Below are 113,611 nucleotides of genomic sequence, written 5' to 3' on the forward strand. Positions count from 1 at the left end.
GGAGGACACAAGCCACCGTGCTCTGAGCTTCTGCCTCTTTTCCCAGGGCCTTGACAAGCCCCAGGACATCAATCTCCTGTCTGGCCATGGTATCTGCCTGCTGCTGCCTTTTGCTGCATGATTTGGGGGTGCAGGCATTGCCTCTGTGCTTCTGGATCCCCTCTGAGCAGGCATGTAGGGCACAAAAATTAAGTGGAACTCCTGGGCTGTCAGGCAGCCCCAGTGCCTTCAGGTGCAAGTGATGCCAGTCCCAGAGCACCAGCCACAGCCTGAGGCTTTGGGATGAGGGAAGAAAAAAGGCAGCTTGTGCAAATGAAGCCCTAGAGCCAGCGAGAAAGCTCATGCCCCAGAGCAGGGCAGCTGGTGGGTGTGAAGAGCAGCACCTGTGTTTGCTCAGCTGGAGCCTAAAAGAGTCAGGGATGCCAGTGTCTTTCTAGGACTAGCACGGGGAGAAGCTCTCCCTTGTGCTCTGGGCGTGGACTGGCTTGGCTGTGCCAAACTGAGGTCAGACACAAGCACTGGAAGGCTGGAAAAGAACCAGAAGCAGCAGGGAATTCATCTGGAAGGGCTGCATGTCCCATTGCCCAGGAGTGCAGGAGAGGTGGGTGTTGAGAGCATCCCTGGAGCTGTGCACATCCTGCCTGCAGAGTGGTTCTGGTTCAGCTGCAGTGTCCTGTCCTTCCAGGTACCATTTTCCACCCAGCTGTCTCCTGGAGCAGCCCAGGCAGTGTGATCTGCTGCTCAGGCTGCCCTTGAGTTTCCCTCCAGGCACCCATTGCGGGGTGGCGCCTCTGAGGGAGCCCTCATCCTCTGAAGGGAGGCTCCCAGGGCCCTCCCTTCTCGCTGCCGAACTTTTTCACTCAGCTGAGCTTTCTTCTCAGCACATGTGCAGGAAGGGAGTGTTTGCAGTTTATTGTTAATCTTGTGCTGTCAGCAGCAGCTCTCTGTGGCTCAGCGGGGCTTTTAGCAGAGTGTCGGGTCCAGATCTGAAAGCTGCAGGGGATGCCAAGTGTCCCATGTGGCCCCATGAATGTGCCCAGCCCACGTCTCTCTTCCACAAGCTGGGAAATCCCGACAAAGCTCTGTGTGCATGGTAAAGGTGGTTGTGCCTTCTAGCTCAATTCCACATGATGTGGGCACAGAGAACCAAAAGTTTTCCAAGAAGACTCATGTCCTGGGTGTCTGGTAGGAATAACCAGGGGACAGGGATGGAGATCACCAGCGCTGGCTCTGAATGGGAACAGCTCGGATATGCTGCTCCCTTCAAGGAGGGATGAATATCCCATCTGTGCTGGAGGCGGAGGAAAAGGTTGTAAACCTTTTCCATGGAAAAACAACCCAAACACTCACCCTCCCTTACTATTTCCAGGGCTGTGTTTCTTCTCAAAGCCAGCATTTTCAGTCCTCTTGCACAACATGAGGTTTTGTTGCATCCATTCCTTCTGTGCCAGCAGGTCCTGCTCAGCAGCAGAAATATGGATTTCTCTGGGAATAGTCACTTCACGCAGACAGCCAAAGTTACTGGAAAGAAAAACTTTCTGGAGAGCGATGGGAAAAACGGGTTGCTGAGTACAAGCAGCCTGATGCCTGCAGCATCTCCCCTTCCTTGGAGTGGCCCAGAGATGGGGATCAGCCACCACGGGCAAAAGTAACAGCACAGGCAATTCCAAGAATGAAATCCAAAGTTCCGCTGGAATTTGGAAACGGGGATTTAAAGGCATTGCAGGGCAATCCTAAAGCGGCACTGCCATTGCTGTGCCCACCTGTCTCATTTGGCTTTCTTGGCTGCATGCACACTGCCTCGCTAATGACGATTACTTTAGTGCTTGTAATTTTGTGCCCTGGGAGTTTGGAAAGAGCCTAGCTCCAGAATGCTTCATTCCCAGCCCTTCTGCTTCCTCGCGTCTGGTTTCCAAGGCTCAGGCTCGATCTCCAGTGGCACTGCAGCCCGTGCAGGCTCAAATCCCCCAGTCGAGAGCCCTTCCAGGAGTTAAACCGAGCTGCAGCTTCCAGCTACAGAGACCCTCCTCTGCTGTGCCTGCTTGTCCTGGCACCACCCCACTGCCTGCTCCTGTAACACTCTCCCAGTCTGAGAAAGGGAAGAATACCTGGAAAGAAAAAAAATTTAGGAGATTTAGATCTTGTTTGAGTGAAGGTGCTTGAAACGCACATTTCAATAGAAGTCTGGAACATGTGTGTTTGCATTTCACCCTTTCCCGAGCACGCTCTAGATGCCCAGATGAGCCCTAACGAGCGGTCGGGCCTGGCTCTTCCAGCCTCCGTCTGGGGAACCCAGTAACTCCCTCCACAACTTTCCAAAGGGAGATAAAAACGATAATTGAAGGCATTAACCCCCATCTCCATCTCGAGTTTTAGCGGACGGGAACGCTGGCCACCGCCGCGGGGGCACCGGCTCCCTCAGCTCCCTCCCGCCCTCCGCTGTGAGGCCTTTCCCTCACACCCCCTTCCTCCCGCCCCCCTCCCCCCGTGGGCGGTGCGGTCGTGACGATCGGCACCGCGAAGCCAATCCGCCCCGGGGGGAGTTCCCCCTCCATTCAGGGCTGCTCGCCTGCGCGTTGAGGGTATGTAACAGCTGCTTTCCCCACACACACTTTCCCAGTTTTGCCCCCTTTCACGGGAATCGCTTCCCACGGGGCGGGCGGGAACCTGAGGGAAAAGGGGGGGGGGGGAGGGGGTAGGAGGGGAGAGCAGCGCGCGCGCGCTCCGGATCCCGCCGGCGGGAAGCGCGCGACGGGCGGCGGGAGCGGGGGGGGAGGCGAGTGACTGAGTGTGTGTGTGCGCGGGGGGGGAGGGGGGGCATTGCTCGGTGGCCACGCCCCCTCTCCGGCACGCCATTGGCCGCAGCAGCGCAGGGCACCGCCCCCCGCGGCGCGCACCGCCCACGCCCCCCCTCCTCCCCTTCGGTGCGTGCGTGCGTGAGTGTGAGTGTGTGCGGGGGGTGTGCGTGAGCCAGTGTGTGCGTGTGCCGTGTCCCCCCCACCCGCACGTGTAACCGACCCGCCCCACGTGGGGCGCCGCCATCCCGGAAGTGAAGGGGTCGGGGACAAAAGGCAGCGCCGCGCCGCCCCCGGGCCCCGCCGCCAAGTCCCCCCCCCCTTCCCGCCGCCGAACCGGTTGGCGCCGGGGCCCCGGGCCGGGGGGGGGCGGCGGGGGGAGCCGCTCGCGCGGGCCGCGGCCGCGATGTAAACATTCCACAAAAGGGCTCCCCAGAGAGGGGGGCGTGGCCTCTTCGGTGGGGGGCGGGGCCAGTCCGCCGCGTGGGTGGGCCCCTCGCCGTGACGGCGGCGCGGCCCCGCTCGCTAATTGGCCGGTGCTTTGGTCTCGCAGCCAATAGGACGGCGGGGGAGGCGGGACGGGGGCGGGGCGCGCTGCTTATACGGACATTTTTCTTCGGCGGTCGCTCCCCCCCCTCCTCTCCTCCCTCCCTTCCTCTCCACATCCCCTTCCTGGGGGCCGCGGCCAATAGGGGAGGGCCTGGTAGGCGGGGCCAGTACTCCCATTGGCCGAGACGGTGACGGGCGTGCGTCTCGCCCAACGGGCGCTCGGGGCTCCCCCCCTGCGCGAGGAGGGGCGGGATTTCCCGGGGAACAGAGAAGCGGGCAGCGCTCCGCCGCGGCGGCCGACAGACGGTTACTCCATCTTACCCCCCCCGCCGAGCCCCCCGCCCCCGCCGGGGCACCGGCGCCGCCCCCGCCCGCTCCCCCCCTTCGGGAGGAGGGGCGCGGGGATCCCCCCTTCTCACTGCGCCGGGGACAGCCCGCCCCCGCCGCTCGCCCGGGAGGTGCCCGCCACCCCCGGACCCTGAGGGAGACCCGGCCGCTGCCAGGGCCCGCTTCGAGGTAAGGAAGAGCGGGGCGGCGAGGACGGGAGGCCACCGGGCCCCGGGCCGGCCCCCTCCGGCGATCCGTAGGGGGCGGGGCCCGGCGCCGGTGCGGCGGCGGCGCGGGATTGGGGGGGGGGGCCGGTCGGTGCCCGCGGCGCGGCTCCCCGGGGAGCTCCGGCCCGCGCGGGCGGCCGCGCGTCCTCCCGCCCCGCCCCGCCCCGCCGGGGTGTCCCGGCCCCGGCATGGCGGGAGCGGCGGGCGGAGCGTGCGGCGGCCGCTGGGCGCGCTGCGAGCCGGGCGCCGCCTCCTCCCCCCGCCCCTTCGCCCGCCCTCCGCCCGGTGCCGCTCCCGGGCTGCGGCGGGACCGCCCCCGGCAGCGCTCGCCCGCATTGCACGGCCCCGGTACCGGCCGCACCGCGCGCCGGAGCCGCCGCCGGGGCTCCCGCCCGCCCGGGGGGCGTTCCGAGAGTCGGCGGCGGGGCGCGGGGCTCCTCCGGTCCCGGGGTTCACCCAACTTCCCGGCGGAGTTGCCGTGAAAGCGCTTTGCCGGGCCGTACCCCCCGCCGGCGTCCCGCTCTGCCGCCTTCCGCCGCGCCACGGGCGCTCCGCGGCAGCTCCGGGGTCGCCGAGGGTTCCCCCCGTCGCTTTTCGCAGTTTTCCAGCTCCATCGCACAGCTCTCCAAAAGGACCTGTTGGAGCGACGCGTAAATACATGGAAACCCGAGAGCACCTCGTGCACCCAATAATTTTCCAGCGATTTTAATAGCGAGCCGGATCCCTCTTCTCGTCCTCCCGTGCTGTGAACTTGGCAGACACTTGCATTGGTATTTCACCCCCTTTTTTTGGTTCTTCAGGCTGTTGTACATCCCTAGAAACTACTTTAGGGGGTTGGGGTTTTTTGATAGCAGGAGGCTGGTGGAGTTCAGGTAGCTTTAAAAGTATGACCGTGCTTGGTGTCTGCTTAACTAAATCTTGTTTCTTCTGCCTTTTCCTGGCCTGTTTTCAGAATAAATTTTAATAGTTGTTATTTGTGTGACTAGTACGTGTGTTCAGATAGAAGTTACCTCCCTAAAGAAATCCATTTACTTGGACCACTGAAATGGGGCAAAATAACTTGTGTCAGCTCTATTTTAAACTAATTATCAAAGGCATCTCCAGCTGTGCATAGATTTTCAGTCTCCCACGCTGTCCAGGGGAATCTAAACCTGGTCTGTGTGCTAAAGTGTAGCTTAAGGCTGACATAACGCCTCACGTTTCACTTTTAACTTGCCACTTCCAGTTGTGCTAAAAGGTGTAGGGTCAGTAAACAAGTGGGAAATGCCAAACTTAATTCCATACAGGTGTGTCTGTACTGCCCATTTTTCACTCCTAACTTGTAATTATTTAAAAAAAATACAGTTTCAGAAAGGTAAACATTACTGTATAGGATTAACAGTACAGTATTTTAAATTAAAATGGCATTTTACTTTAATATACTAATTTTAAAGCATCTGTAAAACTTCCTTCATCACATAAAGTGCCTTGGGAGCTTGGTGTCAGCCTGTGCTGGATCTCCAAGGACAGAAAACCACTTTTTAGGGTCTTTTTTTTTCCCCTGCTGAGGTGAAGTTAGCAGTTTTTCACACGGGTACACTCTTTGCAAAAGGAAATTGTGCTTTCTCCCCTCCAAAGTATCATATCCTCATCCCTCCCGCCTTCCTCTTCTGGTGAAGATACATAGTCTCAGCATGAATTTGTTTGAGATCCTGCAATGTAATCATTCATCCAAAAAAATAGTGCTAATTTGCTCAAGTTTGGGGAAACTCTGAGTAATTCAGACTGGTTTTGTGAGCAGTGTGGGGAAGGGGGATGCTCTCCCCCTGGCCCCCGCCTGGATTGCCAGGGGAGCCCTCTGGACAGGCTCCTGGCACGTGTGCGTCTTGGGGCTGGGAGCATCGTGTTGGAATTGGCAGGCGGATCATTTACGTTTCCAGGATTTATGAATCGTTTTCTGTCCAGATTGCTGTTCTGGACTTCTCCAGTGTTGGAACACTTTTATGGCTGTTGGAGCTGGAGCAGAAAAGAGCCCGGTAATAGCTGTCACTTCAGCCTGGGGGTGCACTTTTGGGACCGTGCTACTTTTTTCCAACCTTGCTGGGGTCTTTTCTTTTTACATTTGGTTAAATAAAAGGGTTCTGAGCATTCTCTCTGTGCATGGGGTAGGTGCAGTCAGGGAATGGGGCAAAACAATGCTCTAAGCTCTATAGAGCTTGTTTTGGATCGTGTCTGTGCAGTGGGGTTTGGCACCCAGGCCACTTTTTGGCAAAGCAGGGATCAGTGCCTTACCAACTTGTTACCCATGTGGATGAGTGGGGTTTATTCATGTCCCGTCTGCCTCATGGTGAGTGCTGGCACAGCTGTCATGATGCCCCCCCCCCCCGCAGAAAACTCTCCTAACTGCTCCCAAAGCTTCAGGTCGTGCTTTTCCAACACCTTTTTCTAAGAATGTATCTCATTTCATTTTGGAATGATGCTCTGGTCCTGGATGTGCCTCTCTGTAGGGTGGCCAGGGGGTTATCCCTGTGCTATGGGCGGGGGATCCGGGCTGTGTGGCACCGTACAAACAAAGTATAGCAGTGACTGCTGAACAAGCTGGGTCATGTTCTGGAAGTCGTGTGGCTGGGTTAGCAGCACTGCCGGCTCCTTTCCAGCAGGCACTGCGACGTACTCCTCTATAATCCTATGCAGGATGTGTCCTGCAGGACATCCGTGACTGTTCTGGGATCAGAGTTGAGACTTACACTTGCTGCTCCCGACTTTTGAGTCCTCTCTCCCTCGAAAGAAAACCTTTTAAAAAGCCCTCACATGTGTTAAACAAATCCTCTGCAGCTCTGCAATTTCCCTGCAATTTTTCAGGGGGACCAAAATCCTCTCTGGTGGCTCTTTCACAGCTCCTTGGTGAAGGTGGTGTTTATCCACAGGTGTGTTGGGTTTCCAGCAGGTGCTGAGGCAGTGCACCTTCCCGGTTTGCTTTCTTCCTAGTCTCTATTTGGCTTTTTCTTTTTTACTTTACCAGATGAACTCTAATGCCAGAAGACCCTGCTTATCTGGTGGGAAAACCTGCAATAGAGATAATGGAGATTTTGGGGATATTATGTGGTAAAATGCTGGGGAGCAGAGTTGCCACCAGAGAGGCAGTTTTGCGAGGGAGGAGGAGAGCACCTGGGCTCTTGTGCCTCTGTTGCTCCCAAGGAGCAGTGAGCAGGCAGGAGGAGAGCCCTGCAGTGCTCCACCAGCTGAATCCAGCCTTGTCCCCACTTTGTTCCTTCTCTTTCTGTGTCAGTACTGCCACTCCTCTGCTTCCCTCAGTACCAGAGGGAAAGGGATGTGCTCCATTTGCCTTTATCTGTCCCACCGGCTTATGTGAGGCAGATGGATGGGGAAACCCTCTGATGAAGTCCGCGAGGTAGAATTGCATAATTCTAGTATTGTTACTGAGATCCAACATAGCTTTTCTTAATTTTTCCTTTGCTTTACCAGCTGAGGATCCTGTGTGTGTGTTTCTGCCTGATGCATCCTACCTGTGGCACGGAGCTGGTGAGCTGGGAGGTGGTGCAGGTGGGAAGATCCAGAGGTGTGTTCCCATGCAGCATCCTTTTCCTGTGAAGGGGAGCACTAAAAACCTCAGAAAAAAACCCCCAGTAGTTTTCATCCTCCCCTAGATGGAATGAAGTGGGCTCTAAGTGGAGTTAATAGGGAGTTTGGGTAGAAACACTGCTGGGGAAGGGGAATGCAATTCTTGACTTGGTCTGCTCAGGCAGTGCTAAGATCTACATGCCTCCTGTTAATGCTTTTAACAAAGGAAAGTACCTGAATTTTGTGACTTACTTTCAGTCCCTGCTGTATTTTGAGGGCTTTTCAACCCTCAAATTAAGGTTACAGATGGTGCAGTTTGAATTGGGGCTCTCTAAATCTACACTTCAAAGCCCTTAAGGGGATGCCGGAGATGTGTGCTACATTTCTGAGATGATGACATAAGCGTAGTATTGAGTAACCTGGAGGGAAAATGCTTGGTACAAGTCTTTGATATTGTATGTTTATTCTCAAAATACCTCTCTCTTAGCTGGGCTTTGCCATCATTAAGGAAAAATCAGTTGTTACTGAGGGTGGAAGTGAATGGAATTGACCCTTTGAGCAGCATGCTTTGGCTAAATCTGTTCAAAATGACATGTCTAGTCTTGGGTTTCATCTCAGTGTTCCCTCCTCAGCTCTTTGGTGGGCTGTAGGAGGGGTAGGACTTGCTGCACAACAGATTTCTCCAGCTTTTGAGCAGAAGAGGTCAGTGGGAGATGCCTGGTCAAGATTAACAGGACTTCAGTGAGGAAATGAATGCACTTAGGGACCATTTAGCATCATATCTCCTGCAGGATGCAGACCGGTCACTGTTCTGGTGCTGGTTTGCTTTCCTCTCTCTGTGGAGCTTGGTGGAAGCAGAGTTGTCATCACTAGACTCTGTCTAGTACAGCAGAGCTTTGAGATCATCATCTCTCTGCTAGGATTAATAAAGCCTGTCAATTAGCAATCTTCATTAAGGGCTGGTTTGCTGGGAGATACTCTTACTCAGTGGATTGCAGACCCCTGGTAGGAGTTAGCATGGTGTTGTCTAGAAAGATTGACTTCCTGGGTAACTAGCACTAACAGTGCTACTGACTGTTACCTGTGTATTGTCCATGTATATATACACACCTGTATATAATACAAAATCTCACAGTTTAGGCAGGTCCAGTGCTTGAATAGAAGTAGAGTCCAAACTCAGTTGGTGAAGGTGAGGGGAATTCAGAGGGAAGATGAATGTACATGAGCTTTAATTATTTACTTCAGAGAAGTTTTAATGTCAACCATAAAGCAGACTAGATTTTTGGAAGATTGTATGCTTGGCCTGCAGGAATCGGGAGCTTTAAAAACTGGTGTTTGTGTTGCTGGTGTGTGTGTGGGGATGGATCCTTGGTGCTGTCATGATTCCCATGGCCTCACAGGCCAAGAATTTTGGTAGCTTTGTAGGGAAAAGTCTTCGCAGACAGCCTGAGGTGGCATTTTAATCCTCATAAGGGCACGTGAGTCTTCCAGCCATCTTCTGCCCTCAAACAGCCTCTGCTTTAGGGGTTGGTTAGTCCATCTGAAGGGGTGAGTGTGGAATGTTGCTTTGGGAAATGAGACTCAAAGTTGGAACACTGAACAGCCACCACGCCACATTTACACCACGTGTATCTATACACAATTATTGAAAGGGTGAGGGGAGAAGAACCAGCCTGGGAGATCAAAAGCAGGTGGCAGGACTGGCTGAGGGACCAGTGTTTGGAGCAGAAGGGTATCCAAGTTGGTGAGAGGGTTATAAATAGCTGCCACCAAAGCTTTGCCCAGACTTTACTCATGCACTCAGCCATTGTCATGCAAAATCCTGGCCAGCTCTGCTCGTGGGTGGATGGTGTGAGGCCAGATTTACTCAGTTTAGTCCCAGCCTTATTAGCATAAAACTATGTTTTTGCAAAGCTAAATGTGGTCTGTGCCTGAGAGGAGTTGCTCCATGTTAACCTGCCTGGCTCTTCATTTGTCAGCAGACCAGTTAAAAAGATGTGGCCAGTGCAGGCACCATTAGAAAAATGAGCTCGTGGAGTGTGCTCCTCTGCTTGCTGAGTGTGTGCTGGGGGTCAGGCTTACTTAGGGTTTGTAACTTGCAATTAAGATGCAGTTGATGAGCTTTCCCCTTTACTTGGAGCAAGGAGTCCTCCTCTGCTTCCTGTCTGTGACCTGCCAGGTGATTTGGGGACCTCTTGAGAGGTTAAACTTGAAGAGTAACTTCATAAAGAAATTAAATCATCTTCCTTGTTGTCCTACCCTCTCCAGGTGAAAGGAAGGACTAGTAGGGAGAGTTTATATTGGATACCAGGAAGAAATTCTTCCCTGTGAGGGTGGGGAGGCCCTGGCACAGGTTGCCCAGAGAAGCTGTGGCTGCCCCTGGATCCCTGGAAGTGCGCAAGGCCAGGCTGGACGGGGCTTGGAGCAACCTGGGCTAGTGGAAGGTGTCCCTGCCCATGGCAGGGGGTGGAATGAGATGATCTTTAAGGTCCCTTCCAAAACAAATCTTTGCAAATCTTTTTATGTTTTATGTCATGGAGGGGAAAATCTGCACCTCTGTCCTGCTGGTTCCTGTTTCCATATTTGACATGAGATGTTAGTAAATGATCTTTGGGTTATTTGATTAATGACAGATTTAGACTGTGAAGAGCTGTCCTGACCTGGTAGGTGGGGATTGGCTCAGTTGGCTTCTGTACCATTATTCTGGGGGAACGTCATTCCCTCTTGTTGATCCATGTGTTTGCCTTTGTAATGGATGTGTCTAACTGCACTGAACTGAAAAGGCCTTGCTTTGGAGAGGTCCTGAAGCAGAATAAGGTGGATTTCACTGTTTTCTGTCCCTCAAACATCTTAATAGGCTGCCTGTGCTTTTACTAAACAGCAGATAACATCTCAAGGATGGCAGTAACTATCAATGGACAGAAAACAGCCCTGGAATTTGCTTGCAGTAGAGTACTGGGGTGAGTAGTTCAATCCAACAGAACCAGGAATTCCTGGCTCCTTTTGGAGTGGGACAGTGGCAGAATGACCTGTCAGATTTGAAGTGAAATCAAGCTGCTTAAAAGCAACTTGAAGTTGGGCAGGAACATGAAGAAAAATACTGGGGAGTAAGTGAGAGAGCTGCTGATCCGTGCTCCCTGGCAGGCAAGCAGGAATCCAGCTGCTGAGTGGGGCCAGGATGCTGGCAGCACCACAGATGTGTGGCATGTGGTATCCAAAATACTCCTGGTGTAGCAGACCTGTGTCTATAGCAGCCCTGTGTCTTTCCCTGAGGTTACACATGAAATGTGTTTAATACACGTGTATTAAATGCAGAACACTTTGGGGCTTTGTGACTTCAAACTCTGATTCCGTTTCCTGCTTTTCCCCGTGTCTTAAAGCATCTCTCACAGCTGTCTGTCATCCTACCTGGACTGTCCAAGAGGGTTTTTTTTATGATGTCAGTATAAACTGTGTGTAGGTAAGACATCCTACCCCAGTCTGTTGCGTTCAACCACTGCGTTCATGAGCTTTGTGTCACTCAGGGTCTGTGTGTGCTTCAGATGCTTCAGTTAGCAACATCTTTTAAGTGAGACTAAAGAAATCATTAACTTTCAAGTTACTACAACAATAACGCTATACTTCTTGTGGTAAGATATGGTTGCATGTTCTATGCTGAAAGTTAAATCTTTAATTCCACTTTCCCATCTCAAGATGCCAGTACCTGAATAGACAGAAACTCGTCCTACCTGCTGGCAGCAATCTCAGCGTCACCCACGGTGCAGGACAGGAGCGCTGGATCAATTCCCTGTGCTAACCGGTCTGTTTTTCCCAGGTTTTGTAGTGCTTCCCGAGCATGAGTTCAGCATGAAGCGGCGATTGGATGAGCAGGAGTCACCCGTGTATGCGTCGCAGCAGAGACGTATCACCAGCAGCACCGAGGCTTTCCCGCACCAGCACCGCGTGCTCGCCCCGGCCCCGCCGGTCTATGAGGCAGTTTCGGAGACCATGCAGTCGGCCACGGGGATCCAGTACTCCGTAACTCCCAGCTACCAGGTGTGTGTGCTCAGCCCTTAGCTCACAGGCAGCCAGCACCGTGTCACGGCACCGTAGAGTTCTGTATTTGACACAAGGTTTTGTTTTGGACAATATACTTATCGTACATCTCATTTGCAGTGCTTGCTTTATTGGCTTCATTCATGAACCAACATGGTGTGACTTGGCTTTCTTGAACATGATTCTTTTAATGATTCTCTCAGACCATGGTCTCTAAATCGCAGAGTCAGGTTTGTGGAGGGGTTTTCCTCCATTTTTCTGTTTTTCAGCAGGAAAAGATTTGCTGTTGTAAAAGATGTATGGTATCTTGGGTGATCTTAAGCTTAACAGACTAGATCAGCATTTAGATTGAAGACTTTCAGGAAAATTGAAATGTTTTGGAAAACGTTACCCCAGAGTCATTAGGTGGCACTCTTTGCTCTGTTGCCTCCTTTACAAGAAGCTGGCAGTTGGGTACGAGGGAAAAAATATCTTTTTAAGAGTACACTGGAGATAGCTGTCAGTGAAAGAGCAGGGAAGGGCTATTTGTGTGATATTTGTCTTTGCCACATTTCTGGCATATTGAATCTTCCACACTTGTGTTGCTGGTGAGCTGCTCTCCCTGTCTGGTGCCTGATTTTACACACAGCTTCATCCTTGCTTCTGCAGAAGGGATGTTCACACTCAGTGGCAGCCACAGAGCTGAAGAGCTGCAGGCAGACCCTTGCAGGGGCTGGAAGAGGCTGTGTTGATGCTGGTAGTCCTTCTTAAAAAGAACTTAGATGAACCAGCAGGCAAATCTTACTTTGTTCATGAGGACCAAATAAAGTATGTCCCATCTAAAAGAGGCTCAAATGGAAAACTGGGTTTGTGAAAATGATTTTCCAAATTGAAACTTCCCTGGTTTACAGTATGAAAAAGTCCCAAAAATGCATGCTTTCTGTTCCTTTCCCTGTTTTTCTAGGGGAAATACCAAGCTGGGTTTTCCCCTGAGCCTGCTGATGCCAGAGAGCCGTCATTTGACTTCCAGTACCCAAACTGAACATCAAGAACGTAGCAGCCCGTAAAGATTCATTCACTCAGATTATTACTTGTGACATGTAGGGAAAGGAGAGAACCTTGACTCTTGTCAGATTAAAAATCCCATTTTACCCTCCTTTTTCAGGTCTTTATGTCAGGGGACATACTTGACAGCCAGTGAGCGTGCAGGCCGGGGACAGCCTGTGTTTGGAATGCGTTTGCAGGGAGGGCTTTCCTGTACTTGGAGTATAGGATGAGAGTTGTCTGAAGTTTGTTGAGTACGGTTGTCAGCAGTCATGGTTAAAGCTCAAACCAGCTGTGTTCTGCTTCCTTAGTTGTGTTCCCATGTCTGGGAAGCCTGGGAGGCTCTCTGCCACGACGCCGTGGCCGTGCCTGATGTGCTGTTTGCCTTGGCAGGTGTCGGCCGTGCCGCAGAGCTCGGGCAGCCATGGGCCGGCCATCGCCGCTGTGCACAGCGGCCACCACCACCCTGCGCCGGTGCAGCCCCACGGCAGCCAGGTGGTGCAGAGCCACACGCACCCCACACCCCCGGCCGTGCCCGTGCAGGGCCAGCAGCAGTTCCAGAGGCTCAAGGTAATGTCAAGCAGTGCTGCCCGATGTCAACCATCCTCTCCCGAAATTCCTTGTGCGGCCAGGGCCCGTTTTCTGTCCTTTTTGCCTCCCTGCTGGTGACTTCGTAAAAGCTTTCTTGACAAGGATTTGATGCTTCTCGTGTTTGGGAGTCTATTGAATGCAGAAATGGGCTTCTCTTTCTGCTGAAACCCTGTGGTTTCACGTACCATAATAAAAAGAAATTGGACTTGCTAGGAAAAGATTTGTGGCAGGGAGGAAAAGGAAAAATGTATTGCTTAGAGTATTTGGATGAATGGGTTAAATTACCAAAACATTTGGTGCTTTTCTGAACACATGGCATATGTGGGTGGTTGTGTGGGAGTAATTTGGGAGTAAGGAAGGCTCTATTCTCAGATTATGTGCTGTAAAATCCTTAAACAAAGAGAGAAGTCCACCAAAAATAACCCCTTTAAGTTGCTACATTTGGAGAAGGCACATACATACGAATTGATGCCTGTTTCAGCTCCTTCCAAATACGGTTGCAAGTCTTTTCTGGTTTTGGTGGAAACCATTGCCCTTTTCCTTTTGCTGAATTTGGGAAACTTCATTTCTACAAGTCTCTGAAAACCAATTTCAAAAGAGTGTTTCTTCCTCCCAGTGAAATCCATGGAAAATCCTTTGCTAGTGCAGGGTTGGGGCTATACACGAATCTTTCTTCCGTTGTTCAATTTCAGACGAAAGCGCGGTCCTGTGTGTAGCTCTTGCAGCTGCTGAGCGCGTGGCCTGGCTGCTGGAGGCACAGGGACCCAGAGCTCTCGCTTTAGGCTGTGGCTGTTCTTTCAGTACCTCTGAGAATTGGCTGTTGGTGCACGAATCATGAACCTCTTGCTGTTTGAGGTGTAAAACAATTTGCCGCCCACAGTTGCCATTTTCAAAACCCTTCTATGTCGAACTGAAATGTCTGGCTTTTTGAGAGAAGTGCAAGCGTGTACCTGGCAGACATCTACTACACTGAATATGTCATTTCCACTTTCTGCTTATTCTTAGACTTCCATAATAATTTCCACATATGAATGCAGGAAAAATACTCAGTCTAGTTCTGTTTATCCTAGCAGTCACTTCAGTCATGGTAAATTTGGAGTGGGTTTTTTGGTGGTTTTTTTTTTTTTTTTTTTATTCTGAGTAATTCTGCTGATCTGTGTTGGGTTTTTTTGGGTTTTTTTTTTGTGTCTCTTTTTGGTACAATTTTATCTCATGGGCCAGGAGTGGGGAGTGAGTACCTTTTATTCAAACAAAAGTGCTGGTAGTAAACTAACCAGGCTCGTGAGCTTTTTGCTCCTTAACTCCCTGCCCAGGCTCAGGGCTAACAGCTGTGTTTTCAAATAATGAGCATTTTACAGAACAGTGGTAGGTGAAATCAAATCTACTCTGCTAATATTACCTGTCTGGTCTGTCTCCAGGTGGAGGATGCATTGTCTTACCTTGACCAGGTGAAGCTACAGTTTGGTAGTCAGCCACAGGTCTACAATGACTTCTTGGACATTATGAAGGAATTTAAATCTCAAAGGTAACAAGCTGCATTTTTCTTCTTCCTTCCAGGGTAGAAAGACTGTATGTGGACGTGGGAGCACAGGGCAGGATCTAAATTCTGTCCTTTGTATACAGAATAACACACCCGGACAGTGATGTAAAAGCAGTTGTGTGCTTTATTTTCTAAAAATTAAATGCATCCCTTCATTTATACTGAATCTTTGCTTAGACTGGGAGTTCACAAGTTCAGTCTTGACATTCATCTGGTTCATCTGACATTCATCAGTCATTCATCTGGTTGTCTGCCCATTAATAATGGTCAGACTTGGGACTAGATCTCGTGGATATAAAACGCTGTTTGGGCTAATAAAATAATGCTAATGTCAATCTTGAGCAGCGTGTTTATAGGACTCAGTTTTGCATTGTTTCATAGGTTAGGGGTGATAAGGGAAAAAAGTGCAGTAGAGGGTTCCTCTGTGGAGAACCTTGTCCCACTGCAAGGTCCCAGAGGATCGTGACATTGTGATCTTTTTCCTTCCTTAGCATCGACACTCCAGGGGTGATCAGCCGTGTATCGCAGCTCTTCAAGGGCCACCCAGACTTGATCATGGGTTTCAACACCTTCTTGCCACCTGGCTACAAGATTGAGGTGCAGACCAACGACATGGTGAACGTGACAACCCCAGGGCAGGTTCACCAGATCCCCACGCATGGGCTGCAGCCCCAGCCACAGCCCCAGCCGCCGCATCCGTCGCAGCCTTCGGCGCAGTCGACTCCGACACCAGCACAGCCGGCGCCGCAGCCCACGCCTGCCAAAATCAGCAAGGTGAGAGGCTTTGGGTGACCTGCACTAAGAGCACAGGGATTCTGCTGCCTCCAGCTGAAGCTGGTGTGGAGCTAGAGAGTGAATAATTAACTTAGATGCTGCTTTTCCCCAGTATTTGTGAACCTTCATGTGTTTCCCTTGTGCTGCTGGGATAGTTTCTCATTTTCAAACTTGAAGATGCAGTCATAGTTAATTTGACAGCAATTCAAATAAGCTTTCCAAAAGATTAAGAGTTTGGAAAAGCCTTGTTGCTGGCAGTGGGGAACTGAAAGACAGTCAGAGCATCTGGTAGATGGCACACACATTATTCAATAAGTGATCCAGCAACCCTAGGGAAAAGGTTCCTAGTTAAATCAGTGGGCACACATTATCTGCCTGCTTTTGTGTATATTGTCTTAAACCTAAAGTCCCAAGAAATCGCCCATAAAACAGAGGTTGTGATGAAGATGTTCTTCTTGGTGTGAGTGTGTCTGGTTTCAAATGCTTGAGGCAATTAAGCCTTTAGGAAACCTTCATTTGTTATTTGGTGGCTTCTGCATTGTTTGAAGTCTTGTTTTCAGATTGGATGGTTTTTTAGAGGGGTCTGGTTCAGCCATCAGCTGGAAGGGTTCAGGAGTGACTGGCAACATCTACAGTGCAAGAGTTTAGGCAAGATGACCATGATGTTGCCTGTAGGTATTGGTGTGTGAGCCCAAAACAGAGACCTTTCAGTAACAAAGGAAATTTGCCTCCGATTTAGATATAATCCGGATGCTACTGTCCAAAAGATGTAATTATGTGAAACAGAACAGGATAATAGATGTTCAAGGAGATTACTCCAGATAAAATATCATGTATTCAAAATGCGAAAATATTTCAGAGCCTTAGGGAGGGAATCTCCAAAGTTTCAAGGGTTAATCCCTAAACTGTTAAATAACAATTGGCTGGAAAAGCTAAAGGATGTAATATGCAGTTAAAAAGCAGCAGGATTTAAAATGTGGCAGTTAGCTGATCTCTGGACAAACATCGTTGGGACATGCAACTTCCTGCTCAGAAATGGCAAACAAAAACATGCTGAAAGATTTGCTAAACGATTTGCCAAGCTGGACTCTGCAGGTCATTCCACAATGAACTTGCCTGTGTCAAATTTCAAGGACTTTTTCTTAAGAAGTAGTACATGCTCTCAGTGAAGAGGTAGCTGGCTCCTTCTTAGCACCATGGTATAAGTGGTTTTCTCCTCATCAAATTGCAAAATGTTGAACTATCTTTGCTAAAACTTTTAAATGAACCTGAGGGACAGGCTGGACAATGAGGTGAGATGTCCCTACCAGGCAGGTGAAGCTGTAGCTGAGCAGGGCAGGACTTTGTAACAGGATATTTATAGCCATTCTAAGACGGTTACTTACATTCTCAGTTCTGGAAACTCAGTGTAATATAAGTTTTAAAATTTAAAACATGAGGGGAATAAGTACTTCCATTTCCTTTTAAAACTGCCACCTCAAAACTAAATTTTCACCTGGCTGTTTGATGTCCATTAAGAGTATTCAAAAGAATTACTCATTGCCTGCTTTTCGTCTCAAGAAACTCCAGTTTTCCCTTGCTATTGCCTTTATATATCCCACAATTCTTCTAGTGGCAAAATCACTTGTAGTGTTGGAGCTGGTCGTACCTACGCATTTTAGCTCTGTTAAATTTTTGAGGTAGTTTGTGTCCCTTGTCAGGTTTCAGTCCAAAGCAATTAGCAAGAAAAATCATCTTAATAACAACAGCTTGAATAGCCCAGACATTTTGTCTCCCTGATGCGGTTTAGTCTCTGCTGGCCCACTGAATATTTATCTATCCCTAAGTGGTTTAAAAGTGCCTTTATCCCAACCATAAGGGGATCTGCTTGTTCCTAACACAGCTTGTTTTCTCCTCAGCCATCGCAGTTGCAGGCACATACTCCTGCCAACCAGCAGACCCCCCCGATTCCGCCGTACGCATCACCACGCTCGCCACCGGTCCAGCCTCACACACCTGTGACAATCTCTCTGGGCACCACACCATCCCTGCAGAACAATCAGCCCGTGGAGTTTAATCATGCCATCAACTACGTCAACAAGATCAAGAATCGGTTCCAGGGACAGCCGGACATCTACAAAGCCTTCCTGGAGATTCTCCACACGTATCAGGCAAGTGTTAGAAATACGAGTTTGGGTCTACATATGGTTGTTTCTCTTGCTTTGCTTTGGGGGGGCATTTGGGTGTTGTGCTGTATTAGCAGCGGCCAGCAAATAATCATAGACTGGTTTGGATTGGAAGGGGCCTTAAAGATCATCTAGTCCAACCCTTTGCCATGGGCAGGGCCACCTTCCACTAGGTCAGGTTGCTCCAAGCCCTGTCCAGCCTGGTCTTGAATTCTGCTTGAACTAAGCAGGATTCTTGCAAGTTAAAAAGATTACACAGCACTATGAAGTAATAGATTTCAGTCCCTCATCTTTGCTGGGAAGTGTCTGAAATGCTTGTTTAAGAACTGGATTTGGCATTTTTCTATGGGTATGTGTCAGGATGAGACAATGTGGCTGTAGCTCTGTGTTAAAAGCAAAGGAACCACTTCCTTGATCAGTGTCTTACTGTTCCAGGGCCAGTTGGGCATTTAGGATGTATTTATAGTATATATAAGTATAGGTACTTAGAATATATAAGAGTCATACTATTAATATAGTATGATGCTTTACATAAGAAGCTGAGAACTTTGCTGTTTCATTATTTCTATCACTGAGAGTTTTATTTTTTATTTGTCACTTGAATAGTTTGTGCATCCTTTCTTCTGACACTTCTCCTCTTTCCTCTGGCAGAAAGAGCAGCGCAATGCCAAGGAGGCAGGAGGGAACTACACGCCAGCTCTGACGGAGCAGGAGGTGTATGCCCAGGTAGCTCGCCTCTTCAAGAACCAGGAGGATCTGCTCTCGGAATTTGGGCAGTTCCTGCCTGATGCCAACAGCTCTGTGGTGAGTACCCTTGGAGACAGGCTGAAATAACTAATGCAGTGTTCTGTATGTAGCCAGTGTTCAGAAAAATGTGCTTTTGCTGTTTCTTTCTTGGGGTGTAGGAATGAGGTCAGGGGGGTAGACTGTGTTTTCTGGCTGCAACTTGTCTCTTAAATAACTTTTATTTTAAATGCAATTCCTTTGCCTGGAAGGGTTGTTTTAAGTTACTGTTGTTTTACTGCTGTAACTGCAGTAAAATCCATTGGTTATCTAGAGCTAGGAGGAGCAGCAGATCCCACCTGGACTGCTGCATCCAGCTTTGGGGTCCCCAGCAGAGGAAGGACATTGATCTGTCAGAGCAAGTCCAAAGGAGGCTGCCAAGATGATCAGAGAGATGAAGCACCTCTCCTGTGAGGAGCAGCTGAGAGAATTAGGATTGTTCTGCCTGGAAAAGAGAAGGCTCGGGGGTCACCTAATTGTGGCCTTCCAGTACGTGAAGAGAGCCTCAAAGAAAGATGGAGAGAGACTCTTTACAAGGGCATGGAGTGACAGGACAAGGGGAAATGGCTTCAAACTGAGAGAGAGTAGGTTTAGATGAGATGTCAGGAAAAAATTCTTCCCTGTGAGGGTGGTGAGACATTGCCACTGGTTACCCTGAGAAGCTGTGGCTGCCCCATCCCTGAAGTGTTCAAGGGCAGGTTGAATGGAACTCTGAGCAGCTTGGAATAGTGGAAGATGTCCCTGACTATGGCATGGCATTGGAATGGAACGATCTTAAAGGTCCCTTTCAACCCAAACCATTCTGTGACGTTTTGTGTGGAACTTAGCCCTAATGGTCTTATGGGTTTGTCTCTGAACAAGCTGCTAAGTAAGACAACTGCAGAGAAAGTGGAATCGGTCAGGAATGACCACGGGGGCACAGTGAAGAAGCCACAGCTCAACAACAAGCAGCAGAGACCCAACCAGAACGGCTGCCAGATCCGACGGCACTCGAGCACTGGGGCAACCCCTCCGGTGAAGGTAAGAGCACGTGCTGCTCCTTCAGAGCCCTGCTTGTCCCGGGAGGCTGTGGCAGAGCAGGATGTGTTTTCCAAGTCCTTGTGATTTTTGTGGCACAGGCTGCAGCTTGAGAACATGGAAAATAATGTTTGTCTTTAAGCCTTTCAGAAGTCCTTGTTTCCAAGCACAGATCTTTGCCTCTGATTTTTGCAAACCAGTGGTGGTATCTGTTCCTGAGGGTGGGATATAGTTACTTTAATGGCTTGGGAAAACAAAGTTTTCATCACTTTATTAGAAATACATAGTTTTATTAGCAGTGGTTAATGAGGGGGATTTGTGGAATGTGGAGACAAAAGTCTCAGTACTGCCACAGAATGTATTTGTCCAAAACTTGTAGCAAATGTTCCTAAGGCACGTAGGAAAAGACAAGCTGAAAAGGTGTGGCTGAAAGCTTTGTTGTAGTAGAACTTGGAGCAGATGCAGTAGAATCATGTTTGTTCATCTTTCCTGTGATAAGCCTTTTAATAGAATGATGAATGATTATTCTCTCAGCAGAGTTTGCCCTTTTCAAATGATGCACAATTTGTGAGAGCAGCGAGGCTTTGTAGTGCAACAAAAATTGTCCTGTGGCCAGGTGGCTTCGTGTTTGTGCATGAAGGATAAATTTGCCTGCTTTTTTTGAAGCTAGTATATCATCCTTTGTCATGAAAAGCATTAGCAGGTGTGATTGTATCATTTAAATCCAGGGATTTAAATCCCCTTCTGCCCTTTCTCCTCCCCTTCAAATCAAGAGCACCAAAATGAAGCATGTGTTGGAGGCAACTTTCAGCCTTTCTGAGGATGGAGAGTGCAGGGGTGGTATGGGGAAAACAAAGCATCTTGCAGTAGAATGCAAGAGAGGAAAAAATTGTTATTCTGGGGAGGTGTAAGACTTACAGAAGTGGATGAGTGATAGGAAAATCACTTATTCTGGCAGTTTTCCAAACTAGTTATAAAAATAAGATGTGCTGTAGTGTGATTGTTTCAGTCAGCTAGTTACAGGAAAGCGTGCAACAATGTATTACAAATATTTGGAGTGGTATGCTACTTATTAACATTCAGTAAATTAACTTGTAGCATGTGTTTTAATAGACTTGTCCTTCAAAAAAGCCACCTTTCCTTTAATGGGAAGCACATGGTGGGGTCAGGGATCTGGCACTTGTGTGATAGATAATCAAATGATCTCAACTTGCTAAACACCCCTTTTATTTTTAATTGCCTTTCTTTTTTTGATAACAGAAGAAACCAAAGCTGCTTGGTTTAAAAGACCAGTCTTTGGCAGAAGCCAGCAAACATGGTGTGGGGACAGAATCTCTCTTCTTTGAGAAGGTGAGAGGTGGGATGCAGATATTGCGTGTCCTTGATGTAGGTCCTTCCTATATACACATCTGGACTTCTATCACAGTGAAGTGTGTGAGATTTACACCCCCCTGGTAACATTTCTCAGCTTGACCTCAGATGTATCCTGTGACCTCTAAGTCAGATCCATTGAAATTTTTAAAAATTGGTGATATTTTTTACATGTGTCTTTTCCCCAAAGCTCCTTCTCCAGCTTCCCACCTGCTGCTGCTGCAGTTTATTTGAGGGAATGGGAATTTTCTCTTGTAACCCACACTCCAGATTGTTTTCCCCTTTATGAAATCCCCGTACAGTTGATGATGTGCTTGGCATGTCTTGCTGTGTCGGCACAGCTTGTACCCATCTACAACCAGCTGGCTGCAGTGGGGGAGCTCAGTTTACAAAGCAACTGATTCATATTTACATTGGGTTGTTTTTTGGTGTTTTTTTTTTCCCTCAGAGATTAATCTAATTAATTGCACAGTTGTTACCTATTGCTGGTTTAGCACACAGATCAAGTGAAGGAGATATGGGGTGTTTCCAAGTGGTACCTTGGTGTCTTTTCTGAGATGTCCATACATTCCCTTATAGCTCAGAGGGGAGTATGGAACGAACTTAAAACCATCCTTTTAAGCAAAATTCACACACTGATTACAGTCTTGGTTGCTCCCTGCTGATGTGGTGAATTTTGCAGCGTGATGGGAACCAGCAATGGTAACTGGGAACCAGTTTATTGCTTGGAGGATGTGTAGGTGTTAACATGAGTAAACCTAGAAATCCCTGCTGTGGAATTATAACCATAAGATTAATAACTTAACAATGATAGATCTCAGTCTGATGTGTAGATCTGACTATTCCTGTGGGAAAGGTAATGGTGTTGGGATGAATAGTTTGGCTTCCTTATTCTGTGAAGATCAGGGTTGCAGAAGGAGGATTGTCTGTGATAATCCAAGCTGGAAGGAGGCAGAGGCTGGAGAGATGTCAGCCAGGGCATGGGTCTCATACCCATGCTCTGTACTTGAAATACTCTCTGGAGTTTAAAAGCAGCCTGGGTGGGTTTGTGATGCTGCAGTTACAACTGATGTTGTCCACGATTCCAGTGTTTTGTAATCCAGTTGTTACAGAGTTCTTTGAAGGATTTAATTCTTCACTTGCAGCTCCTTTCTTAGAGTAATGCCCCAGTGCTGACACTGCAGGGGATTCCAGCGTGGGGATGGCTCACATCAGTACCTGTTTCTCTGGCCCTGTGTAGAGGGCAAGTTCCCTCTGTCCAGCTCACTTTAAGATTTGTGCGCCTCGGTGGGAAGCACAGTGTCAAATCCAGGTCTCCTGGACCTTTCCCTGCTTGGTCTCACCCTGATAGTTCCTCTTTTCCTCTTGTCTCCCCTCCGTCAGGTTCGCAAAGCTCTGCGTAGCACAGAAGCATACGAGAACTTCCTGCGCTGCCTGGTTATTTTCAACCAGGAGGTGATCTCCCGGGCCGAGCTCGTGCAGCTGGTTTCTCCATTCCTGGGGTAAGTGCAGCCCCTTTCCTTACACAAGGCAAGAAGCTTAATCTTCTTGGTCTGTTTCTCTTGTGGAGCCAGGAAAGAAACACTGACCTTCAGGGTCTTCTGCACTGCCCTTTCCTATTCCTTATCCCAGAGAGATTCCCAGCTGTCCTGACAGGCAGCATGCAGGAGCAGTGCAGGTGTTGCTTGCTGTGTGTCTTCCCTTTCCAGCAGGGTGAACAAAATTATTAGCAGCCTGTTATTGCAGTTTCTTGCTCTGGAATCATGGGTTATGTCATTTGAGGAAAGATTGACTGTCTAATTACATAGGAAATGTCCCCCCCAAAAAAGCAGAGTGCTGATATAAAGTCACTAAAGTTTCCAAAAAGCACCTGAATTCTGTCACAAAGCCAAAGATGTTAAGGAACTCTAAATAGTAATTTATGACTTCCATGATGGTCAGTAGTGTACAGAACAGCGCTATTAATTGGTTAAAACCAACAGATATCCTCTCATTAGCTTTGGGCAGCAGGATTAGTGTTTCTTTTGCCTGGGCACTGAGTTGCCGGTTCCAAGGGAGAAGGCAGTAGCAACATAAATTGGGTTCAGGAGCCCATTACAGTAGCTACTGTGCGGAGAAACTGCCCTAAGGAGCTTCCACTTGCTCTGTAGATCCACTGGAATTAGCCAGGCATCAGCAGAATGTCTGACTTCAGGTAGAAAAGGCGCAGTATTTGACAAAAAAAATCTGTGCTTCTCCCATCTACAGCCTGTGCTTCTAACTATAGGGAAAGATATAATACAGGGGTTTTTTTATTCTGGAGTTGGATGTTATCTTTTGCCATATAATGAATAACTGGTGATTCAATTAGTAACAGGTTCAATTCATCCTGTTGCTGGAGCTTTGCATGAGATAAGAGGACTTGAACAAATGCAGTATTTTAGACTGATAAATTCTTCAGGTAACTTTGCGAACAGGTGAACTTGAGCCTTGCAGGCAAAGGCTTCTCCATGATTTATGCTGCTCTGTGAAGTCTGGTTGCGGCAATTGCTTGGCACTGAAACCTTTTGCTACGTAGTTACAGAATTGTCTTTTAGTTTCTTCTTGCTGCCTCTGGAAAGCAAAGGTCTGGTTTAAGGTTCAAAACATTGGCAAACAAGTAGGAATCTGGCCTGAGTTCACTACCAGGATAGTTTGGGGAGACCCAGATGTGACCATGCCATGAGTGCTGTCCCTGCAGCAAAAGCTCTGACAGCTGTTCCCTGCTCGTCACTATTCCTAAAGCACCTTAGTTGCACCAAGAGAGCAATCCCCACCTGATCAACAACAGGCACTTGCTTCCCACTTGGTCAGGCCCTGTGGAAGTGGGGTTGAGCAGAGAGGGTCTCCTCACCAGATTGATAATTTGAGAGCTGTCTGTAATAATCAGTTCTAGCCTCAGCATCACAGCTCAGCGCTCCGCTCGTTTTTCACTTCATTCCTTTTATTTTAGGAAATTCCCGGAACTTTTCACTTGGTTTAAAAACTTTCTGGGGTATAAGGAATCTGTTCACATGGAGACGTATCCGAAGGAACGGGCTACTGAGGGGATTGCCATGGAGATTGACTATGCCTCCTGCAAGAGGCTGGGCTCCAGCTACCGAGCCTTGCCCAAGAGCTACCAGCAACCCAAGTGCACAGGGCGGACTCCGCTGTGTAAAGAGGTAAGGTCGGGGTCATGTCACAGAGGAAGGCTCTTCCCAGCCTTTTGAAAGCGTTGGAGCAAAGGCGAGCAAAACTCAGCAGGATGGGGAATTTATTTTGTATCCCTGTGTTGGAAAGGTTCCTGGGGATGTCAGGGCACGTCTGGTGGTGGCAAGCATGGAGCTGAGGCCTGCTTAGCACTGATCCACACTGATCTGTGCTGCTCCTGCAGCCAGGCGTGTGTGGGCACCCCATCCTGGCTCGGGATCCTCACAGTACGTGTGGCAGCCCAAGGGGAGCACACCCAAGGTATTCCTAGTGGCGTTCCTGTAAACATCTGGATCGTATCCAGAAGCTTATTGCACAGGGTGAGGCGTCAGTCTAGGAACTGGGTTATGCTGGGAGTTGTGATACCCACGAGGCTTTGGTGGTTGGCATCATCTCTTCTCCAGCAGCATTTGGGAAAGGTTTGCATAGAGCGTTGGGCGGGCAGCTGGAGAAAAACCTACTGAATAGTTATGCTGTTTAATTACTGACATACCTAATGCTCTTACATTTTATTTATAATGTGTTATGTAGTACAACCTGTGAAAGGAACGTTGAGATTGCAAACTTAAAACACTCCAAGTAGGAAATGACAGAACTGGTTTTCTGTGTGGTCTTAATGTGATCTCAGAGGTCCTTTACAAGGTGGTATGTAATTCAGGATTATTGCTACCTTTTTACCTAAATTCCCTCTTAGCCTGCTTTCAGAGTTGTCGCTAGGCCAACTTTAAAAGAAAATCATGTTTTCTGTAGACAGATTCTCCCACATATTCCCTCAGATGCATCTTTCTTTCTCTCTGAAATGCTGAATTTTTAATCCATGTCTTGACATGTGTCTCAAAAGCATCTTGTGTGATGCAGTTACAAACTTTTCTCCCTGGGAGAATCTAATGACTCAGTTGTTCAGGCTTTGGGTTTATGAAAACTGGGCCTGGCTTTCAAGACTGTCTGCCAGAATCATTGTTTCTTTGCCTTTGACCTCTTTGAGGTTGTTGTTGGTTTTTTGTTTGTTTGCTTTTTGATTTTCTGCTCCTGTATTGAAAGCTGCAGGTGCTCAGCTGTTTTGTCAGGAAAGGTGATGCTGGGGTATGGATTTATACTTCCAATTAGCCTTGTTTGGAGGCAGCAACTGTGTCCTGTCTAACAGTCAGGTCTGCTGTAGTGACCACACAGTGTTGATGGTGAATCACACACGAGGAACCAGCTGGTTGCAGCTGACTAATATAAAGGAGCAGAAAAGCTCCTTTCACCTTTATTTTCCTCTTCTCTCGCAAGTTTTTTCCTCACAGCTCCCGCCAATGAATTTTTCAGGCTGCCTGGCTGTTTGGGTTCTGGCTGTTTGGAGTTGCCCTGTGAATGCTGGGCTTTGGAAAGGGCACACACTTTTTCCAACTGGGGAATTAGATTGTCCCATCAGAAAACTGGGCTTGAAGCTGGCCAGGTTTGATCCCCTTGAACACTGACCATGGCTCTTGTTCTCCCTCTGCCTCCCTCAAAGGTTTTGAATGACACCTGGGTCTCCTTCCCGTCCTGGTCCGAAGATTCCACATTTGTGAGCTCCAAGAAGACACAATATGAAGAGCACATCTACAGGTGTGAGGACGAACGTTTTGAGGTAAATTGCTTTTCCTTGGTTCACGTCTTGGAAAGCTCTGTTCTGTGGACAGTTAATGAGCTCGATGTAATCATACCTTTAATACTGCATGTTAGAATCTCATTTTATTGTGTCTGCCACCTGGTTTTTGGCATAAAAGTTTGTGTTCTCTTCATGCAAGAAGTAGTGGCTGCACAACCACTAAGCTGCCACCCCTGCCCCTCACCTTTTGTGCAGAGCTCTTGGTTCACACCACTCCACGTGAAATTGTTGAATGGCCAGCGTGGAAATGTTGCATCTTTGCTGTTCTTCCTGCCCACGTCGTGCATGAGAACATGCATTCCCCTGTAATCATCTGCAAAGTAATATGTTCAGGATGTTAAACAACTGACATCTTGACTGGAAATGGAAGTTAGCTGGGCAATTACCTGAATCCGCTCAGATTTGGCACATCCTTTTGTAGAGTAACTGTCAATTGTGTTCTATTCCCAGCTGGAAGATGTAATTTCCAAACAGTATCGTTCTGGTAGCCTTTAAATTCTTACGCAGTATTATGTGGGTAGCAGATGAAATATAATTGGATTATTTTAGAGCATCTGAGCACCAAAGTGCTCGAGTACACCTTGTTAAACAGGCGCAGCTTCTTGTTTCGCGTCACTTGAATGTTTGCCTCCGTGAAGTATCATGTTTTGTCTATTCAATGCTACGGCTAATGCACTGTTCTCTCCAGCTGGATGTTGTCTTGGAGACCAACCTGGCAACGATCCGCGTTCTGGAGGCAATCCAGAAGAAACTGTCGCGCTTGTCTGCGGAGGAGCAGGCCAAATTCCGCCTGGACAACACCCTGGGGGGCACCTCGGAGGTGATCCACCGCAAGGCTCTCCAGAGGATATATGCTGACAAAGCAGCTGACATCATCGATGGGCTTCGCAAGAACCCCTCCGTGGCTGTTCCCATTGTACTGAAAAGGTACTGATTGCCGCAGCACCCTGCCCCAGGGTCCCTTCCAAAGGGTAACGCACTGTATGCTGTCCAAATTTATGGAAAAATGGCTAATTTCTGCCCCTAAGGAGTGTGAACTCCACAAGGCTGTAAATTTGCCCCCAAAGATTGTGGCTGCCCCACCCCTGGAAATGTTCAAGGCCAGGCTGGACAGGGCTTGGAGCAACATGGTCCAGTGGAAAGTGTCCCTGCCCATGGCAGGGGTTGGAACAAGATGATCTGTAAGGTCCCTTCCAAACCAAACCATTCCATGATTCTGTTTTTCTGTGACACTAAGAAGTTCATTTATATTCTGGACAGTTGGTGTATTCCATAATAGTCACCTAGAGGGAATTGCCCTCCTGAAACAAAATTCTTACAGCTCAACTGGAAGGATAAAGAGCTTTTGTTGTCTCCTCCTAAACTTTTTTCTTCTTTGCTGTCCTCACTGTGTGTAAGATAAGGAAACTGTTGTCCCAGGGCTAAATGTGATCCCTTTCCAAATCCTATGGCTGTATGTGCCCAGATCATGGTGGCTCTGCTACCCTCAGATTCCCAGTCCTGTTTCTGTTGTCAGCCTCCCCTTCCTCAGCTAAAAGGGAGTGGATGCTGCAGCTCCTTGGGGCAGGTCGGGGAGATGTGTAAGCAGTAGTACATACTCCATTAGCTCTGTGGGACTCTTGGTCCTGTGTTTTGGAGTTCTGGAACTGGGGGTAGCAGCCTTCCCAGGATACCTGCAAGGTCCCAGTTTCCCTACCCTTCTTGGACTGAATCAGGGGTGCTTTGTTTGGGATGCTGAGTCAAGCTTCAGGAGTGCATTCCCAGGACACTCAGGTGTCCATGCTTTGTTCCTTGTCCAAACTAAGCTGCCCCTGTTCCACAGGTGGAGTTAGTGACTTGCTGGGGATTTCTGAGAGTCCAGGGCCAGCTTTTTTGTCTTCCCTGTCCCTCTATCCCCTCTCCCGGGGCTGCTTTGTTCCTGCATGGTTTTACTTAGATGTGAAAGAAACCCAGAGTGGTTTCTCCAGAAGAGCATGTCTGGGGTGCACCTCCTGGAAAGCTCCTTTCTGTGGCATGTCTTTGATCCATGCCCATTTTATCAGGAGCTCAGCTCTTGTCAACACTCACCAAGAACCATGGGCCAGGGTTTTTCTTGTGTGCTCATCTCTTAGCTCACCCTCGTTTTCTTGATCCAAGGTTAAAGATGAAAGAGGAAGAGTGGCGAGAAGCCCAGAGAGGATTTAATAAAGTCTGGCGAGAGCAGAATGAGAAGTATTACCTGAAATCCTTGGACCACCAAGGCATCAACTTCAAGCAGAATGATACCAAGGTCCTAAGGTCAAAGAGTCTCCTCAATGAGATTGAAAGCATCTATGATGAGGTGAGATGGTCAGCAATAGTTTCCTTCCCTCAAACTTACGTACTTTGCTTGTGCAGTTTCAGTTCCTGTTCCTCACAGCTTGATGCGGGAGGAAATCTGTTCCACTGGCAGAGCTTTCTAGCAGGCTCTTGGGTGGTGGAGAGGGATTGTTTAGACTGATTTTTGTGCTGTTTCTCCTTTGTAGAGGCAAGAACAGGCTTCAGAAGAAAATGCTGGAGTGCCCACAGGCCCACACCTCTCGCTGGCCTATGAAGACAAGCAGATCCTGGAAGATGCTGCCTCTCTCATCATCCATCACGTGAAGCGGCAGACAGGAATCCAGAAAGAGGACAAGTACAAAATCAAGCAGATCATGTATCACTTCATTCCAGACCTGCTGTTTGCTCAGCGAGGTGAACTCTCAGATGTGGAAGAGGAAGAAGAAGAGGAAATGGATGTGGACGAAGCTACTGGGGCTGCAAAAAAGCACAATGGTGTTGGGGGTAGTCCTCCCAAAACCAAGCTGATGTTCAACAACACGACAGCCCAGAAGCTGCGGGGCATGGATGAGGTCTACAACCTCTTCTACGTGAACAGCAACTGGTACATCTTCATGAGGCTGCACCAGATCCTGTGCTTGCGGCTGCTGCGGATCTGCACCCAGGCTGAGCGGCAGATCGAGGAGGAGACGCGGGAACGGGAGTGGGAGAGGGAAGTGCTGGGCATAAAGCGAGACAAGAGTGACAGTCCTGCCATCCAGCTGCGACTGAAGGAACCCAGTGAGTGACTTCTGGTGGGAGGCTGGGAGGAAAAAGGTGCTTCTGTTTGTAGCGTGGTGACAGGGGTTGTTTGGTGTCTTCAGGCACGTGATAGCAGTGACCCTTTAAGATGGGTTCTCTTTTATTATCCCTGGGGAGATGGGAAGATGTGGGGAACATGGGACTTGGAATAGCAGAAGGATAATACGCGGCAGTTATTTCAGAAGAGCTTTCATTTTACACTTGCGTATCTAAAGTATCCTCAAGTTCCCTAAGTAAAGGCTTTCAGAAATACAAAGCTCATGGAGGAGGCTAGAGCTAGAAAGCAAGAGATTATGAAAATACCCATGGCCTTAAAAGGACTTATTAATGTCCATAAAAGACAAGTTGAAGTAACTCTTCAGCTTAAGTGCGTCCGTCACCTGAGGACCAAAACTCACAGCGACCCTTCCTGGGGGCAGTGTGTTCATCTCTCCCCTTCTCTCCTGTTGCAGTGGACATCGATGTGGAGGATTATTACCCGGCCTTCCTGGACATGGTGCGCAACCTCCTGGACGGGAACATGGACTCGTCGCAGTATGAGGATTCCCTGCGTGAGATGTTCACCATCCACGCCTACATCGCCTTCACCATGGACAAGCTGATCCAGAGCATCGTCCGACAGGTGACTGCCAGCAGAGCCTGGGATTGGGTGCGGCGGGGTGGAGAAAGTAGACAGGTTGTTTGCTGCAGTGAGAACCCAGGCTCACATTGCAGGCCATGCTGTATGCCTAAATGGGGAATTTTGGGGGTAAGCAGGTAAATTCAGGGTGTTTCTTCACCCAGCTCTCTAACCCTCATAGTAGAGAAATGATAGAAGATGATTTCTGATCTGTTTAAATTGTTTAGAATATCCTCTACAGAGTTCTTGTTGTTTTCCAGGTGTTTTAGGATATAAGTATTCAAAGCATGTCCAGAGCTAATCTTGCTTCAACTTTGGAAAAAAAAAAAAAAAAAAAAAAAAAAAGAAATGACATCTAAATAGTTCCTTTCCTTTCCATCAATGCTGTAGGAGTGCACACTTTTTCTAAAAACCTTTTGTCTCTTTTATCTGGCTGCTGGAGTAGCTCATTTTGGCTGTTATACTCCAGTCCTTTTATTGGGTTGGTAGGAAGAATGTGTGAGCAAAGGAAAAATTCTTCTTGTGCCTTTTTGTAGCATAAAGAACAAAAACAGACACAAGGGGCTGTAAGTGGAATAACTTGAAAGGCCTTTCCTCTTTCAGAAGGGTAGAGCTGCTCTTCAGAAGCCTTTCAGTCCAGAGATTAACTGAATTCACAAGACAGTTGGGAGACTTTTGATTTTTGAACTTAACACAAAATATGGATTTGATCTTAAACCTCCCACCCCTCTCCTCAGACACAGCAGCAGCCCCTTGGCGAGGAGAGGACACACTGTGTCACAGAGCTCTGGCCCTTCCTCCCCTGCTGCTGATCACAATGTTCCCTGTGTGTAGTTTTTCTCTGAGTAGCTGTGCTTTGCCACCTGCTAATTTTTTTAAAGATATAGTAGCAGAGATCATCTGCAGCTGGAAGAAGCTAAGGTTTTTTTTGCTTGAGCTCAATCCCATTGTTACATCCTTATTTTCTTCTATTCTGATGGGGGTGTAGCAGCCTCCTTGACGAACACCTTCCCCCTGTTGTTCCTGTTTGCAGCTCCAGCACATCGTGAGTGATGAGATCTGTGTGCAGGTGACAGACCTATACCTGTCGGAGAACAGCAATGGAGCCACAGGAGGTCTCCTCGCTTCCCAGTCTTCCCGTACGCTCCTGGAGGCCGCGTACCAGCGCAAAGCTGAGCAGCTCATGTCCGAGGAGAACTGCTTCAAGGTAAAGCCAGGGTCTGAACCACAGTGTAAAACCAGAAAGAGGTGAGGGGGATGCCTTTTAAGAAGGGAGAGGCACTAGTCCTTTAAAAAAGAGCCTTGTTTAGACACCCGAAAATGAAGAAAATTAACTTCATCCCAGCCAAAACCAGCGCACATGCTGCCAGCTTTCGGAACATAGGTTAATGCTTCTGCAAGGGCCCCTCAGAAATGAAGTTTCAAGGAGGAATAAATTTCCTGGAACAGCAATGAATATCCCCTGTGCTTTACAGCAGCTTTGGGCTGTATCATACTGACTGCTTGGCTGCCACTGGTTTTAATTTGTTAGCTCAAACTCTTCTGTTTCTCTGGTGTCTCAATTTTGTCGACTGTCGGGAGATCTGCCACTACTGACTGGGCATTAAATCACTGCTGCCTGCATACATTGCTAATAAACCTGTGCTAATCAAATCCATACTTTCTTTTCTGAAGAGGCAGGAAGTGGTCAGGCCCTTTCTGAGCCAGAGAAGTACTTTGGATAAAAGCCTGAGTGTATATCTCTTCCCTTGCCCTCAAACTTACTTTGGGGGCTCAAGATGGTTTCCTTTAAAACTGCCAACTTGCTTCATTCTCCCTTTGCCCCAGTGAGAAGTGCAGGTGTTTGTTTCTATTTCAAACCTCTTCTTACTGAAGTTCCTTCTGCTTTTTCTTTATAGCTGATGTTCATTCAGAGCAGAGGTCAAGTTCAGTTAACCATTGAGCTGCTGGACACAGAAGAGGAAAATTCGGATGACCCTGTGGAAGCAGAGGTAAGGGCAGCTTGTCCAGAGAGCTGACTGTGATGATGGAGGTTGCAGTGGACCAGAGTGTCCAGATGACTGGTGGTGTGGTCCGCTAGCACAAGACAAAGAAACGTCAAGGACATGCCATAAAGCTTCCAATGATGTGAGCAGGCAAATCCTTCTTGGTTTATTTTGTATGAGAAAATACTCAAAACCACATAAAGAAACACTGTACCTGCCTTTTTGGGCATAAGATGCACAGAGCCTTCAGAAGTGATGTGTTCTTCTGCGTGACTTCCAGCTTAGCCTCCTTAGCCCTCCCATGTTTGCTGGGAGGGCAGTGGCTGATGTGTGCTCTGTGCTTGCTTGCAGCGCTGGTCGGACTACGTGGAGCGGTACGTCAACTCTGATTCTACCTCCCCTGAGCTCCGCGAGCACCTGGCCCAGAAACCCGTCTTCCTGCCCAGGTGAGTGGCCAGGCTGTGCTGGGAAAGGCCCTTAAAGCTCATCTCATTCTACCCCCTGCCATGTGCAGAGACACCTCCCACTAGACCAGGTTGTTCCAAGCCCTGTCCAGCCTGGCCTTGAGATCCACCACCTACACCCAGCTTCGTAGTGCCAGAGGGTGGGTGCTAATTCCAAGAGGGGTTCTCTGCTTTGCAGGAATCTGAGGCGGATCCGTAAGTGTCAGCGTGGTCGGGAGCAGCAGGAGAAGGAAGGGAAGGAGGGAAACAGTAAGAAGTCCATGGAGAATGTGGAGAGCCTGGACAAGCTGGAGTGTAAATTCAAGCTGAACTCCTATAAGATGGTGTACGTGATCAAATCGGAGGATTACATGTACAGGAGGACCGCGCTGCTGCGAGCTCAGCAGGTAGGAGCCAGCGAGAGAGCGGGGTGGGCTGCTGGTGTTCCCCGGGACCCAGGGGAAAGGGAAGGAGGCATTGCCTCTCCGGCTGTTTGGGGAGAGGTAAAGGTTTGGGTTTATCCAAGATGACAAGAGCTTGTGACTCCAGATGGGTGAAATTCAGGAGGATTGCACTGGAGGAAACTGATCTGGTTATCTGGATGCTTTGACACTCTCCTTTTCTCATCTTACGGGAACATTTCCATCCACTTCTACTCATGTATTTAGATTTATAAAACTACTACTTGCCATGTTTCTTGCTGATGAGAGACAGATATGGCTTCACTTCATTAGTTGTGAAGTAATTCTCTTAAACTTTGCCTTCACATGAAATGAGAGTATTTTAATTGCAGTGTAGTGACTCTTTGAAATGCTGATACTGAGGATTTTGATTTAATTCAGTCTATCCCATTCAGCTGGCACAAACCTCAAGGAAGTGTAAGCTTATAAGCAGGATAGTATGTGCCAGAGCTCTTCACAGAGAATCTGAACATAAATTCTTGAAGTGTTAAATATGTACTGTGCAGCTTAGCCCTTGGTTACTGGAATACACTGAGGGCACTATAGAAGCTACATTGGATTTTGGAAACAAATCTGTTGGATTTAGCAATTAACACCACAAAGCAGTCAGTCTCTGGGAGAAGAACAAACAAATAATAAAATCTGTAAGTTTTAATCTGGAGGTTTAATTATATTGGCTGTTTTCAATTATGACTGTAGCCATGGCTTTATACCATCTGTTCTGGATTTTACATTCCTTAGGCAGATGCTTTTACCCAAAAACGTGCACAGTTCTTCTCCTGATGTTTTTGTTAGGCCAGAGCTTCTCAAGCCTGTTAGACCTCACCTGGGTCTTCATTTTCTGTAGCAGTTGTGTCCCCAATACATATAAAGCATGTTGAGCTTGCTCTTTCCTGGGACTGTGCCCCTCTGTGGGGGCTGGAGGCAGACCCCGAGGGCTGGGAAGAGCAGGGCTTGCCTGGTCCTGGGTGCTAGAGGAGGAGGCAGCAGCATCTTTTGGGCGATGCAAAAGGGAATCACTCTGAGCTAGGCATGCACCTTTCAGGCTCCCACGGGATATGTTCCATGTCCCCAGCCCATGAACTGCTATATTAAACAAAGAGCATAAACCTTTTAGTATTTCTGAGCTCATTTTGCCACTAATTTTCTTGGAGAGGAGATCTGGGGGACCTTCATCAGAGCTTTCCCTCTGTCATTAGTCCAGTGTCTGTATTACGAATTCCCTCTGTATTTGATCCCCTTGGTGGTGTCAACCAGTAGCCAAGCTTTGTGTTACGCTGCAGTTTGGGGGTCAAAGCTGCCTTTTCCTAACACCTCTCCCTGTTTCTGTAGTCCCACGAAAGGGTGAGCAAGCGCCTGCACCAGCGATTCCAGGCCTGGGTGGACAAATGGACCAAGGAGCACGTGCCCCGCGAAATGGCAGCCGAGACAAACAAGTGGCTCATGGGTGAAGGGTTGGAGGGCTTGGTGCCCTGCACCACCACCTGTGACACAGAGACCCTGCACTTTGTCAGCATCAACAAGTACCGCGTCAAATACGGCACGATATTCAAGACACCCTAAGAGTCCCCCGGGGCGAGGGAAGAGCCCGGGAGATGTGTGTGTGTGCGCGCATCCAGGGAAGGAGGAAGATGCCTTTCTCCCCTCACTGTGTATCTCCGTAACATGGCCACTTGACTAGTGCGTGGCTGGTACAACCTGTCCCGGCGGGATCCCCTGCGGGGACGTGGATCTCTGCCTGGGGCTGCGGGCCGCCGGCCCTTTTTGGGCAGGAAGGACCCTTCTCTGAACTGAGCCATCCCAGAGAAACACAACAAGCTCGTACACACCAGCAGCGTTGAGGCTTTGACTCCCCGGAGGCCCTGAGCGGCGAGGGAGGGGAACAGGATGCCCTCCACCACCGGACCGCTTGGATGTATCCCCAAAATCCCCAGGTGCCTGTCGCCACCGGATTCTCCTCTCTTTGTGGGCTCCGGCACGGGGCCACGGGGCAGTGGACCCTGGGTTCCTCTCGCTCCCTCCTCTCCCTCCCAGGCTGGACTCACCCTGTGCAGATCGGTCTGTCCTTTCTAGTGCCAGTGGAACTGTTTTATTTTTATTTTGGGTTTTTGGTTTTTTTTGTACCTGCTTGTTTACTAGTCTCTCCTAGTGCCATGCACCAGCTTTTCACACACATGTACGTACACACACACAGCAGAGAACAACACGATTTTAACATGTTCCCCTCCTTTTTTGTAAATAAATGTACAAATTGTCAATTTTTTGGTTTTTTTTTTCTTTTTGGTTTGCTGTTTTGTTTTGTTTTTTTTTTAATTAAAGGAATTATGCTTGATGTGCTAGCATAACTGTACTAGCTTCTTGTGTACCATAGTACCAGGTGGCTTGAGAATTAGTATCGACAGACAGACCGATGGAGACATTTATTACACTTTTTACCAAAGGGAGTTATCATTGTAGTGCTTTTGTGTGGAAACTTTTTTCTCCTTTTTTTGTAAATAAAAAAAATAATGTCTTTGTTCTTAACTGGAGGAAGACGCTCGCTCACCCACAGCCCTGTTCGTGGTCTGAAAGGCACTGTTGCAGCATGTAGGTTTTGGGGTGGGAAAGGGGAGGGAAGAGGGAGGTGTAATCCAACCCCTTTTATAAGACTGGCAAGAGGAAACAGCAGAGGCAGCGTATGTGTTTGGGGGTTAAACAACTGAGGTATAAGCAGCCTGTAAGAGATATAAATATATAGTATATAATTTAATTTTTTTTTTTTAATTTTTGGCTTTTTTTCCTGGTGGGTAATTTTTATCCACCTTATCTTCCAGCTCCAAGGATCTTCGCTTTTGGGAAGTGTTGCTGAGCAACTTAGCTGGGGCTGATTGTGCTGATGTATTTTTCCCTTTCTGTGTTGGAGAAAACATCATGGGCAATACCAAACCAGTATTTGACAGGGCTGCTCTGCATGTGTGTGTGTGTGTGTGTGTGCAAGGGAAGGAGGAGGGAGTGGGGGCTCTTGGTGCGTTTCACTCCTGAAATCCACATATGGGATATATATTTTTTTAAGTAGAGAAATTTAATGCTGGCAGATATTTAAAACACAGGGGAAGATTCTGATTTTAAAAATAAGGAAGTCAGCACAGACTTTGTAAGCCACGACAGCCACCACTGCATTGTGTCTCCTCAAGGGAGGCAACTTTCCTTGCAAAAAACCATGCAGCCAGTCCTACACACCTGGAATGGCTTCCATCATCCCTGGATGAGGGCCACGAGCAGGGCTTTGCCACGGCTTCAGCCTCTCCCAGGGGCTTTCTGTATTTTGAGACAGCTCGTTCATAGAATCATAGAATGGCCTGGGTTGGAAGGGACCTTTAATACCATCTAGTTCCAGGTTCTCTCCTCCTGGCATCGCAGCTCCTTCCCTTCCGCGGAGAGAGGCCAGGGCACAGCGCTGGAGGGAGACCTGGAGCCAGGGTGGAAGTGCACGGCCCCGAGGGGCCACTACTCATTGGCAGCCAATGCACAGCAGGCAGGTCTGGAATGGGAGCCTCCTATGGAGAGAGGAAGAGAGAAGGAAGAGCCCAGCAGGGGATTTTCACACTTTGCCAGCAATAAATCGCCCGTCTCATTTCTCCTCCTTTGCTGTAACCACGCAGGAAGGGGCTGCGTGTGTCCTCTTCCATTCCAAAGGTGTCGTGCACGCACCCCTATTATTTCCCCCCTTTTTTTATTCTGGTGTATGCTCAAGGTGATCTGGAAGGGAAAATCTTGGGTCATTTAGTCTTCTGACCAGCTTGGAAGTACCAGCTGTTGCTGCTTGGTGGGGTCTTACCTCAGGAGTCTGTGCCTGCATGTCATTGAGCCAAGGGGGCTGGTGCAGGTCCCTAGGACACACCGTGGGGAGACCTCTGCCTCTGGTGCTCCATATGAAATCCCAGCTCTGCTCCCAGCCTGTACAATAGCAGAGGTTTGCTTTTTTTAATTTTCTTTTTATTTGATCTTGCTTTTTGTATTCTGTAATGTGATCCTCGGCCCACAACCCATGTGATTTCTATACCAATGTTGTAAACTTGACTGTAGCGCAGTATTTCCATTAAAACATCAGGGCTGAGCATCGTGTACAGATTCTTCCTTCCCTCCTGATGATACACAATCACATTTTGGGGTGATTTGGAGGCAAACCAGGACATGGAGAGGAGGGTGCAGGATTGCTTAGGCTGAGGGACAGCGATGAGAGGGGTTCTGCCTTCTCACCTAGAGAACGCTTAGGGTGGGATAAGAATCTTCTCCCAAACTTGACAAACCAACACATGCCCCCCCAGAAGCATCAGAGACACAACCATGGTCACAAGGAGCTCTCAGCAGAAACGAGCAAGAAACTTGTCTGTTCCCTCATGATATCTCCCTAAGGGCTTCTGGGCAGGCAGCTCCAAACACTCATCAGGGAAGAGCATCATCTCATGTCTTCACCAGGGAGAGCTTGTGAGGACTCACAAACACAACTCTGAGACATGAGCTCCAACCCCACCGCGGGCACAGCACCACCGAAACCTGTTACTCACGTGGGCCCGAAAGACTCTCCCACTTGAGCCGGCCTGAATTCCTGCACAACAGCCTCCTCGTACGGGATGCGCCGCGGAGGCTGGAAGCAAGGAGGGCGATCCGCGGCGCCGCCCCGATCGGCGGGCCCCGGGCGGGCTCCGGGCGGGCCCCGGGCGGGCTCCGGGCGGGCCCCGGGCGGGCCCCGGGCGGGCCCCGGGCGGGCTCCGGGCGGGCTCCGGGCGGGCCCCGGGCGGGCCCCGGGCGGGCTCCGGGCGGGCCCCGGGCGGGCTCCGGGCGGGCCCCGGGCGGGCTCCGGGCGGGCTCCGGGCGGGCTCCGGGCGGGCCCCGGGCGGGCCCCGGGCGGGCTCCGGGCGGGCTCGGCCGCGCCTGCGCCGCGCGGGGCGGGGCGGGAGCAGTGCCGCTGCAATGGCCGCGATCAAGCACCGGCGGACGGCCCTGGAGCGAGTGGAGAAGTTCCTCTCCGACACCTACTTCACCGACTGCAATCTGCGGGGCAGGTGGGCGGCGGGGGGGACTCTCCGGGACATCCCCGGGGCGCTGGCGGCGGCCGGGAGAAGCTCCGGTGTGTCCCCTCAGGGTGGGTGCGGGAGCTCGGGGGGCTCAGTGGACACACGCTGAAGGAACAAATCACACACCCACACACACGCACCCACACACTCCCTGGTCGGCATGGAGCGCTGCCTCGGGGCTCCACGGCACAGCCCCTCGGCCCTCCAGGCGTCCCCTGCCCACCAGGGGCCAACAGGGCGCTTTATTACTCAGTGATCTGGTAATATTATTGAGGATGCTGGGTGGTGGCAGGGCGATTCAGCCATGCTGTGAAAGCTCCCCGTATCACCCCTGGGCTAGTCCATGCGGGACAGATCTTATTAATGTGTCCTGGCCATCTCCGACTACAGGCTTTTTGGGGTTCGCTGTCCACCGGCATCGCTCTCCTACTTCCAGACTCCGCGGCGCATCCCGTACGAGGAGGCTGTTGTGCAGGAATTCAGGCCGGCTCAAGTGGGAGAGTCTTTCGGGCCCACGTGAGTAACAGGTTTCGGTGGTGCTGTGCCCGCGGTGGGGTTGGAGCTCATGTCTCAGAGTTGTGTTTGTGAGTCCTCACAAGCTCTCCCTGGTGAAGACATGAGATGATGCTCTTCCCTGATGAGTGTTTGGAGCTGCCTGCCCAGAAGCCCTTAGGGAGATATCATGAGGGAACAGACAAGTTTCTTGCTCGTTTCTGCTGAGAGCTCCTTGTGACCATGGTTGTGTCTCTGATGCTTCTGGGGGGGCATGTGTTGGCTTGTCAAGTTTGGGAGAAGATTCTTATCCCAGCAGTGGTCAGACAAGATGCCACTGACCGTTCCTCTGGGGTTCCAGAAGGGCATAGGTTAAATCAGGTGTGTGTATGGACAGGCAGCATCCTTGTGTGTGAATCCCTTCAAACTCGTGGGCTGTCCTCACTCTGCTTTTTCCACGGAGGCTCTGAGGAAGCATGCTTTCCCTCGGGAGAAGGTCACACAGGGGACTGAGGTTGCTGCTTGCTCTCTTCCAGATGGGAGACATGCTGGTTTAAGGTGGAACTGAGCATCCCCCTGGCATGGGCAGGGCGGGAAGTGCACTTCGTCTGGGAGAGCGATGGGGAGGGCATGGTGTGGCGAGATGCCCAGCCTGTCCAGGTATGGAGACGTGGATCACGGGTGTGCCAGGTGCCCTGCTATGTACAGAGCTATGTACAGAGTGGTGACCTTTGGCACCCCTGCCACGTTCTGTGCTGGTGTGTGTAGGGTTCATGGTGCTGCTGGGGCAGCAGCAGTTTTTGTTCCTGTACTTGTCCCAGCAATTATCCCAGAGCGTGTGGGACCAGCCCCTCTGTCCAGCTGGACTTTGGGGTATCTTATCCTGCCCATCCAGCCTGCTGTCATGGACCTCTGATGACATGTGCTGAATGTGCCATCTTCCTGTGCAGGGATTGACTAAGGAAGGTGAGAAGACCAGCTACATCCTGACAAGCAGCCTGAAAGAGTCAGAGCCCCACAGGTGGGTGGTCAGCTAAGCCAGAGCCCCCCACTGCTGGGAGACCTCGGTGTTGTCAGAAGCCAAGAGACCAAGGACACACACATCTTTGTCTGTGTCCTGGTGCTTGTGACCTGCTCCCTGATGGTTTCCTCTTGGTCCCCACAGCCTGACACTGTATGTGGAGCTGGCCTGCAATGGGCTCTTTGGAGCTGGCAAGGGCAGCATGATTGCCCCTCCAGACCCAGACAGGAGGGTCACCCTGAGCAAGGCTGAGCTGGTTGTCTTCAACAGAGATGTCTACGAACTGCTGGTGGATCTGGAAATACTGCTGGACATGGCTCAGGTCTGCGAGCTCCTCTTCCCTTCTTTCACCCTTTCTCCTGCTGTTCTATGACCTGAGGCCTCGGAGGAGAAAATGTTTGCTGCTTTAGCACAATTGACACTGTCTGGACTCGATGATCCTTGTGGGTCCCTTCCAACTCAGGATATTCTAGAGTAGGAGAAAACTGAATTGAGAGAAGCCACAGGTGCTTTTTCATCCACTTTCTGCTCCAAAGCAGGATGTGTTAACCACAGTCCCCTGGGATGGGCATATGTGGAACTTGGATTTGGAAGGCATGTGAGAAAAGGCATAAGGTTGTGTTTGTGAAGCAGAGACATGGTGTTTACCTGTTATGACTGCCTGAGATAGGTGTTGAAAGGAGGTAGCAGATTCACCTGGAGACAGCTGAATCAGCTGATACAGTGGCCAGAGTCATACTTCTATCCCTCCCAACCCCAGCTCCTCGGGGAGGAAAACCAGAGGAGTTTCCAGGCACTGTACACTGCCAACCAGATGGTCAATGTGTGTGACGTTATGGACCCCTCCACCTTCCCCGCTGCACGTGACCTGGCTGCAGCCATCTTCAGCCAGAGCAACGGCGAGAGCCAGCACACCATCCATGCCATGGGACACTGCCACATTGACTCTGGTGAGAGCAGCACAGCGCTCCCTCTCCTCTCACCTGGAGGCCAGGGTGTGCTGCCCAAGGGGAGAACAGGCTGCCCTTGGGTTCCAGGCACAGGGTACCATGCCTTGAGAGAAGGGAATGGGACCTCTGTGCTGCCACACAACTGGTTTGTCACCGAGGCAATGTGCGGATGTGGGTCTGACTAGCTCTGCCCTTTGGAACACTGGTGGGACTGTGGATGAGGGATGAATTACAGCCTGCTGTCTTCTACCTGTTGGGCTTCACCCCTCCATTTCCCATCCCAGGAGGGGTTTCAGAGGGGTTCCAGCTTTGTGAGGAGCTTGTGTTAGGTAATAACCATGGTGGGGCCATGCCTGTCCCTGCAGCCTGGCTGTGGCCATACGAGGAGACCATCCGTAAGTGCGCCCGGAGCTGGGTCACCGTGGTCCATCTGATGGAGCACAATCCAGAGCTCACCTTTGCCTGCTCCCAGGTGAGTGATCTCCCTCTGGACACCTCTCCTCTGCTCGTGGCATGTTGCTTCTCCAGCAAAGAGATGGGGGGATGACCAAAGGAGTTGCAGAGAGAAGGGATGGGGTGTGGGGTGGGGAGCTGGGGCTGATCCCTGTGCTCTGGCAGGCACAGCAGTTCGAGTGGGTGCGCAGCTGGTACCCTGGGCTCTACGCACGGATTCAGGACTTCGTGGCCAAGGGACAGTTCATTCCTGTTGGAGGCACCTGGGTGGAAATGGTGAGTAGCATGGTGAGCCTGGCTTGCCACGCCCTCCTTGTGCCATCCTCTGGGACCAGGCCTGGCACTGCAGGGCAGAGCAGAGCCTTTGCTGAGCCTGTCTGGTTGGTGATGGTCTAGGAACAGCAGCTGTCTGAAGTGTCAGCCTAGCAAAAATACAATCCTCCCAAATCAATCCCTGAGAAAGGAGCTTTGGACTCCCTAGTGTGTTCCTCCTTTTTCCCTCTGCCAAGCCCTGTTCAGGTTCTCCCCACAATCTGCCAGGTCAGGTGTGTGGGAATGGGAATCTTACGAGATCTATCCTTCCCTGGTGCCTGGCTTTCCTCACTGACTCCCTGTGCCTTCCCCCCAGGATGGGAACCTGCCCAGTGGGGAGTCCATGGTGCGGCAGTTTCTCCAGGGACAGAGGTTCTTCCAGGAGCAGTTTGGCCGAATCTGCTCGGAGGTACTTGTTTTTTTCCGTCACGCCTTCCTTGCACACCATCTCCTTCCACCCCTTGCTCTGTGTGAGGTTGGCCTGACTTGTGTGTGTCCCTCTCCCTCTGCTCCTGTCACCTGTGCTCCCAGTTCTGGCTGCCGGACACGTTTGGATACTCAGCCCAGCTGCCCCAGCTGATGCACGGCTGTGGGATCCAGCGCTTCCTCACCCAGAAGCTCAGCTGGAACCTGGTGAACTCCTTCCCGGTGAGCTGTGCTTACCTTCTTCCCAGGGGATGGATGTGTGGGTGCTGGAGTCTTCTGCAAGGCCTGGACCTGTTGGTTCCACAGTCCTTCAGTTCAGCTAACACAGGCTCTGCTTCCAGAAGCCACCAGGTTTTGGTGGTAGTGTTGTCCTGTCAGGCTTTAGGAGAGAGGAAGGACATGGTTAGAGATCCCAGCCGGGCCCCTGGCCTAGGTATTCCTTCTGCTTCCAGATGGGAAGCTGTGACTTGTGTGCAGGTCCAACAGACAGCAAATCCAGCCCCTGCCCTTGTGGCATTCCCTGTTCTTGTCCTCTCCTCAAACTGAACCATCGGGACATCCTGTACCTCCCTGGATAGAAAATGAAGGCCCAGTTTGAATCCTGAAGAGGCTCTGAAATGCCTGTCCCTCATGGACCATATTTCCCTTTCTCTCCCCTCCAGCATCACACCTTTTTCTGGGAAGGCATTGACGGTTCCCAAGTCCTGACCCATTTTCCCCCTGGTGATTCCTATGGGATGCATGGGCGAGTGGAGGAGGTGAGTGAGGTTGTCAGACCTGCACGTGAAGGGCAGTGCCAGCCCCTTGAGGCCAGATCTGAGACTCCTGGGAGAGGGCACTGCCTGGGAAGGGAGCAGGGTATCTGGCAGCATTGTTGGACAAAGGCTGTTGGGATGCCTGACTCCAAGATGTGCCTGTGCCTGATTTAGGGCACTTTGGGCTGGGGAAGAGGTGCAAGACAGGGCTTTGCACCCTAAAGACTCCACCTGGTGTGGAGCTGTGGGGTTGGGGCTGGGTGCCAGGGGATTGCAGCTGCCCAAAAATCCCTCCAGATGCTGAAAACGGTGAAGAACAACAAGGACAAAGGCCGTGTGAACCACAGCGCATTCCTCTTCGGCTTTGGAGATGGAGGGGGGGGACCCACGCAGAAGATGCTGGATAGGATGAAAAGGATGAGTAACACAGATGGGCTGCCCAGGTGAGGGGAGAGCTCCCATCCTCTCTCCTGTCTGGGGCATTTGCTTTGAGCTAGGCCTGGGCTGCCTGCGGTGACAAAAGGGGAAGGGCAGGGAGATGGGCAAGCAGAGGGCTGTGAAGGATTTTCAGGGGGATGGAGTCTCTCCATCATCAAGAGCTGTAAGAACAGGTCCATAGGGCAGCCATGGACTTCTTGTGACCCCTCAGTAGAGCCGTGGGGTGAATGGCCAGCACAGCAGCTGTGCCTGGCAGTCAGCACCTGCCTGGGGAGTGTCCACAGGAGAGGAACAGGGTCACAGGGGAGCAGGAGAGGGGTAGGAGAAGGGTGAGGGGAATACTTTGTCTGGTTGTGTTGCAGTTTCTGAGGCCTGTCACCTTTCCAGCCCAGATGCACCATTAGCCATGTCACAGGCTCCTCCCCAGCTCATCACTGTCTGTGTGTCTGTCCCACAGGGTGCAGATGTCCACTCCTGACCAACTCTTTTCTGTCTTGGAGAAGGAGTCATCCCAGCTGTGCACCTGGGTGGGAGAGCTCTTCCTGGAGCTGCACAATGGCACCTACACCACCCAGGCCCAGGTGAGGGTCTCACTCCCAGGCAAGGGGGCCGTGCAAACTCATGACACCTGCCAGCAAGCAGCCTTCCTGCTCTGGAGGTGGGATTCTGCCGCTGGTGTGAGAGATCCACTCCCAGCTACCCATTTCCTGAGCGTCTTCCTTCTGTCCTTCATTGGCACCAGATAAAGAAGGGGAATCGGGAATGTGAGCGAATTCTCCATGATGTGGAAGTGCTCAGCACCCTGGCTGTGGCTCAGGACAGTGTGTTCCAGTACCCTGCCAGCCAGCTCCAGCGGCTCTGGAGGTGAGGGAGTGTAGGAGCACTGGTGGTACTGGGGGAGAGTTCAGTACTGCAGCATGGTATGTACACAACCCCCGCCATAAACTGGTCAGCAATCTACCTGGAAAGAATCTGCTGCTTTGCTTGATTCTCCTGTTGAAAGATAACTCCCAACCCTCTGCTGTCTGGAAGCTTCATTTCCTACCAAAGCTTATTCCTCCCCAGTTTTGACTTGTTTGAGCTTGTGCAACAACGTATCCCTGAGGGATAAAAACAAAATTTACTAAGATGACAGTTGACAAGCCCTAACATAAAGGGATTTAAAGCATGCTGTGGAAAAAATCCTTTTCTCTCAAGTGCTGGGAAATGGGGGAAGAGGGAACAGTTACTAAGTTTGCATGTCTTGCAAACAGGGCTCTTGTTTGAGAGAAGAGCTTGTTCTAAGCCAGCACAAATCCAGTGCTCACCACTGCTTCCTTCCCTGGTTTCTGCTCTCTGTTTTAGGTTATTGCTGCTCAACCAGTTCCACGATGTCCTGCCAGGCAGCTGTATCCAGCTCGTGGTTGAGGATGCCCTGCAGTACTACACAGGTGAGCAGGGAGTTTGGCTAGGAGGACACTCACCTGTGGGAGCACACTAGGTCCTGCCTGGTGGGGCTGTGGAGGTTCCAGCCCTGCACTGCCAGGGCCAGCCTCGGCAGGCATGTCTGAAATAATGTTAAATTAGCAGGAGAGCCAAGGGATTGAGAACCATCCCAATTTATTGACTTTTCTGCTTGCTGCTGGCATGCCAGGATAGACTCCCACCAAGGTTTTTTTCTGCCTGCCCAGGGGTGCTTGCAGGAGCTTCGTTAACTAGAATTTTCCAGCTGAGCTGGCACAGCTCTTTGTAATCTTGTAGTAACAAAGTTCAGAGTAATTATACACTTGAATTACTTACTAATAGATAATAATAATTAATGATAATTAGCAGTTGTAGCTTGGAAGGAGATAAAGTGTGTGTACATTGCTCAGTAAGTGCCAGAAGCTCTCTCAGCTCCAACTCAGGCCCTTTCATTGCCCAGAGATCCGCAGGGCTGGTGCTCAGCTGCAGGAGGAGGCTGTGCAATCCCTGTGCAGGGATCTGCTGCAGCCCAAGGCACGGAGCACCCAGAGCACCCTCGTGTTGAACACATTGCCCTGGGAACGCACCGAGGTGATCTCCAGGCCTGGGCCAGACAGAACAGAGACTTTGGGTATGTCTGACGTGGGAGTAACTCTTGTATCAGAATTCCTTACAGGGGCAGAAATAGCTAACAGGGAAATACTTCACCTCTCTCTGCCCTGGGGAGAGTTTTATTGACTGTTCAATTTGTCCTTTGGACAACTTGAAAGGGGATAAAGTCTCCTGAAGTATGCATGAAGAAGAGGAGGGTATGGGAGGAGGTGGTAGATCTGACATGAGAGCAGCAGGGCAGCACAGTCATGGGACTTAGGGTTCAGTCTGGGGTGAGTGTTGGAACAGAACCTCTTTGCTTTCCAGCTCTGGTGACAGTCCCCAGCATGGGCTATGCTCTAATGCAGGAGCCATTTGTGCCTCCTCAGCCTGTGGCAGTGAGGAAGCAGGTAAGCACAAGGCAGATTTCCTCAGATCTGTGTTCCCCCCATCAGAGGTTGTTTGAGGAGAAATCTAAGGAATCCACATACTAAGCTTGCCATGGAAGCACTCAGCTCCCACAGGTGTGGGTCTGTGACACCTGCTTCTGGCCTCTTCCCAAGGAGGATGGCTCCATTACCATGGAGAATGGGGTAATTGCTGTCTGCCTGGACACGATGGGGCACCTGACCTCGCTTCGGCTGCTGGACTCTGGGAGGTCTGTGTCACCCAGTTCCTGGCCCTGAGCTCCTCAAACCTCTCCCAGGACTTCTCACTGTGCACCTTTCTCCACTGCCAGTCCTTCTGATGCTGCTGTTCCTCTGTTCTACTTTATTTCAGAGAGTCAGTCCCAGATGGCTGCTATGCCAACCAGTTTGCACTCTTTGATGATGTTCCCCTCTACTGGGATGCCTGGGATGTGATGGATTATCACTTGGAAACCAGGTAGAGGAGCAGTGCATGCAGCACTTGGATTTTGGCTTTGCACTGAGATTCTTGCCTCCCTGTCAGTCCTAGCTGTAAGAGCATTCACTCTGGAGAAATGAGTGCCTGCTGTGTGAGTGGTTGGATTGGGATTTGGGAACCTGGATCTACGAGGCTGAGACTATCTCTGCCTTCATTCCTTTCTAGGAAGCCAGTGACAACGCTGCTGAAGCCTCTGGAAATCACCCTGGCTGGGGGCCTGCGGGGGAGTGTGAGGTTCTCCCTGCAGGTTGGGAAAAGCAGCACCTTAACCCAGGAGATCATCCTGGATGCCAGGTGCCCCTACCTCCGCTTCCTGACCCAGGTTCGGCCCGTGGCTGCCATGTGATACTAACATTCTATGCAGCTGGGAACTGGGGAGCTGAACCTTGTGCCTGAATTATGTCCCCCCTTCCTGTTTTCTTCCCTGGAGTCCCCTGCTGCCTGTCCTCCTCTGCAGAAAGCAGCCCAAGGGTGGGGGTCCCGAGGGACAAGGGTGGAAGAGGGACCCACCAGTTCATCCATGTTGAGACTCTGGTGTGTTTTCGTTGTAGCTGACGTGGACTGGCTGCTGCACACCAGGACACGAGAAGCGCAGTCTCTGCCTGTCAGTCCCCCATGGTGACGTCCTTCTGCTGCCACATTTAGGTCGAGTGGAAGGAGGCTCACAAGTTCCTGAAGGTGGAGTTCCCTGTGCAGGTCCGGAGCACCAATGCTACCTACGAGATCCAGTTCGGACACCTGCAGCGGCCAACGCACTGGAACACGTCCTGGGACTGGGCTCGGTTCGAGGTGAGAAGGGAGCTGGTCTGGACCCAGGGCCGAGCTGCTCCTGCTCTGGGCAGTAGCTCTGTGTGGTGAACACATCCCTTGGTACCTGCTGCAGGTGTGGGCTCACAAGTGGCTGGATCTGTCCGAGCATGGCTTCGGGGTAGCTCTGCTGAACGACTGCAAATATGGGGCATCAGCCCACAGGAACATCCTCAGCCTCTCCCTGTGAGTTAGAGATGGGTGAGGGGAAAGCTGCTGCGGGTACTCTGCCTTCTGAGGTTTCTCTTGGAAGTCAAGGCAACACCTGGTCCTAAATGACCTTATTTAACAAGTAGTCTGGTGGGTGGCTGTTGTCTGAGAATTTAGCTGACTTACATTATCTTAGTCAATTAGAGCTAATTCCTGTGAGCTGTGCTCAAAGTCAACTCAGGAGAGATCAGATTCGGATTTGTAGCAGGCTTTTCTATTGCTAACCAGAACATACCCCAGGAAGGGAGGCTTAAGGAGAGGAAAGGAACAGGAGTTAATCTTATGGGTGCATACCAAGCTAAAAGAGACTGCGTATTTCAGTTTGACTCTGTCAGCCACAATTTTCACAGGAAGACACCCCAGTTTTTTAGCTTCTGGAACCTTCCAGGGTCTGTTTGCTGTTGCGTGTTTGCTTCCACTTCAGGACCCAGCCTCAAGGTAGCAAGGGAAGCAGTGGTCTTGTCACAGTGCCCTGGCTCTGCTCTGTGTGACAGTGGGTGCTGCCAAGACGCCGGTCTCACTAACCTCATGTTGCCTTAGGCTGAGAGCACCCAAGTCCCCTGATTCCACGGCAGACATTGGGCACCACCAGTTCACCTATGCTGTGATGCCTCACCGGGGTGAGTGGCAGGCACAGCTGGGGACATGCAGGGTGGGAGATGCTCCAGGGAGCCTTGGGGTGAACGTGTCTGCTGCTGTGCACGTACAAAGGCTGGCTAGAGGGTCTTGTGCTGCAGGTTCCTTCCAGGAGGCCGGTGTGATCCAGCAAGCCTACAACTTGAATTTCCCCCTCCACGCGGTCCCAGCCAGCTGTGCCCAGTGCCCAGCCTGGAGTGCCTTTTCTGTCAGCTCACCTGCCATCGTGCTGGAGACTGTCAAGCAGGCAGGTGCTGGGGTAGAGGAGGGGAGGGTAGAGGGGGTTAAGGTGCTGTTGTTGAGCAAGCTTGCTCTTTCACCCACACCGAGTGGTGGTCAGCTTCAGCTGAGTGCAACAACTTGTGTTGGAGAGGCTGTGCCTGTCTCATTTGTCTGAACTCCCCCAAAGGCTGAGGACAGACCTGAGGCTGTGGTGGTTCGGCTCTACGAGGCCCATGGCAGCACGGTCACAGCCTGGCTGCAGACCTCCCTCCCTGTTAAGGAGGCGATACTGTAAGTCCATGCCAGAGGGCTGGGGGTGCATGGGGATGGGGATGGAGATGAGTCCCTTCAGCCTTGTGTTTGCTCCCCAGCTGTGACCTCCTGGAGCGTCCGGCTGTGCAGGGCCGCCTGCCGCTGGAGCAGCAGGGCCTGAGGCTTTCCTTCACACCCTTCCACGTGCTCTCCGTCCTCCTGGTCCTGAGCCGCTGACACCAAACATCGCCCTTGCCGATGCTGCAGCCACCTGGACCAACACTGTGAGCTCAAATAAATCATAGACTGAGCTGTCTCCGATCTCAAGAGTTGTGCAAGGCAGCAGTCCCAGAAGGGGCAGTGTCCGAATGTCCTGCACCCAACTGGCAGAGAGCAGCCCTTGAACCACCCCACTCCTCAGGGAAGGAGGACAGCTGCCCACTGCCCAACCAGGGTAGGTGGTCTTGAGTGAGTTCTGAGCTCACTTAAGTGTAGACAAAGGTGCAGACAGGCTGGTGGCCCTGCGCAGGCTCTGCTCCAGCCCTAAGGGTTTGGGGAGCAGCAGCTTCCACAGTGACTCCTGTATCTCAGCTTTCATCTTGTCTAGCAGTGAGTGTAAAAACACACTCCTTCCCTTCTCCCTCTGCCTGCCCCTTGCATTGCCCTTGCAGAAGAGGAAATGCAAAAAATCAAGAGAGTTACATAAAAACAAGCTCCAGCCTGTTTTCTTAACTTGTTTCCAGGTAACTGCACTGACCTGCCTCCTCCCAGGGGCTTTGTTGCAGTTGCTTTTTTAGTGTCCACCTAAACAGGATCTCACTTCAGGGACTGGGGAGGAAGAGCTTACCTTTAATTTTGGGGGGATGAGGTGGAGGGGAACTCTGCTCCAGCCCCTGTGGAGAAGAGGCTGGGCACAGAGGGGTTTATCCTTAGCATGAAAAGGCATGCATAGTGATTTCTACACAAAATACTTTATTAGTCAGCTAAAAACAGTGATGAGATCAGCAGCCAGAAAAGGAGGAGGGTGAGGGAGGAGTCAGAGTCCAGCACAACATGTGGTCCTGGCCCTTCTTCCCCTCAAATGCCTGTGGACAGCAGGAAAAAGCCCCATCACCAAGCTCAGCTTCTCCCTCCCACACTGGCAGGAAGCAACAGCAGCAAGTGTGAGCACAGGTACAGACTAGCTCCATTTTCCCTAGCACTAACCCGGGTCTGTGGCCAGGCCCTCCCTGAGCTCCTCTTGGCCCCTTAAATGCCCCTCAGGAGGTGGCAGTGGGTGACACTCACACAGCAGGGGCTGCACCTGGAGAAGGGAGAGGGAAATGAGGAGTCAGAGGGCAGGGGGGTATCTGGTTCTGCCCCATGGGTTCCTCTCCTGCCTTTTGGCACCCCTCAGTCCCCTTGCCACAAGGGAGCTCTCCCACAGCCCCCATCTCTGCACCAAAGCTACAGGGGCTGCCAGTCTCACCTTTGCCCCTCTGGGCAGATATCCGGCGGCTTCTTCTGACACTCAGAGGCACCTCAGGCTCAGGCAAGGCTGGAGCAGCGGTCGCTTTCCTCCTCCTGCAAGCACGTCCCTTCCTTGGCTTGTCAGCCTCCCCTTCCTTCTCTTCCTCCTTCTCCTCTGACTTCAGGGGGTTCACTGCAGCCCTGCGGTGCTTTTTCAAGGCATGTGGGGTGACCTGGGTGGGCATCAGAGGCGGAGCTTAGCAGCAGAAGGGTCCTTGGAGCACCAAGATGAGAAACTCCGTGTAGGATCATCACCATGAATTCATGAGCAGCCTGAGCAAGGCCCAGGGAACAGGACAGCCAGACAGAGCCACAAAGCTGCTCACCTTGGGGGTCGATGCCTCAGGGTCTGCCTTCAGCTGAGGGCTCTTCTTGTGGGGTGTCTTGCGGGGTCTCTGCCCTGCATGAGAGGATGTGCCCAGGTTAGGTGGGGTGAGGAGAGGGTGGGGCAGAGCCTGCACCCCAAGGGACAGGCCATGGCAGAGGGACCTTGCAGGGATACTGTCCTGGGTGATGTGAGGAACTGCAGGATGAAAAACCATCCAACAGTTGCACCCAGGCAGGTTGGGATGCTGGTAGGAAGCCTTGGGGACAAATGGGTTCTGTCCCCTGGTACCAACAACTGTCACAGGCCTGTCAGCATCCCAGAGAGAATGGCTTTTTGCTCTCTGAGTGCCTGTGCCCTCGTGCTGCACAGCAAGAAGAGGGTTTCCCTGTCTCCAGCCCTCCCCGAGCAAGAGTGAGTCCCACAGGAAGGGGAGAGGAGACTCACCTTTGGGAGCCATCGGGCCAGGCTCTCCCTGTAAGGAAGGGACAGAGCATTGACTGGGGTGCAGTCATTCTGCAGGCAGCAGCAGCAGAATCCCTGCCCCTTCTCCATCCTGCAGCCACTGCAGTGATAGGGAAACAGCCACGTTTCCCTGGGAAGGCAGGGGAGTTGAGCTTGCTCTGCCGGCCCTGTGCCTTGAGGACTCTGCCATCATTTCCTGTACCTTCAAGGCCCCAAACACAGGGCACAGGAGGGAAGAACAGGGCTTCCAGACCACCCCAACCCCACCATTCCCTCCATCTGCTCCAGACTGCTCACCATCTGTCACCTGGCTGCCCACCACACAGGAGGTCCTTGTCATCTCCATGCCCAGCAGCTTGATGGAGAGGGAGACACCCCAGCCACACAGTGTAATGGGAGTCTCAGCAAGCAGAAAACAGGCCAGTGTCCCCTTGGAGGAGTGGTTTGGGGACCTCCAGCTCCTGACAGCAGCCCCAGGCTCCTACCTGGAACCATATGGTCCTGCCACTGCGATCACGCAGGGAGCTCATGCCAGGCACCAGGTAACACTGCAGCCAGTTCTTGAAGGCAGCATAGTTATCCGAGTGCTCAGGGTCCAAGAGCTGCTTCTCTGGGAGGGGAGACAGGGAAAGGCAGACAGAATCAGAGCAGAAGCCATGATCACCATTTGGTTTGCCCCAAACCTTCTGATGCTGAGAAAGCAAAGCCCCAGCCTCCCTGCCAGCCCCATCCCCCAGCTGCCTGTCCTGTCCTCTCACCTGCCATGATGACCTCCATGGGCACGGTGTGGCACAGCTCCAAGAGATCTGGGTTCTCTTGCTTCAGCTTCACCTTCTTGCTCAGTGTCAGGGAAGGATCCTGCAGGGATGGAGAAGGGCAGAGAAGTCACCTGCCAGCTACCTCTGCCTCCTCAGGTTCTCTCCTCTCATCTTCTTCCCCATCTCTTGCCCTCCAGAGGATGAGCTGCCACACTCTCCACGCATGACAGCCCTGAGTTCACCACACAGTAGGCTTCCAACTCAGCTACACAGACATGAAAGAGGGCTAACACACACAAACACCAGCAGCAGGTCACGTAGTTTGTTTTCAGGCTTCTTTACAACAGCTGCCTCCTCTCCCCTGAGGCCACAAGATCAGCCTTGGGCTTTACTGCAGCCTTCCCCTTGGAGATTTTAAGCTTGCAAGGTGTTTGTTTCCCTCACCTCTTCCTCTTCACCCACCCAAAAAACACTTGCAGACTTCCTTAGGGCAGAGGACTGGCAGAGGTCATCATGAAGGGCCACAGGCAACCAAACCCCTGCTTATGGCATCTGTCTGGAAACCTGCTGCTTTCTGAGCCTGTGAAAGCACCTGGTATTCCCCACCTTCTTCCTCCTCTCCTGCTCCTGATCCTTCAGGGCCTCCAGCACAGTCCGAGCTTTTTCAAAGGGAGGGATCTTCAACCTGAGAGAGTTACACACAAGCCTGAAGCGTCGGTTCTGGCACTTCCCGTGTCTACCAGGTGAGGAGGTACAGCTGGCTTAGCCAAGGAGCTTTCAAGCTCCAGCAAACTCTTAGAGACTAAACCTCCATGGCAGGTGGTGCTCAATCCACCTTACCTGTAAAGGATCTCAGCACGCAGGTAATTCCCAATTCCATTGAAATACTTCTGGTTTAAGAGGACCTCACAGATGGGCTTGTCAAAAGCCCTGTCATCCAGGTTCTTCAGCACATTCCCCCTGCAAGAGAGCACGGGGCATGAAGAGTCACCTGGACATGTCCGTGCAGGAAAAGCAGCCAAAACCAAGCAGGGGGCATTCCTCAGGACGCTCACCTGAAAGCCTGGTACTCGGAGACGACGCAGGGCCCGCGCTCCGGCTGCCAGGCGTCCCCCAGGCGCCAAGACCCGAAGCGCCGGGGGTCGACGAAGCAGAGGGCGCGCGGGGGGCTCTCGCGGGTGAGGAAGCGGAGGTGGGCATGGCGGGGCAGCTCGGCGGCGGGGCACAGCCGGAACGACCCCGACATGCCGAAGCGAAACACGAGGTCCTGCGGGGGGATGGCACCGGCGGGGTCCAGCGCGCTCAGCGTCAGCCGCAGCTCCTTGCCCCGGGCAATGGCCGAGATGCGGTACGCCTCGCTGCGGAAGGGCACCTCCGGGCCGCGGCCCACCGCCGAGCGTTCCACGCCGCCCGCGAACACCAGCGCTCCGCACGCCCCGTTGATGAAGCGCCCGGCCAGGTGCAGCTCCGGGCACTCGGGCATGGCCGCGACTGCACAGCGCAGCCCCAGCTCGCCGCCGCCTGCAGCCACGGCCCGCCCCCATTGGCTGCGCGGCGGGAGGTGCGCGCTCCCATTGGCTGCGCGGCGGGCGGTGCGCGCTCCCATTGGCTGCGCGGCGGGCGGTGCGCGCTCCCATTGGCTGCGCGGCGGGCGGTGCGCGCTCCCATTGGCTGCGCGGCGGGCGGTGCGCGCTCCCATTGGCTGCGCGGCGGGCGGTGCGCGCTCCCATTGGCAGCGCCGTGATACCGGAGGTGGCTGTCCTGCCGAGGCGGCCCCGGCGCGGGGAAACGTCGCACAACGCCGGCGTACAGCGGGACACGGCTCAGCTTTGTCACCGCGACTTTATTGGAGCTGCCCCGAGGACCCCCGGAAACCCAGAGGGCAGGGAAACGTCCTCCTCCCCAGCCGGGAGCACCAGTGTGGGCCCCCAACTCACTGTCGCAACCTCCTGCCATGGCCCTTTTCTGGCTCCTCAAAGAAGGGTGTTCATCAGGGTCTGGGCCTGCTTCAGCTCTGCAGAGAGAGGACAGAGATGTGGGGGAGCTGCTGGTATTGCAGCATCCCTTTCAGCATCCCCTTCCCAGCATGCCTCCCACAGCATCTCCTCCTGCAGAATCCCCCATGGAGGTTCCTTCTGCCACCCCTCCTGGTGCCTCACCTGCCAGCAGCACCCGGAACTTGTTGGCCGAGAGCGTCACAGGGATGGCTGTCATCTTCTCACACTCTCTATCCCACACGTTGAAGGTCAGGTGCACCACGGGCTCGTTGACCTCCTGCAGCTCGCTGGAGCTGAGGGTGTAATCCACCCGCCAGCGCACTGAGCCCAGCTGGCTCACTAGGGTGGGTAGTGGGATGGTGTCAGCACCCCTGCTCACTCCGGCAGGGTGATGCTGACCCCCACACCCCTATTAAGACACAACACCCCACTCACATCGCAGGCTGCAGGCCCTGAGCCTGTCCTGGAGGGTGCTCTGCTTCTCCTCATAGGAACGGCACAACCCACTGGCATGCTCTGCTTGTGAGGGGAGACAAGAGAAGAACCCCTCTGCTCACACCAGACCTGCAGCTGCCAAACCCCACTAAAGCACCTGAGGAGCCCCCAGGGATTGATGGCACAGAAGGGAGGTGATGGAGGACAGCACAGCAGCCAGCCTGCCCTCCATCTGGATGTGAAGAGGGCAGGACTGGGAACTGTCACAAACATCCCACCAGGTCTGGCTCACGGTGCCACCCCAAGGGTTTCCCCTACCTTTGGGCAGCCCCAGCTGCTGCAGCTCACTTGACAGAGACTCACTGTCTACATTGTGCTTGGCTGCACTGGAGAGGATGAAGCCAAGGACAGCAATGGTTGCCTTCACATCCCCCGACTCTGCAGATGGGAGGGAGGGTGAACACTGTCACCTTGGAAAGGCATCCCCAGGCAGATCGCTAGCCATCCCTGGAGCATGGCTGCATCGGGGGATCCTGGTAAGGACAGCAGTGCTCACCTAACTTTGCATCTGAGGTCAGCTTCAGGATTTTGTCATACTGTGGGAAAGCAGAGCAACACAGTAAACACCAAGTAACACGTTCACTACCAGTGTTAACACTAACAATTCTTACCTAAATATTAACTAGTAACACTTACTATGCATATTATTATTACTACTAAGGGCCGGTAGCATTCTTAACGCTGAGGCTTGCATGAAGAACACAAGATTAATTAAGGTTGCTGATTATGCCATTGTAGTGTTGAAACACTTGGCCTCCACTGCGGTAGCCCCACACTTACCTCGATGGCCTCCCCCAGCAGGTCCCGCAGCACCTGGGCGCAGATCAGCTTCAGCTTCACCGAGGACTGCGGGGCAGAAGGAGGATGAGCAGGGGGCCCAGAGCAGGCGGGGGGCGGGCAGGGGGACGCGGGGGGCACGGGCACTTAACTATTTTGGCCAGGGTGCTGATCTCGGCCAGCACCCAGTCGGGGCAGTCCAAGTCCCCGCAGAAGCGGAACCGCTGCGGGAAAGAGGCGATCAGAGTCCGCCGCGGGTTCTGCGAGCCCTCCCCGCTCCCCGCCGCCGATCCCCTTCCCCACCATGTCGCCGCCGCTCCCCGCTCCGCGGTGCTACCCCAGAGTCCGCCTTTCCGACCCGGAACTACTCCAGGCGGGCTGCCGGCTACGCCCCTCTCCGCCCCCTGCCCCGAGTGCCGATGGGGCGCTTCGGTAGGGGCTCTGCGGGGACCTTCGGCAAGGACCGGGGCACGAGAGAGGGTCGGGGGAGCGGACGGCGGTCTCCGGACCGCGGGCGACGGCAGACCCTTCAAGCGCCCCGGGATCCGCCCGACTGGGCGCCTCGCCCTCCGATGGGCCGCGGCCTCACAGGTTCCCAGCGCCGCCAATATCGGCCCGCCTTTCCCCGCGCTGTCCGGTCACAGCCGCCCTTCCAGTCCGGGCGCGGTCCCGCCAAGCTCAGACCGCTCAATCGCGGCCCGGCCCCTCAGCCCGGCCCCGCTCCCCCGTTCGCCTGAGGCGCCGCTCCCGCCGCCGCCGCCGCCGCCGCTTTGGGAGCCGGCGGAGCCGTGGCCCCGCTGCTGCAGCCTCGGCAGGTGTTGTTGGGGCCCGGGAAGGGCGGGCGGGAGTTCTCCCCCGGAAAAGGGGAGACGGCGGCGAGCGGGCGGGCTCGGCCCCCGGAGCGGCGGCGGCGGCGGGAGCGGGGCCTGAGGGGACAGCGGGGGGGCGCGGAGCCGCGCGTGGCGGGAACGGGCGGGCTGGGATTGGCGCTCAGATCCACAGGCAATATCCCAGCTCAACCGTGATTCCAGCTCCAATCCCACAGGCTCTAACCCGCCTCTACAGCTTCTTTCCCATTCTTACTCACAATCCCAGCCTCACAGTGAATATCACAGCGATTTCAGCTTCAGCCCTGCCGTGCCTATTACAGACCCTGTCAAAAGGCAACATCCCAGCTCAACCGTGATTTCAGCTCCAATCCCACAGAACCTTTGGCAGCTCTACAGTTTCCTGTCCATTTCCAGTCACAGTAGCCAGCCCCATAGTGAATATCACAGACCCACAGAGATTTCAGCTCCAATCCTAAAGTCACCATCCCAGTCCATATCCCAGCCCTGCAGTGATTTTAGCTCCAGCTCCACCGGCTCTAACGCAGCCCCACTCACTGTGCCAGCCCGACCATCATTTCAGCCCCTATCCCACACACCCTTTGTCAGCTCAACAGATGCTGCTCCAATCCCAGCCCCACCAGCAATATCACAGCCCCACACTGATTTCAGCTCCAATCCCACAGGCTCTAACCCGCCTCTACAGCTTCTTTTCCATTCTTACTCACAATCCCAGCCCCACAGTGAATATCACAGCCCCACAGTGATTCCAGCCCTGCCGTGCCTATTACAGACCCTGTCAATATCCCAGCACCAGCGGCATTTCAGGCGCAATCTTACAGTCCCCCTGCTCAGCTCTACTGATTCTGTTCCGTTTTCAGTCACAATCCCAGCCCCACCAGCAATATCACGGCCCCACACTGATGTCCTCACAACAATCCTACAGTCCTGTTTCAGTCCTACAGCGTCTATCCCCTTTGCAGTCCCCTTCCCAGCCCCAGTGATTTCAGCTCCAGACCCACAAGCTTTATTTCACTGCCACCTCTGCTCTTCCAGCTGCAAGATCTGCGTCTCTCCAACACCACCAGGTGAAGCTGCTCCAGGTTCATACAGCAGGATCCTCCCTTTGACCCAGCTCTAGAGTCCACATTCCAACCCCAGCCTGGCAATCTTTATTCCAGTTCCAGCCCATTGGTTTGTGTCCCATCCTATGGTCACTTCCCAGATCTACAGCCTGTGTCCCCTTGGAACAGTGATTCCAGCTCCAGCACTGCCATCCCTTTCCAGCCCCAGTGATTTCAGCTTCAGTCCCACAAGCTTTATTTCACTGCCAGCTCTCCTGTTTCGCTTCCGGCTCCACATCTTCCCTGCAGCACTACTTAAAGCAGCTCCTGGTTCTCAGGACAGGATCTGCATTTTGGCTCTAGCTCTGTGTGGTTTCAGCTCAGCTGTTGAACCCATATTCCTGCCCCAGCCTAACAATCCTTACTCCAGCTACAGTTCCACACTCCCTATCCCAGCCCCACAGGGGTTTCACCCCCTGCCCTACCATATTTCAGTGTCCTCCTGCTCTGCTGCCTCAGCTCCAGCTCCTCAGCTTCCCACTGCCTTCAGCTATGAGCTTCTCACTGCAGCCCGGGGCTGTTGATAAGGTCACAAATCAGTTACTCTTAGCACTACTTCAACGTCTCTAGGAACTCTCCCACCCACCCCAATGGGATCCCAACTTTGGGGACACATGAGGCCTGAACCCCAACACGTACCTTCCCCCCTCCCTGGCGCCTCACCCCAGCACTTGCCCAAGGGCCCCCTCACCTCCCCCGGGCAGCACCAGGGGCTGGGAATGGCCACTGGGCCCCTGGTTCCCCATCCCGGGCCCTGGAGCCCTTAGAGCCCCCAAACCCCTTCACCCTCAGCCTCTGCTTGGTACCACCGGGCAGGGCCTGGCAAACGCCCAGGCATCTCCTGCAGCCCCTGAGCTGCAGCCCCCTCCCCTTCTCCCGCGGGCCTTATCCAGCTCCGGCCCCAGCACTTCCATTGCTCCGCATTGGTTTGAGCCTGACTCTAGTCCCAAGGTCCTTATTCCACACCCGGGGGCTTTACAACTGCTGTTTCAGCCCCAGCCCCACAACCTTTACTGAATTAACATCACAAATCTACTAAAAAAGCAAATTAAAACCCTAATACAACACAAGTAGAAAAACAAAGTAATGCAATAAATAACAAAATCATTAATCATTTCAAACAAAAACAGAATAAAACAGTAAAAAGTAGAGTAAAACAATTTTATTCCCGACATTTGTAACGTTACTTCAAACCCAAAAACCACGGAAGGGCTTCTCCCCGGCCACCGGTAGCAGCAGCCGGTTCCCCCTGCGCCGCTCCAGGCCCCGCACCGGCCTCCGGCTGCCCGAGCTCCGCAGGACGCAGCAGAAAGAACTGGGCACGGCCGGCACCGCTGCCCCCAGACCCCGGCCCAGGCGGACGCGCCCGTCCGTGCTCACCGGCGCTCCCCGGACCGGCAGCCGCAGGGGGCCCGTCCTGGCGCAGCTCCGCTCCTCGGATCGCGCCTCCGCAGCTCCCCTCGCCACTCGCAGCCGCACCGCCGAACTGACGCCCGCCCCCGCCTGCGCACGCTATTTATGCCCCAGGCCGGGCCAGCCCAGCCAATCCCAGCCCGAGGCAGCGCCGGCCCCGCCAATCCCAGCCCGCCCGTTCCCGCCACGCGCGGCTCCGCGCCCCCCCCGCTGTCCCCTCAGGCCCCGCTCCCGCCGCCGCCGCCGCTCCGGGGGCCGAGCCCGCCCGCTCGCCGCCGTCTCCCCTTTTCCGGGGGAGAACTCCCGCCCGCCCTTCCCGGGCCCCAACAACACCTGCTGAGGCTGCAGCAGCGGGGCCACGGCTCCGCCGGCTCCCAAAGCGGCGGCGGCGGCGGCGGGAGCGGCGCCTCAGGCGAACGGGGGAGCGGGGCCGGGCTGAGGGGCCGAGCCGCGATTGAGCGGTCTGAGCTTGGCGGGACCGCGCCCGGACTGGAAGGGCGGCTGTGACCGGACAGCGCGGGGAAAGGCGGGCCGATATTGGCGGGCCGTGCCAGCGCAGTCTCAGCCCCACAGGCGCAGGGAGTGTGGAGTTCAGAGCTGGGGCTGAAGCTTCACGGACCTCGACCTGAAAAAATGATCTTGTTCTGATGCCTGAGCAGCTTCACCGAGCCGCAGTGGGGAGAGGCAGAACTGGAATGAAGTGAAGCTTTATGAGACTGGAACTGGAAGCACTGTAGAACTGGGATAGCGACTATAAGGTTGGGATCTGATAGAGGTGTTTATAAAGGCTGGGGGGACACGATGCTAAGCCCTAAAACCCCTCAGGGCTTGCCTGAAATACAGACCTCGGGGCTGGAGGTGAAGTAAAAGTTGCGGCTGTGGAGAGGCAAAATAAAGACCCTGGGGCTGAGGATCTGCAATAAAGACGCCGGGGTGCTGAACGTCCACCGCAGGAGCTGCAATCAGTGCTGTAGGACTGGAGCTGAGATAAAGCCTGTGGGGCAGGGTCGGGGCTAGAATAAACACTCCAGGATCTGAAATAAAAGCCACTGTGCTGGAACGGAAAGCACTCTGGGGCTGGAAATGTGACTGTAGGGCTGACCTGCACATTCTCGCTTTTTTAACTCCCTAGCACTAGGGTCTTGTTATCCATCCCAGAGCTGGAGAGGACCAAGGCCAGGTCCCTGGCACCAGTTAGACCAGCAGAAGGTGGCTGTGGTGGTACTGGGAGCCCAGGGCAAAGTTGCCCACCCAGGCAGAAGGGCTCAACACCACCCCCCCAGCAGCAAACACAGATGCTTCCCAACTGGGTTTGACGGTCTATAAACAGTTTATTTAAGATACAAAATTATTCCTTTACACACCTGAGTCTGCATTCTGCTCAGGGAGCACCTGGCAGCTGCTGCTCCATGATGTGGGAAAGCTTCTCAGCATCTCCTTCCCCCTTACAGCCCCTCTCCAAGCTCCCCCCAGCTGCTGCTTCTCTCCTCAGGCAGAAGTGCTTTGCCACTGCATGTGACCATCCTCAGGGTCCTGCAGGCGAGAGGGAAGAGGCCACTGTAAACACCTCTAGCAAAGGCAGGAATGAGGGTCCCTTTCCTCCAGCTCCCCACAGTTTTCTCCAACCCCAGAGATCAGCACCAGGTAACAGAAGAACCCATGACCTACAGCAACATCAGCTCCCAGGCACAGAAAATAACCCAAGGGATGCAAAGGCCACTCACCTCTGTCCAGAACCCCTGGTTATCCATTTCCAGGGTCTGGATCCCCGCTTCAGGGTCTCTTCTGTCCCAAAGGGCTCTTCCATTCTGCCAGCCCAGCCTCTTGGTCCCCAGGCACTGGGGAGGAAAGCACAGGGACTGTAGGCCTGCCTGGCCCCACAGGGTCCCTCAGCTCACCCCACACAAGGGGTCAGGGCTGCTTGTCCACACCAGCAGACAGAATTCACCCTTACCACGAGCACGATGGGCGCAGTGATGATGCAGAGGCCACCTATGACCATGATGGCCACTCCATAGGCTGGGAAGCCCGGCTGGGGCGAGGGAGGCTCCAGGGTGTCCTCTGGAGCAGAGCACAGAGCTTAGAGCCTGGAGCAACCAGGGGCTCTGCCCCACGGGGTGCCAGCCACCCACTCTGCTCCAGGACAAATATATAGGATACAAAAACATCTGTTCCACACCCTTCATGCCCTATCCTCCCATCCTACACCAGCCTGCAGCAGCAGGTCTCCAACCCCAATCCCTCAGGTTATACAGAGGGAAAGGGCACAACTCTTACTCAGATTTTACTTTCTGGTCACCTCACCAGCCAAGATATCTCACCCTCTCTTCACACAAAGGATCAGGATGTGGTCAGCTGTGGATCTACTCTGCTCACAGCGCTTGCATGGGGCCTGTGGAGCTCATGTACTCGTGTCCCAGAGGGGAGCTTACCTCCCACAGAAAGAGAGTATGGATCCACATGGATGTCAGAGTCAGCCAAAGCCTGGTTTGGCCCAACCGAGTGCACAAGTGTCCTCAAAACTTCCATGCTGGTTGGAGCAGGGTGATGGAATATCATGTTCCCATGGCAGATCAAGGAGCCAGGCCTGCAGAAAGGGTTGGAAAGAGCTCCAGCAGCTGCCAGTCCCCCCATGACCCCACAGTGGGGTGGGCACACCCAGCCTCCCAGAGGGTTCTGCTCAATTGGAAGAGAGCCCTGCACTCAGGGACCCTGGAGGTCCAGCAAGTCACCACTGATACAATGGACTAATGCTTGACCTCAGCTTCCTCCACAAATCCTTCTGTAGCCAAAAATCTGCACCTGTCAGCCATGACCTGTTGGCTGACATCTGAGGGGAGACCTCCATGCCCCTGTACACCCCTGCCCCAGCAGACCCCCCGCTCCCACTCACATGAATTCTTTTATCAACGCTTTCAAGAAGGTTGGGTAATCCCTCAGGGCTCTCGCCACCTGGAAGAAAGGTTGTGCTCAGCTCCCCACCAGCTTTTGGGGGTGCTTGGACACCCCAAAGCAGCCCCTCTTCCTCCCACAGCTCTTCTTCTCACCCCGCTGGGAGGACCTTAATCCCCTCTTCCCACCAGCCCCGTTCCTACCGCATCCTCAAGGTCCCTGGAGAGATTCTCGTGCTCTACAGAGAGTGGATCCTGAAGCTTCTGGCTGAACTGTCTATTGGTGACGAGGAAGGAGAGGGGGTACACGTGCAGACCAAGCTTGGACCCTAAAGGAACAAGAAACAGTGCTGGGTGTGCAGATTTGGCAGCAACCCTGACCACACCACACACAGGGACTGTCCTTACCCTCCACCGAGAGGGAGGTCAGGTCCAGGGGAAGGGCTGACAGTGTAGTCAGGGCTTCCAGAACCTCTGTAACATCAGCATGGACAACCGTGTCTAGGTAGAGGTCTCCAGTGATCTCCATGTTCCCATCGAGGTTCCTGAGGGGAGAGAAGAGCCCTGAGCAAGGCAGGAGGGCTGGGACCCAGCTCAAGCACCTTTACCGGTGTTTTTCCCCTGAGAGCCCACAGAAGGTGCTCAGTTAGTTTGTTCCAGCTGCACATCCCCTGCCAGCTTTTTCCATCCTCTCCATCCTTGCAGCACTGCTAATGAGCTGCAGAGGGCACAAGAGATAGTGAAGGTAATTTAATTAAGATGTTGGCAGAGGAGTAGCTGCATCCCATACCTGAGCTGGGAGATGGTGAAGTTCCTCACGTGGTAGAGGGGACTGACAGATGAAGTTACCTGGGTAGAGAGAAGAACACAGTTCACACCTTCCCCTGTTTAGCACAGGTTATCCCACCACCCAGGCAGCCTGTGCCCACTCCCCCAGCATCACCCTTCAGAAGAGCCCCCAAGGCTTGGCATACCTCACTGACCAGCCTCTCCAGAGGATCCATCCTGCTCATCCCAAGCTGGGAGCCAGTGAAGGAGAGGGACAGCTTCTCCGGGTCCAGGTTGTCCAGGCTGAAGCCTAAGGGAGTTTGGAAGAGTTATGCTCACACCTGTTCCTCCACCTTCCTTGGGAGATACTGTTCAGCCTTGAGCTCATCCACAGCCACACACCAAAAGCAGAAACCAGGAGGGCAGCTGAGTGAGGAGGAATTCCTTTGGATGTGGGAAGGGGTCGGGATGTACCATTTCCCAGCGCAGGAGAGCTGGGGCAAAGAGGGGAAGGCAGGGTGTTAAACAGAAGCACTGGCCCACACAGGTCCCACTGCTTCAGATGTGCCCTCCACCACCCTTAACGTCCTTAAAATGGCTTTACACAGGTCAGGAGAAGGGATGTTAAGAGAAGGAAAATCCTGGAATCCAAACTGCACAGGTTTTGGCTTTGATAGAGGCACAAGGAGGGCACTTGGCAGCAGCAGCCCTGCTGTGGGAAGGCCTTCAGGACTTACCACCAGACTGGACAGACTGGGGCTCCAGCTGCCAGCTGAAGATGCTCCTTCCCTTGCTTGCCTCTGTGACTACTGTCCGGATGAGGTGGGAGTTGGTGGGAGCAGGAGCATCCCCCCAGAATAGAGCCTCCCCTCGCACCACCACTGAGCCATTCCTGGGAGGGAGAGGAGACAGTGGGCAGCACACCTGCTTTTTCTTTCCCAGGTACATTTATCCAGAAATTCAGACAGGGATCCCTCGGGATGATGATGCCAGGGAGGGAGCACTGCCCCTCACAATGACCTGCCTGGAGCGTTTTCCTGGGCAAACCCTTCCCTCCAAGCCAAACCACCCCTCCCCATCAGCTGCACACTCACATGAACTCAAGGACATTTGCCTGCAGGAAGGTCTCGTAGCTGGACAGCATCTGGTTTAGCTGGAAGGAAGGAAGAAACACCTGGTAACTGAGAAGGTTTTCCAAGCTCCCCCATGTGAAGGGGAAATGCACCAGCAGATGGGCAATGAATAGAGGGGAGTCAACTCAGTCTGCACAGGAGAGGGCATGCTGGTACCCCAGGGAGTGGGGTATATATTCCCTCTGGGAATGCCCGTGGATGAGCTGGGATACCTAGAGCAGCCACCCATACTCTCGGGACGGAATACCCCAGCAACAACACGGTGTGCCATGGCCCTGTTGGCTGCCTGAGGTGAGGGGAGTCCAGTCCCACCTCAAACCAAGTGCCAGTGGAGCAGTGCCAGGGATTTATCCACCTCCACCATGCTCAGGTGGGCAATAAACCAACCAAGGGCTGATGCAGCACACAGGCTTCTCACCCCAGCAGGGCCTGGCACCACCCTGCACCCCAAAGTGCCAGCATCCGCCCCAACCACCTCCAGCACCCACCATCAGTCTCACGTCTCCCTCCAGTTTCCGGTAGCCATCCGAATTCCTGCTGCCCAGAGCCGGGGTGTAAGCGATGCCCAGCAGACGGAACTGCAAGGGCAGCACATGCACAGGCTGTGTGGGAAAAGGGAGGCTGGAGGGGTGGGATGCAGGGGGTTTCGTCCCTGTGCAGCCAGGTTTGCCCTTCATCACCACCTCAGCTGGGCTGAAGGCCTCTCTGGTGGCGGCAGGGAGATGCTCCATGGCTGTGGAGGAGTGCTGGGAAGTGATGGAGCCTCTGGACATGATGTAGGCATCGAGGGTCACTCCTGTGGGCACAGCCAGGGTCTGGGAGCTGAGCAGGGAGCTGGCTGCATGCCCAGCTCCAGGAGAAGTCGGCAGGCAGGATGGAGATGTCCCGCTGGTGGTGGCAGTGTGGTGCCCAGGCTCAGAGCCAAGCTCCAGAGCCGGGTTTGTGGAGCAGGGGGGAGGCACAGAGGCTGGGCTGGCAGGGGTGGGCCCTGGAGGTCCTCCTGGAGAAGGAGTGGGTCTCAGTGATGCTGTCCTGGGCTTGCTGTGCCTGGACTCTTCCATCACAAACACCTGCCCAAGCTCTGGGATGACACCAGTGGCTGTGGAGCTCATTCCTGTCACGGCGGGACCCGCAGGGCTGGGGGGCCTGGTCTGAGCTGGGGTGGCTTCGGTGGACATCGGCTGTGCCAGGGGAGAAGGCAGGTCACTCTGCATCCCCGAGGCAACAGCAGAACCCCCAGACTCCACTGGGGGAAGGAAGGAAGCCAGCACTTGCTGATCGTGGACACCAGGAGCCGTGGCACTGGTAGGAAGTGATGCCAGGACTGCATCCAGGAGTCCAGACCCGTTTCCTGGAACATGGGCTAACGCAGCATCCACCAACAGAGCCGTTTTCCCAGGCAGGACGGTGCTGGCAGTGCCCCAGAGCCCCTCAGGTGTCAGGGCAGGGGGCACCCACGTTGTGCCAGGGTCGGCCGAGCCGGGTGTCCCTTGCGTTGGCAGAGCAGAGGCCACCACCTGCTCTGCTGTGCTGGGGCTCCAGGAGTGAGCATCCATCAGTGTCCATGCTGGGACATCGGGTGGGACCTGAGCCCCCCCAGCAGCCCCTTGGAGTGGCAGCAGCTGGTTGGGTGCCACCTGCACCTCTGCAGAGGGGCCAGGGGCAGCTGTGGGGAAGGAAGGAGGGTGCAGCCATACCTGGGAGGTGGCAGGGACCCCAGCAGCTGGCTCACTCCGAGCTCTGGAGGTGCCCTCAGACTCCCTCTGCGGGCTCTGGGGCTCTGCTGTGCCCGCTGGCTGCCCCAGGCCACCAGCTGAAGTCACTGCTGACATCTGCGTGGCGTCGCGTAAGCCTGGTCCTGCTCCACGGAGGCCTCCCAGAGCAAGGGGATGCCAGGAGCCAGGACTGGGGACACCCTCAGTCTGGAAGAGCCGAGTTGAGGTAACAGGCATCCTTTTGCCAAGCCACTGTGTGGGGGACAGCATCACAGCCGCTGCTGTGCCCAACCTGAGCCCTTCCCTGTCCCTAGAGCCAGGCTGCCGCTGCAGGGAGGTCCGAGATGTCTGTGTGGCCACAGTCCGTGTCCCCAGGCTCCATCCCCCAGCACCTGTCCCATGGGTCACATCTCCTTGGAACCCTGGGAAGCAACCTGAGGTGAGGAGGCCCCCACATGCTGTCACCAGACTGTCACCTATCCCTTGCTGGGAGGCTGATGAGCCCAGGGGACCCCAGGAGACAGCAGCCAGAGTGCCAAGGCCATAGGGGACAGCAGTAGCACACACACACACGGCCAGCACCAGGAAGGCTCTGCACCACAGCCTGCTGGCAGGGACAGCCACACGGGCAGCAGGGCATAGAGCTGTGCCCACAGCCACTTCCCTCTCACCACAGAGCATCATTTCTGGCTGCAGGGCAGCAGTGTCCAGGGGGTCTGGTGGTCCAACCCCTCGGCTCATCTTGGGAGAGCTGAGCTGTGGAGAGGGACAGCAGGGGGTTTAGGGTAGGTCCCTCCAGCTCCCCACCACAGCACACCCGTGACTGGCCCATCCCCAGAGCTCCTTCTTAGAACACCTCTCTTCTCTCCAGCAGCCTCCTGGCTCAGAAAAGCCTGTGCCAAGCCTCAGCATCTCCTGGGAAGCTCCCAGAGCAGCACAGGGTTGTAACCAGCCCCGGGCTCAAGACATTATCTTATTCCCTGCCCCAAACACCCACCCTGTTACCAGTAACCTCCCCAAGGAGGGCCAGGCTCACCAACCCACCAGCACCCCTTACCTGGCAGCACCCCAGGAGAAGAGAGCAGCAAGGCCTACCCAAGCCCTGGCTTTTATCTGGTTTCTGGGGGTGGGATGTGGCTCCATTCCAGCTGCTCCCAATTAACACAAACTCATTTGCACTCCCCCAGGGGAAGCTGGAGGGGTTTCAGCTTCCCTCTGCTCCTCATTGAGCCCTTGGCAGCAGGAGGGGGTGTGCCTGCTCCTCCAGGCAGGATGATCCCCAAGCCCTGCTGATGCTCCCCAAAACACCCTGTTTGTGAGGAGGGCGTTGTGGCAGTGCTGTTCACCTGCTGGGCTCCACTAACTGGGGCTGAAACACGTGGAGTGGAGTACTTGGCCTTTGGGATCAGGCACATTCTGTGCCTGATGGAGGCTCTCAAGGAGGAGGGTGTCTCAGGGTTCCCCACTGGATCAGCCCAGAGTGCATCCCTGAGCACTCCACACTCTCCTGCCCAGCTTCTGATGCTCAGACCAGTGCCCTCTTCCCAGGCTGTCATCCAGGGGTTTGTGGAGACTGGAATGTGCTCCTGCGATGGCACCCTGGACACCAGATCCAGCCTCTGATGATGGGACAGAGGGGCTGGGCGCAGCACTTGTGCCTTGGTGCAGGGAGAGGCAGGCAAGTGCATCGGGTGGGGGATTTGGGGACCCTCCAAGCCCAGGAAGGTCCCATTGTGCCCACCCTGGGAAGCAGACACAGAAGCAGGGCATGTCTGGAAACAAGCTGAACTCTTTTAACCAGATGAGGCAACTCTTCATGTTCTTACAAAAAAATTAAATAAAGGGAAGGAACTTTCTTCCCTGGAACCTTATATGCATACAAAACCAACAGTATTATTAACAAACACTGCTTTCCGAATCCCTGTGCACAGACATGGAGGGCTGAGGGGGAGCGAGGAGAACAGCAGCATCCCCCTTACGCGTCCCACCCACAGCCACTCCATCCCCATGGAAAACCAGGAAGGTACCCACAGAAACCCCCGAGTGGCAAGCACACCTTTTGGCTAAAATAAGTACAGTGTGGGTAGGGTCATTTTTTTGCTTCCCCCCCCCAGCCTCCCGCTGTTTTCTTAGTTTAAAATAAATATTCCCTGTAGTGAAATTTTTAAAAATCCTAATAATCCTTGTTTTGTTCCTCCGTGCTCTGCAGCAGCTGGAAGACCACCTGAGCGATGAGTTTTTAAGGCCTCTGCTGTGTACCCTGCTGCAGCCCCCCAGGGTGAGGGGATGTCCATTAGTCTTGGGATGCCCACATCCCTCCTGGGATGCCCATAACCCTTTGGGATGGAAAGGATCCCTCCTCTTTCCAAGGTCTGGCAGCATCACTCCCCTCCCTGCCTCTTTAGTCTCCATCAAGGCAATCCCTAAATGTGCATCTCCCATGTTCTCCTTTGGGACAGGATCTGGGATGTCAAGTGATTTGGTTTTCTTTTCTCTAAGAGTCTTTAAATCTTTTTTGCAGCCTTTTAGTTTAAATAAAAAGACAGGTATAAATTACTGTATTGCAAAAAAAAACAACCCAAAACACATGACCTGAAGGCAGCAGCTCCTTATAAAGGTAAATCCATAACATTTGTAAAATGTCTTCATTTTAAACAAAAAAAAACCCTTAGTCCTGGGACTATGGAAGTCACAATTCCCTTGCCCTTGATGTTGTGCCAGGTCTTTGTAACACTTTAAAGGTGAAAATCCCAGAGGAAGGGGACGTTTATTGGGAATGGCGTGGATAAAGCAGGAGAGGGGATTTAGAGGACAGAGGAGGTGGGATGTCATCCCTGCAGTCCTCTTTCTCCAAGGCTGTGGACGGTGCTGTGGCCATTTCCATGCTCCTCTTGCTCCAGCTCCACTGGAACTCCAGCCATTCCCTCACAGCTCACCAGGGCAGTCACAGATGGAGGTGAGAGATGCACCAAAAGACAATCCATTCAAAGAAAAGCAGCTCCAGCTGCTGTGAGGGGCTCGAGCCCATCCCCGTGGGCCCGGATAACCCACCAGCATCCGAGTGTGTCCCTGGAGCACCACTGAGCTGTTCTCCACCCTGAGCAGCATCCTCAGAGGGCCCCTGGCAAGGTATCAGCATCCTGGAGGATCCCTGATGCTGGTGGGAGCCGAGCATCTGCCTGCAGGGCTGCTGGTGGTCTCGGCATCCATGGCTCTGGGACGAGGGACCTTCCCATTCCAGTCATTGTCCCTGGCACGTTCCTCAGTGCCTCCTTTTTCTTGATCTATCTGTGGCTGTCGCTTTGCCACCAGCTTTCAGTGCCTCCACGCCAGGGCTACCTGCGAGAGGAAGGAGTGGTTAGGGAGGGCACACCTCCATGTCCCGAATATTCCCTGCCCCAGCCTGGCCCAGGCAGTGGAGCCTCCCCACCCAGCTCAAGCTGCTCACCACCACATGAAACCCACACACATACACCTCCACAAATGACATATAAATCCCATGAACTCCTATAAACCCACATGGAAGAGGAGTTACCTACTTGGAAGGGTGCTGGCCAGTCTGTGAGCTTGAACCTAGAAGAAATAAAGGTGCTGATAATGACCCTGAGCAGCAACAAAAGGTTGTGTGGACAGAGCAGTGAAGTCACCAGCTGGACAGGACAGCCATTGGTGGTGGGTCTGACACAGTGCCCTTGGATGGGCAGAGGTGGCCTGGAGGTGACTGAAACCTCCCTGATACCCCCAGGATGAGTTTTCTCCCTCCCAGCTCAAAGTTTCCCCCTCCACAACCCACAGAGGAAAAGCCAGGCAGAACCCTTGGTAGGCCACAGATGCTGAGGCACCTTTGGATGCTCCCCAAGAACAGCAGCGCCTGGAAGGCAGGTGCAGCTGGAGTCTCTCTAGGACAGCCCGAGGGACACACCCACAGGAGATGCCTGGCTACCTACCGAGCTGCTGCTGGATGGAGTTGTGCCAGTGGAGGTTGAGCAGGTCGGGGTAGATTTCGGGAAGCTGCTTGAGTGCCAGGAGCTTCAGCATGCGGGAGGTGCAGCTCTTCAGCTCCAGGTCCCTCAGGTGCTTCTCCTCCGAGAGGGTGGTGGGACGCAGCTCCACCTTGTGTTTCTGCAGCACTTGGTCCACGAAGCTCCCGGGGAGCTTTGGGAAGAGCTTCTCCTTCACCACATGGATGGGGATGAAGATGGCTCCCGCCCGGACAACGTGGGGGAAAGGGCAAGCGAACATGAAGGCCTCCAGCTGGGACAGCAGGTTGGCGAGGAGCACGGCCACGTCCTGGAAAGCCAGCCAGATCTCCTTGCCGTTGGTGGGCTTCTGAGGATTGGGAACCTTGGAGCCATTTTTGGGCTTGGGCCAGGATTTGGGCATCTCTCCCAGCTCTTCTGCCGGCTCAGCCTTCTTCAGCCACTGCTGCAGGAGCTCCGGGGAGGAGCGGGACACTGAGCCTGAGATCGTGTCACAGAGGCAGGTGTGCAGGGTGGTGAAGTACTGCCCCGAGGGGGTCTGTGCGGGGACACCACCAACCTGCCTGACCACTGAGACCTTCTCCTCCCCCAGGGTGGAGGGGGCTGTGGGAAGAAGGGTCTGGGGAGGGTTTGGGCCTACGATGGTGCTGGGCTGGGGGCCAGGCGGTGGGACCAGGGGGCTGCTGGCTGGGGAGGAGGCTGGGTGAGTCGGCGTGGGGGTGCTGCTGGGAGGGCTGGGCTGGGGGGGGTGGGGGCTGCCATCCTGCCGAGGGGGCTCGCTGCTGGGCAGGAGGGAGGGCGGGAGCTTGTATTTTTGGAACATGAAGGTGGCTGAGCTCTGAAAGCTGCTCCTTTCCCCAGAGTCCACCTCAGGCAGCCGGGGCTGCGCACCCTCTCCCAACCCCACCTTCCCCCCTTCGGCCTCTTTCTCCTCCTCCTTATCCTCTCGGTCCAGTGTCCTCTCTGCACAGCCAGTGGGTCTCTGGGTCTCCCCAGCTTCCACCAGCTCTTTCTTCAAGCTAAGGTCCAGCACCATGTCCTCAGAGGGAAGCTCTTCAGTGCCCATCCCGTCAGGGCTGCCCTCCTGAGACTCCAGCTCTTGGGGCACAGGCTTTGGCTTTTTAGGGACACTCCTGTAACAGCTCTCCCCTTGGCTCTGCACTGCATCACTGCTGGACACCACCGAGATGTCTCTGCGGGCAGCAGGCTCCTGGCTGCCAGCCGTGTTTTGGGACGGGGAGTCCTCCCACAGATGCTTCCTGCAGAAGAGGACGGGGTCTGAGCCCTTGGCTCTCTCCAGGTACTCCTGGTAAGGTGCCAGGCTGAAGACATTGTGGATCACTGGCATCGGTGGAGAGGATGAAAAAGCCTTGGTGTCCCTCTGGTCTTCCAGCCCCTTTGTGGGGGTCATGGACGGAGAAGGGCGGATGAGCTCCTTGGCTGGATCCTTGATCTTGCAGGCATTTCCTTTGCCTGGTCCCACACGGGGGGTGTCCTGAGGGGCCGGGCTGCTGCTCCTCCTCCCTGGGTACAGGGGCTCCTCCTCCCCTTGCCTGGGTTTCTCCCAGCTCCCTTCTCTCTTGGGAAATGTCTCAGCGAGCCTAGCGGAGCCCCCAGGAAGCTTCTCTGAGGTGCAGACAGGTTGGAAAGCGCTGCTGTGCCTCGATGCCACTCGCCACTGCGGACTGTCCGCCCTGTGCTGCTCACACCCTGGCTCTGCGCCGGGAAAGGAGGCGCGGAACACGGATGCATCGCCCGGGCTGACGGCAAAACCTGGGTACCCGGTGCTCCTGAGCAGCTCGGCATCCCTTGGTGGCTCAGCATCCCTCAGCACTGCCCCCAGCCTGGCACCCGCTGTCCTCGGCACGTAGGGGTCCAAGGGGCTGGCAAAGTAACTCCTTGGGGCTTGGGCCTTGAGGTAGGTGCTGGGAAAGAGCTCCCTGCTTCCCACATAGCCAAAGCCAGGCAGGGCACTGGGCTCCCCCGCGGTGGGAGCTGGCGGGTGGCTGAGCGGGCCAGCTCTGCGGGGTGACAGTGGGTAGGGCGAGGGCGGGTAGCACACTGCCGACCTCTCCCGGTTCACTGGGCTGGCCTCAGGTGGCTGGAGCTTGGGCCAGGGGTCTGGGCTGAGGCTGGAGACCTCCGGCACCACCTTCTGGCTCTGGGGAGTGGGACATCTTGCTTCCAGGAACGGGGTGCCGGGAGGTGGCCCGTACTTATCAAAGGTGGCATAGTAGGGGGGTAAGGCAACGGGGGAGCCCAGCTGCTCCTTGGAAGGCAGCGCCAGGCTGGAGGGCAGCGGCGGGAGGCTGTGGTCAGAGCAGGGACCCCTCTTGTGGGGCTCGCCGGGGTGGAGAGGGTGGGTGGTGGGGGGCAAAGCCCAGTTTGCCTCCCCTGGTCGCTGCTGCAGGCTGTCCGCTCGTGTCCCCAGTAGCAGAGCCACCCTGGGAGCCAGGAAGGAGGCGGGGGCTCCGTACACTGGCTTGGGGATTGCCAGCGGGGCTGCCTTGTTCACCAGCACCGGCTTCTTCACCGGCAAGGGGCACCTTGGGCTGTCCAGCTTCTTCCTGGCTATCAGCTGCTCCTGGTTCAGGCTGTCCTTGCTCTTCAGGGCATCTGGGGGCTGCAGCCTGGCACCCAGGCTCTCTGACGAGTGCAGCAGGAAGCCCAGCAATGGCCCCTCGGCCGGCACGGGCTGGCTCATGGCACCGGGGCCGTGGTGCAGGTAGGTGGGTGCGGGGCTCCAGTGAGCCGGGGGCTGCTCGGGACCCTCGGGGCTCTGCAGCGGGCAGGCAAAGTAGGAGCCCTTGTAGCTGAATTGGTTTTCAGAGCCAGGGTGGGGCACGGAGCTGGATCTGCCTGGGATTTTGCTGGGCAGGAAGCTGGCAGCGGGCTCCAGATGAGGTAGCTTGTTGAAAATCACAGGGTCCGCAGGCTGCAAGTACCGTTTTGAGGCCATTTATATGCTGCTGCCGATGTCCCCACGGGAGAGGTGAGCTGGCCTTCCTGGGTAAGAGAGAGAACAAGCCATGAGCAAAGCAAATCCCCACAGCCAGCAGCCCGCGGTGGCACAGGGTGACAGTGTTACAACCCACCCTGTAACGTGAGGGTAACCAGGTTCTTGTTGAGGGACCCTTGGGGTTGATTAGAGCAAAGCAATGCTGAATAACCGGTGTTTATAAATATATATATATATATATATATATACGGTTTGTTCCAGAGCAATTTGGCTTCAGCAGAGCCGTTTTGGTTATTATCTAGTGTAATACAGCAATATAAAAGCATAAAAATAGCACTTCCAAAAATGCCTAAGGAAAAGAAAGGGAAGGAAAGGGTAAGAGTAGAGAGAGCCCACCACCCGTGGATCTTCCAACGCGAGTGGCTTGTTGCAATTCCACCGTGATGGCAGCTGCGTTGATCTCTTTGGGGTGAGGGAAGCCCAGGAAACACCAAGTTCCATGGGTTAATATACACCCCGGCTCGGTGGGAACGCCCAGGTACCTCCCCTGGGGCAGGGAATTTTACACTGGATGATGTAATGCTGTGGATCACGGGACACCTCGGAGTTCTTTGTTTGCCTGTGACACCTTTTAAGACACGTCAGTGTAGTTGAGAGGCCAATTAACAGGCCATCAGAGGCCAGGCCAACTGTGAGTGTCCTGGGAAGCGGGAGTTTTCACAGCTGACCACTCGTGTAGGCGGCAGGATCAAAAAGCATTATGCCACTTGGCAGATCTGTCTCTTATCAGCCTCTTCCCTTATCTGGTCCAACAGACAGCGGTACCCTCCGATAGGTGTGCACCTGGGCAGCTGCTGCGAGCGGCCGATTGTTCGAGTCATTAACCACCGCCCCCGTGACTCAAACATTCCATCAGCTCCTGCTGCTCGCTCCAAATCTTCTCCGATGCTGGCGATTTACATATAATGGCACAGAAGGTCATGTGACGTTTTCTATTACTTTGCCCAGATTACTCAGTTCTCCTGTTAATATCTCTGAAAAACTTAGCCCGGTCATCATAAATTTAAAGCCTTCCGAGGCAGAACACAGAAGGTTAGTACACACCTTTTTTTGTTTTAAATACACATAAATCCTTGTACTAACTCCCAGGCCGAGTTTGGCTGAGATAAAATTATACTTCCGTAAGATAAAACGCTTTTCCCACATAATTTTTTCCCAGTGAAAAGACAAAATAAACTTAGCAAAAATCAAGCTAACAATATATAAAAATTGTTTGACTAAAATTTAGCCTTCCAGCGAGTTACTTTTGATGAAAACACAAACAAAACAACTAAAAATAAACTGATAATCTTAGCATGAATTTGTAGTGAATCAGGCAGGCCTCTGATCAAGACGGGGAATCTCTGCAGAACGGCCTCCATTTCCACAGGGGAATGCCACTGCAGGTCCGATAATTGTGTGGGCATTAATTGGAGACACACAGTCTTTTGTACACTTCCTACAGCGTGGCCAGTCGTGAGGGCCTTAATTGTGTAGGGATCTCCCCTTTCCACAGGATCCAATCTTCCCCGCCAGTGGAGGGAGTCCTGGGAGGCTGGCTGAGCATTCCTCCATGTGTCTCCTTGGAAAAGCCCTAGAAAGCTCTGTCTGCTTTGGTTCCAAAGCCTTCATGAGCGTCTGTTGCAGGCAGCAGGGAGCAAAGCTGGGTCAGCTCAGGTGAGGAGCCAGCAGACACAGAGAGTGCCCAAAACTCACATCCCCGGCTTCACCTTTTAAAGTAATTTGAGGTTTTTGCCCCAAGGCAGCAGCTCACCCGCTCCCTTAGGGTGCCTTCTGGTTTGGGGCTGCTGTGGGGTGACTGCTGGCCCGCAGTGACAGGTGGTGGGTGCCAGCAGGTGGAGCTGGCAGCCTGTCCCAGCACAGTCCTGCATCCCTGAGAATCCTGAGTTTTCTCTCAATATCAGCTGGCCTCACCCAGCATCTCCTGAGCATCCCACTGAGACACCTGAGCATCACCTGGGCCTGGAGAGCACCGCTGCACCATCAACCAGTATCCCCTCAGCATCACCTGAGCGTCCTGTACATCACCCAAGCAGCCCCAGGACACACCAGAGCATCACTCAGGACGCTCCCAGCGTGGCCAAGTGTTACCCAGTGTCTCCCAGCACAGCCCAGCAACCCCCAGGCCAGGGACGGACTCCCTGCAGTAAGATCTCCTCCATGTTGGTTTTCTTTTTCCTTTTGCGGCAGCGCTAGCAGAGCAGCCAAGGAGGAAATGGAGGAAGAGCACGTGGAGATAAGATAAAAGCCACATCAACAGCAGGGGAAACAGAGCAGATATGGGGGAGACTTGTGGGGAGAGATAAGGGAGTGAGCCGGTGGTGGTGCTGCAGCTCTGCCGGGAGGGGACCGGAGCACGAGCTGCCTCTCCCCAGCCCCAGCTCACCCCAAAACAGCACAACTGAGGCTGCACCCCCCACTGAGCCTTGCCGGTGGGTTTCTCATGCAACCTTCAATAATTTATCGCTTCCCAGGAAGGACACTGCTTCCCTGGAATCCTGTGGAAGCCCTCATGGGAGGCTCGGTGCTTCCCTTACTGCTTGCACCCTTGGAAGAAGCTCCCCCACATAATTTCCAACAGCTTTATCCTCAGGATAAGTCCTTGGGGTCATTGCCAAGACATGCAGTACCAATTAAATTTGCCAGCACTTAGATCCAGGGAAAACAGCTCCCTTCAAACCGAAGAAAGCTTGAAGAAAACCCCACACTGGGTTATTTTCCTTCCAAAAGGGATCTCTTGGGAGGGTGGTGTTTTAATCCATCTCCCTGCGAGATGCTGCAAGGGAGGGGGATGCAGGCATGGGATCCCTTCTCGGCTGTGACAGAAATCCAGGATCTCCTGAGTCCCGACGTTTCCCCGCTGCTTCTTCCCCTTTCCCCGAAGCCCCGGGGATCCACAACTCCCCAGCGTGGGGATATTGTGACACCGGCCCTGCTGTCACCGCGGGATCGGGTGACGCCACCGGGCACGATGCAATCGCCCTGCTTCACCCAGCTCCGACTTCAATTCTTGCTGGAGGGATGCAGAGCAGGACGAGTCATCCCCCAGCAGCGGCCGGAGCCAGGCACATGCACTGTCTGACAGCGTTGAGCTCATTAACCAAATTAGGGTGACGGCACCCATGGGCTCCCTCTTTCCATGAAGCCCACTGGGACTTTGTCCGGCCGGTGCCATCCCCACACCTGCGCCACCCCAGCAAAACAGCTCTGCTTTTGCTGTCACCATCAGCTTTTTCCCTCTGGGACTATCCCTCTTGCAGCCAGCGGGGGACGAGAGGGACACGCGGGAATCAGAGCTGGGGGAGACGCCTGGGAGAACCCCAACACATGCAGCCGGTAATTCCGAAACTCCACAGCTGGGAAAAGCAGCGGGTGGAATAAACACAACCCGTTATTCCTCTTTTTTTTTACGTTCTTTTCATTTTTTCCCCCTTCCTTCTTCTCAGCGTTTTTTTCCCACACGGGGCCGTTTGGCCGGGAGGGAGTAAAAGTAAAACCAAATGCAGAGGAACACGTGCAGCCACCAGCGAAACCTCGCTGATAAGCTCCCGCGGGCCTCAGAAAGCCTCATCTGCCGCGTTTCGGGTGTCCAAAGGGCACAGCAGGGCTCCCATGTCCCCTCCGCAGGACTCCTTGGCCTGCCAAGGCTGCCCGGAACACCTCCGAGATGTCTTTTTGCTCTGACAGCTCCGAAGAGCGCGCCCGTGTCTGTTATCAGCGGGGCAGCCAGGCGCGGCACGCAGGCTCCCCGGAATTTCCTCCCCGGGATGCGATGCCCGGAGCGGGAGCCTCCCACCGCAGTCTCCCGCCTCCTCCATCGCCACGTGATGCCGAAAACAGCCGCCAACTCCCGGCCAACCCGCAGGAATCGAGAAATGAAATCTCCTAAACCCGCTGGCATCCAGCATCCCCAGCCCCCCGAGGTGCTGTGGCACGGGGGGAGTTCCCGGGGTCTCCCCGAAACCAAGGGACTTCTCCACCGGTAAGGAGGCGGATTCCCGGCCGGCTGCAATCCTGGTTTCACAATCTCGGGGACTTTGGGATCCTGCCGAGGAGGTCACCTTTCCCATCTCCGGCGGGTTCGGGTGAGCTCACCGGCACCGCTCCCCCCAGCTTCGGTCATTTGCGGGAACAAACAAGAGGCCTCAGCAGTCCCAGCTCCCTCATTCCATATCTTGCCCCTTTCCCACAAACTTTGCAGCTGCCGAGCGTCTCCCGGGCGGGCAAAAGCCCAGCCGGAGCCTTCCCGTGGACCAAGCCAGCTGCTTTTTAAGGCAGTATCCCTATGGAATGCATGCACCAAGCCACGGCCTATCTGCGAATTAGGCTGAAACCCCCCCAGGAATATTCACTTTTATTAAAAAAAAAACCAACAAAACCAGACAACTTTACGGAGCATTGAGCAGTCACCAGAAGGGCTCAGTGACTGCGTCCCCTTCTACTCGCGGGATTGAACCCCCCCCAAAACGCATCGATCCCATTCCCACCCTCCGATGTCACATCCAAGGTTGGCCACGGTCACGGCTGGGACCCCCCCCGGTGCTCGCAGGCCCTTGCCAGGACACGAGGTACGGATGTGGCAGGGATGGGTGGCCGTGACCGTGTCGGTCCTTCTGTCCCCTCCGCACACCCACGGCCACCGCTTTCGTGTGGGCAACACTCCGGCGACCACCAAAATAAACCCCTCGCAGGAGCTTGAGCTCACTCACGCTGCGATTCAGCCGCATGATCCAAAGTGTCCATAAATGGGTAAAATCCCGGGATCCGGAGCCTGCAACCCGTTTTTCCTTGCATGGCCCAACGAGAAGCAGATGATCCCGAGGAAGGCGTGCAGGGATCCCCTCCTGCTCGAGTGTTTCACCCGCCGAGGGAGCCCCAAGGCAAGCACGGGGCTGGCTGGGGGTCCCCCCGCCCCGCTGCCCCCGCATCCCTCCGCTCCATCGCGGCTCCTGCGGGGCTCCTCCGGCCCCGCACTCACCTGCGGCTGCGGCGCGGTGCCTCCCTCGGCGCATCGCTACGGGCACGGGTGGGGGGCTCGGCGCGGACGGGGGGAACGGGGGGGCCGCTGCCCCTCCTCGGCCGGCAGCCCGCGTTGTGCGGAGGAAGTGGGAGGAGGAGGAGGTGGAGAAGGAGGGCTGGGTGTGCGTGTGGGCCGGCCGGAGGAGGGGAGGGGAGGGGACGGGACGGGACGGGACAGGAGAGGACAGCCCAGCCACATGTGCGCTGAGCTGGTCGGGGCTCTGTCCGGGCGCTCGGAGCGGGGACTCTCGGGACAGGGACATCCCCCACGTTACGGGGGACACCTGCAGACGAGGAGCCCCTGTAGGGAAGGGTCTCCGTTGCAGCGAGCCCCCCGTTGTAGAGGAGGGGCCGCATGGGGAGCCCCTATTATTATTAAGGACAGCCCTCACTGTATGGTGCCTCACTAAGGAAACCCCCATTGTAGGGAGCCCCCACTAAAGGAACCGCCATTTCAGGCCGTCCCCGTTAGGAACCACCCTCCCATTAAGGGGAGACCCCATTAGGGAGGACCGACATTAGGGGTCTCCCCTTACAAGCAGTCCCCATAAGGGAGGGACCCCCATTAAGCACCCCCCACTTACCAACATTCCCCATTAGGGACCTCCATTAAGGAGCCCCAATTTCAGGCAGCCCCATTAGAGAGGACCCCCATCGAGGGACCCCCAGTGCAGGTGTTGCGGATCACGCCGAAGTCACAGCTCCTGGGACGGGATGTGAGTGTGGGACGCCGCGGGCTCAGTAACAACTCCACGCAGCCCAACCCAGTTTAGGGGCCCCAGGGCCGCCGCAGTAACAAATTGTTCAAAAACACGTGCACAGCTCACCCGGAGAGGGACGAACTTCATATGTAACATTTTCTGATGAATTGTGCGCCGGTAATAAAGACGTGTATCATCCTGAGCCGGGAGTGCCCCTTAGGCGGAGTCACCCGCCCTGTATCCGGGCAGATAATAATAACACTTATAATAATTCTTAACAGTACACTGGTGTTCAGGAGGTTTATTCCTAATTTCGGTGACACAGGCAGTCCCCATAAAGAGGATCCCCCATTGCAGCCCGTGCATTGTGGGGATTCCCTGTGAAACAGGAGTCCCCGTTAGAGGAATTCCCCCTTTACAGAGGACTCTCAGCACAGAGGAGCCTCCCCCAGGCCGAGCCCACCGGGATGTGGCCGGAGGCCCGGGTCTGGCCGGACGCAAGTCCCTGTGGCCACAAAAAATCGCTTTCCCGTCTCGTATGCAGGGACAGAGGGAAGCCGAGCGATCCGCTGGCAGCCTGGGCTGGGCTGGGGATGGCTTTGAGCCCCCTCAGAGTCACTCCCCGCCCCAAAGCAAAGCCCCTCCTCCTGGATTTAAGCCCACCAGCCCCAAGCATTAACGCGTAGCGTTTATCTAAGGAGTCGCGTCTGGAAAAGTCCATACAAACATTGCCGGACTAATCATTAACCCTCATAAAAGGCACGTAACTATGATTAACCCAGTGACACAGATCGCAGGCGATTAAGTGCGTTGCCCAAGGCCGTGCAGTGAAGCAGTGGCAGAGGCTCAGCTCCCTCAGGCAGTGAGAAATAAAGATTTCAAGTGAAAAATAAAGAATGCCACTTTTTTATTACTTTATTGAACAGAAACTGAGAAGGCAGGGTTTGAATTCTCCTCTCGCTGGCCCCACAAGCATTATTTTCCACTTACAGCTTCAATTTATAGCAGTTTTGTGGCAGCAGCAAAGAAAATAATGAGCTGGGAGGAGCTGGTACTGCATTCCCAGTCCCTTGGCTCCACTGCTTTGTCTGGAGTTCATCGATCAGGTGCTGCCATTAATATTTTCTTTGCTCAAACGGTAATGCAATTAGAGAATAGTTATTACATTTAATTATGAGATATTACATATTAGTGTGCAATACAGAACAGTTATTATGTATTAAAACAAGCAAATGGGTGGATGATATGGCTTGTTATTGGGAGTTATGGGCATTAAAACGATCAGTGTTAATTTTTACCTCACTGAACAGAATCACCATTCCCTTGACATGGCAGATAATCCCTTTAAGCTTCAGTTGGCTCATACATTCACATAACTTTACTCAAGAAACACCTTTCCTCATCCCTGCTTGGCCACATTCCTGCTGCCAGGCATCCAGCTGGACTCTGAAAACTAAATTTCAACAACATTTTCTCACTCTTACATTTCTCTGGCGCAGAGACGGGAGTTCCTGCCTGTTGTCTCAGCAAATACCTGCTATTTTGTTCTTTTTCCTGTGAATTTCCTTCTCTCAACTTCCCATATGGTTCATCTCTGCAGTAGCAACTCAAATGATCTGAGCAGCTCCTTGCTGAGGGATCAAACCTACTGGCACCATCAGCACAGGAGATACCAACTTCAAAAAAACCCCCCACTATTTGATTTTTATTTATTGTTTTAATTTTTATATAATTTTTGACGACACAAGAGCTTGGGAATGTGTCTTTGGGGGAAAGGTGGGTGGTGATTCCAACTGAGGGCATGGCCATTCTCCCCCTTTTTGCCCCTCTGATGCCTGAAGAGGCCTCCTAGAAACAGAGACTAGACAGCAGTAAGGGAATAAAGGCAGGTATTTATTCAAAGGGCCTTCAAAGGTGCCCATGGGAGCCAGAGGCCAAGATGGACCCCAAGATGGACCCCAGGTCACGAGTTCTGCACACTTTTGTAGGTTTGGTTCATTCACATAGCAGGGTTAATTCTCCAATTAAAGCTTCAGTTAATGATGTCATTTCCCCAAGCTTACCCCCCCCTTTAGAAGCTTTTGGTTTATACTTTTGGGCCTAGGACAGTCTGGGTGTCCTCGGAGAGCAGGCCTGGAGAGGCTTTGTTATGTCTGCCTGGCACGAGAGAGCAGAAGTGAACAGGCTCCAAGGAACTTCAGAGTTACACACTGGGCGGTGCAGGATTTGAAAAACAGGAAAGTTAAAACCCAAGGCATCACAGGCAGCACTTGGGCTTCATGGCTGCTCCCCAGCCACACCACTTCTCCCATGCCCCAAAAAGGGGTTCGGTTCTTGTCCCAGCTTTTGCTCCCCAATTCGTCCTGGTGCTAATTAAGCCTCTCGGAAGGATTTAACCCCCTCTAGGAGGGAAGAACCCAGAGCGATGCTGGCCAGCGGTTCGAGCGACGGAGAAGGGGGGGTGGTTCCCAGCTCGCAGGCCTGTCCATCTCCTCTTCCTGTGGCAGATCTGTCCAGGAACATCTACCTTCATTCCTTTTCCCTCTCTTTTTCCCTCTTCTCTCTGATTTGCTTCCCCATAAAGTCGTGCTCTAGGTTCAGGGGATATCAGCTACTCAGCTGGTCCCCCAGCAGCAGGGAGAGGTGGGATTTAAGGTCACCCACCACCACAAACCCCACAGCTTCCCAGGTTTTAAGCACACCATCCCTCCAAAAAGACCCTGGGCTTGCTCCTAGGGACCAGAAAAGCCCTGTCCACTCCTCAAATCATCTGGTAGTCCCCCAGTATACCCCCAGAGCGGAAGCAGAGATGGCTTTTTTGGCTCAGGAGCCATTTGGAGGGGAGTGGGAGATCGATGGGGTCCTCCTCTATGCCTGAAACACGTCCCACATACGGAATGAAGGCAAATCCCCTGGGCACCACAGGGACTTTGGGACACCAGCACCTGTTGCTCTGTCCAAGAGGACAAGAGGGGGCTTTATCCCACCCCACCATCCCCAGGGCTCCTGCTGGGGACTTCCCGGCCTTGTTAGCAGCCCTCGCCTTGAAGACATCCCTGGCAGCAGCAGCATCCCTGATGAGGCTCTAATTATTGAGCTAATTGGAGTAAGAGAGCTGTACAGACAGTCCCAATTTCCCACACACAGCCTGGCTGGAGGAGAGGGCCAGAGGAAAACAGGGATGGAGGGATGGAGTGGTGGAGCAGAGCAGCAGGAGGGAGGAGGATTGGGGGGGGCTCCCAACAGCTGCCATTGTGGTTAAATTTAAATTACACATTGAGAAGAGAGAGATCAGGGTTTCCTCATCCCACTCATTTCTTCTGGAGCCAAGGAAGAGTTGAAACCTTGGAAGCTGCCAGTTCTGTCCAAGCCTCCACTGAGCGCTGGCAGTGAGAGGAGGAGACTCAAACATCCTCTGAATACCCACTCCCACATCTCTCCCTGTCCTGGAAGTCAGATCCCATGCGCTGAGGTTTTTTGGGGTGGGTCTTTACAGCTTCTCCCACCCCTCCTTGCTCTGGATCTCCTTCCATCCAGGGTAAGATCCCCTTTTAGGTTGAACTAGCAGAAAATTAGGTCTGGAACTAGATGATTTTTAAAGTCCCTTACAACCCAAATCATTCTATGATTCTAAAAAAATATGTCACAGGCAGGTCAGGTTGCTCATCCAACATTTTTCCAGCTTTATCTCCTTCGAAACTTTGGTTTGGATCCTGTCAGGGCCTACAGTTAATTGGTAAATAAATAAAAATTCCAACCTGCACTGCTTGCTGCCCCAGAAAAGCAATAAAGACAAGGCCCAGCAACCCAGAGATGCAGGTACCTCATTATCTCTAGATAATTATCTGTAGGTAATGAGATATCCAAGCCCCAGCAAGAGCAGAGTGGGAATAAATTCCCAAGGGACATGAAACATCATCACTTTCCCACCTGGAATCATGGAATCGAGTGGACCCCACCAGCCAAGAGGGTTTTTCTCTGCTAAGTCATTCCCTCAGCAAGCTGCTCTCCAAGGAACACTGAAAACAAAACGAATCCTGTTCTCCCAGGAGGAGGAATCCAGAAATAACCCTGTGGATGAATGAGCAGCACAAAGCCAACTGCTGAGGCTCGGGTCGAGTTTGGGAGCTGAAAGCTTTCCAGCTCCATGTTCTCACTTGAATTAGTGCCCCGGCATTCACACGCCGTTCCTGCACTTAAAAATAATAAAAAAGCCGTGGGGTTTCTTTTTGCTTTTGTTTCCCAGTATGGGAGGTGAAATCCTGCAAAACCCTGTGGGAGGATGCAGGGAGGGAGAAGCCCCATGGAGCAGCCCACAGGCTGATGGAACCCACCCAAAGCTGAGGAAAGCTGCTTGTGCATCAGGATGTGTGCCTGGAGTCCATGGATCCAGCGCTGAATTCCACAGCCGGACTTGCTTAGCTTGGCATGTTTGGATGCTCCCTCTGTGGGAAGTCCCAGGATGGTGGCAGCTCTGGGACGCTCCTGACATGCTCCCTGCTCTTCTGGCAGGCAGGATGCAGGCACTGGGGTGGCTCAGCCGCTCCCTGCCTGCAGGAAGGAAACACCCCCGAACCCAGGGATACCCATGGAATATCCAGGGCAGTCCCATGGCAGTTTCTCACCAGCACCAGGAGCGGAGGAGCGTCCTGGGGCATAAGAAAAGGTCTTCAGCAGGAATCTCACATCCAGGAGCAGAGATTCCTGGGCTGGGATTCCCCTGTGATCCCACCCTCCTTCTGCCACCTCCGCATCCTGCCCTTCCACTGGGAAGCAGCCCCCTGCCCGGGTTTGTTCCCTGGGCACCCCCAGCATTCCTGGTTTGCAGGAAGAGGAAGAGAGCAGCCAGGGCAGGGAAACCACCTTGCTCAGTGCTGTGTGGTGAGGAATAGACCTGTGGTCTTGGAAAAGCCTTGGATGTGGTGACAGCAGAGCCAGGGAAGCTGGCGAGCTGCCCTCTGCTCTGGCCAGCAGCATCTGTGCAGCTCCCAGCCACAGGAACACCAGGATGAGCACAGACAGGAGCCAGCCCCATGCCCAAACACCCCTCACCTCCCTGGGCTCCGAAATGAAGCCAAGTCCCTCTGTGGGGACACCAGCAGTGTCCGTGTTCGGGAAGCTGGCCTCACTGGCACAGCTGGCATTGGGGTGCCACCCTTCCTGCCCGGGCTGCTGGCCAGGGGGCCACACATCCCCAGGGATGGTGCTGCCCTTCCAGAGGCACTGGAGCCACGGCTCTCAGGGATCTGCATCCTAATAAGCACCATGATGTAACTCCGAGTAAGCCTTGCAAGGGATCAGCTGGAGGAAGCTGCAGTTTCTTGCCTCTTTTTTTTTTCCCCTCCCTTTTTTTCCTGTTCTGGTTGAGGTCACCCAGTTTGAACCTCAGCAACACATGGACCTTCTTTCCCTTCTCCTCCCATCTGTGGCCTTGCTCCCAAAGAGAACCCCCAAGTCTGTGCCAGCACAGATGCTGCTGCCTGTACCTAAAGCTCTGGAATGGTTAACTAATTCATTTCTACACGATTCCCAGTGTGGGAATGGCTACAAGACTCTGTTACACTTCTGGACACTGTTCTCTCCAGTTATCTCTGATGTCCGTGTTTGGTGTCAGCTATCAGCTATCAGCTGCCTCCCACCCGGCCAGTGCCCACAAGCCTCCCACAGATGCACCGAGATGCTCTGAAAGTCTTTAAACCAGTTTTTGTTCCTTCCTGGCCGGGGTCAGGAGTGGGTCCACCTCTCCAGGGTGTTTGCATGGCATTGCTGTGGTATCTCCCACGTTTCTTTACTCTGTGTGGGAGGACAGGCATGGAATCGTGATGAATTTGACCATTTCATTCCCTCTCCTGCCTGCAGAAACCACTGTCAATCCTGGAAACTCTCCAGTCTTCTGCAAGGCTCCCTGGCTCTGGGCTGGCTCCAGCCCTGCTCTGGAGCTGCTCTCTTCCCTCTAGGATGGTCCAGGGTCTTCTCTTCCTCTAGGAACACTCAGCATGCGGCACTGATGGGGAAGAGGACACCAAGATGGATGAAGCTTTTCCACAGAGAAGAGCCAAGCTCCTGTGGGAAGCCCAAGGACCAAGGTGGTGGGCACCAGGATCCAGTGGGACTCATGGCTGCAGTAGTGGCCACCAAATGCCTGGAGCTCAGTGGCTTTTGCTGTGCCAGCACAGAGGTCCCTCTCCTGCGGGACCATCTCTTCTTCCTCCCAGCTGGCGCTGGCTCTCTCAGCTGGGCTCTTCCCAGCTGGCTCCACTCCCCCATGTCAGAGTGAGCCATGAGTGTTGCTGCTGCTCAGCAACAAAAAATGGTGATACAGGTTATAAAAACACCAGAAATGGTGAGAAAGGGATGTTTTCCTCCTGGTGGGACATCTCCAAGAAGCTCCACATAGAAGGGGATGGCCCAGGAGGCCAAGTGGAGCTTCACCATCCTCCTCTCCTGGGTGGCTTGGCTCGAGGACTCACCAGAGGAGAGAGCAGAGCATCCCCGTAATCTGCCAGGGTGGATTCGGGCTCGTCTGCTCCAGTCTGCAGCCTGATTGCTGAGGTGGGACCAGGAAGAGGAGCCTTCTCTGTTTACTCACATAGTTTCAAGGTGAATAACGCGCTCAGCCCAGCTCTGGCTCCGTGGTGGTGCTGAGAGCAAGACCTTCCCCTCCCAGCTCAGGCTGTCAGGATGGGCTGAAGCAGCTCTCAAATGGAAGCACATGGGGCTTTGAACCCCCTCCTGCACCATCCCAGAGGGGCTGGAGGCCACAGAGCTCTCCTTGCCCAGCACAGAGGATCTTTGTCCTCCTTTCCTCCCCTTCCCCCTTCCTTTTGGCACACAAGGAGCTGCTTTGATGCCCTCATGAGACAGATTTTCCACCGATAACAGATCCTGGTGATAACAGATCCTTGTGGTCACCCCTGTGACTGGCTCCTACTGACTCATTCTTCCCATGGGATTAAATCCTGGTGACTCCAGCTCCCTTCAGCCAACTTGGGAATGGGGATATCTTGCTTCCTTCATGTCCACCTCCACCAAATAACTCCCTCCTGCTCCTGATCCTGCCCAGACCTGCCAGTCCTGACCCTGGAGCTTGGCCAACCCTGGGCCAGCCTGTCCCCAGGAATTAACTGCTACCCTGTGCCTTGGATGTGGGAGCACCACCTCGCTGATGGGTTTTCTTCCTCCACAACCACCGGCTGAAGCAGAGGACCCAGGGAAAACATCAGACCTTAGTGAGCTTCTACACCCAGCAGAGTGAGCTGGTGATAGTCTTTGTGTCCTGGGTGGCTTCTTCTTCCAGGAATTGCTTTTTGAAGTCGCCCTCATCCTCCTGCATCCGGAGAAATCCTATGGAGAAACATCTCCTTCGGACATGCTGGATGCATTGGATGGTCCTGGGTTTTGCACAAGAGGCACTGAGTCATCACCCTCTCATCACTTATCTTCTCTGGACTCATCAGGATGTTACAGCCCTCGGTCACATCTGCCCTTGGTGCCCCCTTCCCAGCCTGTTTCACCACCCTTTGCACGGGAACCTGAGTTTTTGAGGAGGTGGGCTGGGGACAGCAACTCTTTGAGGGTGTTTTCCATGGAAAGCTGCTGGGGGAAGGATGCTCGGGGGATTTGGGAAGCCGCCCTTGTTTGCCGGGGCTGCACAGGGTGTGAGGAGCCTTGTCTGGGAACATCTTGTGCTCTCCAGCCGCCAGTGGTGGGAGGTGGTGATGGCTCTGGGGGTTATTGCTGCACCACTGAGGTAAGACGGATTAGCACCGCCAGCTTGGGAAACAGGCTGGACCCTCTTGCCGAGCGGAGCCGAATTGCAGCAGGAGCACCAGCAGCTCCCCGCAGAGCCCGAGGCCACGGGCTGGCAATCACCGCCCCGGCAGGCTGGGACATCTCATTGCACTCGTAAAAACCTCCTTTCACTCATCGGGCTAATGTGGGTTTTGGCTGGAGCCATTAGAGCCTCATAAAGGGACAGCTCGCCTCCCACCTCCACATCCCCGCTGCTCCCAACCTCCCCCTCGCTCCGCCCTCTGTGCCAAGTTTTTCCTTCTCCTTTTCTCCGCAGTGAGAATGAAGGAAAAAAAGTCCCAACCGAACTCCACAAAAAAGCCCCTTTCCCCCCTTTTTGTCTTGCAGCAAACCCGTGGGCACAGGGAGCTGTTGGAGCAGGAGCACCCAGGGTTTTGGCAGGGATGCTGCTGGCCTGTCCCATTTGTAGGAGCTGAGGCAGCTGAGCCTGCCAAGCGCCGGAGAGCTGGGGATGAACCTGAAGCTGTTCCTTGAGCTGGGAGCCGGCCAAGTTCTACTGGCCAAGTGTCTTCTTTATTCCCTTCTAGGCTTTTTCCATGCCTGGGTGTATTTCCACAGCGTGGAGACGGGTGGAAAATTACTGGTGATGCTCCAGTGCCAGGTCCCTGCCCTGGCAGAGGTGAGCTAAGGCTGCACATTCATCCAGGGGACTTCTCACCATGGGATGCTGCTGGGGCTGGAATGCCTTGAAGAACCAGCTAAGTAGTTTTTAAAAAAACAAAAAGAAAGCTATTAAAAATAAATAAATCTTTTCCTTTTTTTTTTTTTTTTTTAGCTTAAATAGGTTTCTCTGAAGAGATCTGTCCATCCCAGCCCACTGCAGTTTTTGGAGCCCAACAGCTGCCTGGGTTCTGCTCCTCAGAAGTACTATGAGAAAGTACAAATACATCCCATACAGAGCAGATAAACCAGGATAAATGATGTGCACCAACATCCACAGCCCCAAATCCCTGTGATCCCACCCACGGGGAGGAAAGCAGCAGTGGCTGAGAGCTTGGGATGACAGGGAGCACCTGCGTTTGGTGCAGTGACTCAGGAAGGGATGGAGGGATGGAGGGATGGAGGGATGGAGGGATGGACGGATGGATGTTTAGAGGAGCAGGGAGCAAGCCCTGAAGATCTCCTTTCTGCTACCCAAGGCATGATTCACAGCCCACGTGCTGCTCCTCCAAGGAAGCAGAGGGAACACCACAATTTTCCTGTTATGGGAAAACCCCAATTTCAACACGCAAACCAAGGAGCTGAGGTTGGGGTGCTGCATCCCTGGGACCTGCAAGCATCCATCCCAGCGTGGTTTCCCACCTCCAGGCTCAGGGATGCTCATCTAACCCAGTTCCTTTGAGCCAAGACTGGTGGGAGGGATGGAGCGTGCCCTGCTCATATCCAGGTCATTGGAAAATCCCCATGGCTGGGACAGAAGCAGCACGTCGACATCACATACCTCAGATGGTTGAGCCTGGCCTATCCCCTCCTCTCCAATGGCACCTCCAGCCTTCCTCTTTTCCTCCTGAAACTACCAATTTGGCCTGTATTTGTGAGCAGTTTTAGGGAATTTCACTCTTCCAGCCAGGAAGAGCAAGCGCGGGTGTTTTGGTGCCCATCAAAGGAAAACATCTGCTTGGCAAACATAGCAAAGCCATTCATCACCTTCAGACACCTTTCTTCCCACACGGCAATTTTCAGTGCCTGGAAAGGAAAAGAAAATAACAATAAATGAGTGAAGCTCTTGGCTGTGCCTGCTGCAGCATCCCTGGATGGGGCTGTGGGACCTTCTCCAGCCTGCTGTGGGACAGGACATCCCACCAGCTGGCTGCTTGGAGCCACAAGCTGTCCTTTTCCATCCCTCTGTTACTGGGACACCGACTTTGGGGCTGACCCCAGCTCCCTCAGCAGGGCTTTTCTTGTGGAAACCCTCAGGAAAGAGGGCTGGGAATGAGGCAGTGCTGGGATAAGCCATGCTGCCAGTTCAGGGATGGCTTTACCACTGCAGGCAGAGGAGAAGGATGGCTGCTCAGGGCTTAGGGCTGCAATGACCCTCTGTCCTGCTTCTCCCCATCCCAACCCCACGTCCTCATCATCTTACAGCTCATGGAAACCTGGTGATGGAGGTTAACTCCTGGCTGACCCTCCCTCGGGGATACCTGCTGCCATCTGATCCACAGCAGCTGGATCAGCCCTTCCCACAGGGAACCACAGCTTGGCCCCAGTTCAGCATCTGCCCCCGGGCTGGGGACTCCCCAGCCCCAGCTGGCAGCCAGCTTGATGCCACCAAAGTTCCTGGGGACTTCCCAGGGCTTCCCAGCCTTTGGAAGGGCTCGCATTGCATCAGCCAGGCCTGGAGGAGCTGCTCAGTGACACCCAGGGATCTCCTCCTTCTCTTGCTTTCAAAGCTTTTCCTGCTTTGCCTGTTCTCCAGAAGGATGCCAGATCTCCCTGGGGCACTCTTGGTGCCACTTGGATGGGGACCTCCTTGGATCAGACACTAAGAAAACACAAATCTGCAAGTTTTTGTCCTCAGGCAGGTAATTAGTGGCCTGGGCTTTGCCTACGCCAAGCCAGTGGCTCTGCAAGACATGGCAGGTCCAGGGTTTTCCAGACTTTTAATCAGCTGGCCAGTGGCATACATAAATCCCAGCCCAGGAAAATCCTGGATGAGACATCCCTGTTCTCCACAGTCCCAAAACCCAGCACTTTCCCATCACAGCTCAGCACCAGCAGAACTATGCTCAGTGCAGGGTCCCATCTGCTTTCCAGAAGGTGATTTCCCAGCTCACAGGTCCACCTTGAGCCTTCTAGCCCCAGCAGGACTTTCCAGCCCCAAGCAATGATGAATTTTTGGAGAAGGCTCCATTACCCAGCGTGGCTGTGACCATCTCATCACCACATCCTGACATATTTTTTCCCCAGTACCCTGAAGCAAGAGGGGAAAAATTCCCCATAGCCTTTGGTCCTCCCATCCCACCACCTCAGGCCAGCAGCAGAGCTTGGAGGCTTCCTGACCTCCTTGCTGCTCCAAACATCTCATGTGGCTGAGTGGATGGCCTGGGGCTGGGATGCTGGGTCCTGCTGGATTTGACTCAAGGGGACAGACTGGGGAGGCAGCACAGGATGTCCTCACAGCCTCAAAGCTTGGAGATACCATTGTAGCCTGGGCTGGCTGTAAGATGGTGCCTTCCCTAAAATCCCCATCACATCCCCACAAAAAAGTGTGGGCAGCAGATGGGGAAGTCATTCTCCACGTCAGCAGTTCAAAAGTCCAGGAGGAAAAAGAAATTCCAGAGGATAAATCAAGAAACATCTCCCAAACGTGGTTTTAATTATCAGTGTTGATGCAGACTTCAATGGGAGGAAGGAAAGAAGAGGTGAGTGAGGAGGAGGAGGAGCAGAGGTAGCTCTGATTTATCCCTTAGCAATGTGTATCCGTCAGCATCCAGCAAAGGTTGAGAAAGGGACTGATTTCGAAAAAAACAGATGTCAACACATTTGCAACCCAAAAACCCATGGGAAAAAAGCCCCAAATCCCCACATTCCTGCGCTGAGACCCATCAGCTCCTCCCAAACACACAGCAGCCGCTGCTGACATCAGTTCCATGAGAGCCGCAGGAGCTGGGAGGTGTTTTGGGGCCAACCCGCCTGTTTTGGAAACACCTTCCTCATTTCAAGGGCGGTGCCAGCTCACCTTGGGCAAGATCCCCCCCTTTATCTTCGGCTTCCCCATGACCCCCGAGGCTGGCTCCTCCCAAGGTCATGCCACTGATCCATCTGGGTGGCTGCTCCTTATCGGCTGGCCAGCCAGGAGCGCAGCTTCCCCTCTCCCCTCCAGGGATGCATGCCAGGCTGAGATAAGGATCCACTGGCTCCAGGGAGGGGGAGGGGAAGAGGTTGTCCCATCCCAGCATGAGGTGGAGTGGACCATCTGCCATCAGGACACCCGCTGGGCCAAAGAGCCCGAGGGCACTTCGAGCCCATCGTTTGGGCACGCCTGGAAAGGGGAAAATTAACATAAACCCAGATAAAACCAAGAGAAAATTAACATAACATGTATTTACAGCCAAGAGAGGAGGGTGAGACAGAAGCTGTTGCACTTCTCCAGGTCTTTCCGAAACTCTTCTTTCTAGAGCCACAGTAGGAGAACGCTGATTTTCCTCCAAAATTTTGTGCAGGCTGAGGGCAGCAGAGAACCAAGACCAGGGAGAAAACCAAACCCAAACTATCTCATCCTCTCTGGGCCGGGCAAGATGCTCGGGAGAGGGGGAGCCTCAAATCCTGGCCCAGAGAGGTCCATCCCCACCATCTCCTGGTTTCCACAACGGAAGAGGAGATGTTGGCATGGTGGAACCTCAGCTGGAGCATCCCACCGGCACATCCCAGGGCTGCTGCCTCCGGGGGGATGCGAAGGGGTCATGGGGAAGCACTGGGAGGAGCCGCAGCCGAAGGACAGCCCCATCCCCGGTACTGGCCCGGTCGGGATGTGGCCGGACGCGGGATTTTCGGCAGCTGAGTGAGCCAGCAAAGCAAATATGAGCAAAGAGCTCCCGAGTCATGTAAACAAACACCCAATTAAGAGATGAAATAAATCGCCCAGGCACATAACCTTTCTATTTAAACACTCTGGGCCTGGAAATGTTCCAGCACATCTGACCCAGCTTCGCTTGAGATCTCCGGGCCGAGCTCCCGCGGGATGAAAGGGGTTGGGTTTCAGGGCGTGACTTTTCTTCTGCCTTTTCCCCCACCTAATTATATTACCCTTTCTTTCTTTCTTGTGTTGGTTTAATTCAGAGGGAAAGCCCCTAGATGTTTCATTCTGCATCCCCTTCTCGGCACGGAGCAGGACCTGCCTCCCTCCCCCTCCCTGGAATAGGATTGACTGCATTGACCTGTTAATTACGGAATTTAAAGCCGGTATGGAGGAAACGGGGGCAAATTGACCCAGCAGCATTAAAGGAGCAGATGGAAGAGAAAAACCAGGCTTTAAAAGGAAGGCAGACATCCCTGGGAGAGAGGTTTTGGGAGAATGAGGATGCTCCTTCCACAGCAGGACCTGGCACAGAGGCTCAGGCGGGTTAAACCCGATGGGTGTGCGTGGGACGGGTGTGGACTTCACTGCGGTTTCTGTCCCCTACAGCTCAGGGGACCCTCAGCCAGCTCCCTCCTTTTAGCATCCAATGCCCCACGAGCTGCCAGACCCCTCACCTGCTCCGGGGCTTCCCTGTGCAGCCACTGCTGATTCAGGACAGCAAGGGACTCACCCCGCTGGCTTCAGCACAGCCTCTAATCCTAGGCTTAACTTTGAGCCCAGGTTTGGGGTCCCACAGAGGACAGTAGTCACACAGCCCAGCCGAGGTCACGGCCGAGTTACACTGACTCTTTCCAGGGATGGGGGGGTGCACTATTTTAATTAGTGCTGTTAAACTGCTTAAATCCACACACCTGCAGGATTTTGTTACCCAAAACTAAGCATGGAGGCTGCAGGGATAAGGACCACTTAGGGGAAGCATCACAAATTATTATGGGAGAAAGAAAACACTGCTTGACACCAGACTAGGAGCTCTTTCAACCCTTGGTGACTGTTTCATCTTAAAATGGCTTTTACTGAGGTGCTTGATGTACCCAAACACCCCACTCTGCCCCACCACCAAGTGCCCAGTCCTGCAGAAAATATCTGGGGACAGGGACCATGTATTTGAGACTCTGGTTAAAAGATTAAAATACCTCCTTATTTAGAGACCAAACATGCAGATGCAGCCCATGTGTCATGGGATGGAAAGGGGATGGAGAGGGGTGATGCAGCTTGGGTATATCAGCATCCCTGGCAGGGAATGGATAGTCCCCAAAACTTGGCACACCAGGAATGCTGGGTGATCCCCCCAAACCCCACCATGCAGGAATGCTGCGTGATTCCCCCCAAACTCCACCATGCAGGGATGCTGGGTGATTCCCCCCAAACCCCACCATGCAGGGATGCTGGGTGATTCCCCCCAAACCCCACCATGCAGGGATGCTGGGTGATTCCCCCCAAACCCCACCATGCAGGGATGCTGGGTGATTCCCCCCAAACCCCAACCATGCAGGGATACTCAGCAGTCTGTCCCCAAACTCTGATGGCACATGTGGCACCCACCTCCAGTGACACCAACCCCACCCACCCCAGGGTGGAATTTATGAGCAAAGACAGGGATGGAGTTAGAAATAGCCCAAAGCCAAGAAAACCTGCTCAGACAAGGAAGTGAGAGCCCCAAAGACAGCGCTCCCACTCTTTCACATCTGAGCTTTCAGTAATCACAGCTGCTTTCACTTCCCCTTCGCCCTCTGCCTGTTCCTCGGCTACTGGGTTTTGGTTCCTCTCCGCTCCCCCATCACCCTCCCCCTTCGGAGGCCAAGCCTTCAAACCACTTCAGCTTTTATTTCCCTGGGGTGCTGCCAGTTCCCATGTCCTGGCTCTGGCACAACAGTGCCCTCCGAGGAGCTGGGGATGTGATGGGGATGTGAGGTGACATCCCCTGCGGGGATCCAGCTTGGATGGGTGCTCTGAGGGAGGATGGACGCTGGGTCAGGGGAGGGAGAGAACGGTGAGGAGTAAGAAGCAGAGCAGCTGGAGCTCTTTCTCCATGGCTTTTCCCAGGTATTTGACTTCCAACAAAGCCCCAGCAGACCCAGCTATTTAACGATGATTATTTTTAAAGAGCCGGCACAGAGAGCCGGTGCTGGAGGGACGCGCCAGGCTTTGTTCTGCTTTGGCAGCGGGAGTGCCGGTTCGTGCAAGCGCTGACAGAGGGTCAATATTGACTTTCTGCTGAGGCAACTGGCAGGGTTCATGGGCTGCAGGCATTTGGGCGCTCCAGCTGCACCCTGCCCGCACCCTGCCAGCACCTCAGCAGCTTTTTCCCGGCACCAAGAATGATTTCCTATTGAAGAAAAAATGCTACTGTAAATAACATCCACGAAGAGTATCTCAGAGCAGACTCACCCCTAGGGTATGCAGGATGCAGATTCCCTCGGGATGCTGCAAGAGCAGGAGCTCCCCGCCCTCAGGAAGGATATTCTGGATGGGAACAAGGGGCAGAGGTCTGCCTGTGCCTTGGCACATCCCAGAACTGGACTTCTCTCTGATATTGGCTGTGTTCTCTCCTCACAGCCAAATTCTGCTGCCTTTATAAAGGGGCTGTGTTTGCCAGGATGGCAAACATGATGTGTTTGCACAGGGGGCAGCAGGAACCAGGCCAGGGTTTTCCGGGCCACCCTCATTCCCACTGGTGAAGGAAATCTTGGCCCAGCGTTGGCCTCCCAGGCCATGTGCCCAGCAGGCACATGGTGCTGCCCAGCAGAGCAAGGGGAAGAAGGGACAATGCTTCCCTCGCCTGCCACTCATACAGGAACTCGCTTTGGGATGGCTCTGGCATGGCTCCCAGACCCCATGCCAGTTCCTGATCCTCAGGGAAGCAGAGCAGTGGTCTGGAGGGAGGCTGGAGCCCCGGGAGCACAGGCAGCCCTGGGCAAGCACAAGAGCTCGGGCCGTAAATTATCCCCAGTTAGAAGTTTGGCTGACCTATGTCCGTGGAGTTTATCTGGAGCCATCCCATGGCCTCAGAGCTGCAGTGCACTTGGGGGACAAGAGCCCCTGAAGCAGGGATGGGAGGCTTTCAGCTATTTTTTCAGGCACATGTTCTCATCTTGGCCCTTTTTACGCCTGATCCCCTCTCCCAGGGCTTTTGGCAGCCACAGGCTGGGCTCTCTACCGGTCACATTCCTTCAGGTTGACGTGGCTTTTCTTTCCTCCCTCATCCTTATCACCCTGGAGTTCATGAATCATCTTTCTCCAAAGCTATAAACCACCCAAACACCCCGTGTAAATCGAGACTGAGCAGACCCAGGCCCAGGGGCTCAGGCTGCTCCGGGGGCACAGATCTCCTGGGCAAAGGCTCTTCCAGCCATCCAAGGAGCCATGTAGGAATAAATGCCTTTTCTAGAGCTTTTATGGCTGTGCTTGGCTCTCCCCCAGCTCGTTTTGGCGGTGGGAAGCTGGCGCTGCCTGTCCTGGCACGCTCACCCAGAGCTGAAGCAGGGTGTGGGGGGATTTTCCGGATACTCCTGTGGGACCAGGGGCATGAAGGGTCCCTGGGGTGCTCACCCCTCCACAGGTGGCAGTGGCCAGCAATGACTTGCCAAGGGTTGAATGCCATGGGACTGGGGATTGGGAGCACACCAGGCACTCCCCGATTTCAGACTGAGGGGCTCTTCGCGATCACAGATGGAGCCTGATTTTAAGCCTGATTTTAGGATGCTCCATGCAAAGCCCATTTCCCCTTAGGATCCCAGGATCCTGTGGTCAAGAGCATATTCATTTTATCTTTACTGTGATGACTGAAGTGACCTTTACTCCTCATCTCCCTGGACAGCACAAAGGCTTTTTGGTCATTCCATCCCCTTTATCCTGTTTTCCCCAAAGAGTCAGAAAAGCGAGGTCCAACACCAAAGCCAGCACTCCCAGAGAAAAATCCCCGTCTCCATCTAAAGGACAACATGAGAGCCCATGAATAAAATCCCAGATAGGGTGAGACCTAGCAGAGCAGAATAAAACCCCAGACAGGGTGAGCCCCAGCAGGGAACTGCCCCATTGGATTATTTCATTCCCCCCGTGCATCTCTGAGCATCCCAGCTCCAGGGAATTCAAGTTTCTAATTAAGCTCAATTACTCCTGGAAACAATTTTTCAAGCACCCACGGAGGCAGGTGGCCAGGGGAAGAACACAGCACCTGCAAGTTTTAATTGGAAGGCTGTCCCACCAAAGCCGAGCTATCGGTGTTGCTGGTGCCAAGGAGTCTGTGCCGAGCCCTGCTGGGTCTTTTGGCTCTGGCTTTATCACCAGTCAGGGTGATGCAGCTGCTTCCCAACATCTCCCAAGTCAGGAGGGCTGGTGAGACAGAAAAATGAAGCACATGGAAAGCAAAACACGAGGGCAGAGATTGGAATCACCACTATCCCTTTGGATCATCTCCCTTTTCCACTGCCACTGCAATCTTACAGGAGGAAAATACATGTCTCAAGGTGTTGTTTTGAATCCTGCCAGAGCAAGGAAGGGAAAAAAACCTACAAACGCCTCCAGTTCTCACTTGCCACCGCCAATCTGTCACCCTGTGGCAACCCCCGGCCTCCCCCAGCGCCCGGCTCAGCTGTGGTCGGGGAACAAACCCACTTCCTGCCACCTCACATGCTCTGGGGATCCGGAGTGGGCGGCATCCCCGCTCCCGGGGGGGGGCTGGTGCCAAATCCGGAGCCCCGGGGTGCAAAGCCACTGCACCAGGTGCATCACAGAGGCACTGCTGCTGAAAGACTAAATATGGGGAGGTTTTGTCACTTTTTTAAGATGTTTTTTCCTGCTGCAGGCTCCCAAGATGGAGGAGTGGGATGGGACAGGCGAGCGAGATGATGCAATTCCCATCCCAAGTTGTAGTTGGGGAGCCAACTCCTGGTCAAAGCCAGGCCAAAGCAGCACCACGGCATCTCCATCCTTCTCCTCCCCCGAATCCAAGCACCAAAGGGATCCCATCAAGTCTGGGATGGGGGGGAAGCAGCCAGAGACAGGGATGCTGAGGCACATCCAAGCCCAGGAAAGGAGCTGGGCTGCTGCTTTCGCTGAGCTTTTGTCCTGGCTCTTTATCACTCCCAAGCCATGCTGAGAGAAACAGTTTTAAGCAGGATGAATGAAATTGCAACGCAGCAGGATTCATAGGGGTGCTGCCTCGGTCATCCAAGAGTTTCATGGGAAAGTGGAACAAAAAATCAGCGTGTGGCTTAAAAAGAAGAGCTGAAGGAAAAGAAAAAGTTCATGGGAAGTGTCTCGGGCCTCCCCCGTGAACCTGAGTCACACACAGAGCTGTGAGGGATGGAGGTGGAAGCCTGAATGCCATGAGGGATCCACCCCTCAACACCTCTTGGTGATCTCACTGGCTAAGGAGAGCCTGGCAGTGCCTATTCCCCAAGCTGGCACAGAGCCCTGGTTTGGACTCAGGTCCTTCATCACCACCCCAAGCCTCGTCCTAGAGGTCGCCTCCTAAAGCAGACAGGGCTTCCCCCAGCTCCTATTCCTGCTCCTTTTGCACAAGGAGCAGCTCCTGCCCGCGGGCTGCCGCACCTCCCCGGCCAGGGGTGGGGACCTGTACCTCTGCCAGGCTGGAAGCTGCTCCTGCCTCCCAGAAGGAAGTAACTGTTTCTTTTATTTGCCCTCAAGGAAAGGTGCTTGGGGCACGGGTTTATGCCAGCCTGGAATGGTATCGCAACCTGCTTCCAATTTAAAAAATCACAGCAATTACGCAGAGGATCACTCGTCAACATTTCTGGAGCAGCTTAAGGCAGCAAACCAGGCTTGGAAGAGAGGAAGGCTCTTATCGGGGACGTGGTGTTTTGTTCTGGGATGAGGAATCTCTGTTGGATTTTCTGTGCTGCCAAGTCAGGGAGCAGGAGGAGGGATAAACAACTCCCACCACAGGAGATAGCCACGACAGAGCCCCAAGGACGAGTCAGTTGTAACAGCCACAACACACATTTCCCTTTGAGCAGGAGAAACAGAGCAAAACTCATCAAAGCCAGGAAACATCTCTGCTACTGTCAGTGAGCTTAAGGTATGGTTTTCTGAGAGGCTGAGAGCCGAGAACACGAGCAAACGATGCAGGTCACTCCATAAATCCTGGCAAAATGCAGAAGTCACAGCCCAACACCACTACAGCCCTCACTGTGAGCCACAAGCTCTGCTCACACCGAGATCCTTCTCAGCAGCTTTTACTCCCTGGATCTCTGTCAGTGGAAGAGCCGAAACAGGGAAAGTTCAGAGGTTTTATTTGTGTGGGACGGCTAAGTCAAGCAAACGTAACCTCGTGACCTCTTCCCTCGTGCACAGCAGGCTGGAGGTTTCCCCCACAGGCAGGATGCACATGCTGTACACCCAGGGCCTTACATTTGTTTGGGTTTAGTCAAAAATGAACTCTGTGGGTCAGCAGTGCTCTGCTAGAGCAGCATGTTCCACATCTCCCATTCCCCCTCAGGAGCAAGATCATGTTCCCAAGGAAAGGTTGGACTGGGGGAAGCTCTGCCTGGTCTGGCCCACAAGGGCACAGGATGTCCCAATTTATTGATGCCAGGCAGTTAATTGTCAAGATGAAAAGGTCATCAAAGGTGAATGTTATAAATGAAATTGGTAATTCGTGCTTGTGTACATAAATGTATATATTAATTGTACAAATAAAAATGCCTAAGCCCAAACCCCAGGCTGGGGACAGAGAAAATTTCACAAGCCATGGCAGCAGCAGAGGAGACAATATGGCCAGGAATTAATCAGCATATGAAAAAATCTATCTCCGGGTAGAGGTAGACCTTATCTGGAGCCATTAACACCACACCTGGGCAATGATCTGGACAATGATGAGACTGATTAACATCTCATTAACATCTCGGAGTCGTTAAAGGAGTATCCCATTCCTAGAACTAAGAATAACTGTTCCAAGAATCGGAGATGGACAAGGAGATGGACAATCCATCATACCCAGGAAATGCTTTGTGCAGCCCAACTTCGGGACAAGAAAACATCATGAATGTGCTAAATTGTGAGAAGAATAGAATTAATTTGGACTCTGCCCAAGAACTGTATAAGAAGGAACCAGCAGAAGTGACACTGGTGAACTTGGGGATCTGACGTGATAGAGGTCAGACCTGTGTTCACCCAGCTCCGACCCCGGGCTCGGTGCTGGCCTTTTTCCGATTGTGGCTTTCTGTGTGACCGATCTTTTGGCCGCGGAATAAAATCTATTTCTTTATTAAATTTAATTTGGCTGAAATTCTTTACTTCAGTGAAGTTTGACTTCATTCCCTTGGGAAACACCCACCCTTGGCTTTCCATGAGGGCCTGGCCTGCTCGTTTCCTGACTGGGGCATCCAGATGGGCAGGAGGCACTTTGGAATGAGGCTGATAACCTGTATCCCTCTCCAGACAACAGCTACAAAAGGGCAGAAGGACTGGAGAGCTCCGTTCAGTCAATTTTTCTCCGTATCTGATAAATAACCATCAGCAGACACAACAACTTAGCAAAGACATTGGGTGGGAACACCTCCCAAAGCACTTACAAGAGGCAACTCATCAGGGGCAGGATTAAAATCTCTCTCTTTTATTAAGTTCCCAGAGGGAAAATACTTTTTGGACAGTGGCTCCTGCTGGGAATGGGCAGCCAGAACAGATGCGGACCATATCTGGAAAGCAGGAATGGTCCAGAAGACAGTTGCTGGAAAGAGCTGGAATTGCCCTGCACCAGAACTTGCAGGGCCTTTTCCTCTCTAGAACCAGGAGCTCAAACACCTTCTGCAGCCTCCCCAGAACAGAGCACGTGTGAAGCACTGGGGGCTGAGCAGCCTCAGGAACGTTACTCCCTCTCTGCAAGATACCTCAGAGTTTTCCACACTAAAGCAGCACATTCTTGGCTCTGGTTTTTGAAAGTCTGTGGCGAGGTACCACATTTCAGTTTGGCACCAGCTGGAAGACAACCGTTGGCTCCTTCTGTTGAAGAGCAGCTAAAGGTATGCATGCCATGGGTACCAGGGCAGCTGAGCCCAGCTTCCTGCTGGGTTTATCTCCAAACCATCAGGAAGGCACAAAACCAGCATTTACATGCCAAAACATCAGCTCTGCCTTGGCACATCCCGTTCTTCAAGGATCCCTTTAACTCTTTCCACGATGGTCCACACTTCTGCCATGGCTCCTCGGCCTGCAGGGCAAGAGCAAAACCGCATTGTGAAATCCAGGGTGGGGGCAACCAAAAAAAAGTGTGTGGATCGTAATTCCCAATCTCACCTCCTTTCTCCAGGGTAAACATAATGTGTTTTCAGCATCTTTCTGAAATGGTCTTTGCCTATACAAAAGCCTTGCCAAATCCATACCATTCCCGTGACTCTGCTTTAGAGAAATGACCTCCATTAGAGAAAGCTGTCCTGGATTCCCACCAGCCTGAATCTCGGGAGCAACTCTTGGAGAAGGCTGCTGGACAGAACAAAATGGAAAGGCTTTTCTTTTTGGCCTGGTTATCTGCCAGATGAACATCTAATCTGTGCTGTGCTGCTGCTTCCCTTTGAAACAGTTTTTAACTCCAGTTCAGAATTTCAAAGCCAGAGATGATTAAATCACCTTGTCTAACCTTCTGTGCTGAAGTCAGCACTGGGAACTGAGGCCATTCACTCTTCTAATTTGCTTGGAGTTGAGAAAAGATGCTTCTCCCACAGGTATTTGTCTCTTTTGGAAGATTGAAGAGAAGTCTCTCTTGATATTTTGTCCTGCTGGCTAATTGATCCTATAATTTAAAATACATGCCTTATTGCTCAGCAGAAATTAGTTCTGGAAGGTGTTGTTTTCCTCTTTTTCAGACCTGTAAATCCCCGGAGGTCTGGAGCATCCTGTGGACAAGCTGCAGGCAGATTTGGACCCTTCTGCTCTCCTAATCTCATGGGGAAGAGCTGCACTTGACAAGAGACATTCCCTGACTGCCTCTGCATGGTTTGGCAGAGCTACACCCTTCCAGAACACTTCCATGACCTGCCTTCTTCCTCCACCACCCACTTCTCCAACACCTCTGGCAATTGACAGCTGGATTTTTTCGTTTACTAAAGCAAACTCTTACAGCACAGCTCATGCCTACAGGTGGAAATCTTCCAGTGTGCCAGGCTCTAGAAATCCAGCCAAGGATGATGAAGATAATGGCAGTATGGAAAGTATCCAATCAAGAAATTACATTTGTTATCCTCTCTTTTAGCAGGACTTCCTGTATAAATCCACTCATTTGCTAAGGGAGAAAAATTAATCAGGTAAAACTTGGGGGCAGTGAGGACGTAGTGCATTTCAGGTGAGACCCAACCACATGGGGTGAGGAAGAGAAACCTCCTAGAGCAAAACAAACCACAATGTCAACAGACAAAACTGGTGCAAACCGAATCTCTCCTGCACCAGATGTGTGAGCTTTGCTATGTGCTGCTTGTGTGGAAACCAGGGAAACCCCTGTGTGGATGGAAGCCAAAATGAGCGTGGAAGAGGCTGTGGGGTGAAAGGCCTGAGAAAAGGGGAAGGGGTGAAAAGAAGTCAGTTGTAGAGACTAGTTTGGGTCTTCAGAGAGATGGAATCCATCAGTGCCCTGCCATAATCTCCCTACAAGCTGCCAGGAAAGTCCTGGTGTTTGCCATCAGGAAGATCTTCTTGTGAGTTGACTCACAAGCACGAGTGGAGTCCAGTCAGATGTGGCTACTCCTGCCATCCCTCCATCCCTCTCTGCCAAGCTCCTTCAAGAGTTTGCTCTCACAGATGAGACAGCTGAGCTGGATATGAAGAAATTTGATGTAATCATGTCTAAAATCCCAGTGGAGGGTTAATCATCCAGGATATTTCAACTGATGTCTGAGTTACTCAACTACGCTTACCTAATTGTAAATATTTCTTAGTTTTCAGTTCTGAAAGTACAAATCTCTAGAGGCATTGCACCTACCTAAGGATTCCAAAACGAAGCCAGGCCTAGAATTTAACCACGAGGGACATTTTAACATCCTGTCTTTGTTACAGACTGTTTATTGGACTGACAAGGTGGTAAACATACTGCTGGAATTGGGGTTGTTACACAGAAGTAGGAGCATAGAACTGTGCAGGTAGTAGCTGCTGTGGCTGGAACCGGGGGACATTTTACAGAGATTTGCCCAATAAAATTTTAATTAAAAAGCAAATCCATTCATCCAAATGGTTTGTATCGAAACCCTTCCCAAAAGTCAAAATACCTCCATTTACAGCAGCTACTAAAACTTCAATGAGACCATTATTTCTTAGTGCTGCAAGCCAAATGTATTGAATCTGAACTTCCTCCACACCCCTCTTTCACTTTGCAGAACCCTGGTGTCAAAACCCCACATCAAAACTTGTTTGGGAAACTAAAAAGTAACCCAGGCAACAACAACAACAAATGTTCAATGTGTGTTCAGCTACACCCTCAGCCACATCTGCAAAGGGCTTTTCTCACTGTCTGCTCTCAGGGACAAGATTTAATCCCAGTGATGGATCTGAGGAACTGAGGCACAATGAAAACAGCCCCCAGCCCCAGCAGAGGGCAAAGTCAGGACACCCAAATCCCAGGCTGGTAACGCTCACCACAGAACCTTCCTTCTCTTTGATCTCCTCTCTTCGTGAACATTTCTGTTCAGTATCAGGCTCATCTGAAAGCTCTTAAAGCTACTTAAAAACTAATGAAGAGGGATAACACAGGGCAAAGCTTCAGCTTGTTTGTACAAACTGTGGCAGTTTGACATCTCCATGGCCACGCAGCAAAAGGCAGCACATCCCTCCAGCACGAGGGCAGCACTGGGGCAGGGAAAGGGGCAGGAGCCACAGGAAATGACTGACCTTCATCTCCACACACGAGCTTCTTCACCACACAGGGGATCTCCGTGTAGCCAAAGCCCTTCAGCTGCTCCACCTGCCGAGCTGTGATGGGATGCTCCCACATGGCCGTGTTCATGGCCGGGCAGAAGAGCAGGGGCTTGCTCAGGTCCCACGCACGGATGACACAAGTCTGCGGGAGAAGCCAAGAAAGGGCCTGGATTCCCTCATTCCTTCCCATCTCTCTGCTGCACAGAAGCACCTTTCCAGCCTCCTGTCATTCTGTCAGCGCAGCTGGGCTAACCCATGGGCTGAGACTAACTTGTATCACATTCCAGCCAAGCTCGTCTCTGACAGGCAGGAAAGACAAGGGAGGCTACACAGAGGATAAATCCCACCCTGCTCCAGCCAGCAGCCCAGGCTGGAGCAAACCAAGCTGGAACAGGATGTGTACAGACTGTGTGGGAGACAGAGAAGCTGAGAGGTGGCCACAGATCTTATCAGCTACAAAGAAACCCCCGGGGCAACACTGCAGATAAGCCAGCTGCAGAGCTAAACACTGACAGTTGGCAGTGAGTCCTTCTGACATGATATGCCAACTGGATCCATAACTCCCCACAAGGGAAGCAGTGCTGCTTCCAGGATACAAGCAGAGGAGAACACGAGCACATCTGGGCTGCTGCAGGAGATGCTGGCATGTTACAAACCATCTGGCAGCTCCTGTGTGCTACAGGGAATCAAAGCTGACTCCTCAGCACTGCCAGATAACCCAGGATCACCTCATCCCCTTGGAAAGATAAATGCTGGTTGTTCCTAGTGACACGTCCATCAGATTCCCCAGGCCTAGCAGCATTTCAGTCCAACAAAGCAGCTTCCAAGGGAGCAGCTCAGATCACGGAGTCCTTACAGGAACCTTGCCCACCCTTTTTTATACCCTGTGACTTGAACCCTTCCCAGCACAAGGAAATCTGATGGAATCTGTTCTGAACTGCCAACCAGCACCTCCAGTACTCACTTTCCTTTCCTGGAGCTGTCTCTTCCCTTCACAAGGCTCTCAAAGACTGGCAGGAGTGTATGAAGCCACACATCCCTGACATCCTTCCTGAGCTCTTCCCTCTGCTAAACCAGCATGCCCACAAGGGACCCAGAAGGACAAGACATTGCTTGTCCTTCCCTCTTTCTGTAGCTCTTTCTGATTACTCTCAGATCCCCAGTGATCTGTTCTGGGTGGATTTTGTTCATTTATATATGCTTCTTACGCAAAAGGCTATAGGTCATGCAGATCTGCAGCTTCCTGAGATCTTTTGTGTGGTTAATGCCTGGCCACAAAACATTCAGCCCCACTGAAGGTCCCCAGCACCCAACAAAGAAGCACACTCCCTTTTAATACACTTTCTGATTAGCCTGAAGAGCCTCAAGAGCACTTTAAATATCAAAAAACAAGCCTGAACAAGCCAAATCCTCTGTAGCTGAGACTGGGAGGTAAGTGGGAATGAGCATGTTTGAAAGTCTGTGCTATGTTAGGTGAGGGAGGTGGTGAAGTAGCGGGAAGTAAACAGTTTTATCTGATCTCACAGGTGTCTTTCCAGATTGCATTGAAAAAATGTAGAGGAACTCAAAAGTGAGTGAGTGTTTGTTTGTGTGTATGAGTGACAGAGAGAGGATGGAGGCAGAAAGAAATACCACTCTCCAGAAAAAGCAGGGAAGACACAAAGCAGGGACTGGGAAATAAGACGAGAGACTGACAGAGCTGAGGAGTGGGAAGGGATGTAGGTCAGGAAAGGAAATAGAAGGAGAAGGGGAGCCGTGCTGGAGAAGAGAGAGATGAGCAGATGGAGGGGGAGCAGAACATGCAAATGTCACTGTTCGTGATGCTGCAGAAGCACCAAGATCCCAGGAAGGCAAGGTCAGGCAGTCCTGAGGGGTGGGAGCAGTGGCAGGCAGAGCCCAGGTACTCACCAGGAGGTTGTCACAGATGCCATTGGCGACCTTTGCCAGCGTGTTGGCGTCCAGAGGTGCCACCACCATGAGGTCAGCCCAGCGCCGGAGCTCGATGTGCAGGACGGGGTCCGAGCGGCCCTTCCACAGCTGTGGGGGAGAGAAGATGGGGAGCACCAAACCCTCACACACCTCATCAACCCCACCTCAGAAAACACAGCTCCTGTGCTTATGGAGCACAGTTAAGGGATGGCAGCGTATCAGCGGATGGTGGGATCCTTTTCCCGCAATTCACACTTCTGACTACCACAGGTTTCAACTCACAGCAAAGAGCTGTCCCCATCCACAGCATCCCTTAGCTTTGGAATTATTCCTAAGAGCTCCATCCCACAGCCAGCTGAAGCCAGGCAGGCCCAAAACAGGGGTACGTTTCCTGGGGAACCCAGGTGATTTATAAGCTTCACATTGAAGTGAAGCTGCCCACTGGCTTCTCATGAGGTACAGACCCCTAACTTAACAAGTCACTTTTAATCACCATGCACAACCCTACTCACACACACAGCAGCAAAGGAAACCCTCCTAAGTACTGCAGGGAACAGTGTCCTGTTGGCTTTCTCTGAGATGGATGAGGTTTATCCAATTTGGCACTTCCCTCCTCTCTTGGAATCACAGAACAGTTTGGGTTGGGAGGGATCTTAAAGGTCATCTTGTTCCACCCCCTGCCATGGGCAGGGGCATCTTCCACTGTCCCGGAGTGCTCCAAGCCCAGTCCAACCTGGCCTGACCACTTCCAGGGATGGGGCAGCCACAGTTTCTCCCTGACATACTCCTGAGTGAATATTTCTGTTTTCACTAAAGCCCTGAATTGCTCAAGAGAACCCTGGTCTTGAGAGCATACTGGGAAAGAGTCCTGAGAAGCAGCATGCAGCACCAGGTGCTAATTCCCCAGAGGACACCCAACCACAGGCCAGCACGGGGTGCATCAGGGCCACAAAGTGCTCCTTCTCTGAGTCACGGGAAGCCACAACAAAAAGACAGTATCCGAAAAGCTGGGGCTTCCTGAACACCTTTCCCACCTCCTCCACTCACTTCTATTCTTTCTTGTAGTTTTACCGTCAGAGTGAAGTATCTCTCAAAGAGATGCTGAGCACGTGTCATGATCCACTAATACAAGTGAGGGTCGTGATGGTTCATTTATTGATCTCAGAGTGCAAAAGGACACGGGGGAAATAGCTACCAATGGATGAGACAAAGTCCTCGTGGGTCTCCTGACAATAGATTCGCCTTCTTTCCGTGGGGAGATCTCCTCTTGGTTAATTTAGAAAGTCCCTTTATAGTTCTTTTTAGAAGCGAGGGGCAACTGGCCAAGAGGTGGGGGAAATCTACAGCTGTTGTTATGAGGCCCGTTGCTTTGGGAAACAGGTACAGGACAGGTGGGACAGGACAGGTGGGACAGGACAGGTGGGACAGGACAGGTGGGACAGGACAGGTGGGACAGGACAGGTGGGACAGGACAGGTGTAGAGGACAGGTCATTCCTTTCCGCTTCAGCACAGTCCTTCCCACCTGGGCAGCAAGAACTGTGCAGTCCATTGCGACCTGCACTAATTTCCCTCAGGAATGCGTACCAGTTCCCAGCGGGCACACCCGCAGGCAACACTTGGCAGACATCCCACCTCAGCCAGGCCAGGACTCCTGTGCTCAGCCTCTGTCCTTGGTGATGATCGTGAGGCAGATGAGGGATCCTCAGACCGTCTCTTACAGCAGGCTGTCACAGTGAGCCCAGAGGAGGCCATCAAGTTGATCAGAGGGATGGAGCACCTACCTCTGCTATGAGGAAAGGCTGAGAGAACTGGCATTGTTCAGCCTGGAGAAGAGAAGGCTTTGGGATGAACTAACTGTGTCCTTCCAGTGCCTGAGGGAGCCAGCATGATGGAGGGAGGCTATTTACAAGGGCCTGGACAAGACAAGGACAAGAGGAAATGGCTTCCAGCTCACAAAGGGCAGGGTTAGATGGGATATGGGAAGAAATTGTTCCCTTGTGAGGCTGGGGAGGCCCTGGCACAGGCTGCCCAGAGAAGCTGTGGCTATCCCATTCCTGGAAGTGTCCAAGGCCAGGTTGGAGCAACCTGGAACAGTGGAAGGTGTCCCCACCCATGGCAGGGGGGTGGAACTGGATGAGCTTTAAGGTCCCTTCCGACCCAAACCATTCTCTGATTATTTCCCACCACAAGGGCCCCGTGCCTGCTCTCCAGTGTGCCAGCAGATCTCAAAGCCTGACCTGCACCTCTTCTATCACCCCACTGAGGGCTCCTCAGAAGTAACTCCCCGAGGCTGCAGCATCCTGGGATCCAGCAGACATCCACCAATCCCTGAGACCGGCCAGAAAGTTTCCTGGCCGTTACCACTGGCATGTTTCTGTCCACTTAAAAGCAATGCTCACATATGAGGGCACTGGCAGGAGTAGGGGTAAGGAAAGATCAACTTGTGCTTGGATCAGTACAGCAAAGCAGGGATGAAATGTATGGAAAAACAAATCTTGATCCTTATACAATGAATCTCTTCATACTCAAGGACTCTCAAAGTGTGTCAGTAAAACTGCAGTCAGGAGAAAAAGCCATTTCACAGGGTGCAGAGATGTTCACAGCCCTGACAGCTGAGCTAAGGAGAACGAAGCTGCTGCCTCCGTGACAAGAATGACTCATGACAAGCACCAAACACGCTCACCATGGCTCTGCAGTGGCTGTCTTGACATTTCCTGACACTCCCCTCAGAGCAGCTGAGCCCAGGGTGGAGACAGTCCACTGCTACCCTCCCCGCCTGCTGCAGGACAAAATCCTGCAATGCATCAGGGCAGCCTCTCTCTTCCTCCTCATTTACAGCACGTTCTTCAAAAGCCACATTCCAAACATACATTACTAGACCAAGGAGTGAGTCTTGGCCCAGCTTTAAAAAGGAACTAAGTGTAGCTTCTTGCAAGAAAACTTAAGAGGGATGCTTCTATTGGCAAGAACAACTCACCTGCCACTCCTCTTCATCACCATAGAGGGTCACAGGAATCTCCTGGGCATTGTAGAAATGTTTTGCTCTCTCAGTAGTGACCACCTTCACCTCAAGCTAAGCAGAAAGAAAAAGACCAATGCTTAGACTTGAGGACAATTTGTAAAGTTTTGTGGCTTCTCAGCCTCCCCTATTCACAGCTGAAAGGCCAGGCCACCACAGACATCCACAGGAGCCACAAGCTCATTTCATGTCAACCTAAAGCAGGCAGGTCCTCACCGGAACCTCTGTGTAGGTATGTTCATAGCACAGGGTTTCTGTGCAGCAAAGCAGTGGCTTCCACAAAGAGAGACTGGGTGAACACATGAGGGTTCTCTCAGAAACCTCAGATAAACCTGCAAAGCAACTGGAACCTTCATTTATTGGTGCCTACTGGGGAAAGCCTATCCCATCCCTCAGGTGTGTTTGTCTGACACACACTTACAAAAGGTGCTAAGGTGAACCTCCCACTTCCCCCTGCAGAAATCTTCACAAGTGGAAAAGGGGGCTTTTCCCCATTTTCCACGTGTCCTGCAGCTCTGATAAGTATTGCCAACAGCTCCTGCCACAGGCAGTGAACCAGAGGTGTCCTGCACGTACCATGATCAGCCAGTGTCCAAGCGGCTCTGCATGCCCTGACTGCCCGTGCAGGACATGGAACGGCATTTCCAGCCGCAATTCCTCCCAAGGATGTTCCTTAAACCAGTCAACAGGCAGGCCAACACATGGATGGAGCACTCTGAACACTGGTAAAGAGGAAGATGAACCTCAGGCTGCTGCTTACAGTGAAAAATACCCCTTTTCCATGGGTCACAGAACCCACTGCAGGGTTCTCTTGATCCAACAGTGAGATGGAGAGAAACCAGCCCTACCAGCAGCTCCTTCCTGCTGGAAAACTGTGCCTTGGGGTAGAAAACTGATGAGGCACTCGGTGTGTGCACTCCTTGCTACAACCAACTGCTGGAAACCTCCAAGCTCCAAGAAATTCTTTGCACAGCAGCAGTGATGTGAAAGAGCGCGTTAACCCAGCTCCCAACACCATTTATTCCACTGGGAATGGGGCAGTGTTGGCTCCTTGCATCCTATGGGACTAGAATAACAGCTGGGAGCAGTGGAAAATCCCAGCCTTTGCATATTGCGGCCATTGGTAATTTTCCCCATCTTCTGAAGGAAAAGTGATAGGATATTAAGGCTGCACATAACATGGTTTTGGTACTGTTTTTGCCTCTTCTAAACGTCTGTTCTTCTCAAAGCACCCCTGACTTGGAATCACAGGTGTTTGCAGTGTTTTTGAGTGTGAAGATTGCACTCACAGGCATTAACTAACTGTACTATTTCCATACTAACCTCACCCCACCGGAAGCTGCTCGAGCCAAGCAGCGACACCCACAAAGGCGCTATCGCTGCTCCACGGGCCTCGGGTGAGGTGTTAACCTCAGTCTGCGAGAGAATTTATTTATCTGGGGGGTTTAAAGGGCACTGTGCAGTTTGAAGGAGGATGTCTGCTCTCTGAAATGGTACCATTAAAAAAATATTTATTTCTTCCAAGCATAAGCCCAGGACTAGGGAAGAGCTCTGGCTATCAAGCACCACGTCCAACCATTCCAGGCCAGAACATTCCAGAGGGATGTTCAAAGAGTCTGAATGCTGGTGGCTGAAATCCCACCACCCCCTAGGAAATGAGTAAAATATTCTCCCTAGTGAAGGCTTTCTGCTGGGGTGGACTCCTGGTTCCCTCGTTCTCAGCAAGTCCATCAAGTTCCTCCAGCCATGCTGGAAAGAGGTCAGTGTTCTCAAGATCACTTTAGCCTACATAGTTTATTCTTTCTATTTACCTGGCACACCCTCTGTTTGCCTGTGGATATCTTAAACAGCAAAGGCAGTCTGGCCACACTCAAACTCCCTCACTGGAGACAGTTTAGATTAGTTAGAGGTCTTCGTGGCTTAAGCCAAATCTCCAAAACAAACTTTACCACAAAACTGCTCTCCTGTGTTCAGGCAACACTGCTGGTCTCTGATAGAGGCTTCTCCTGGCACAGCCCTTTCTGCTCGGGGTAAGGAGGTGCACGGGGTTATTTTTTAACGGCTTTCTCAGTGTTGATAGCAAAATCTTTCCAGCCAGCCTGAGCACAAGAGCACGAGCAGCTCCTCTGTTAAATGGCACCTACAAGCTCAGGCAGAGGCTGCCTGGCAGGTGCACAGTGAAGTGACAATCTGTGATTTAAACCTGAAGTACATCCTGGAGCTTCAAGAACAAAACATTTTACCCACAGAAAAGTTTGTTCTTGCCTCTCTTTATCATAGGATCACAGACTGGTTTGGATTGGAAAGGAAATTAAAGGTGTTCCAGCCCCGCCCCCGCCATGGGCAGGGACATCTTCCACTGTCCCAGCTTGCTCCAAGCTCAGTGTCCAGCCTGGCCTTGGACACTGCCAGGGATCCAGGGGCAGCCCCAGCTGCTCTGGGCACCCTGTACCAGGGCCTCACCACCTTTCCAGGGAACAATTCCTGCCCAATATCCCATCTATCCCTGCCCTCTGGCAGTAGGAAGCCATTCCTCCCCTGTCCTGTCACTCCAGGCCCTTGTCCAAAGTCCCTCTCCAGCTCTCTTTTAGCCCCTTCAGGCACAGGAAGAGGCTCTAAGGTCTCCCCAAAGCCTATTACCAGCCAATATCCTCCCAATACAATTTTTGTCATTGTGTTCCTGCCCAGCCACTGAAGAACTCTGGGAATCAGGTGTGTGAGATGATGAGACGCTGCTGTCTCCCCCCACACCAGGTGCAAGGGCAATAACCTGCTGCCATCTGAATTTCCATCTGTGAAGATGAGTCAAGCAAAAGGCAGTGAGCTGTAGTCACATCCACTGGCACCCTCGAGGAGGTGTTAAAGGTTAATGAGCAGCAAAATCACTCTGCCAAGTCTTTCACCGCAGACCATTTCAGGCACATCATCAATTTAAACTAACCACTCTGGTTGCAAGCCTGTGACCACATCTCCTCTGGTATCAAACCCTTGTCTCTGCTCCTGCCCTGCCTCCTTTGTAAAGCTCTGCTCCAGCAGTAAAGAAATTGATGCAACAGCCTTGTGCAGGACTCAACAAACTCCATGGGAAAGTTACACTGACTCAGCAGCCCTTCAAATCACAGCAGAAATGAGTAAATAACTTTGATTAATAAATTGTTATAAACTCCTGGATGCCTCACTTGTCACTGTTGGGGCGGTCACGACACACATGGACAGTGCCTCCTTCAAGGGCCAAAAAGCCATTTGTTAAACAAAGCAGCCTCTTTTATGCACTTTTTGTATGTTATCATTGGTGTTACAGATTCACTGGCTGTTAAACTACTACACTGGCTATTACTAACTACAACATGCTACCATTGGCTACCTATAGCATAAGAATTCAAGCACTCAGAAAAATAACAGGTGCAGATATGTTGCTGTTTTCTCCTTCTACTGTTTAACTTTCTTGCTTCTGTTGATACTACATTCTCATGGGTAAAAACTAATTGCTTTTCTTCTCACGGGCTTTTCTCACAGTCCTTCTCTAGACAAAGTAACAGGCCTGAGCCATGATTTTACAAAGGCAACAAGGCCTTCATTTTATAAGGTTTTACTTAAATGCCACATCACTTTTGCTTTTTCTGCCCTCAAACCAGCGGCCACACAGTCTGCACTGGATGTCACAGACCTCTGGGCCTGCACAGTGTGTTTGAGTCCAGCTGTCTGCAGCTTTTAATTATGAAACAAACACTCAGAGGGAAGCAAAGGTCTTGACCCACGTTCCTACCATGGGTCATCTGCATTCTGCCTGTCACCTGCACAGAAGGGCATTCCAAGCTCCAGGAGCAAAGGAAAATGAGCAACAGCCAAGCTAATCTAAGAGGGAGAGGCTTAGAAGATCCCTATCTCTGGCTCTGGGCTGGTCACCCCAGTCCTTGGTGCCATTTTTCTTTGTCCTTCTTACTTCAGGCTGGGACCTTTGACCTCACTAATTGCATCAGGTCCAGTCATAAATTAAGTGAGGCCTCACATCGCCACACACACCTCACCTCCAGTATCCTTTCCAGCTTGGATATCAACATCGACCACGTAGATCAGCACCTCCTCTGCCTCTACTCAGTGCATCCACAAGGTAAAGCCTCCCAAGTCATCCCAAAGGATATTCAAGAAGCAATCTAATCAATAAATCTGCAGATTTAAGTGCACCCTCTTGCCCCCGTCACTCTTTTATTTCACGGCTCCAAAATATTTCCTCCATGTCTAAAAACCTACAAGTTTGCTATGTTTAACTTTATTCTACAGCAGGAAAGAGCACAATTCCCTCCCTGATCAGTCACCAGTGGCCTCTGCTGGGCACCTCTGTTACTCCAGACAACAAATAGTAAAAAAATACTACACAGACACACATAGCAGCTTGTGTTTTCTATTTCTGGTTCTCCAAGGTCCATTTTTCCTTTCTGGATCACACAGCTGCGTTTACATTTGGGAAATCCACATCCCACCCATGGACATCTGCAACATCCTGGAGATTTCAAGTTTCAGAAGTATCACCTCTGTCTGCAACACCACACCTGCTAACTTGACTGACAAGGACGAACTCCAGAAAAAAAAAACACCCAAAGCAAAGACCTTTTCAAGTATGAAATGACAGGGGAAAAATAAAAGAATTTTTAAAAACAGGTGGAATCCTCCTCACAGAAATTTACAAACTAAAAGGCCCCAAGGAGGAACTTGTCATTTCAGCAGAAGCCACATGATCTCTCCTCAAAACCAGGGTAACTCCAACTTTACAAAGCTCCACCAACAGCTTCACTCACCCCAGGGATTCTCAGCAACTCTGCGATGAGCAGGGGCAGCTTCAGGGCAGCCACGCTTCCAGTCACTCCCACCAGGACACGGAATCTTTTCTGTGGCATGGATGAGCTGCTTCCTGCAGGAGTCCCCGGTTCTGGCAGGGAGATGGGCTCCATGCTCCAATCAAACTGTGCAGGCACAGGAGAACAAAGACACTGGACTAAGGCTGCCTTCAAGCACAGCAGGGCTCCAACCCCAACATACTGCCAAGGGCACGGATCTGAGCCTGGACTCTGCAAGACCCAGAAGCACCCAGAACACTCATCCCACAAAGATTTCGAGCACCAGCAGAACTTTAAGGTCATCTTCATGTTTAATTACATTTTTCTTTTGGGATACTGGCAAACAGACTCCTAAAACTTGAGCAGAGAGGCCAAAAAGTGCCCTGGTAAAGTTTGTGCCCTCAAAATTAAGACTCTCACATTTTGAACATGGTCCAGAATTTAGGACAGATAAATAAGCAAATCTGGGATAAAATTTTACAGCAAGTTCTGTAAAGACAAACAGCCCCCTGCTGAGTTGATTTCCCTTTGCACTCTCTGGTGATTAATGCAGAGAGATGTCTTAATAATTAAAAATGTTTCTTACTGTGTTCCTAAATATTTACAGCAGCACTAGAATTTAATCCCTAGCAGTTCTAATTCAAGTCTCCTGCTTCCACACTGATAAAAATCAGAAATCAATGTTTTGGTGAGGAAATCATTGGAATTTACATGAGTATCTCAAATATCATCAATTAATGATTAATTAGCAAAGAGTAAATTCAGTTCTTGAAAAATCATTGCATTCAGTAGAGTTTGTTCCATTTTAGTGATGTCCTTGTTATTCAAACTAAGTTGCTTGGAATAACTTTGGGTGGAAAGAAGATGGACATGTTCAGGTTGCCCTGATTTTGGGGAACAGCTCGGAGGTTGGAGTGAGGGGGCTGGATAACCCAGAGAGAGGAATTTTACAGGATCACAGACTGGTTTGGGCTGGAAGGGAAACTAAAGCCCATCCAGTTCCGCCCCCTGCCAGGGCAGGAACACATCCCACTGTCCCAGGGTGTTCCAAGCCCCAATGTCCAGCCTGGCCTTGGACACTGCCAGGGATCCAGGGGCAGCCCCTGCTGCTCTGGGCACCCTGTGCCAGGGCCTGCCCACCCTCCCAGGGAAGGATTTCTTCCCAACATCCCATCTAACCCTCGAGTCACTCCAGGGATGATCCAACAGCAGGTTAACTGGGATCCTCGATGGTTGTGCAGCAATTCCACGGAATTCTGCCCCCCTGACCCAGCACAGACACCCCTTCTAACCCTTCACAACACCAGCACGGCCTTCTTCCACGCTGTGCTCGGAAGGAACGTGTTTAACTCCAGCCCCAAAGGTTTCTCAGTGTGTTTAAAAAATAACGCTGCCAGGATAAAAGCCCAATTTCAGCTCTGCTGATTAGCAAGGGTAATTAAGAGGTGAGGAAACGCAGCAGCACATTGGCTGAGAGATTTTAATGCTAACACCATGCTTTGCATATTTATCTATATATAATTAAAATCAGAAAATGATTATTTATAAAGAATTAAAATTATTATCTACTTCAAGCATCCTTAGGATGTTTCCAAAACGCCCCTTAGCGATTCCTAAACGACAATTAATTCTGCCAAAGCATCCACAAATTAAAGCCTGGGTGTTAAAATGTGAAGTTTTAAGCAGGAAACTTTGAAAATGCTTATAAAATATAAAATATTGACAAAAAGGAGGATAAAAATAGTAGAATTACAAAGCAATTATTAAAACGGTAAAATAATGTTAAATACGTAAGATAACGGTAAAAACGGTAAAATAGTAACAATTTTTAAATGTTGCAAATTAAAAAATAATGGCAAAAACCAGCAAAACGGTGGTAAAAATGGTAAAATAACGGCAATGGATTATAATAAAAGCTGTATATGTAACAACATATGGAATATAACGATTAATAAGTGCTGGGCCGCGCTTTCCTCTTACCCAAACACAGCTGTGGGGAAGCAGCCACTAGAAAACAAGCAATTGACAGGCCCCTAAGGGTTAATTGAACCGACTTTTAATGCGGTAGCGATGCTGAAAACGGCTCCAAAAGGCCGCACAACAGCACCGCGAAACCCCGGGGGCTCCCAGAACGCAGCAAACAGCGCTCCAATACGGGCCGAGGCAGGGCCGCCAGGGCCGCCAGGGCCGTGAGGGCCGCGGGCTCCGCGCGACAGCGGGGCCGCGACCGGCGGGCGGAGCGGAAGCCGCGGGGGGTGCCGGGAGCTGCTCGCGCCCTCGGCGCTGATTGGTGAGTGCTGCTCGCGCCCGCGGCGCTGATTGGTGAGTGCTGCTCGCGCCCGCGGCGCTGATTGGTGAGTGCTGCTCGCGCCCGCGGCGTTGATTGGTGAGTGCTGCTCGCGCCCGCGGCGCTGATTGGTGCGGGCAGCGCGCGCGCCCGCGCAGCGCGCGGGAGGAAGGGGTGTCATGGCGGCCCCTCACGGCCCGGCCCCGGATTATGGCGGCTGCGCTGCCACCCGGGAGGGCTTTGTGCCTGTCTGTGCCCCAGTCGTGCCCACGCGAGGGATCTCGCCAAGGGCAGGCGCGCGGCTTCAGGCTGCTCAGGAAGTAGTCTAAACGGGGATTCTGGCTCATGGCAAGGTTTAGGAACGTAACAAAGGGCAACAAAACTCGGCGTAGAAGGCGTGTGGGGCACAGGGTCGAGGAGAGGGTCTGAGGGCCCCTCAAGTGACAGGGTGATATGTGAGCCCAGGAAATTGTTACAGACCAAGAGTGACACCTTTCCTATGGGATGCAGGGCAGCCACACAGAGCTGGCAGGGGAAAGTGGGTTAAAGGACTGAGTATTTATTGTCTGAGGCACAGACAGGACAAGGAGGAATGGCTTCCTATGCCAGAGGGCAGGACTGGATTGGATATTGGGAAGGAATTGTTCCCCGGGAGGTTGGCGAAGCCCTGGCACAGGGTGCCCAGAGCAGCTGTGGCTGCCCCTGGATCCCTGGCAGTGCCCAAGACCAGGTTGGACAGGGCTTGGAGCAAGCTGGGATAGCAGAAGGTGTCCCTGCTGGATGAGCTGTAAGGTCCCTTCCAACCCAAATGATTCCGTGATTCTGTGGGCACGACGGATCGGGGGCAGCACGTGGTCCCCAGCCCTCTGCCGATACAGCTCAAAGGCAGCAGTTATTTGGACATCCCTCTGATACCGGCTACGAACAAGCAGCAAGGAAGGCTGAGAGCTCTGCTTTGCCGACTGCAGGACATGGATAGCGACAGGGAGACCTCAGAAAAACCCCAGGTGTGTTCTATCCCTAGATACCTCTTGCCCAGCAGCAGGAACACCCCACCTTTCCCACCCCGTGGGCTTCAGGAGCACCACGCTTTGATCACAACCACATCAGCCCCACCTGGAGCAGGGACAGCTTACAAATAACCAAGGTGAGAACAGGGGGTCAAATTTCCCACCTGGCTGGAGCCACAGGGGCAGCATTTCAGCGCTTACACACTCAGGAGACACATTGGAGAGGAGGGTTAGGTGCTGAAGCAATGTCTGTTAGTTACAGCTCGTTACAGTTATTATTGATGCATCTTATTGTCAATGCCAAAGGTGAAGTCACTTAAACCATCATTTCTCAGACACGGATGACAGAGCACGTGGTTTGGCAGAGTAAGTTTTAGGCGAGCTAGAAATGGATTGCACAATATTTAAACCTGATTAAGTACATAATAGGCTTAGCAAAGGATTACTTTTCTCCTGACATTTTATACATAAATATATACACACACACACAGACAGGCATTTTATCAGTAGCTGCATTTTAGTCTGGTCAAGAGACAACTGCCTATTGCAGAATGACTGGAGTGATACCCTTAAAAAGGAAACTAGGTGTGCTTTGCTGGAGAAGGTCCCTTTTGGGGTGATTCTCAGGGGTAGGGGTCACATCCAAGCATCACTGGAGGGCTGGAGACTTGCACAGTCCTGGCTGGTGGCACACTGAGCTCCTTCCCTGTGCCAGGCAGGAGGTACTGGAGCCAAGGGGCTGGACTGGATTCTGTTTGGGCTGCTTTTCGAGGACTTTGAGAAAAATTTGGCTTATTTAAAGTGCATTTAGAGTTGAAAAGCATCTCAGAGAAGTAGCTTTCCCTACTCCTGCCCTGCAGCATCCATCCCATTTATGCTCCCACTCATCATCTTTTCCAGGGTGTGCCAGTCACCTTCCCCCAGTGGTGTTAGTCTGAGCTCAGCTGCCTCCTGCTAGGGTGCAGGATCATTATTTAATGTCCAACATCCCCAAATTGGGCAGGGATTCGGGCCTGACAGGGATTTCTACACCAGGAAAACACACGGCCACATCTCACCACGCTTTTTAGGAGTGCAGGTGAGCAGGAGTCCTTCCCTCCAGCCTGGAGGTTTCCTTAAGAGCCTTAAATTAGCACAAACCTCCAAAGCTAACAGGGACAAACCTTGGCCTGGCTATTTCCATG

General features: G+C 52.8%; 6 protein-coding genes across 9 annotated transcripts; 2 read left to right on the forward strand and 4 right to left on the reverse strand.

The window, feature by feature from the left end:
- Positions 1 to 2,530: 2,530 nt before the first annotated feature.
- On the forward strand, positions 2,531 to 34,540 carry SIN3A (SIN3 transcription regulator family member A). 3 transcript variants are annotated; one of them, XM_082290935.1, is made up of 21 exons: positions 2,531 to 2,582; positions 11,274 to 11,494; positions 12,911 to 13,087; positions 14,527 to 14,633; positions 15,140 to 15,422; positions 17,321 to 17,576; positions 18,243 to 18,391; positions 19,232 to 19,390; positions 20,648 to 20,737; positions 22,142 to 22,260; positions 23,730 to 23,940; positions 25,464 to 25,580; positions 26,290 to 26,528; positions 27,738 to 27,921; positions 28,106 to 28,679; positions 29,153 to 29,322; positions 30,353 to 30,526; positions 31,218 to 31,310; positions 31,656 to 31,750; positions 31,947 to 32,154; positions 33,541 to 34,540. In XM_082290935.1, the coding sequence occupies exons 2-21, from the start codon at positions 11,306 to 11,308 to the stop codon at positions 33,769 to 33,771; spliced, it is 3,825 nt and encodes a 1,274-aa protein (XP_082147061.1). In that variant the 5' UTR covers positions 2,531 to 2,582; positions 11,274 to 11,305; the 3' UTR covers positions 33,772 to 34,540. The 3 variants fall into 3 exon arrangements, with proteins under 3 accessions (XP_082147061.1, XP_082147060.1, XP_082147062.1); XM_082290934.1 differs by lacking the exon at positions 2,531 to 2,582 and adding an exon at positions 3,661 to 3,860; XM_082290936.1 differs by lacking the exon at positions 2,531 to 2,582 and adding an exon at positions 7,393 to 7,420.
- A 2,614-nt stretch (positions 34,541 to 37,154) lies between these two features.
- Positions 37,155 to 47,416, forward strand: MAN2C1 (mannosidase alpha class 2C member 1; the record flags this gene model as incomplete). Its single annotated transcript, XM_082290551.1, has 26 exons — positions 37,155 to 37,253; positions 37,656 to 37,781; positions 38,294 to 38,417; positions 38,708 to 38,778; positions 38,923 to 39,100; positions 39,539 to 39,728; positions 40,094 to 40,200; positions 40,347 to 40,457; positions 40,810 to 40,902; positions 41,025 to 41,141; positions 41,582 to 41,677; positions 41,972 to 42,117; positions 42,570 to 42,693; positions 42,855 to 42,976; positions 43,457 to 43,542; positions 44,016 to 44,186; positions 44,474 to 44,556; positions 44,710 to 44,804; positions 44,927 to 45,031; positions 45,218 to 45,374; positions 45,698 to 45,841; positions 45,936 to 46,045; positions 46,610 to 46,689; positions 46,807 to 46,952; positions 47,115 to 47,218; positions 47,299 to 47,416. The coding sequence occupies exons 1-26, from the start codon at positions 37,162 to 37,164 to the stop codon at positions 47,414 to 47,416; spliced, it is 3,096 nt and encodes a 1,031-aa protein (XP_082146677.1). The 5' UTR covers positions 37,155 to 37,161.
- Positions 47,417 to 48,213: 797 nt separating this feature from the next.
- Positions 48,214 to 51,719, reverse strand: NEIL1 (nei like DNA glycosylase 1; the record flags this gene model as incomplete). Its single annotated transcript, XM_082290541.1, has 9 exons — positions 48,214 to 48,482; positions 48,648 to 48,861; positions 49,015 to 49,088; positions 49,461 to 49,488; positions 49,964 to 50,088; positions 50,237 to 50,336; positions 50,843 to 50,921; positions 51,077 to 51,196; positions 51,292 to 51,719. The coding sequence occupies 9 exons, from the start codon at positions 51,717 to 51,719 to the stop codon at positions 48,463 to 48,465; spliced, it is 1,188 nt and encodes a 395-aa protein (XP_082146667.1). The 3' UTR covers positions 48,214 to 48,462.
- A 299-nt stretch (positions 51,720 to 52,018) lies between these two features.
- Positions 52,019 to 53,982, reverse strand: COMMD4 (COMM domain containing 4). Its single transcript, XM_082290478.1, has 8 exons — positions 53,809 to 53,982; positions 53,658 to 53,729; positions 53,509 to 53,574; positions 53,225 to 53,264; positions 52,987 to 53,106; positions 52,669 to 52,749; positions 52,396 to 52,572; positions 52,019 to 52,250 (listed from the first exon to the last, which is right to left on the reverse strand). The coding sequence occupies exons 1-8, from the start codon at positions 53,809 to 53,811 to the stop codon at positions 52,210 to 52,212; spliced, it is 600 nt and encodes a 199-aa protein (XP_082146604.1). The 5' UTR covers positions 53,812 to 53,982; the 3' UTR covers positions 52,019 to 52,209.
- A 12,929-nt stretch (positions 53,983 to 66,911) lies between these two features.
- Positions 66,912 to 70,315, reverse strand: LOC309578031 (uncharacterized protein C15orf39 homolog; the record flags this gene model as incomplete). Its single annotated transcript, XM_082290359.1, has 2 exons — positions 66,912 to 66,949; positions 67,324 to 70,315. The coding sequence occupies 2 exons, from the start codon at positions 70,313 to 70,315 to the stop codon at positions 66,912 to 66,914; spliced, it is 3,030 nt and encodes a 1,009-aa protein (XP_082146485.1).
- A 13,823-nt stretch (positions 70,316 to 84,138) lies between these two features.
- On the reverse strand, positions 84,139 to 111,347 carry PPCDC (phosphopantothenoylcysteine decarboxylase). 2 transcript variants are annotated; one of them, XR_014226830.1, is made up of 7 exons: positions 111,111 to 111,347; positions 109,092 to 109,256; positions 104,254 to 104,349; positions 101,255 to 101,383; positions 99,320 to 99,488; positions 85,349 to 85,593; positions 84,139 to 84,605 (listed from the first exon to the last, which is right to left on the reverse strand). XR_014226830.1 is itself a non-coding variant. In XM_082290946.1 (6 exons), exons 2-6 carry the CDS (start codon positions 109,242 to 109,244, stop codon positions 96,571 to 96,573), a joined length of 633 nt encoding a protein of 210 aa, XP_082147072.1. In that variant the 5' UTR covers positions 109,245 to 109,256; positions 111,111 to 111,347; the 3' UTR covers positions 96,049 to 96,570. The 2 variants fall into 2 exon arrangements, 1 of the variants encoding a protein (XP_082147072.1); XM_082290946.1 differs by lacking the exons at positions 84,139 to 84,605; positions 85,349 to 85,593 and adding an exon at positions 96,049 to 96,656.
- Positions 111,348 to 113,611: the final 2,264 nt, after the last annotated feature.

The sequence above is a fragment of the Coloeus monedula genome (genome assembly GCF_965178545.1).
Source record: "Coloeus monedula genome assembly, chromosome: 14".
In the NCBI taxonomy this organism is placed as follows: Eukaryota; Metazoa; Chordata; class Aves; order Passeriformes; family Corvidae; genus Coloeus; species Coloeus monedula.

Excerpts from the sequence above, each read along its gene's own strand:
- PPCDC (XM_082290946.1), bottom strand. The coding sequence starts at position 109,244 with ATGGAGCCCATCTCCCTGCCAGAACCGGGGACTCCTGCAGGAAGCAGC. Across the intron at positions 101,384-104,253 it reads GTGATGAAGAGGAGTGGCAG|CTGTGGAAGGGCCGCTCGGA; the intron begins GTGAGTTGTTCT and ends TCTCCCCCACAG. Across the intron at positions 99,489-101,254 it reads GCATCTGTGACAACCTCCTG|ACTTGTGTCATCCGTGCGTG; the intron begins GTGAGTACCTGG and ends CTTCTCCCGCAG.
- COMMD4 (XM_082290478.1), bottom strand. Across the intron at positions 53,575-53,657 it reads TCAGCACCCTGGCCAAAATA|TCCTCGGTGAAGCTGAAGCT; the intron begins GTTAAGTGCCCG and ends TCTGCCCCGCAG. Across the intron at positions 53,265-53,508 it reads TGCTGGGGGAGGCCATCGAG|TATGACAAAATCCTGAAGCT; the intron begins GTAAGTGTGGGG and ends GCTTTCCCACAG.
- SIN3A (XM_082290935.1), top strand. The coding sequence starts at position 11,306 with ATGAAGCGGCGATTGGATGAGCAGGAGTCACCCGTGTATGCGTCGCAG. Across the intron at positions 14,634-15,139 it reads AAGGAATTTAAATCTCAAAG|CATCGACACTCCAGGGGTGA; the intron begins GTAACAAGCTGC and ends TTCCTTCCTTAG. Across the intron at positions 28,680-29,152 it reads GCTGCGACTGAAGGAACCCA|TGGACATCGATGTGGAGGAT; the intron begins GTGAGTGACTTC and ends CTCCTGTTGCAG.